Raw genomic sequence first — 144,179 nt, 5'->3', positions numbered from 1 at the left:
GAATAGTGACATCCTGGTGATACCATTTTAAAATGTCCCAGCAGGCTGTGCGGGACAGTTGGGACAGGGACGGAGATGTGATGTGGCACCCCTGATACGCCAGAGGTGCCTCACGTCTGGAATCTTCCACCCCCACTTAAGAGGTTTTGCGCAAGGGGAAGAGTGCTCTATTGATTGTAGTTTTCTGTAGACACTGGGACTGGAGGTAAGTAGCAGCCATGGACGATTGGAAGGAGGAACCCCCTGATGCCCCATGGACTAAGGACACTAAATTCAATTGGTACCAGGACCAGTGGGGCTCTCTCTAGGACTGAGGAAGCTGGTCCCCTTACACCCTCTAAGGACTAGTTGGGGAAAGACTGGGATTCTGCGCCAAGGAGGAGAGAGGCTCCAGTGGAAACCAAGGACAAAGGCTGGCACACAGAGCCAGTGGAACCAGCTCTCTGCAAAATGTGTCTCCTTAGTGTCCAGGGGGCCTAAGAATGTTGTAGTTTTGCCATGCAGGGGTCATGGAAGGGGCACCCTCCAGGGAGACAAGAGGGCCTGAGTATCCCAACCCGGAGGCCAGATTTTTAACATGGGGGCCTGAAACCTGCAACTCTGCTCCCTCAGCACCACAGGAAGGTGGGGAGCACAGTTGTACCCCCCATGAGGGAAACCAGGCACCCGGGAAACCCAAATACGGGCTCCACAAGAACAGCAGTGTCGGGGGAGTGCCGCAGTGCCCCTCTCGAGTGGTGGTTGGCCTGCCCCTGCTCCTCATGCCTATGACCAGGGGAAGCTAGAGGCAGCCATAATGAGCATGCCGGGCTGAAGAGACCTGTGGGATCCTGTGGCAACACAAAAGAGTGCTGCTCAGCCAGCCATGGGTGGGCTCCCTTGGCTGCCCCCTTGAGGAGAGCACACAGGGTATCCCAAGGGAGACAGGGCACCACAGAGAAACAAAAACTCAAAAAAGAGAACAAAGGACCAACCATGTGGAGTGAGGAATGAGGTGCAAGAAGGAGAAGCAGCAAGGCTGCAAATAAAATATGAATACTCCAGAAGGAGTGCCCATTAGGCCCTGCAAGGCCCGTATTGGAAGGAGACATTTTCTGCTTCTTTGGTGGTCCCAAGACAGCAGGACCACTACCACAATCATCAAAAAGAGTGCAGGGGTGCTGCAGAGGCATTGCAGCTAACCCCAAGGGCAGTAGGCATTCCATAAAATGTACTGAACCTTAGTTTGAAGGGTCACAGGAAAGATGCCTACCCCTGACTTTACCACCATTTGTAAGCACTCCCCTGGTTGGAGCATTTGCTCTTCAGCTGGGAGTGCAATGTCCTCTAGTGGTTAATTGTATGGCTGCAATTACTGTGGCCTAAAGATGTCTGAAAAGAGTACAGATGGTACAGCGCTCTCTAGGGGAAATGTTTATGGTTACATGCTTTAGGTTGAAAGTATGCAAACACCACAATGACCCATGAGAAATTCTTTTTCGTAAATGCTTTATTGAACTAATGATGGTGATAATCATTATTGATCATAGTGCACATGCTTTTTTAAAATGAATAAGTGCATTTACACATGGCTATTATAGACTGTTGCATTTACTTCTAAAATGATGATGTTTGACATGTTATTTGTTGATCCTGGTTCCAGTGAGGGACCAGAGGTGATTAAGCAATGCCATTAAAAGGTATTTCAATCAGCCTTATGTATATTTGTAAATTACTGAGTAATATTGAGTAGTGCATGTGTAAGAAATGTATTTTTCTTTTCTCAAGATAAAAATCATAGACTGGACAATCATTTATTGAATGTTATTATTGTGTGCCGGCAAATGGTGATTACTGCCCACACCACCTCCCTTGAGTAGGCCTTGCACTGTTCTGCTCTGCTACCTTTCTTAGAGAGTTGAGCACTACAATGGGCTGTTTGGTTCCCAGTGGAGAGCAAATGTTGGCTCATTAGTTGTGCAGGGCACATAAGTAACTGTTCATTCCCTTACATTTGAGCGTTTCCCCTTGTCTTTCGTTTTTTAAATTCCAGCTGAAATATTCCAATGTTCTACCAACTTCTGAAAATCAGGGGTCATTATGGTTTATACATTTTGGTGTGGCAAAAATGTACAAAATGGATTCACACATACCATTTTATTCTGTCATGCATGAGGGAGTGAATTTTAAATTATTAAATAATGTGCGCCTAATTAACATGAATAAGACTTAAATAATATAACTGAGCTTCATTTAACATAACAAATATTGTTAGATAGCCATAGTGCAACGGTGCTTGTGTTGCAGGGAATGATTGTTTACGTGCAGGAAGGTGTCCCTTCCTGCATATAAACAATACAAAATGGGCTATAATTTACTTCTATGTGTGCTGCCGAATACATCACACATACAAAAAGCAAAAACGAGGAGAAATATAAGCATTTCTCCTTGTGCACCATTCTAATTAGTTTTTGGTCCTGCCACAGACATGCACCTCCTTGTAACTCTGAGGTGCTGTGGTGGAACGCCCACAGCAACACCCAATGCATGCCCTTTCATGCAGATCCCTGCGTGAAATTGTAGCATATTTACAAAGCAGTGTCGAGCCAGAATAAAATTGACATAATACCACTTTGTAAATATTGTGCAGGGCATGCTGCCCCCGGAGCGTCAAAAAAAGTGACCCTTTGGTGACGCTAGGGGCTTGTGCATATGTCCCATCGTTTCTTGTTTCTCTGTTTGTGCAGGTCGAGTTAAACATGTGTCACCAAGCATTTGTAAAATAGTCTTAATTCAAGTCATTTTACAGTATTAATTTTATTAAAATGTAATCTTCATGTTCCTCGTGCCCTGGAGGAAGGAGCGGAGCTTGACTATGTCACTTCCTCTGATTAGCAGAGGTTGTCTATTTAATTTCAAGTTTGCTTTTGATTTCTATAGTATGGGACAACACAAAAACATTCAATTGTATAAGAGCAAAAGTAATTTTCCATGTGACTTTTTTTGTTCTACTATTGGATATTGTACTGTATCATTTATTTCACACCATGCTGACAGTGCCATTCCTCAATTCTAAAAGCTATATACCATGAGGCTTGTGGGGTGTGAGCCAAGATTTTACTGAGATTTCTATTGAGCATGTCCCTATGACAAAATGCTCTTTGACTTTCTACTCTGAACCTACTTCCGTTTATGTTGGCTTCACCAGCAGGTTTCTCCACGTCAATCGAGCAGAAGGGACCCTGCGGCTGCGACAACAGGTCTCCGCAGGACTCCCTCCATTTTGTTTTGCTTTGTCCCTATTTTTCTATGCCCAGGCGCAGTTTTCTTGTAAATATTTTAAAAAATGCCCATCAGGAACATGCTAGGGATGCACTGGTCTTTTTGCAAAAAGCCTCCGATCCCCTTACCTTGTGCTGTATTATGAATTTTATTAAGGTTGCGGTCCGATTAAGGATGACCAGGGGTTAGGAATGAAAGACTTTGGATTTTCTATTTTATGATTATGGATCCGTACTTCGGTATTTTTTACTTGTGCTAACTTTGTATAAGGATCTTGATTAATGTTTAATAACTTTTTATCAATGTATATATGTATGTGCTTTTATGGTGTTTTTTAATCACCGAATAAAGATTCATAATTGAATTGTCTTTCTACTCAAAATATCTGCAAGGCTTACGCCTGCAATTCTTCCAAGGATTGAGCATTTTCTCTATTCTTGTGAGCCACACTTCATGCCAATCTTCTTACTGATACCATACCTCGAATATTTACCCTTGATTTATGATATTGATGCTGATATGAATTGAGTAAGCAATTGCAAATCTTACATTTCAGAACACCTTTACGGTTTGAGTTTTGTATCTTGTCCTGTGGAGATTTTCCTATGTGGAATGTCCTTATTGAATTTCTTGTGTGGATTTTCCTTTATTTGCCATGGGCCCTGACATTTTGAGTCACATGGCCAAAAGCTGTCTACTCGGCCCTTTTAATACTAGATAGTGCTGAGATGAACATCTCTCACATAAGGTGATAGGCATAGGAGTTTTTACTAGAATAGTCGGTCCTAGATGCTTGTAGGCGTGCTCCAGCAAGGCATGACAAAGCACTGCACATGGCACTGCTGACCAATATTTGAAATCACAATTTTCTGTAGTGCAGAAAGTTCTCACTTGCCCAGTACCAATTTGCTGTGCTCTGCGAAGAGTTGATCATTTTCTCATTGATGCAAATGGCATCTGTTGCAGACTTCTACAAACGCATTAAAGCTAAATCATGGCCGGTTAAATATGCCCCACAGTGATGGAAAAAGGAAAAAAATAAATGTTTAATTTTTAACTTTAGAGCTCCATCAGAAAATTGGAAATGTAAAAAAAAAGTGCAGAAGAAAGGTATTGCAGGGCTGCTACGCACCACCAACGTTTCCTGTTTTCATGGTCTGCTACTGCTTGGAATCACTGAAGGCCACATCATTTCATGGTTAGTTACGTTGTCTAATTTATGTTCCCATTATGTTGGATGATGGCATATCAGTAATCCTTTAATACTTGAGATGTGACTTCACGTGTATCTAACATTCAGTGTCTTTTTTGATGAATTGACTTTGCTGACTTAACAATATTTGAACTCTTTCAATGTTATGGTGTTCACATACCTCTGTGACAGTTTAGTTTAGTTTAATTTATTTAACCAATTGATAAGTTACTTAAACCACTACAACAAAAAATTATACATGATATAAATACAAAAATGCATGATGTGCATATCATTAGTAATTCTAAAATGAAATCGTTACATTAGAATTTAAAATGATTGAGAGGTAATAAAGAAGGTGGAAATGAGTGCTTTAGTAAACAGAAAGTGCTATTTTAGCAGATTAAATGTTATCACGCAGGTCAATGTCACTTAAATTGTAAAACTGTTTATACTTTTTTATAGTTTTGCTTCAGGCATAATTACATCAGTTTGATTTTCATCAAGGAGATTTGGTTCAAGAATAAAACAGGGCAGCCCCATTATGGCCTTGGTGGAGAGTAATATTGTTCCTTAAGAACGATGTAACCATTTAAGCAGCAGTTTATGTCGGCAGAGTTTCTTTGAGAGAAATCAGTGTTAGGTTGTACAAACATCTACCACTTTTGATTCTTTGTGCATCTTTAGGAATGTGCCCTTTTTGTATGGTTACCCCCATGTTTTTTCTCCAAATGCTGATGGTTATGACTCCGATAGTGCACTGGAGTCTTCTGCCCACACCCAGACCCTGTGCCCTCTTCTAGCACTGTTATGTTCGACTTGGTAATCTAAAATTGGCAAAAGCTTTACCCCCTTTATAATTCCTTAGTATTTGGTACAAGGGAAATCCAAAGGCATTGATGGTAAAGGGGCCCCTGGGCTACAGCATGGGTTTGTGCCACCCTGGGTGATCCATGCACCAGACTGACAGCAGGCCTGCCATTGCCAGCTGCAGGACCGGTGCAAACAGCTCAAACTCGTCTGTGCCATCAACATGTGTGGCACAGTGATCTGCATTGCCTTTAATGTAAGTAAAGCACCACTAAGTTAATCCTTCTCAGGTCTGAAGGCAGGGTGCATTATTTTAAAGGTGTGGACATATAAGTGCAAACCTGTATGTCCTTATAGTGGTGTTCCCCATTGGAAACTACTATATGTGTTAGCCCTCCATAGGATACCACGGGCTGCAAACCAGGCACCATCGAGATTGGCAGGTCCATTATGGTATCACTAAAATAAGTCATTTTTGGTATCAAACTACGTGCTTTCTTACACCTGACATGATTCTCATGCCATGGGTGACATGACATGTAGTCAGAGAGCACCTTAGAGGTTGCCCTGGTTGCCTCTAGCTTTATTATGCTCTGGCAGACTAGCCCACACTTTACTGCACATGCTGCTCGCAAGACAGCATTCTGACTTCCTGCCAAGCAGTGTGATCACTCCAAAATTGTCAGAACAAAGGCTGTGCAGGAAGCAGGTCACACCTCCCCACTCCCCAGACTTCAAAGGCTACACTGCCTCTGATATACATCTTAGCTGCCCCCCTGATGAGGAAACTTCCTTCCCCTTGCTCCAGGCTGTCTTTTATCCAGGTAAGGTGGGAAAATAGCTATGCAGGATGTGTACACCCCAAGGAAGGCTGACCACATCTTTAGAGTCGACAGCCTGATCTGTACGCTCAAACATTGAATTCTACCATCTTTAGGAGCGTAGAAATAGTAGGTGTTTGGTAGAAAAGGTAACCTACACCACTGGATGTGGTCACCTCAGGCGCGGACTAGCTGCATGGACTAGTTGCCCATTGGCTACTAGCTCCCACGCCCCTAACTCCGCTAAATGTAAGGATTTACACCAGAACCATAGATTTGAACAACTTACTTTAAGAAGGACCAAGTGGAGAAACATGTTGCCGAAAAACAAAAGAGGGATACTTTGTCTTTGAGGCAACAAACATGGAATTGAATGAATGACCCTCATCCTTAGTCAAAACTTGACACTCCCGAAGAGAGGACCTCTTGTGGAAGCCAGAAGCACCTACAGTCTCCCAGGACTAGTGGCACTAGTACCTTGCAAACTCGAGATAAAAACAGTCACCTGATCAAAAGAATCACTGACCATCACACCCTCCGAGGGATTGCCCAAATCCTGGTGGTCCAGAGCATTGTGGGAGTTGTAGTCTCACCTACCCCACAGTCTCAGGCCCTTACCTTACTCCCCCAGACCCAGTGAAGTTCCAGAAGCTTTTCACTGTGCTTACCACTGCCAAGGCTTGTTGGTAACAAATCGTGTTACCGACACCCGCACTTGATTCTGCAGCTACATGGAACAGCTTGAGGACCATCATCTGATGTTAACATCTGTGTACCTGTTGTGTTTTTGTATTTTGTTTCTTGTAGCACAGCGTAACCAGTAAAAACAGCACCACTCGCAGATCTCCTTAAGCACCAATGACAGCTAAAGCAACTCTGCGCCCGGTCTCCACGGAAAGGTAAAATTGATCCGACTTGTGGACAGGTCCTGAGGCCCACATTATCTCATTCCCTATAAGGGTTCTGAGTAACTCGACCTGCAAGGAACCGATTGTCACTAGTGGAAGTTGCCATTGAGCGTAATGTTGTTTTGTCTATGTGTTTTACTCCACTGATTTAATATTGCTTAAAAAAACTCAAACTCTGGGTATATGTATGCTATTCCATTCATTTTGGTGTCTAAATTAAGGTAAAACGACACTCTATTTTCATAAATGCATTTCAGATTTCTCTTGAGTCTTGTCAATTACTTATTGTTCATCTTGATACTCTGAGATGCTTAACACATTTTCCTCCAGTACAGCCTGACTGGTCTTTGCCACTCTACCAGGACTGAGCTAAGGATCTATTAGTGTGAATCCAAGAACCATCTTTGAGGTATTGTTCTAATAGTACATTGTAAGGCTAGTAAGGCATACCACATAGCATTCCACTTTCCGACAGCATCAATACAAAGTACAACTTTTCCACTTATATTAATGCAAGTATTGATGCAAAACCTGCATTAATATATATTTTAAGTATGGACATATATTGAAAATTGTTTATTTTTTTCTTTAGAAATGTGCTTAATATTTTGTTGGATTTTTCAAATGGGCAACAATAAATCCTGGGGCACTTACCAAGTTAATGATCTCCAGATTGTCTGGATACTGGGAATATTGAATATGTATACATACAAGTAAATGGGTTTTCCTAGAGAATGTAGCATGTACAGTCAATTATTTAATATTAGTGCATATCACAAATTGTGACAACTTTCTGTTTATAGGGAACTTTTCATTTGATAACATATCCAACTGAGGACTAAATGGAAAATTAAAAAACTTTATATGTTTGGATTCTCTAGAACCTAAGAACCTAAGAAATCTAGCACTGCATGCCAAATGTCTCTTTCCATGACTGTCTGGGAGGAAGGATGGGCTGAACGTGACATTTATCTGATTTGCAGCATTTAAAAAAAAAAAAGATAAGTCCCTTCAGTTTTCCATGATGCAGAAATGCACCCATGACAAGGCCTGACATATATCCTCCTAGTTCTCCTAACTTAGGTAATAATAGACATGTGAGTTTACAATGGGCCTAGGCAACAGTACACACACTAGACAGCAGGGAATATTTTTGATGGGGGACTTCTATGCAGTACTGTTGCAGTATTTGGGGTCAGGAATGGCCCCATGCAAAGCTAGGAGCGCTGGTGATTGCTGACAATTTCAGGTTGTTTTGTCTTACATTAAATTAATCTGTTTATTATTGACAATGCCCTGCAAGTGTATGGATAAAAATGTTTTAATTTCTTCATTATTTTGACAGAAAAAAACAGAACGTCTGACAAAAGGCAATCTTCCGACCAAGAGTTCTACAATTCTCTTAATGAACTCAATGCTCCAAATGTGTAGATTTTTTTTGTAAGGCACAGGAATAGGAAGGATATCCGGCAAAGTGAAGACCACTTCGGCACCATACGCACAATAAAATAATTTGCAATTGCACACTGCTTTTCCCCAGTGTTCCATTGTACTGTGGGTACACTTCCACATTTGGGAAATAGCACTGTTTAGAAATGTTGCATAACAGTGCCAGTAGTATGTCTGGAAAGTGGAAACGTGTGGCTGGCACAGCTTTTCAGTTGTTCTAATGACAATACTTCTGTTCGTGGAGTGCTTCTATGAAAGCAGATTTACTACTTTACTTGTGAATTGGACCTTGAATGTGTAGAGTACATACAGGCAGTGGATAATGAGTCTCTTAATCTAATGCAAAGAAGTAAGAATCTTCTTTCTTATCGAACCATGTTCAATAGACTCGTTGCAGAAAAGAATTAGCTCATAGAGAAATGCTCCGCTCCCTTTAATTAAGACCACTTTGATGACTTAATCATGTCCTGGTACAGGCAGTTTGTGTGTCCTGTGATGCAGTATCCTGTGAGCAGTCCTGTGATGACTTGATTGACTTGCAGTGAAACTGGATCATAAAGCTCTAGATGGCACTGGACTGTTCTCAAGTACCCATTCGCATGAAATATGTTAATGGCAATGTTGAATTTCTTATTTTCGAGCTCATTGATGCTCCCTTATTTGGTGTCATATTTCCTATCCCCTGGCTCAATGGACTTAAGCCAAAGATCAGTGGGTGCTTGCTCAGTGTTGTCATTTGAGATGTCATTAGTGATGCAATTTGAGATATTATCAGTGATGTCACTGACCATGACATGTGTGATGTAATCTCTGAGGTCATTAGTGGTGCAGTGCATTAAGGGGGCATACGTTATAGCTAACTCAGCTAACTCTAACTGCTGAATTTCTCTGGTTTTGTACAAGTGAAGTGTGAGCCTAACAGTGCCGGCCCTGTATCCTTTGTATTTTTACAATGAATTTCTATGTTTTTTTCAATTATATTTCGTAACTGTAACGTTCCTGTAACCTTTGTTTTTTCTGTGAAATTCTTTTTTAAATATTTTTATTGATCAGCAAGTGAGCATTTACAACAATCCGCAGGGAAAATCATATGTATCCTATCTATACTACTATTATAAAGAGAGAACTTGCACCTTTTGGCCAGGTAAACTCGGGAACCACAGCGCCAATCTACACACCCGATACATCTATGAAAATGTCAGGGTGTGTAGATGGACATAGGCAATATAAATAAAAAAAAAAAGTAAATTAAAAAAATTAAGTTTGTAAACAAAGTAGTCCCCTGAAAGTAGCGCCGGCCGGGACCTAGCGCTGGCCGCGACGAGACGTGCGTGATGACGACGAAGGAGGAGGGCGGTGCAGTGACGAGCGGCTGTGCAGTGAGGAGCGGCGGCACAGGTAAGGAAAGGGAAAGTGAGACTGTGTGATGCAGGGGAGACAAGAAGGAGGCAGCAGTAAATGAAAATGTCGGAGCGCGAGTGAGTCGGGCGGGAGGGGGGCGCGAGTGAGTCGGGCGGGAGGGGGGCGTGAGTGAGTCGGGGCGGGAGGGGGCGGGAGTGAGTCGGGGCGAGGGGGGCGCGAGTGAGTCGGGCGGGAGGGAGTCGGTGCAGGAGGGGGTCGGGGTGGGAGCGGGTGTACTGCCCCCAGCCCCTTTCTGCCCCAGGCAACGCTGGGGCGGGCTGCTAGTATAACATAAGACTAAACAATAAAATATACCAAAAGAAAAAGAACAAAATGACCATTAGTCCTCCCATAAGTTTGATCATAGTTCTTATATCATAACTTAATACACTAAAATATAAGTCCCCATATAGTTTTTAGTTTATTTAGGGCATGAGTACCCCTAACATTCGCCAAAGCATATTCCATTGCATATATTTCCTTCATCAACCTCCACCAATCACTTATATTTGGAGGATTTGGACTGATCCAAACTCTAGCAATCACTAATCTAGCTATTACTAATACAATCAATAACAGCCGATTCTGTCGGTGATTAAAATGTTCGGATCCTAGCATAATATCTCTAACTGAAGGGGAAAAATCTATCCCTAACTTTTGAGAACATATATGACCCACCTGTTGCCAAAAATTATCACGTTTCGGACAAGTTACCAGCATATTTATCAGAATTACAGCAAAAAGATCACATCTTGGGCTTTTCACTCGAGTGCTAGATGATCCTATAACAGCCCATTTAGATATTTTCTCAGGTGTGTAATAAAGGGTACATACAGTACGCAACTGTTGCATTTGTAAATTAGTTGTATGTACAGAGTTCCTAATTCCCCTTAATCTTTGTTCTATACTATTTACCGTAACCTCCTCCCCCAACATTAACATCCATTTTTCAGCCAATTCATCACCATCACTTCTTCTAAAGCTAATGAAAATTGTATACATATGGCTAATCATGGATTTAGTTTTATCATGATAAAAATAATCCCATATCTCTGATTTGGTTATATTCATCAATTTTAAATGTGTCAAAAGATCATTCTTAATTTGTAAATATTTTAAAAACATATACCCCAGTAACTTAAACAGAAGTTGCAGATTTTCAAAAGAAGAAAAACCACCATGGTCAGACAAATCCCCAAGTGTTGAAATACCAAAACTAGCCCATTGCTTAATGGTAGTATCTTGAAGAATCTCCGAAAAGATCGGGTTTCCCCACAGAGGAAGACTGTCATGATAATATGCTAAGTCACATTTAGCTAAAATTGCCTTCCAAATACACAAAGTGTCCCGTAAAGGTCTTAAATTTAACACGCTTAAAATAGTTCGGATCAATGATGTTATACAAGTACATCGAGCTATTCTCTGCCAGAAGTAATTGATGAAAAAAGTAGTACATGAAGGAATTAACAAACTCCGAAGACGGCTCGTAAATGCAGACCAAAAATACATCTTAAGATCTGGAAAGTCTATTCCCCCTGAGTCAAAAGAACATTTAAGCAAATCAATTGCTCTCCTTGCTTTCTTATAGCCCCAGATAAAACTACTAAAGAGACCATCTAATCTTTTGAAACAACTATTAGGGAGACGTAAAGGAATAGACCTATAAAAATACAAAGATTTAGGGAGTACCTTCATTTTAATACTATTATCCCGGTCTATAATACCCATAGGTAGTTTATGCCATTTTTTCAATAAATTTGCCGTTTCCTTTATCAGGGGCTCATAATTTAACAAGATTATTCGATTGATCTGTGATGATAGTCTTATTCCAAAATATGTAGCAACAGAGCATAAACCACATATGGGTTCCCTTGGTGTGGTGTATAATTCAGAAGTATCTGAGTTTTGTGAGTATTACGTTTATATCCGGCTATTGCCCCAAAACCAGCTGCTTCCTTAACAATTTCCGCCATTGCGCTCTTTGGCTCTGTCGTAAAAACGGCTATGTCGTCCGCATAGCCAGTTATCTTTAATAAGTAGCGGAATGATTTGGGGATTGGACAACAATGAAAAAATAAATGGATCAATATGAAGAGCAAATAAAAGGGGAGAAAGCGGACATCCTTGTCGCGTACCACGAAAAATTGGAAAAATTCCAGAGTGTATCCCTGCATACATTAATTTTGCCTGAATCCACTGTAAAAAAATATTCTTTATCCCCACTTTTGCCAACGCAACCTATAAAACTCCCAATTAACCCTGTCAACCCCTTTTTCAGCGTCTAAAATCGCCATACCTAATGTAATATCTTCTTTTTCCGCAAGGTCAAAAGCAGAGATTGCAGTATTTATATGAGCTGTAGTCTCTCTGCCTTGAAAAAAAACCATGTTGATGGACCGAGACGAGACCTGGCATAGTTGGTGCTAGCCGGTTGGCAAGAATCTTCGCAAATATTTTAGCGTCTGAATTAATGAGAGAAATAGGCCTATATGAGCCACATTCACAGGAAGGTTTTTTTTTCTTTAAAAAAACACTATTTGAGTCAAATTCCAAGATTCAGGCACTATGCCACAGTTCCCAATATGTTGTATAACCCCTATAAATGGTTCAATTAGCTGCTCTTTAAATACTTTATAAAACTCCAAAGGAAAGAATCTTCCCCTATCGGTTTCCTAGATGGAAATGCAAAGATCGCTGAAATTATCTCCTCTTTGCTAATCTCATTACTTATTAAAGTAATATCTTCCTTCTTAAGTTTTGGGAGATATGTGTTTTGAAGGTATTGTTCTATATCTGCCTTATTAGTAACAATAGCAGAAGTATATAATTTCTGATAATAGGTAGAAAATTGTTTTAGAATCTCTTTCGGTTCTGTATGCATATCACCATTTGCCCCTCTTATTCCTTTGATGTAAGTTTTAGCCTGATCATCAGCTACCTTGTAAGCAAGGACTTTTCCTATATGTTCTCCAAACTCATATTGTGAGTCAATTAATTCGAATATTAATTTGTCCTGGTTGGATAATCCGAGCCTAACCGAATTAATATGTGCTATTTCAGCCTGTCTTATAGCCGAGATACCTTCTTCTAGAACATTTTGTCTTTTTTTATTTTGTTACACCACATATTGCAAAGTAATCCCCCGAATAACTGCTTTCCATGTATCCCATATTATAACAGAAGTAGCTAAGCCTATATTGTCCTGAAAAAAACTTTAGTTTGCTTCCTAGTGGTTTCTCTATATATCTCATCTGTGAGCAAATACTTTGGAAAAGTAAATGGTTTGCTCGTCCTAACTCCTCCTATAGCCTGAAATGTTACCATAAGAGGGTTATGTTCTGATGTAATACGTGGGCATATCATAATATCAGCTGTTGTCATAATCCCGTCTGGAACCCATGCCATATCTATCCTTGAATAGGAATGGTGTGGATATGAGTAAAGAGTATATCCTGCAATATTAGGATATAGGCATCTCCATAAATCTTTTATTTGTTGTAAGCGGCCTATCTCAACTATTGCAGCTCTTGTTCTAGACATTCTTTTAGTAAGCATTTGTCTACTTGTATCTAAACTATGATTCATAATACAATTGAAATACCCCATTATCATTTTGTCTCCCTCCCAATTCAATAATTCCATATTTAAAGCATCAAATATTGATGGTTCATCTGTATTAGAGCCATGTATAGCAGATAGCACATATTTTTACACTGTATTTTGACTTGTGCAATTACCCATCTCCCAGAATTGTCAGTCATAATTTTATATATCACACCAGCAAAACCCTTTTGCTTCAAAACAGCCGCTCCTCTAATAGAGCAAGATTCAAAACCCAATTGTAACAAATGTTTACGGTCATTGTAAGAAAAATGTGTTTCTGTTAAAAAAAGAAATTGAGGATTATGCATCTTTAGTTCTTGCCGTACCAACTGCCTCTTAAGTTTACTATTTAGACCTGCGACGTTCCAAATTATACATTTGATTATATCCATCATCATCATCTCTTTATCTTTTCAAATAAACCCATGTGAAATTCTATGATTTTTTAAATTCTATTTTCAAACTATAACATCTCTGCCACCTTTGGTTATTTAAGTGAATTGTGTAAGGTTTTCAAAATTATATTGCCTAACAGTAAACACTAACCTTTGACACTAAGGGCCTCATTAACAGGGCAGTATCCCTGAGACCACCGGACAAGTAGTCGTGATCTCACCTCCATATTTTGATAAAATCACCTTGTAGGCAGTCAGAATCATGCACTCTGTGGCAGGCACCATGGTGGGACCGCCATAAACGGCTGTGGGAAATGGCCATCCTAATCCCTACAGTGCAGCGCTTCCATTGTAGGGATTAGTGTCTGACCGCCACCTCAATGGGCTCTTTAGTGGCAGTTCCACCAACATCAAAACTAGGCCGTAAGTGTGTGAGTGAGTGAATGAGTGTCTCAGTGGGTGTAGGTGTGTCTGAGTAGGTTTGTAAGTGGATGTGAGAGAGCATGGGTATATGAGAGTCTTAATGGGCCTGTGAGTGGGTGTGTGAGTCTCTGATAGAGGTGGGCAGCAAACTCTGCTCTGCTGGTGCAGCTTCAGAGTTTTGTAACTCTGCTTGGAATGTTGAGTTCGGCAAAAACTACATCAACCACTGGCAGAGATGAGTTTACTGGTGCGCTCACTCCTAGGCTTCATTCCCCAACCAGTACTGCATCAGAGGCCCCTTTGCAGAGTGGTTGAGAAAGGGGTTGAGGCCTCCGTCAACCTCTTAGCAATCCCACTGTGTAAGACTTACTGGTGGTAACAGGAGGGGTTCTTGGCCCCCATGGATCCTCGGTATCCAAGGGGATTTAATCCCCCAACAAGTAGTGGACTTATTCTTCAAAAGTCTTTGTTCTGGGGTACTCCAAACAACTTCAGTAGTGCACGACGCCCCCATTCAATCCCCTGCTCTGGCTCCAGACATACTACGGGGGGGGGGTGGAGACAGAATTGTGAAAGGCAGGCAAATCCTTATTCAGGTGCAGATGAAAGCTCGTCCCAGTACTCTAAATACAGATCAGGCCTATTCAGCCCAACTATGAGTCCCCCAGGATAGGCAGGACACACCTCAACCCCCCTTGTAACTGTCTAGAGTGAATGCACATCCCCTGCTGCTGTCAGTCTAAACCAGACGTTGAATACACAACCATGCAGGGCACAAAGAGTCATGAGCACACAGACATTTCTACTTTAAAAAGTTCTTATGAGAAATTACCACTGAAGCACATATCAGGGAATTCCCAATGGAACCTATAAGATGGCAGCCTCAAAGCAATTAGCAATCCAATAGACTGTTTGTCACTACCAGGATACCCCACACAACAAAGGCACTCATCCTACCTTTTACCTACACAGTACCCTGTCCAAAGGACTACCTAAGCCCTACCTTTGGGGTGACCTATATGTAGTTAAATGAGAGTTTCAGACTTGGCAAACACAATAAATGCCATGTCACTGTGGCAGTAAACTGCTCACGCAGGCCCTGTGGCGGCAGAGGCCTGATACAGGTTAGAAAGGCTACTTCTGTGGTTGGCACAAGCAGTGCGGTGGGCACACTAGTTGCATTTCATTTACAGGCCCTGGATATATGGGATACTACTGTACAAGGGACTTACAGGTAAATTAAATATGCCAAACAGGTGTAGAGCATTCTTACCAAGATTATAAGTGAGAGCACATGCAATTTAGCACTGATCAGCAGTGGTAAAGTGCCCAGAGTCATAAAACCAACAAACAACAGGTCAGAAAAAATAGAGGAGGAAGACAAAAAGTTATGCGATTACCCTGCAAAGAGGGCCAGGTGCAACAATGACTGTTACCTGTTCCCTCAATAGGAACAACCTATGCTGCAGTGCTTAATTTAAAAAATAATAAGTGACAGGGCCCTGACCAACAAGCCACTAAGGCCATTGTCCCTGACATCGCTGCCAATAAGGGTACCAAAACAACTATAAACATCTCTCTCTGCTGCAAGTGCAGCAGTTAAGATTTTTCTTGGTCCCCAAAGCTAAAGGAATGGCTAGGGAGGTAGGTATTAGTCATTTTTTATGTATATTGTATTCATAAACAACCATTTTGTTACTCCTCTCTAAATTAGATGAGCAGCACCACCATGTGGCAGGCTGTCATAAGTGTGGTGTTGATAATTAAGTGCTGGTGCCGAGCACTGGAAACCAATTAAGTTCTGGTGCCGAGCACCGGGAACCATCGGCTCAAGTTAAGCACTGTTATGATGATGGACTCGGTATTCTTTTTTTTACTTACTTGTTGTTCCTTTTTCCCCTTTTTCCCTATTTCTCTCTGCCACTCTCCTTTACATTTTTTTAGGTTCGATTTTCAGCTGGTCCTTGGGTGGTTTATGGTTACCTATTTTAGAGGTGTGTCGTAGTCACTGATTAAGTATTACAACATATCTCATGCAACTCATATCCACTTTATGCAGTGTAATATAATGCTATGGAACAAGCTGCAATAAAGTGTTTAAAAAATACACAAAGTGCGCGATATCACAAAGTTGCACATGCTACACCAGATTCTATATTAAGCAGAAGGCAGGAAGGACCACACAATATTATACAACCCTGTCTATTTTCTGACCCTGAAGGCTGACAGTGCAGCAATGTTGACTATTAAAACACTGGAAGCAAACTAATATCCCCTTTTCCACTCATACTGTTTTATTTGTAGCTTTATTTTTGACTACATGATTTGACTTTTCTGCCAGAGTGGAAGCCATCCTCCTGTTTTGTTAATGGGGAATACAGTAATGGAAGAATTTAGCTATTCTGGGAGATAACAACTTTAGATTTGGTTTTGTTACAAAGAGACATATGCTCCAGGTGGATAATTCAAATATGCCACATTTCCATATAGATTGCATGAAAATGCATGACATATAATTCACCTCTTCATCATTTACAACTGTAGGTAACTACTGAGTGCTTAATTAAATTCAAGGGGCCTGCCCTATCACAAGTAAATGGTGACTAACATCTAGAGTGCATCAGCCTCTGTCCCTCAGGTAAGGCTGTCACCAAACCCTATAGTAGGAGAGATAACTTCAGAGCTGGGTTTGAGGGACCAGAGAGGAGGAAACTACAAATAACCATGGCTTCACCTCTGGGTGGGCACACAACATATGCACAATGGGTTTCATCATCTCAGATTTTGGGGGTAAGGTGCACTCTGATGCTTGCAGTAAGGCAAACAGTAACTGCTGGAAAACAGGGTAGATGTGCCTTTGGGACCTTTTACACCATTGGTCAGGGAGGAGCCAGGAAGAATTCACACCTATGCACTAGCTGGTGCCAAGCATTAATGTGATACCCCAAAGCATCCTTCTCAGAAAATCTTCTGAACCTACAGAGGAACAGAAGATGGACTGCATCTGCTGTTTGAGACCTGTGAGGGGACATGACAAGCTGAACTGGCTCTCACTTGTACCCAGGAAAAAGAAGTCGACTTCAAGGGTCAGTTGGCTAAGCTCATGTTTATCTGCAGATACACAAGAAGCTGCAAGAGGCTTTTTCCCTGAAATGCCCACCTGGCCACTAGCAATTGTACCTAGACTGGATCCTGCTAGTGGTTGCAACTGCAGTGAGGCTTGACCCAAAACAACTGTTACTGAGGTCCTGAGACACTTGGCTATGTCTAACTGGAGTTCTCCTAGCACCTCTAAAAAGCTGGGACTCGATAACAGGTTTTGGGCTTCATGACCTAAGGACGCCAAGGACACACGACCCAAGCCAATCCCCCAGTACATGATTTCAATTAGATAAGGTAAAGGGTTCCTCCCACTTGGAGCTTCTATGTAACAGCAAGTCTATTTCAGTGGGCCCTTAGCGAGAAAGTATCCAGTCTCATGGAGTTCATCGTTAGATGCAGCCTGAAACCTTGTCCTTTGTTCTGAGCTCCAAATGAAAGACTATGAATGAACGTAAAACTTCTGACTGGACAAAGGCACCACATATATCCAAGCATTAGAAGAAATTCTCTAGGCACTAAAATCGAATTTTACTGCTCCACACTTTTCCCGCCCAACGAAAGAACTTTAGCAGGATCTTGTCAAACAGCTATCTGGCCTTGTGAAACTCTTCTCATATATATCCTACAACCTTGATCCGATAGAGGATGATATTTTGAGTCCCAAGGTAAAATCTCTCACTGGAGCAAACTTACCTGGTGAATCCGACCGGTACTGTATTGCTGTCGGCCTGGAATTGCACCTAAGTCCCTGTCAGCAGTGACTATAGACCAGAGTTCTTCAATCTGAGGGGCACGACACCATCTCAGGGGGGGGGCGCACTCCACACTAAGATCTTCCCTGTCAGATTATTTTATTGTCCTGAGGCGTGCAGGTCTTCATTCCTTTCAAATGAGAATCTGTTTATTGAGCTCCGGTAACTGAGGGCTGGAGGAGTGTGGGGCGGGGAGGGGGGGGATAGATAAGGCACCACTTGCGCTTTTGCCTTGCAAAGAGCTAAGTGTTAACCTTCCCAGGAGGGGGTTAATTGGTAGAGCTGAAGCTTCAGCTGCAGTGGGAGGCAGGGTCACCTCTGCTAAAAAAAACGAACGCAAATGAACAGACAGTCCTGTTCCTTTGCGTTTGATTTCATAGCAGAGGAGACTCCTTGCCTCCCACTGTAGCTGAAATGACCTCTGTTCCTTGCTTTCAGTTTTAGCAAAGTAGACATCCTGCCTCCTAAAGCAGCTGAAGCATTTCAGATCTACCAGTTTAACCCCGTCCTGGGAGGAAGCTCTTAGAAAGGAGCCAAAGTTTCTGTTACATTTACACAGGCAGGCGCCACAACACTTTGAGTTACCAAAAGAAAAATGACAGCCAGCCATGTGTTTTTTAAAACAGCCTGCAAATTGCTTGTCTTGACACCAAATATGCCTATAAATAAATATAAATACATTTGTAATGTGACTTTTCTGTCTTTGTTCCATTTTATATTTTATTATCAGCCATGGACCATTCAGGCAGCCTTAGAACACAATTAAAAGTGCTACTATTTATATTTGCTGTTCAAAGTATGTGTAGACAAGTGCTGACAATACATCTTTAGGTGACTGTTTATGTTTGTAGCAACTGGGCCATCAAAATAATGAGCTGGCAACCCTAACCATAAAACTGGAAGTTTGTTGCAAGAGCAGCACATTTATTTCCTCCACCTTGATCTCTCGTTAATGCCATAACAGGAATAGTTTAACATATCTGAAACCCTACGCTCCCGACAATAACCTGCTGAGTTAGTTCAAGTGTCTGGGAATGCACCCTGCATTCAGGCAACTCGCTCCCCATTCTCACCCTTCACTTTCACGCTCACCCTGCAGTCACAGTGTTCACAATGCACTCACACTGATCGCCATGCACTCTCACCATTCACCTGCTCACCCTGCACTCACAGTGATCACCATGCACTCACACTGATCACCCTCTCACCCTGCACTCAAAGCGATCACAATACACTCACAGTGATCACCCTGCGCTGACTCTGATCCCCCTGCGCTGACTCTGATCACCCTGCACTCACTCTGATCCCCTGCACTCACTCTGATCACCCTGCACTCACTCTGATCCCCCTACACTCACTCTGATCACCATGCACTCACTCTGATCACCATGTACTCATTCCGATCACTCGCTCACCCTGCACTCACAGTAATCACTCTGCACTCACAATGCACTTGTGATGTTCACCCTGTACCTCACCCTGCTGTCACACAAGCACACTACTCACCCTGCACTCATGAAACACTTCACTCACATGTGCCCCTTACTGCTCAATGTGCATACTCACTCAAATAAGACCACCACTATCCATACATTCATTTGTCCCACTCTGCACTTACATCCGCACCCGAATTCATATGGTCACCTCACTCACCCTGCAGTCAGTCCTCTTACCCTACTCACACACTGTCGCATCGCTCAACGTGCACTCACATGGGTACTCCTGGCACCCACACAGCGCAGAGGTTTAATGTGCCTGCTATAAAGAACATGTACCATACAGATCAGAGTGTGGGTAAACTATGAGTAGCGCTATAAAAAAATGTGCATTGTTAATGAGTGGTAGTGAGGAAATTCATGGAGAAGGAGGAAATGGGGGGGGCAAAACAGACTGTTGCACTATGTGCGACTCGTGCTAGGGCCAGCCCTGGATGGGAGTGTTAGCCCCCTCCGAAGTTCGGGTCTAGTTGCGCCCCTGTACACAAGTATGGGCATGCCGTGCCCCATCAAGGTTTTCGTCCTAAATAACAAAAGGACATATTTACATGCACTGCAATCCAGCCTTTCAGGGAATAAATCCTAAACAGATTCTTGTAAATATTGTTTTTGTTTCATTTCTTTTTAATGTGATTGATATGAGAGATTCTATTACTATTTGCAGAGAAATGTTTTTGTTTCATGCAATTTTAGATCAAAACGGGTCCGCACATTTATGTTGGTGGTGTTGTTATTAATCTAGGTCATGTGTTAAACAAAGCATTCTAGTAAAAAGAATTTGCGCACATTTTATCTTGGAAAATTGGGTTTTGAGCTGTGTAATAAGCCTCTGTCATTTCACCACACCCATTCACAAACCTGCAGTTTACTAAACACTCTAATTATGTAAAATATTATTTGCCGAATATGGCCCGTGATATGTAGTGTACCAGGTTCCAGAAATTTCTGTCAGGTGATGGGGGGGCCCAACATCTAAAAAAAAATCAGCTGGGGGCTCAACCTACAAAAGTTTGAAGACCTCTGCTATAGACTATCCATGGCAGTTAACTTTTTATTCGATCTTTTTTTCACATAATATCTAAAAGCATGAGTCTAATTTTCCCTGCATCGAGGTTTGATGGAAACACGGCATCTATCTATACGTTCTCTAACACTAACATGGCATCCCTACTTAAGCATTCTAAGGAAAATAAACAAACAGTTGTCAGCATGTGGAGTCTTCCTAAAAATTCGCTCCACCACTGATGGGTCAGATGGATCACTGAAATAATATCGAGGGACAGAATATCGACCAACAAAAATATCGTTGACAAAATATCGAGAGACAAAATATCGAGTTTCTATCTACAAACAGGTAAGTACAAAAATATCGAGTTAAAAATATCGTTTACAAAAATATAGTTGTAAAAAATATCGACTTTAATAAAAACAATGTTTAATTACATTAATATAAAAAATTAATTACTACAATATACTTAATACTTAAAATAACTTTTAATAATTAAATAATTAATGAAAGTAAAAAAATAATATTTTTTTAATCATATTTCTTAAAACATATATATATATAGTAACAAAATTTAATTAAATAATAGCCAATATTATTAACGTACAAATACAAAAGAGTAAAAATTACTATTCCCACTCCAGTGGGTGCAACAGTAGGGAAAGCGTTGGATAGCGTAGGGGTTAAAATTACTATTCCCACTCCAAAGAGTGCAACAGTGGATATATGACGTTACAACGCAACTTTTACAACGCACTACCATTACAACGTAAGTATTGGTAAGTATATAATAATTTTTTTAATTTCAATTATTTAAAATTAATTTAATATAATTTAATTTAATTTAACTTCATTAAAATAATTTAATGTAAATTTAATTTTACTTTATTTTTACACTGTACCCCTGTACCCCAAAAACCCAAAACTGACCCTGAACCCTAAAAAAAACCTTTACCCCAAAACTGACCCTGAACCCTAAAAATACCCCTTTACCCAAAAACTAAAAACTGACCCTGAACCCTAAAAATACCCCTTTACCCAAAAACTAAAAACTGACCCTGAACCCTAAAAATACCCATTTACCCAAAAACTAAAAACTGACCCTGAACCCTAAAAATACCCCTTTACCCAAAAACTAAAAACTGACCCTGAACCCTAAAAATACCCCTTTACCCAAAAACTAAAAACTGACCCTAAACCCTAAAAATACCCCTTTACCCTAAAACTAAAAACTGACCCTGAACCCTAAAAATACCCCTTTACCCAAAAACTAAAAACTGACACTGAACCCTAAAAATACCCCTTTACCCAAAAACTAAAAACTGACCCTGAACCCTAAAAATACCCCTTTACCCAAAAACTAAAAACTGACCCTGAACCCTGAAAATACCCCTTTACCCAAAAACCAAAAACTGACCCTGAACCCTAAAAATACCCCTTTAATTTAACATAATTAGCAATTAATCAATTAAATTAACTTTAATTACCAATTACATTTTAATTAATTAAAATATATTTTTAATTAACAATTAATTAAATATTACTACCAATTATTACATTTACATATTTAATTAATTATAATTAAATTACTTCCCACCCTATTCCCCTATAAACCCACAACCCGCTACAGGAAATAAATTATTTAAATTTACACAATTAGCAATTGATCAATTAAATTAAATTAATTACCAATTAAATTTTAAATAATTAACAAATATTATTTAATTACCAATTAATTAAATATTACTACCAATTAATACATTTACATATTTAATTAATTATAATTAAATTACTTCCCACCCTATTCCCCTATAAACCCACAACCCGCTACAGGAAATAAATTATTTTAATTTACATATTTAGCAATTAATCAATTAAATTAAATTAATTACCAATTACATTTTAAATAATTAACAAATATTATTTAATTACCAATTAATTAATTATTACTACCAATTAATAAATTTACATATTTAATTAATTATAATTGAATTACTTCCCACCCTATTCCCCTATAAACCCACAACCCCCCGCTACAGAATAAAATTACACAATAATTAAAAAAAACTCATTAATTAAAAATAATTATAACATAAAATGACACTTTTCACACATATTATAACATAAAAAACACTATAAATAATTAAATATTATTTAAAAAACGATATTTTTTACTATCTAGATTATATACTTGGATATTTTCACTTTCTATATTATTTACAGTCGATATTACTTCAGTTACCTTAAAAACGATATTTTGGCTGTCTATATTCTGTCCTGTCGATATTTTGTCCAAACGATATTTCAAACTCGATATTCTGTCCAAACGATATTTTGGAGTCGATATTATGTCTGTGCACCGGGTCAGATAACCTAAAGCTATTGAGACAGAGCTTGTTCTCAGATGCTCTATCTCCAAAGGCAGAAAAAAAGTGGGCACTTTCTCAACTCAAGCATCACAATTTTGCAGGTATTTTTCCCCAAAGTACTTGCAGGTCATGCCATCTGCTCCGACTACAATCTAATAGGTAACTTTCCACAGGATGGTGATCTTCTTGAGCTGCAACATGTTGACCTTGGTTCCAAGGCCTTCTCCAGTGTGAAAACACCACAACTTGCCTTATAGGCTTACACTTACGATGTATCTCCCTATCTCCTTGCCTGACTAATAAAACAAAGACATTATTCTAGCTAACAAGGGAGCTTCTTCCACCTGCAACGCAAAAACGTGAGAAAGAACGAAATCCACATTACACATGAAATGCATATTTTCAATTCTAACAAGAGCTTCAAGGAAAATTGCATTTCAGTCCTACAAGATTAGCCAACATAAGAAAATGGCATATTAACTGAATGGAATTGCATAAGAAATGTAAAACACATTCAGTTAATATTCCTACCTACGTAGAAACTGACAGATATATAAACACATTTAATAAATAAAGGTTTGTCAGTTGCACAACACAGGTTCTTCACGCTAATGTTTTCAGCAAGTAACATTTACTTTCTATATTAGTACTTCAGGTTACTACACAATGACCTAAATACATCACGTTTCCCGTTATTACATTTCGAAGTTCTAACACTCCATGTTAACATGACAAAGAATTGTATGCTGGTGCGCTCTACATGCATGATTATAATGCATCCCTACAAATAAAAAGCAATGTCCCCTACATTATAAAAACACTGTTATGCCTCCACCCAGGCTCCAGCAGGTACGTCATTGCAATCTGATAACTAATATCAGAATAATCTGTATATGGTTTTAATATTAGTTAAGAAAGGTTTAAAACTGTTTCCATTAGCTCAATTTTATCAAGGTATATTTTCCTACTGGATAAGGTAGTGATGAACAGGAAGATATTTGAAAAACCCACCTCTAGGAAGCTGATGTGCAGTAGCTAAATACTCATTGGAGCAAAGTGTACGATTTTTGCATACCATCCCCAGATGAGTGATACCAGCGGTTACCTTTATAGTGGCACTTTTGCCATAAAATATTCTTGGCAGGAATGCGTTAAAGCCCAGTGTGAGGTACCTGTGTAACGTAGGAATGCCAAAACATGTACAACACTAATTCCAAAGCCTTTTCTCATCCTAGACTACTTTCATTTTTTCTGTGTTGTAATAGTCTGGGTCCAATGCACAAGGTAACCACCCAGCTGCCTTCAAGCCTAAGCAAAGTTCATGTATGCAGCCCGGTGTAACATGAGGTGGATAATTTATCAGTTTAAACATTCTTTTCCCCACTGCAGATCAATAGTAAAATGGTAGCACCCATCTGCCCTAAGAATAGGGGGCCTCATTTATGACAAGTAATGCATCGCTGCGTGAAAGCGGTGAAGCGTCACTTCTCAGTCCGCACTCCTTGCGACATACCTGATGCGTCATATTTAATGTATGACGCATCATGTCACAAGGAGTTACAGTATTTCTGACGTATCTGCATGGCACAAAAGTGACGCAACCCCAGCGATGCGTATTTTCACATGGGGCAAGCCCCGTGTGAAAGGGCCTGCATCAGTCTTACGCCTGCTGTGAAGCAGGCATAAGATTTTGACATAACGGCGTCCTAGAAGTGTTGCAGTGAAATCTCATAGATGGGTCACAAAAAGTGACGCATTGGAAGCGCAAAACTGACACAAGGCCTTATAAATGAGGCCCAGGGTATTTTAAAAATTTTGCTGCCTCGACCGACCTTTTTATGTCTCAATATGAAGGCTGATATGGCCGCTTCTAGTTCACGAAAAAAGGTTTGCAGGACACACAGAAATGAAACAAAACAAGTAGTGGAACTTGGGTAGAAAGACATCTTAACCAAGTTGCACCTGCCAAATAAAATAATCAGCAGTCTATCCCATTGGCGCATTAGTTTGAATGATCGTATCAAAAATAAATTTGACCTCCGACTTAACTTTACAGATCAAGATCATCATTAGGTAAAACCTCGGTTTTGGCATTATTCAATAGATACCCAGAGAAGCTGCCACATTGTGAATCAATAATTTCTACATTCTCAATTGCCTTTGTGACATCCTGAAAAAATGTCAATCAACTGCATATACAGCTTCCTTTAACTCCCCCGAATTCAGCCATACACCCAATATCTGTTCCTCCATTTTGATCTTAACCAAAAAACGCTCTAGATATAAATAAAATATTAAAGGTGACACATGACAAACCTGGTGTGTACCTCTTTGAGTCGGACATTTCTTAGGTAAAAGGCCCATCATTGTAATGGACACTGTAGGGTTCTGCCAGAATGTTTGCATCATATTGATACATTTATTGACAAAATGCATCTGCCTCATCATAACCTGCCATAGAAACTCACATCTTAACCTACCATAGAAATAGCCAGACAACCTTGCTGAATGCCTTTTCTGCATTCATTGGGATCATGCCTACCCGTTCAGACAAACCCTTAGCTGCGTCAAGCATGGTTATATCTATATTGATTTGAAATGTAGTATTGTGATACGTAATGAAATCATGTTGCTCATTCGAAACCAATCCCTTAATTACAGTGGGTGTTCAAATTGTCAAGATTTTGGAATATATGTTTGTGTTAATTGAAGAAATAGACGCTTATGATTGCCATTTGGTTACATCTGTGTCTTTCTTCAGAAAAACTGTGATCATTGGACCTTTCGAAAGATCATGGGACTGGGCTACCTTCATAAACACTATTAACAAAATCCATCAATAAAGGGAGTAGTGTTTCTACAACAAATCTCTAAAAATCAGCAGGAACAGTATCCTGTCCGAGAGCCTTTCCCTTAGCCAAAGTTTGAATAGCCAGCTTTAACTCATCCTGAGTACTAGGAGAATCTAATTTTACAGCATCAGAGTATGTTAGCTTCTTAAATTATATCATCTGCAAGTAATGAGAACCAGTGTTCTCGAGAAAATGTCATTCATCTGAATATAAATTCATAAAAAATGCTTAAAGGCGTCTAAACTAGCATGAGGCTCTCTCACTACTTTATCTTGGTCATTTTCATTCTTAGTAATGTTCATTCCTGATTGACACCCTTTAATCTTATAGGCTAATATTTGTCAATCAGACTCACTATATTCATACCTTGATATGCGATGTTGCAAGTACTGTTGAGCATTTTTCTTCGTCCCTTCCCTAATCAATGTATCCTGATTTGTAATACTTGTAAGTAGATACTATAAACATGTGTTTGTTGATTCTGTATTGATGTAACAGGTTTATTTTCAAGCAAAATATTTTCTTGGTTACATTTGGACATTGAATCTTTATTCATTTTCTGCTTCCTAATATCCCCGTTATGTAGCTTTAACACATCCCAGACTATTCATGGGATGGGTGTGACTATTCCAGGGATGACTTCAAACAAAATTGGGATATGCCAGAAATATATCGGGAAAAATCTTTGAATACATTTCTGACACAGTCCAATGCCATTTGAGGCTGCACCACCTCCATATCAGCTTTGTTTAGCCTGCATTATGTACGTTATGATTGTTGAATAAGTGCTACATCAGATTCCTGCATTTGAGGGCCCTCTCAAATTTGGTAAGGCTGATGACGGGATGTCTGGACTTTATCTGTATTGGCACAGTAAACAATGGACCATGACCCATTAGAGGTTTGATTTTAAAATGTACGAACTACCAGGACCATAATGCACCCTGAATATTTTTATTGTGGAAGCCCAATCAAAGCCAGGAAATACTATAAAATCAAGTGTGAAGGTTCAGTTCAATAATGATGGAATGCTGCTTGTACCGTGAGCAAGTTGAAGGCACCGAAAGGCTGACATTGTTTAATGCCTTGAATTGCAGTTAAGAGGATTGTGTCCTGTACATGAGTGCACTCTTCTTTCCTTCTCAGGGCTTCATGAGAAGAAACTATGAATTAATTTCTGGTATGACCCAATGTTGTTTGAGGCTGCATCACCTCCAAAACAGCTTAATTTCAACGGCACTATGTAAGTGATGATTGTTGAAGGGCGCTACTTGCTACTGCAGATTTCGTCATTTGAGGGCCCTCTCAGCCTTTAGTAAGGCTGATAATTGGATGTCTGGAATTTATGACCCATTGAAGAATTTGATTTGTACATATTCAAACTACCAGGACCATAATGCACCATGAATATTCTGATTGTGGAAGCCCAATCAAGAGCAGGAAATACTATAAAATCAGGTGTGAAAATACACGTTAATAATGATGGACTGCTGCTTGTACCTGTGAGCAAGGTGAAGGCACCGAAATGCATTTTCGTCTTGAATTGCATTAAAGAGGATTGTATCCGAGTCATGAGTGCACTCTTGTTTCCTTCTTGGGGCTTCAAGAGTAGAAACTTTGAAGTGATCTATGTAAGTTTGAAAGAGAATTGAACCTTTTTAAAATGCATGCCCTACGCAGTGACAATGGGGGGGAGGGAGAAAGACCAGCAGTACCACATAATCAAGACACAAGACTATCAATTGATGACATCCCTACATTACAGATAATGACTTATCTAGGTCAACAAGAGCCTCACAGTGAAATGAGTGAGCATCTTGATCCCTTTGACCCCACCCGTACAGATGACATCACAGAACTGCTGGGGATTGACACAGGAGGGGCTACCTCCACTGACTTCAGGGCCAAATCCAAATATGTACCTAACCTTGCAAAGAATAACATGGACATCTTTAGCGACCTGGTAGCTCAGGATCTTCTTAAACGCATGAACAGTGCTACACATCAAAGGAATATGACTAAGACCCAGTGGGAGGCGGTTAAAAACCTACAGAGTGACCGTGACCTTATTATCAAACCTTCTAATAAGGGGGCCAATGTAGTACTTATGCAGGAGTCATGGTTGATTTACAACAGAGGTACCTGAACAAAATCCAGGACTGGCATGAACGAGAACTCCTGACATGGGATGAGAAACAATTTCTCAGGAATGACACATCAACCACACCCACCTTTTACCTCTTGCCTAAGATCCATAAGAATGCCCTAGAACCACCAGATAGACCTATAGTGTCTTTAAGAACAGTCTCCTGGAAACACCTCCACTTTTCTTGACCACTTTCTCTTTCCCTTTGTCAGAAACCTCAACTCTTATCTCAGAGACACCCCCGACTTTTTGCAGAAAATACAAGATGTGTTAATTGGTGGGAACCCTTTGTTAGTATGTCTCGATGTGGAGACATCATATACAAGTATTAGACACACTGATCACCTGAAGGCATTTAAATTATTTTTCAAAACATGCAATGTACAGTATTTGGAACACATGCCGATGCTCTTAGAGATGATTGAGATCTGTTTAAGGGAAAATGTTTTCATTTTTGAAAAAGAGAATTTCAAGCAGCTACAAGGGACTTCTATGGGCACCTGCTTTGCCCGTAGTTATGCCAACGGTGGGTTGGTGGGAGAAGCAGGTGCTCTGGAACCACAAAACAGAATGTTGGATCTTCAATGTCACCAAATGGCTATGGTACATCAATGATATTTTCTTTGTCTGGGAGGGGACAGAAACCGACCTTAATTAGGGGCCAATTAGGATGGCGGACGGATCGCCACCGCCATACAGGCGGTGGCGATCCATCCGCCACAGTGGCGGGTGCATCTTAATTCGAGGCACGGGACCTCCGCCCCTGTGGCGGACGGGCCCGTCCTCCGACAGGATGGCGGACGGACTTTGTCCGTCCGCCATCCTAATTGACCCCCTAAGTTTGTAGACATCTTAAATGATAACTCTTTTAACTTTAGATTCATCAGACACTATAGCAAAGAAGCAACTGATTTCCTAGACCTCAAACTCACAGTGGATAATGACATGATTAGTACGAACCTATTTAGGAAGAAAACTGCTGGCAACTCCAGTTTGCACCCCTCCAGCTCCCACCCACCAAGCTTTAGATGGGATATTCTGTACAGCAAGTTTTTAAGGGCCAAACATAACTGCAGCACTGCCATTGCTTATGATGAAACCAAGCACAATATGAGAGAAAGATTTAGAGAGAGAGGGTAAACATCCTTTACCATGAAACTTTTAAAACGTGGTACCATTACCACGCAGGTTTTACAACGAAAGTCGGTACAACGACTTTCGCTGGAGGGCGCTCTAGGATAGGGAATAGTTTAATTTACTATCCAACACCTTCCCTACTATCCACGGGGACTGGAGTTGGAATAGTAAATTAAACTATTCCCTATCCAGTTCCCCCCAACTAAGTAACGATTTGCGTTGTAAAGCCTGCATTGTAACGGTACACGTGGTAATACCACGCGTTGTACCGTCATACATCCGAGAGAGAGACTACTCCCACAAGACACTGAAACAGGCAGAGAGACAAGTGGCGAAACAATTGAGAAATGAGATCCTACCCAAAATGACTTCTGAGAGAATCCCCAAAGAAGCAATTAAAGAACCAATCCAGTTTATTACAAGATTCAGCAGCCAGGCAGTCTAGCTACGTAAGATCTTGAAAAAAAGATGGTGTATTCTTAGGCAGGATCCTGTCCTCAGGAACAGAGTAGGTACCAATCGATCCATGACCTACATGAGAAGTGCCTCACTCAAAGACCTTCTCGTACACAGTCACCTGCCAGACCAAGGAGACAAATTGGCTCAAACAAACTAAGGGCTTCTGCAGGTGCAGCAACTGTAAAGCTTGCAGGCAATGCAGCAATGTATCTGAGATCACCTTAGACAGAACAAAAAAGGTGTTGGAAGATTCCCAAATTGATCACTTGCAACACAGATTTTGTGATAGGTACCTTTTTGTGCCCTTGTGGCCTATGGTGCATTGGCTCCACAACTTTCCTGGTTAAAAAGTGAATCTTAGAGCACTAGAGGGCAATCACTAACAGAGACTACAGCTAGAGCACACCCAGGCATTTCTCTGAGAAACATGAGGGTCACTGGACTAAGGCCAGATTCTTTGGGCTAGACACAGTAAACCTCAACCCCAGAGGAGGCAACCGGAAAGCAGCACTTAGCAAATTGGAATCTCGTTTCATCCTACAGGCTGGCACGTAATTCCCAGATGGACTTAATGTAGATCTAAAGATGTATTCCCATCTTTAGATAAGACAAGCTGACATATTGGTAATTTTTGGCAGATCACCCACACCCCACTTCTTTCCCTTCCACACTTTTGTTTTTAATTGTTTACACAGTATGTGCCATTACCAGCGGAAGCGTTGAATGTTTTACCCATATGATTGCATGATTGTGAATATTGTAAAGCATATCTGAATCTTTCTGTAACAGGGCCGACTTTGCTGATGTTAACTGAGTATTGACCACAAAGCTAAGAATTGCCTTTTGCGGGTCACCATTAGGATGAACAGGAACTTTATTCTGAAAAGACCAAGAGACATATTTAATGTTTGGCGGAGTAGAAGCACTGACGTAAATCAACAGCGCTTCCACCCTGCCAACCCACCCGCTTTGTTTGGAGTTGGGGGAGGGACCAGATTTACACTCTGTTTGGAAAAACTGCCCTCACTCACATACCGAAGTACGTGACATGCTTCATCATTGGGCCTGCTTACAATACGCCCTGGTGTACCCACACTCAGGGCGGAGCATAAGGGAGGGGTAAAAAATAATAAATTCCACATAACAGGACGTACAACCAGAAAAATTCAACATAGGACAACACATAACATAAATTGCGGTGAAAGCCGTGCAAACACCCAGTGACCAAAACTGTAAGTGCGACCAAAAAGTGCAGTTCAAGGGAAGCGCTTAAAACTGATTAGGGGTGCAAACCAAACAAGTATATTTATTCAACTTTCCTTGGTACCCCTATCAGGATTAAAAAGTAAGAAAGGGATGGGAAATGCCTTAAGGAGAAAATTAGGAATCTTCGCTGCCTAGCACCCGCACATCCACTTTGTGTAATCAAGCACTTTACAAGACTATCAGTCAATTAATCATTTAAAAGGCCATGATGTCTTAGTTTATCTTCAACATATGAAAATGCATTATTGCCCATGTTTATTAGAACAAATTATATAACAGGATTTGGAAAGGTTGATATGGCCTGTTTATTTGATTTGACATAATTGGCTACAGCACAGTTAAGATTAACATATAGTTAACTTCAGGTTTCAATAGTTTTCCTTCCCTGATTTGCGTTTCTTTCTTTGCTGTTGCTAAATATTTCATATTGTCATTTTTAAAGGCTTTTCCATGCATTGTTTTAATTGTGATTTTGTTCGGTCATTTGATCTTTGCGTGTCTTGCAAAGCTTTTTGAAAATGTTAATACATTGTTTTAACACAATGTTCTAAATGTGCATACAAAATTTGCAGTTACTTCTGTGTGCATACTAGAATTGGACACGGTCGCCAATTCTGATGCATAAAGAACACCCCCACCCTCCTCTGAACTGGAATTTCCTGCATCAGATGCATGCCAAAATTGTATTTCTGGCTACTCTTTTGGGAAGGTTCTTTATATAACAAAATACTGAGATCATGTAATGCATTTTCAGATGCAATAGTACCACAAGACCACATACTGTGCCAAAATAACATGAGAGTTTTTACAGTAGTTGTTTCCACTCTGATATTCTGCCAATCACACGTATTTCTTAATCTATATATATATCTGTAGAACTATATATTTAGATATCACTTGTATTGCTTTTGCTTCCAAAGGGATAGTATACATAAATAATGTTTGCCAAAGGGTTATTTGACTCGCACAATAGATTGTGCAAAAGAATAATTTATTGTGGACGTTAAATACATTTTTGGTGTATATTTTTTATTTCTGAACTAAAGATACTTTTGATTATGTAGTACTTTTACTCTCTTCAAATATGTTTTCCTGATTTCCATGTGACAAGATGCACATTTGAAAAGTGTATTATTTTTAACAATTGGCCAATAAAGGTTACTACTGTCTCGAGATTTTCTTTATTATAATCATGTCAAAACACTATTTTAAAATCTGAAGTCATAATACAGTGTGTTTTTAGCATGTAAGTAGTGTGAGTTGTATTTGTTTTCCAAATAACCAAGCACTGAAGCAGAGTATTAGTGGTACCAGACTTGTCATTCAGGAAAGTAAACAATGGAGCTCCTTAGCGGATTATAAGAGACTTAAAGTATTTCCCCTGACCTTTAGACTCTCTCTTAAGGCCTGGCTTTTCCGACAATTCTTGATATCCACCTAATCTTGCTCCTTATTCTATTTTCACATAGCAAGGCCTCCACCCGCCTGCCCTAAGGTGTTTGTTTGCTATATAACCCACAAAATGTAACATAAAATAACATAAAGTAGCATAGCATATAATATAACATAACATATGAACATAACATAGAATAACATACCAAACATAACACAACATAATGGTTGACTTTACCAGAGTTAACTTTATGCATAACATTAGGCCAAGTAAACTGCTAGTAGAATCTGTACTCGTAATAAAGCCTTTTAAAATGACAACATGGCTTAGCTGCAAGATGTCTGCATTTTGCAAACAATATTAACATTTAGGTGGTTTCTGAAATGTGAAACAAGATACATGGTAATTTAGAGTCTGACGGGCAGCCCTCTGGTCTGACAGATAGGAAAGACACTTGCTTCGCTCCTTGTTGGGCAACTTGGAGGTGACTACCAGGCAGGTTGAAATTTCAGGCTTTGGGCCTGATTCAAATCTCGGTAGATGGGTTACTCCAACACAACGGTGACAGATTTCCCATCTGCCGAAATATAAATCCTATAAGATATAATGGGATTTATATTTTGTTTCTTTTCTCAGGAAAGATAATAAACAATGAAAGTAAAAATTCCATGTGGTTTCAACAATAATTGTGTTGGGAATTATTCTGACACAGGTTTTCTAACATATTGTATGAATGTGTTAATATTGCTAAAGCACAAATCTAGCTGTGAAGTGGCAGAGTGTCGTACTTTGCATCAGGAGTTTGGAGATGATCATAGACAGTGTACATCAAATGGAGATTGCACAAGTACATTTTGCACACATATAGACACCAGTAGATTGAATGATTTGCGTAGAGTTCCAAGACGTTGGGACTAACACTTAGGCCAGGATTCAGCCAGGGTCTCCAGGTTCGCTGGAGAGCAGCTCGAAATATTAGGCCATATCTCCTTATCCTACTGCATTGTTATTGCATTATACAATCCAATACAGTTATCAAAGCAGTATTTATTAAGTTGCCCAATCTAAGAGTTGCATGGTTTTGCATCCTGTGCATAGGACAAGACCTGCGTTGCTCCACATTGCGGGAATTTCTTTTTTTATGTTTACAAGGTGGGTCTGTAGGTGTGAAACCATTACAAAACCAATGGAGAACCCATGAAATGATACCTACTATTTTCTTGCAGAGTCACGCAATGTCACATTGTGCTGAAAAGTAATGCAAGGATAGATCCAGTGCAAAATCAGCGCTAACATCAATAGCCCTATAAAAAAAGAAAAAGACAAAAATCCTCACACAATACCTAACATGTTTGACCTGTGTGTAAGTATGGTGAGCACCATTTTAGCTAAGCCATGTGTACATTTGTGTGCGTGACTGCCCAGTCCTTGACCGACCCGGAGCTCTATGTTAAAGAAAAATGACCACTTATACAAAATAACAGAACTGAATTGAAAGGTCTATACTACTTGTAGGACTCTATGGTCAAGTCTGACTTTTAGCTAATTAACAGAGGCCCAAAGCAAGTCACTATTAGTAAGAAAAAAGAATTCAGAGCATTAGTAAGCATTCAAACCTGGTTTCAAAGGTTGGTGTATCCATGAATTGCCCTAACACGGAATGCTCCTTCCTCATTGCACGCGTGATTTTAAATTGAGTTATTGTGCCTATAGACTGTCCTAGAATAGATTTATGAGGTGGAACAATGTTTCTGTATATTAAATATTCTAGTGAGGAATGAGTCAAATTATTTTTGTTATTATTATTTTACATGAGAATTATAATGTGGATAAATGAGATTTTTTAAATTACTATGTTAACTAGGAATTTGGATTTAGTACCCAAATGGTACATTCGGTATAACACATGCTGTAACAAATTATCATACATGAAGGAAATATTTCAAAAACTGTAGTGGAACCACAAATAAAATCTGAAGCGGATCCTTGACGTCAAGATTACATCCATGTAAGGTGGCTTTGAATCTAAAGATCCAGAAACTCTCTGTTTTTATGGGGCATTATTCATTATTTCCACTATGCCTATCTTTTTTAATTCTACAAATCGCAATATTTCTTATGTCGGAAATTTTGTTTCCTTGTTCTCTTTTCTAGAGAGGGACTTGCCTGCATTTTGGAATTGGCAGTTACCATAATTATAATAGTGTTCCTCATGCAACTTAGAGCAGCTACTCAAGTCTTCTCTAACAAGTGCCCTTTTTCCCAACTCACATTTTGAGTATGATCCTGGAAAAGAAGATAGTCAGACATTCGCAGGAATATGTTGTGCAAGCCACTACCCTGCATAATCTTTAATGAACCGTCAGAACCAATGTTGTACAATATTTGCTATAAATAACATCAACAATAAAACATTGAATAAAATATACTTTAGCTGTTGACTTCAGTTGCAAAAGATGAAACTTCATCCTCCTCAAAAGGAGGGGTTCCGTTAAAGATAAACAGATCTATTTGAATTAAATATATAACAGATTGCACATCACATTGTTAAGTTTTACAACTGTCTGAATAGATATTCAGAACAGTGATTTTCACTATGTAAATGTTTATTTCTCAATATTACTTTCGTATCCGTGCGGAGAAACAAATTAGGCCTAACCCTGACTCTAACCCTGAATAAAGTTCAAAGTGGAAACTGACATCTACCTTACAATTTAAAATGTATTTGTTATAGCTAAATTGTTGCCAATGGTTGCAATTGGGCTCCATCTCAAAGCATTGTTGTTGGTCTTTAGGTATTGTATGAATACTATTTTAAATAAAACAATCTAAAAGTATATTAGTTTTACTTCAAGAATCCATTAGATTAGATAAGATGTTTTTAACAATGCCTTATTATTTTATATTCTTTTTTATTTCTATCTAACAATGAGAAATACAACTACTCACCTATTTCCCTGTTTATTTCAATCTAAAGGTGGTGAAGAAGGTATCCCTCCCTTGCTGCCACATCAGCCCAGTGATGTTTAACTTTCTGAAGGTATTGGTCCAAAATTGGAACCTCTATTGGATGGCATACGACTCTCTCCCATCACTGTCTCCTTTCTTATAGAGTATACCCTGCCCTACTGTGTCCCCTTCCCCAAATATACGTGGCAAGTAGTGCAGCACCGGCCAACACAACGCTCCGCCTCTCTCTTGATGAATTTGGCCTGTTGACCATGTTCCCTCCCATGAGGCAAAAAGCAAACACATAATACAAAACATACAGAGGCAGCACTAACCACAAATACAAATATAACTTACTAACAAATACTCAAATATTTCATTTGTGTATATAATGTGAAAATATTGATAAAGAAGATAAATGTAGAAAAAACAAATTAAGTACAGTCAAAGTTCATCATCATCATTATCAAATATTTTTATTTTGGTTCATTGAATCATAATAGTGCAGAGTACAACTATCAAAATACATAAAGCAAAATTAACAGTTTAATAAAAAAACAGAACAGTTCTGTTGAATAAAATATATTCAAAACATACTCCAATGATTATTACTAAAGTGCGTTCCTGCTAAGACAGAAACCAGAACAACAAAAAAACCTCAAAAGAAAACATGAGAATTGGCTAAGAAAAGGGTCTGGTATGTCATCTGGTAGTCTACAGCTCGTTGCAAAATTAAGGCGCCTTACATTGAAGAAGGATATCTGTTAAAGTGCACTGACCAACTAATATCAATATGAGTTAAAGATAAAAAGTTAAAAAAGGTAGCAGCAAATATTATCAGAAGGGCAATACGCGTTGCCAGAGGACAAATTCTCGATATTATCTTCGAGCTTTCAAAGCACTTGTTATATAGTTTAAAACAGCATAGACAATGTCAAGGTTACCCAGGTTATGTAAGTATTGAAATACCAGCTCATGGGATCCGATTTCAGATAATCTAAGCAGTGAGCAAAGAAACCATTTACTCTGAGTGTGGTAAAGAGGACAGAAAAGGGTAAAGTGTATTGTGCTTTGTGCTGTAGTACCATCGCACAGACAAGGTGGTAGTGAAGAAAACCATGTAACTTGGGTGAGGAAAGCTATCAAAAAGTGGATTGATTTAAGGCGGAATCTGGTTAATAAACATTTGTGATGCTCTTTTGGGGTTGCTTGAAGATAAAGTGCAGGTGCTAGGTTCATGTTAGTAGTTGATTGGGCATAACCATCTATTCTGGCACCTCCATTTGCAATGCACAGGATCTTAGTGCATCTGAAAAAAAGCTCTTTTACTTTTTTTTTCAGACCAGCTAGTAGTGTCACATGGGTTGGAAAAAAGTTCTGGAAGGCCGAGGTCATACAATCTTTGCTTTATGTGTTGCAGTCAGGGGCTGTCTAATGAATTATCTAGGTCCAGGCAGTCAGTTATGTTCACCCCCTGCAGAAGTGGGTCTCAAGTTATTTCCACACTCTGAGCCAAAGTAGAAGGGGTAAAAGTCTGATGCAATCGTCTTAAGAGCTAAGCCCAACTTCTATGTAGCAGAAATTAGTTGATGTTGATTGTGGGACTGCCAACAGTCTTCTGAGAAATATGTTTTTAATTCTTTGCCAACAAACATTGTTTGCTTACCCTCATATACTGGCACTAAATGAAACAATTGATACACATTTGCTTCTGAAAATGCAAACTAATTCCCCCACTTGTTTGGGCCATAGCGTTTTAGAAAATCCTACAAGAGCCTCCCTAGATCTTTGGAATTGTAATGATCTAAAACTCATGAAAGCCTTTCAGTTAGGAGCAATGTCAACTGGTATGCCCAGATATGTGAATTGAGGAACCTTGCAGTTTCTGAGCAGCCTAGCATGCATGTGCGGGTCTTAACAATTTTCGGACCACACTCATTACAAAAGACTTAGTAAGATTTGTCCTTAGTCTCAGATTACCCATGAACCTGTTAAATGCAAAGTGATAAGAGGACATTACCTGTTCTTGATATTAAAACGGCATCATCTGCGTATAATTTAACAGGGACTAAAAATTAGCCCATCCTTGCTCTGTGCACTACACAGATATTCCTCATGTCCATTAATATACATTTGGAAAAAAGGATGGGGCCAATACACAGCCCTGCCTCACCCCTACAACAGAAGATATTTATTCTGTTTTGTCCCCTTCTCTGCTGTACCAGATCCTGGCAGTGGTGTACTCTTGAAGCCTAAGAAGTAGATTTATAATTGCCCTATCTATCCCCAAGTCTTCCATAATCAACTGTAAGTTTGTCCGCTCAACAGTGTCCAATGCACATGTTAAATCCTTGAAGGTCAAATGGACACACATTTTTGGCCTTCATGTATGTTTGCGTAATAAGTAACACATTTAAACTCTGCTCTGTGGTGCCCAAACCAGGGTGAAATCCAACTTGAGCCACTGAGAGCCCCATAGTCCCTGATGCCCAGTCTTCTATTTTGGCTAGGATTACCCTGCCCCGACATTTCACCGTGCTGTTCATCAGCGAAATTGGGTGATAACAATGTGGTAGGTTCTTATCTCCCTTATTAAATATTGGCACTAGGAGGGCCTTCTGCCAGGTTTGGACCTGAGGATCTACAATGGCGGACCTTATAAAATTTGTAATGAAAGTGGCCAAGAATTGGGATAGAGATTTAAAGAGGTCAGAAGGGATTTTGACTGGAACTGGTGCTTTATCTGACGGGCAGCTTTCTATAGCTAATAGGATATCTGATTCCTCTATCTACTTACGTAGGGTGATAGCAGCCTCCAGATCAGTCAAACTGCTTGTTCCATACATCCACTGGTATTACTGAGTCAACCCCAAGGGTATCATCACCTGAGAAATATGGGTCTTTAACAACATTCCAAAAGGCATGGAAATCCTTCAGGACACTTGCTGCCATAAGATCTTTCCGTGCTGTTTCCCTAATTTTGCTGTTTCCCTAATTTCAAGCTTCCTAGTGGCTATGACATCCTTGAATGGTCACCCAGCAGAGGCTATAGTGAGTTGGTCTTGGGGAAGCTTGCTAAGGGCTAAAGTATTTTGTGAGCGTGGGTACAAAAGTGGTTGAACCATCTCAGGATATTACTGATCTTTGGGCACTTCTAGACAGTTTTGCTGCCATGTACATGTTCAAATCGGCATAAGCTGGATAACATCTACCAGTCTAGTATCTTCTTGCAAAAGGATGGACATTTTAGACTGTTTGTTCACGAAAATGTCTTTAGCAAAAGATCTTTATTGATTGTAGACTATTTAATGTTTAGGCCCTGATTCGTTCCAAAATAAAGCCTTTGTTGTGCAGTATCGGGAGTATGGCCACTGAGGTCTACTTTTAATTCTAGGGTTGCTCCGGCAATTGACCAGAACCTCGTGTTTGCTAAAAGCCAGAATCAGCTATTTCGAGATTAATATAAAATCGATTATAGAACTTGAGCCAGGACCCATTAATATTTGAATTTGCCTCACAGTTGAGCTAAGCTCTTGTTCAGAAATTGGATTTTTTGCGGCCATTGCTCTATTCAATGCCTCCCGATATGGGGTATGCCAAATGTGCTTAATAGGATGGTCAGCTTCATCACAGATACCACAAGGCATAACATGTTTTAGGTTGCAAGTGCAGATGTTCAATTCCCCCACCCAAATGGTGAAAAGTTCCCTGTTGTGGGCATTCTGTGCCTTATACAGATGGTCTTGTAGGTCTCTACAACACTGGTCACAGATGTGTCAAATATAGTTTAGTAAAACTTAATAAGTAAAATATCAAAGGATTGTTGCAATTTAAGAAGAAACATATGTTAATAAGGTGCACTCCTAACAACCTGATCAGTCAAACATGCGAAAGTCACATAGACATAAGTGATCAAAGCCCCTTTTGCTCTTCCTGATTTAGACAGAGTGGCTGGAAAGTGGATGGTTAAGTAACCGTTCATATGAAAAATACCTTTTACCCAAGTCTCCTGGTAGCAAATAACTTTACTATTGTTCCACAGTCTTTACGCAGTCCTTATTTTTTACTTGGGACAGAGACCTGCCACATTCTATGAGATTAGATTCCAGTACTTTTCCTGGGAGGAATTACTGATAGCTTTCAGGCTCTCCGCGAGAACTGGTGGATTTATGTCTCTATCAATTACTGGAGATCCAATGGTTTGCGATTGTCATTTTAGTTCACATTATAGCTCGATAGAACATTGAAACAGTTAGAGGTTAGAATGCTGCCTTGGTATGAACAAATAGCTGATCTGCCTTCATGAGCAGGACCCTGTTTCACCCTAGGGTTAATAATTTGTGTCTGTGATTCTCTTGGACCCTATAAGTAGGCTCGGAGTTGAGCTCTGATGCCCGGCTGGCAGGAGGAGCGGGCTAATCAAAGAAGAGAGTGTAACACTTGTGGTCTTCTAAAATTTACAAAAATTCTGTCACCAAGTATTGTTTATGTGCAGGACCAAGCAATGAAACTCGTCTGAAAAGTAAAATCCTTTTTAAAAATTCCATGTCCAACCTGAGTGCTTCATTAGCCAGTAAGACACCTTATTCAATAAGGATGAATGTCATTCAAGGTATGAAGAGGCTATTTTTGGAACATTCTCAAGAACAATATTATAAGGTTTGCATTCAGGGGGATGTGTGGGCGGATATCTTGGATCTCTGTCAAACTGTGATCATGACTTTTTTGAACAGCCTTATTAATTTGACCACTCCTTTTTTCCGGCGTTATTCTCAGTGTTCACAAGCTTCCTCAGGGGCAGCAATCTGAATACTGCTGCCATCACTTAGTAGTGTTCATGATGTTAAACTTTCCCCACTTTGACTTCCAAGATGACTTGGGTTTATTTAAGTTTAAAATGCTTTATTGAAGGAATAAAAGCAATGTAAAACATAATTACAAAAAAAGCAGGAAATAGGAATAAATTAACAACTTGGAACGCATAACAAACTTAGAAAAGCAATGGCCTATAAATATAAACTATACTTAGTAACAGGAGCATTTTGTAATTTTAAACAGAGGACGAAAAGAAAAAGGAGGAAGAAAGAAGAGAAGAGGAAGAAAGAAAAAGAAAGAAAAAGAGGAGAAAGAAGAGGAAAAAAGGAAATATCATCAATAATAAATTTACAATAAGAAATATGTAACAAGTAAGATGTAAAATCAGCATAAATCAGGTTAACTTCCTAGACAAAAAGGTAGTAAGGTGTAACCAGAGTAAATCTCTCTTGATTAACAAGGCGGTGGAGCTAGCGTAAACTCTGTCCATTCTATGATGATGACATAGTAAATTCCACCAAGCTTGATAAGAAATTTCAGTAGTATCCTTCCAAATAACAGTACTACATTGAAAGGAAATTGCCAGAAAGAGGTTAATAAAAGGGGCAACCTCCTTAAGATCAGCGAAAACAGGGGAAAGACTACCCAGGAAAATATGATGAAAATGAAAGGGAACACTAAATTGGAGGATATCGTTGAGTTTATTCCAAATAGTGGTCCAAAAGGTGTTGGTCAAAGGACAATGAAAAAACATGTGTAATAAATCCGCCTTATCATGGGGACATGACCAACATTTAGGGGAATCGTCAAATGGAAACGAAAAATGTCGTAAGGGGTCAAAAAGAGTTTATTATAAAAATAAAATAGGGTTTGTGTTGTACTAGCAGAATGGGAGGTAGTGTGGATCCTAGACCAAAGCAATTCCCAAGTATGTATAGGGAGGTCTAAGCTCAAATCTTTTTCCCATTGTAATTCTAAGGGGGATTTAGCTCTTGCAATCTGGGGATGAGACAACAATTTGAAAATAGTGGCCGCCTTAAATTGAGTGGAAAAGTCAATAGTGATGGGGGGTTGAAGAGACTGGTCAGTGGAGGTTACGGGAGTGGAAGGTATGTAGTGTCGAGTAAGGACGTCAGTGAGTGCATCATAACGAGAAGGATAATGTGAGGGAAAGTGATAAAGAGATTGAAGAGTGGAAAAGGGCATAAAAACATCATCTTTCAGCAAGTGTTGAGGGGTCAGGATACCCTTATCAATCCACTCCTTCCAAAACAAGGCGCGATCATTATTTATTATACCAAAGAGGAATATTAGTAGAGCTACAGTTAAAAGAGGGATGAGCACGTAGTGAAGAAAGAGCTAAAGTCTTAGAATGAGTAAAAGTAGGAAAGGAGAAACGTTTTGGAGGTAAGGTAATGAGGATGGCGGATAGAAGGGAAAAGGGAGAATATTGAGCCTGTTCTAAAGAACTCCAAGCAGTGGAAGAAGAGGAGGTAGAATCAGAAAGGAAAGTCCAGATTTGTTTCAAAGTGAAGGCTGAATGATATTTTTTAAGGGAAAATTAACACCGCCGGAATCTTTAGGAAGTTGGAGTCTGGTGAGTGATATTCTGGATTTACGGTTGTTCCACAAAAACTTAATAAGAATAGAATTAATGGTACGAAATAAAGTGTTAGGAAGAGAAATGGAAAGCATAGACAGATAAAAATTAGTAATAGGGAGAAGCATCATTTTAATAGTAGCCAATCTGCCCCAACAGGAAAGGAAAAGGGGAGACCAACTATCGATAAGGGCAGATGTTTTCTTGCAAATTTCAGCAAGATTAATCTTAATAAGATCGTTGAGATAATTACAATATAGAACACCAAGACATTTGATATGGGAAGAGGACCATTCAAAACCGGATTCCGAAAACATAGAGGGAAGACAGAATTTATTGCAGGGTAAAATTTCAGATTTGTCCACATTTAACTTATAGCCAGAAACAGCAGAATAACTACTCAATAAAGAAAAACATTCTGGTAACTAGACGGATGGGTTGGAAAGTAAGAGAAGGATGTCGTCGGCATAAGCCGTGAATTTAATATCAACATTTTGAAAATTAAAAACGGTATACAGTGTGGAACATCTAATGGTTTAAAGAAAGGGTTCCAGGGCAAGGATGAAAAGGAGGGGGGAAAGGGGGCAACCCTGCCTAGTACCACGACGAAGAGGGAACTAACCAGACTGACAGCCATTAACCAAAATTGAAGTGGTCGGAGCAGAATATAACAGTTTAATGAGATTAATAATAGTGGGGCTAAAACCATGCCATCTCAGGGAGCCAAAGATGAAGTCCCAGCTAACCCTATTGAAAGCTTTTTTAGCATCTAGGGTAACAGCAGCAAGAGGGGAATCAGATTTTGATGCTAGGTGAATAATATTAAGCAGGGTGCGCGAGTTATCAGTAATGGAGCGACCCTTAACAAACCCAGATTGGTATAATACGGAGAGCAAGAAGCTTAGCATAGATTTAACAGTCGGTATTAATCAGGGAGATTGGTCTATAATTCTTGCACAGGGTAGGGTATTTGTCCTTTTTTGGAATGAGACAGAGCATGGTCTGTGTGAAGGAGCCCCGAGATTCACCAGTAGATAAAAAGGAATCCAACAATAACAATAAATGAGGGACAAGAAAGGATTTAAAGTGTAAGAAAAAACGAACAGTGAAACCATCCGGTCTAGGTGTTTTATCTTTAGGCAAGAGGGTCAGCGCCTCAACAAGCTCCACAGTTGAAATGGGTGAATCCAGGGAGGTGAGGTCAGGGACATTGTCAGGAGACTTAGGGATGTTTTGGAAAAAGGAGTCAAGTAGATCAGAGGAGGGTAAAGTCTCCGGTGTATATAAAGAGGAATAATAACTAGAAAAACAATCAAGTATAGAGGAGTCAGAGAAGTGTAAGGTGCCAGAAACATCTTTGTTAGCTGCTAAGTTAGACTTTTGTTTTTTAATTTTCAAATAGTTCGCTAGAGATCGACCGGCTTTGTTACGACCACCATACATCTTAGCGTTAAAATTAAGAAGGGTATTACTAGCAGAATCCCAGGAAAGTTTATTGTATTGCATCTTAGTAGGAATTAGAAGGGGTAATGTATCAGGAGACAAAGTAGTAAATTACTTATGCTCAAGGACTTTAAATTGTTTAAGAAGAGATTGAGAGTGGGAGAGAGCCTTCTTCTTCTTCCGAGAAACGTAATCAATAATAAAGCCCCTGGCGGAGGCTTTAAAGGCGTCCCAGAGAACATGAAATTGAGAGACAGAGGAAAGATTAAGTTGAAAGAATTCATGAGCAAAGGCGAGAAAGTGCTCAGAAAATTGAGATTCCAGAAGAAGGGAGTTGTTAAAGCGCCATCTCTTGGAAGCAGAGGAAGGTGAAGGGTAGTCTATATCTAAAATGACAGGAGCGTGATCGGAGATGAGGATGGAATCAATATCAATGTTGTTTACAAATTGAAAAGCGGGTTGTGTGAGAAAGAAATAATCGATACGTGAGTGTGATTTGTGGACATGGGAAAAAAAGGAAAATTCTAGGGTGTCGGGATGAGAAGTGCGCCAAGCATCTATGAGGCCTCTATTGGCAATAGTCTTGGAGAAGCCTTTCTGCATTCTATTGGGGATATATCTAGTTTGAGATTTGCGGTCGATGAAAGGGTCCATTAATTGGTTACAGTCTCCACCAAGGATAAAATGCTCAGCAGAATGGGAGGCGAGGAGGGTGGAAAAATCATTCCAGAAGGATAAATCAACACCATTGGGGCCATAAACGTTGCACAATGAAAAGGGGTAATTATTAACCATAACATCTAAATATAACCATCTACCATTATTATCAGAAAATTCATTTTGCAGAATAACATTTAAAGATTTACGAAAGAAAATGAGCACACCATTCTTATTATTTACAGCAGAAGAACAGAAGATCTCGCCAACCCAATACCTGCGTAACATGAAAATGTCTTGGGTGGTGAGATTTGATTCCTGCAACATAGCAATTTGACAATTTAAACGAGCAAGGTGTGAAAGCACTCAATGTCTTTTAATGGGATTACGTAATCCCTTAACATTCCAAGTAATAATACGTAAACCTTTAATAAGAGAGGAGTAGAAAAAAATAGAGAATTAAAGTAGGAAACAATTTTAAAAGGAAAAGAAACGAAAATCAAGTAAATAAGATAGAAAGGAAATGGGAATGGGGAACGGTAAGATTGAGTATCAGAAAAGAGGGTGGAACAATATGGAAAGAAAAAATTCATAGGGAATATTAAAAGAAGATAAAGGAGGGAAAAGAACCCAAAAGTATTAGATGAGCAAAAATATGAGAAACGGAAGGAGATAAAAAATGAAGAGAGACCAAAGAAGGAAGAGAGAAAATAGAAAGGCAAGAAAGAAAAGAGGAAGAGAAAGAAAAAGAGAAGCAGTGGAGGATAGGACTCCACCAGAGAGAATATCAAGAAGAAGATGACCAAGAGTCCGCAGACTAGAGTCAAGGAGCACTGTAAAAGGAAAGGCATTAGAAAGGGAGAGGGGGCGGCACAAGGTAAGACAGCCACACAGGAGCTGTACACCGAGAAAGTGAAAAGATAAAAATGGACAAAGTGAAGAAGAGGTACATGAGATAAAATAAGAGGAACATGATGAGTGGGAGATTACCATCTTACACCAAGATAAACATAAAGGATAATACATACAAAAGGGGGATACAAGGGGCTTACCATACAATGGGAAGAAACAGGGTCAGTAGATAATACAGCACATGTGGGACTCATGAGAGGGCAACAATGAAGGGGAGGCCAGCAGCTGGACTGAACAGAAACACCTGAAAAAGAAAAGAAAAGAAAACAAAGGCAATGATAATGAAAAGCAAAACAATGAACAGGGAAACAGCATACAATGAATAAAAAACATTGACCGGAGACTTAAGCAGCAACAACAATTAAGACAAAATACAAATAAGGCAATAAGGTTTCATGGCTTGATGAGTTCCATCTGATCCGCACTGTGAGAGTGAATGAACTTGCGAAGGTCTGCTGGATCATCGAAGCTGAAAGTTTGTTCTTTGTATGTAACCTTGAAAAAACAGGGGTGGATCAACCCATAACGAGCGTTCATTGAGCGAAGTGCAGGTCTCAAGTCAAGGAATTCCTTCCGGCGACTAGCAGTGGATTCGGAGACATCTTGGCTCAGGAAAATTCTATGACCTGACCAGACGAGTTGTTTATGTTTCTTAGCTGCAGTTAGAATAGGCATGAGGTCTGAATAAAGGATAAAGTAAGCAATGATGCCACGTGGTTTGGAGGGAGTAGAAGAATTCTGAGGCCCAAGCCGATGCGCCCTCTGGATGTTGAAATCCATAGTTTTAGGAAGACCAACAAGCGGAAGAATTTGTGATTTAAGGAATGCTATTAAGTCATTATCTTCGGAGTTCTCTGGAATACCATAAAAGCATAGATTGTTGCACCTATTTCAATTTTCCAAATCCTCCATAGACTTTTTCAACTGACCAGCCTCCTTTTTAGGGGTTCCGACCGTAGTCAGCACGTCCTGGACATCACTGACCTTCTGTTCCACGTCCGATAATCAGGAGTCAAGTCCAGTCCATTTCTCGTCAATGCGCTGAATGGCGGCTGCAGTGTCTGGCATGAAGGGCTTGAGAAGGCGCAATTCTTCCATGATGTCCTCCAACGTAAGTGGTAGAGGCGACTTGGAGGGAGATGGTGGGTCATGTTTGAGGCGTTTACTGGTGCTAGCCTTAGTGTCCTTCCGACCCCCAACGGAAGCGCCCTGGGATTTCTGTGAAAGTTCCATGATAACAGCAAACGTGGACAACAAGCAAGGCAATGCTGTGACATAATCCGAAAAAAGGGGCAACAGTGCAGCTGGTCTAGAAGAAAATTGGGGTGTTCCACAGAAATTAAATAGCAGAGAATGGGGCAAAGGAGGAGGAAAAACGGCACCACAGCATTGCACCAAGAGGAAAGTGAATGCGCAGAGGAAAAATACCTAAAATGGCAGCCGTCGGAGCTCCGCGAAAAACGGGAGCTTTAAAAGGTGCCAAAAGACCTCCGTGAGGTCCCTCAAGTAATGGGAGCAGTCTGCATACGTTCCGACGTCCGGAACCACCGTCGGAGAGCTGCGGGGACGTCTAGGAAAGGTCCCTGACAGGCGAGCGCTGCTCGATGCGGCGGAGACTCCCTAGGTGCCGTCCATCTTACTTCGCCGCGCGCCGCGTCTCGATGACTTGGGTTTAGAGAGTGAATAATTTGCTCCTGAGTTCTAGCATCACTTGCGGCTCTTTCATTTTGTTCAGACCTTTACGTTTCAGTTATTCTACCCTCTGTTTCCTTGAGGTTTAAGACTGACAGCTGGTTTTCCCTGCTTTTTGCATTTAACTTAGACAAAACCTGGAAGCAATTATTGTTTAATTATCTAATATGAGTGTCCTGATGGTCAAATCTCACCATACATTTAGTGGTGAAGGCCATGAGATCTGTATTTCCCACGTCACTTACTTAGTCGACTTCTTCCACGTTGGCTTTTTTATTCTAATTCCCTGCATTGCTGGAAAAATGGGCTCTGACGAGGAAGGAGTGATGGTGCTGCTCAGAGGACCAGCCATCTCCCTCCTGCTTTTCTTGAGGGGGCTCTCAGAATGAACTATCGCTTTGTGTACTGACTGTGGGTAAGGTTTGAGCAATACTTGGCAGAATGTGAGCAGATTGAGCTGAAGCCCTCGCATGAACCTGAGCTGACTCATCTGTGGAAGGATTTTATCCGGAGAGGGGGGGGGACTAAATAAATTGCTTTGATTAAGTAAAGTAGATTCCCTTGCCACTTTTAAGTCATCACTCAAATGCCCAGTGCTCTTTAAAGTGAGATCCTTACTTTTTCCAAGCTGCAGAGTTCTGTCTCAATAGCTCCCATCACTGTTGACAAGTAACTGGTGATAGATTTGGAGGCCGCTTCCCCCTTTTTGGAAGAGGCATTCAACTAACTAACCTTCTGTTGGCCCATAATGGGTTTCCTCTAAGCAAGGTTGAACGAAAACAGACCCGGCAAAATGGACTTTCAAATGGGCAATGTACCTTTGATTTGCTGTGAATAGCTCATCCTCTGGTAGCTCAGATCAGTCTCTGAGTGTTGAGTCCTCGGGCCAAGAGAAGTGGCCTCAGCCCAGCCTCTTCTGGGCTCTGATGGGTGCGAACGGGCCTAATCTTGGCACGGTCTTTACCGCACACATCCTGTGCTGTGGGAGTGCCAAGCAGAATCTAACCTGGCGCCGCCTGGCACAAGAACAACAGTGGGAGGGTTGCCCCAAAAGAAGGCTGGGACCTTTGGTGCCTTGCCATGATATGGCGCAATAGCCTTCCTGGAATGAAGGAACACCAAGCAGAATTTATCCTGGTGCGGAAACAACAGTGGGTGGGTTGCCCCAGAAATAGGCTGGGACCTTTGGTACTTTGCAGTGGTGCAGCTTCATAGCCTTCCCACTCTGCAAGAGTGGAATCCTGGGGCAATAACAACAGTGGGCAGGTTTTCCCTGAAGCAGGCTGGGACATGTGGTGCCTTGCGGTGATGCAGCGCGATAGCCTTATTTCACTGCAGGAGCGCCGAGCGGAGTTTATTGTGGCACCTCGTGGCATGGAAACAACAGTGGACAGGTTGCCCCAAAACGCTGGCGCGGACCTGTGGTGCCTTGCAGTGATGTAGCGTGATAGCCTTCCCTCTCCCAACACTGTCTCCTTTCTTGTAGCGTATACCCTGCCCTATTGTATCCCCTTTCTCAAGCGTACAAGGCAAATCTGAAAGAAACAGGTTAGTATTAGATTCCTTACCTTAAAATATCCCCAGGCGTCAGTCTGGATCCGGAAACTTTTGCGTAGCAGTACCCCTGCACGATGGTAGGCGTCGTCTGCAGGCGTCCCCTGCGGCTCCGTGTCGTCGGCGTCGTGCGCCGTGATGACGTCGCTGGAGTATATAGACGCCGCCTCCGCGCGCTGACGTCAGTTCTTCTTTTTTCCGCGCCAGTTAGCGCAGATCCGAAGAGCAGTACTCCGGTCTTTTGACCAAAGTTTTTTGATTCTTTCTAACTCTAAGGTGCCGATAGGATGCCCGGGTTTAAGAATTGTGACGGGTGTGACCGCACGATGTCGGTCACGGACCACCACCGACTCTGCCTCCGGTGCCTGGGCGCGGACCACGACGTGGAGTCCTGCGTCGACTGTCGGGCCTTGACGAGTAAGGCTAGACGGGAGCGGTCCCGCAAGCTACTCGAGCTCCGTGTGTCGGCCCCGCGTCAGGAGCGGTCCCGGTCCGGCCGGAGGTCGAGGGAGCGGTCGCGGAGCCACCACCAGCGCTCCGGAAGTCGTCACCATTCCTCTGGTTCCTCAGGTAAGAGGCACAAGAAGTCGGGGCATCGTCATCGTACCCCCGACTCCCCCCGACGCTCGCGCGATGCGGCCGGTGGTTCGGGTGGCCCCACCCACGCGGCTCCGCGTGGGTCGCCGGCGCTGCCTGCTCCATACCCGACGGTCCCTGGGCAAGGCGCGTCGCGCGAGGAGATAGAGGAGTTCCTCATGGCCATGAGGGCGCTGTCTCCTCCGACGGGGCCTACGGCGCCTGCGGGCCCGGTGGTCCCGTCCGGGGGCCCGAGCGGTTCGGGTGCTCCTGCCCCGACGCCGTCGGGTGCTCCGGCCCCGACGCCGCCGGCGGCTCCGGCCCCGGCACCGCTGGGCCCTTCAGGGTCGACGCCGGCTGGTCCACCGGCCTCTCCGGCACCGATTCCATCGGGGCAACCCATGGTGCCGCCTCCGCGCGGCGCCGGGACTCCGACGCCTGCTCCGGCCGGCGTCGGGGCTCCGGCGCCGGCTCCGGGCGGCGCCACCCCCATTCCCTCTCCTACTCCGGACACGGAGTCGGACCGGCGTCGTCCGACGCCGAGTCCGGCGCCGATGGGGCCCATTGACCCCGAGGAGCCGGTCTACATCATTGACTCAGAATATGGTGAGGATGCAGATTATGGAGAGGGTTGGGAGGGGTCTGAGGACCCTCTGTCACGCGAGTGTCAGTACGACGTGGACTGGACAGGTGACTTGGGTGATGCCAGTGGTCTGGACGAATCTCCTAACCCTGGTTTTGTCTCGCCTCCCACTGTGGCGTCGGAGGCTGGGGCTGCCTACTCTGTGGTGCTGATGAGGGCTGCCAAGGCCTTGAGCCTTGAGCTCCCCGTCGCAAAAGTGAAGCCTAACATCCTCACCGAGGTCTTCAAACCGCAGTCATGCCCACAGGAGCCTCTGCTGCCGTTTAATGAAGCCTTGACGGACGTTCTGTTGGGCACGTGGTCCAGGCCCACTTCAGGTTCGCCTGTTGATAGGAACGTTGCCAGGCGCCACCGTCCGTGTCCGGACGACCCTAAGTTCCTGTCCACCCATCCCACCCCTGAGAGTCTGGTGATCCAGGCCTCAACATCCCAATCCGCATTCCCGTCGGCCCCGCCCGACCGGGAATCTAAGAGGTACGACCAGTATGGCAAGAAGGTCTTCTCGTCCCTGAGTGCGGGACTGCGGTCTTGCAATACCGCATGCCTCTTGGGCCGCTACACCCACTCTCTGTGGGATACGGTCGCGGAGTGTCTGCCGCAATGCCCGCAGGAGGTACGGGACAAGCTCGGCCAGGCTATGGTTGAAGGCTGAGACGCGGCGAGGTATTCCATCAGGTGTGGTCTTGATACGACCGACTCGCTGGGCAGAGCGATGTCCACGACGGTGGCGATTCGTCGCCACGCCTGGCTGAGATCCGCCAATTTTTCGACGGATGTCCAAAATGCCTTGATGGACATGCCGTTCGATGGCAGTCGCCTGTTTGGCGACAAAGCGGACCACGCGCTTGAGCGCTTCAAGGACTCCAGGGTCACGGCCAAGTCCTTGGGTCTCTCGACCCAGCGCCAGCAAACGGGTTAATTTCGCTCCTTTCGTGGCCACGGAAGGGGCGGTCCCACACGTGCTGCCAGCCACGCACCGCAGAACACTTCTCAACGCGGTGGCGGCCGTGGATTCCGCCGTGGAGGCGGTCGGGGACAACGGCGAGGTCAGACCACACCTCCCCCCGCAGCAGCCTCCAAATCCTCCTAGTCCGAGCTTTCAGGCCCATGTGACGCCAGTGGGTGGCAGGGTTCGCCATCACCACTCCCGCTGGCGCACTATCACATCGGACAGGTGGGTGCTGCAGCTCGTCCGAAGGGGCTACTCCCTCCCCTTCGAGACCACTCCTCCAGCCATGCCACCGCAGAACCACCGTGTGTCGGGGGACCACTTGACACTTCTGCAGGAGGAAGTTACGGCCCTCTTGGCCAAGGGGGCCATCGAGCGCGTTCCTGGGCCGGAAGTAGGGTGTGGTTGCTATTCCCACTACTTTCTGGTACCCAAGAAGGACAAGGGGGGCCTGCGTCCTATCTTGGATCTACGGAACGTCAACGGCTTCCTCTGGAAGGAGAAGTTCAAGATGTTGACTTTGGCTCAGGTCTTGGCTGCTCTAGACCCACTAGACTGGATGGTAGCGTTGGACTTGCAGGATGCGTATTTTCACATCCCCGTCCTGCCGGCCCACCGGCGTTACCTGCGGTTCACGGTAGGCCACGAGCACTTTCAGTTTATCGTGCTCCCATTCGGCCTTACCAGCGCCCCACGGGTGTTCACGAAGGTGATGGCGGTGGTCACAGCTCATCTGCGCCGGTTAGGGGTTTCAGTCTTCCCCTACCTCGACGACTGGTTGTTGAAGGCGGGCTCGCCCCAGACAGTCGTCCACCACCTCCGGATGACGGCAGACCTCCTGCACGAGCTGGGGTTTTCCATCAACGTGCCGAAATCACACCTGTGCCCCTCTCAAAAGCTCCTTTTCATCGGAGCGGTTCTCGACTCGGCGCAGTTTCGGGTTTATCCTCCGGAACGGCGGGTCCGGGATATTCAGGCTTTGATTCCCATCTTTCAGCTGTTATCCCGGGTCTCGGTCAGGTTGACGCTGCGGCTTCTGGGACTGATGGCCTCCTGCATCCTTCTGGTGCATCACGCCAGGTGGCGGATGCGGGCTCTGCAGTGGGACCTGAAGTTTCAGTGGGCCCAGCATCAGGGCAACCTATCCGACCACGTCCTGATCTCGGAGGGCACTGCGAGACAGTTGCAGTGGTGGCTTACGGACCACGATTGGGTCAGGGGCAGATCCCTCTCCCTTCCCCAACCGGAGCACGTAGTTGTGACGGACGCGTCCCTCCAGGGCTGGGGAGGCCACTTGGGAGAGGCGGAGATCAGAGGCATCTGGTCTCCGGCGGAGTCCCGGCTCCATATCAACATGTTGGAGCTGCGGGCGATTCGCCTAGCACTGAAGGCATTCCTCCCATTTGTCAACGGGAGTGTGGTGCAGGTGTTCACGGACAACACCACCGCCATGTGGTACTGCAACAAGCAGGGCGGAGTGGGGTCGTGGACCCTTTGCCAGGAGGCTCTGCGCCTCTGGCAATGGCTGGAACGTCAGGGCGTGACTCTGACGGTTCAACACCTGGCAGGTTCTCTGAACGCCAGGGCGGACGAACTCAGCCGTCGGTGCTCGGTGGATCACGAATGGCGTCTGAACTCGGACGTGGCGAAAGGCCTCTTTCTGCAATGGGGAGAGCCTTGGTTAGATCTATTCGCCACAGAAGAGAACGCGCAATGTCATCAGTTTTGCGCTTTGGAGTTTCCAAGACGGCACTCGCTCGGCGACGCCTTTCGACGCGAGTGGAGCTGCGGTCTGTTGTACGCCTTTCCGCCTATACCACTTCTGCCCAGAGTGCTGAAGAAGATCAGGCGCGACCGGGCTCAAGTTATCCTTGTGGCTCCGGACTGGGCTCGAAGGTACTGGTATCCCGAGCTACTCAGCATGTCAGTCGGTCCCTCGATCCGCCTGCCCCTTCAGGAGGACCTTCTGTCGCAGCAGCAGGGGACGGTCCTCCACCCGAACCTGTCCAGTCTCCACCTCCATGCTTGGAGATTGAGCGGCGACAGTTGAGGCCATTTGACTTGCCTCCTGAAGTCTGTGATGTGATTCTGGCAGCCAGGCGTCCCTCCACAAAGTCGGTATACGCCTGCCGGTGGAACAGATTTGTGGCATGGTGCACAGCAAAGGCTGTGGATCCCCTTTCTGCCCCTCTCTCCGAGGTTCTCCTCTTTCTTCTCTCTCTTGCCCAGCAGGGCTCTGCTCTGGGCACTATCAAGGGCTACCTTTCTGCCCTTTCCGCCTTCTTACGGCTACCTGATCAGCCATCTTTGTTCAAGTCCCCTATTGTACTGAGATTCTTGAAGGGCATCACGCACATGTATCCACCTGTTCCGTTCGTGATGCCTCAGTGGGACTTGAACCTGGTTCTGACTTTCTTGATGTGCGCTCCCTTTGAGCCGCTTCATTCCTGTCCTATCCGTCTTCTCACTTTAAAGACAGCCTTCCTGGTTGCCATCACCTCTGCCAGGAGAGTGAGTGAGCTCCAGGCTCTTTCTGTGAAACCTCCTTTCTTGTCTGTTCATCCTGACAAGGTGGTTCTTAGAACTAGACCTTCTTTCCGGCCCAAAGTAGTTTCTGCTTTTCACATCGGGCAGTCCATCACCTTACCCTCCTTCTTCCCGCCTCCGCATCCTTCAAAAGATGAAGAGCGGCTCCATCGTCTGGACCCAAAACGTGCGCTTTCATTTTATATGGATCGCACATGCCAGTTCCGGGTGGATGACCAACTATTTGTTGGCTACGTGGGTGAGAAGAAGGGAAGGGCGGTACAGAAACGAACCATCTCTCGGTGGGTCGTCCTGTGCATCAAAGCATGCTACTCTTTGGCTCGGAAGGAGCCTCCTGTTGGGCTGAGGGCCCATTCCACTCGGGCCAGGGTGGCTACTACCGCCCTGGGCCGGGGAGTCCCTTTGCAGGACATTTGCCAGGCGGCTACGTGGGCCTCGCTGCACACCTTTGCGAGGCATTACTGCCTGGACAGTCAAGTCCGGAGGGACGGCTTCTTTGGCCGTTCGGTCCTCCAGGATTTTCTGGTGTAGGATTGTATTGGTTCGCAGACCCACCACCGGGGTTGGTATTGCTGGGGTATCTATTCTAAGGTAAGGAATCTAATACTAACCTGTTTCTTTCAGATGAACAAGTTACTTACCTTCGGTAACGATATATCTGTAAGAAACAGTAGTTAGTATTAGATTCCTTACCGCCCCACCCATCCTCCCCGTTCTGCGAACTGATACCTAGGGTTAAGGACATCCCTTTCAGGGCCCTAGTTTCACATGGCACCAGTGTTAGTTCTCACATGGCTCTGCGTGTTCTGGCGCGGAAAAGCTGTGTGCAAAGAACTGACGTCAGCGCGCGGAGGCGGCGTCTATATACTCCAGCGACGTCATCACGGCGCACGACGCCGACGACGCGGAGCCGCAGGGGACGCCTGCAGACGACGCCTACCGACGCGCAGGGGTACTGCTACGCAAAAATTTCCGGATCCAGACTGACGCCTGGGAATATTCTAAGGTAAGGAATCTAATACTAACTACTGTTTCTTACAGATATATCGTTACCGAAGGTAAGTAACTTGTTCGTTGGGCAGCATCACCCAATACATCACTCCCGCCTCTCTCTTGCTGAATCTGGTCTGGTGACCACCTTCCCTGTTCCATAGGCATAATGCAAAAATCTAATAAAAATTAACAGAGACAGTACGAACAACAAATATAACTTTCTAATAAATACTCAAATAAAGGATGTGTATATATAACATGAAAATATTGATAAAGAAGATAAATACAGACAAAATAGATTAAATACATTTAAAGTTATTAAGTTAAGCAAAAATATATGGCTTTTAATATTGAAATCCTCAAACTAGAGGATACCTTGAAGCTTACTTTTATCAAGTAGGAGGTTACATTTTGACAAAACAAAATGTAAATATTGAAGCAAAATAATACATTAATAAACTCCCAATACTTATGAAAGCTGTTTGAACTAAGTTATAATGGTCGTACCTTTTTTACCGAACTGCTAAAGAAATAATGGTATGACAATGAACATAAGAATAAAGAGAAATTGAAAAAGAATATCTACACTATTTCTCTCATTATTTACACTGCAGTGAGGATGTTCTTTATTCTGTGATGAGTCCTCATGCGCTACACAGTCTCTGCAAAGTTCGTATTCAGACTCAGATATCTGTAGACTCCTTCAAGAGGTCTGAAATTGTCTCAACCCCTTCCTCATTTTAGTGGCATGCTCTCTTATGTTTTATGGGTGAACTTACTAAATTGAAAGCTGGATCTGCTGCATCTGCAGGTTTGTCTTCAAAGTCTTGAAAATGTTGATGGCTGTTGGTTAGGAAACACTCTTGTATTGTTTTTGTACTGGGATTGATGAAGTCTTGTCCAAATGATAAATCAGGTTTAAGAAAGTTTCTTCATCTATGAAGGGCTGGGATGGGTTTTAGGACTCAAAGGTGTTTTGGTGAAACTCTAGTTGTTTAGATGCAATGGATGAGTATGAACACTTAGAAATGAAAACCCATAAGAAAAATTAATTTGAGATGTGTATATGTTGAAATAAACATGGTTTCTACACATTTGTTCTACCCTCCAGTTTTCCTGTCCGATTTAGGACCAAGTGCCTGGATCTGAAAACTGGATTAGGAATTTTGGCCCTAGCATCAAGTTAATATCACATGTGTACAGAGACCTAGCAAAGTTCCTTGGCTTGATTTTTTTCCCATGACATGGAGGAGCTCACCAAGCATGCCTTATTTGTAGACATTGTATTACTGTCCTTTTCGTGGAGTTTACACTTTTTACATTTAGAACCACGGTGGCAAAGTGACATATTTTGTAAATCCATATATATATTAACTGACCTTTTTATCACTGTCACTGGAGTGGAGGACTGCTGGCCCACGCGGATAAAGTTGTAATTCAATGTGGTAGCCCAGTCATTTGTGCTGCGTTGTGAGTGTGATTTAATGGTATTGTTGAGTATAGACTGTGTCTTACATACTTGGTTTGTGTGAGTGATCCAGGCCATTGGAACTTATTTTTGGATAGACCCGACCTGACCTTACTCAAAATCGAGTGTGAAGACTGTGGGTCTGAAGTACAAAATGTGAATATAGGAATTATACTTTTCAAGCAATGACAACTCAGAAAATATTTATTGTTATTGTGTATGTTCAAAGGTACAATGGGCACCAACAACCAAGCTTTATGATTTGCTATGTACCAATTCACAATTTCCTAATTAATAAAAGTTACAGTTTCCAAATATTGGTCTGGCATTCGCTGATGACATAAGCAAACAAGGAAGCGAGGCAGGTGAGGTTTAGAAGATGTGAGGAATCCAGCAGAGACCATATTTTTTACCAGTGTTCCTGCATTAACCAGCATCAACTTTCAAACTGGGGAGCCAGGATTCTCATGATGATGTTTCCAGAAAGCGGAAAAGAAAATTCAGCAATTCAGTGTGCAGCTAAGAGTGATAACTCTTGGCAAATCATCATTTCATGTGCCAGAAGCCACCCAAACACTAATCTGGGGAAGAATAAATATGCTGTGGGACTTACTCAAGGACTACCAGAGAGATCAGCAAACAGTAGTAAGAATTGTGTTAAAAGGAATAATTGAGGTTAGCAGTCAGAAGGTCTGACGCAAGCGTAACTTGAGTTGGCGCCAGCACTGAACCCCCACCAACACTGATAGAGGAAATGATATTCACAACATTTCACCCATAGACACTAAGTAGTAGGTGAGTGCCATTGACACTTTTGCCACAATTGCCTCCACAAAAGATTGTTTTTTTTATATTTCCTTAAAAATTCGATATTGTTTTGTGATATTACACAAATAGAATGTATTATTGGGTTTGCAGTTCTACTATCATTATCTATATCTTAAAATAGAGAAATCAAACAAGATAATAGGTTATGCTTCTTAGTCATTGTTTATAAGTCTGGAGCAGCTTAAACTTTATCCTCAAGCTTATACCTTTCATAAACTCTATTTAAGTATTGTATTACTATTTTATGTACTATTATATACAATGGTCTGCTATGAACTTTGATTGAATATATTTATTCACCATGCCTACCCGTTTTTCAAACACAACTATCTACACAAAGTGACTTATGACACATATGGCGGGGACAGGCTACACTCCACATCCTCAGACAAGTGAATATCCCAACGCAGGGTCCTAAACCATGCACGCTATGGCTATGTATAAATAGAGATGACTAAATGACAGTCAACATCGTCTGATGCTACTTCGTTAGGAACCACAACTTCAATAGACAGTCTTACATTGAGTAGACAACACTCCTAATAAGACCCACTGCTAGGTCATGCATCCCTGCTATATCAAACAAATGAGAAGGTGCTTCAGCACTGCCATAGCATTTCAGGAAGCCGGACAATGTAATGCCTGGAGTGAAGCAATTTGTGAATTAGCCTAATGGGAGGGAGATTAACAAAAAACTTCATAGTAGATTTAAAAGCATGGCATGCATTATGATGGACATTTCTGATGGTGAAGACTCACTATTTAGAGACACTGGTTTTAAGACTTTTGATCGCTTTGTAGAGCTTTTAGTTGCAAGTGCATCAGCCATAAGCAATTTAAATCTGTAGGCCACTAAGACTAGAATTGGTGCTACAGTACCACTAGCTGAAAGCGAGGAACGCCTTCGTCTAAGTAGAGTGTCTGTGCAAGAGTGTGGGGCAAATTTACGTAGAAGGAGCAGCAGTTTGGAAATCCAAGGTACTTCAACTTGGTTGCCTATGACTAGGGCAACTGGTGGCACTCTGAAGAGGAAGTAGAAAACATCTGTTTCTCAATTACATATATGTTTCATTAATGCAAAATTAATTGTTATTCGTGCTCTTCCCTCAGCAGACTCTACAATCTCAAGTACACATGTATAATGAGTTGGAAGCTTCTTCCGCCTCCTCATCAAAGCTATTGTCAATTATTTCCAGCACTTAACTCTGCTTTGTGGTATTGTACACAATGCTCATTTTTACACCGCTTTTGTGCAGACAGCGTCATTTACGTTTGAAATGCCAAACGTTCTATTACTTTTCATATCTGTTTGTGTGCTGCTTTGCAGAGAAGCTCCAGCCTTATGAAATTAGGTATAGTGAGGCAGATTTATTAGAAATTCATGCAACGCAGTGCAGCAAGGCAAGTTGCTACGCTGCTTTGTGTAAATAGGAGACAGCAGAAAGCGCCATATATACGAAGATATGGTGCTCTTCAGCTCCCTCCCTGCCTTGCTGCACTTGAGGCTCAATAGTGTCAAAGCAGGCACCCTTGTACAACGGTGCTATTCAGGAAGGGTTATTTTTGTGAATGAAGGTATACCTTCCTGCATGAAAACAATCCAAAATGGCATTTTCTTCTTTCTATGTATGATGCACAGAAAGACAGAATAACCCAGAGAAAAAAAATATCTTTCTCCTGTGTCACCTCTCTTTGGGAGCCGTACCAATCTCACACAATTCCAGCTTTCTTAACCTTAGTTAAATCTGGAATTGGCTGAAATCTATAGATGTATGCACGTGAACGCCAATGCTCCACTCAAGGAATGCCTACCTCTCAGAAATGTAACAAACTGCAGCGCATGCTGCTGCATTGTGTTACGTTTCTTTTTGAAGTCGTGCAACCTCACACAAATCAGGCCTTGTGGCTTTAAAAATCCCAAATAAGCATTTGCGTTGTCCAGCGTCACTATGCGTGATACAAGGTTGATGCAAAGACTTAGTAAATCTGCCCTGTTGTGAGGTTACAGGACTAATGGGATATTGGTTGTCACACACAATACACAAAAAGGTGAAAATATAATATACTAAGTTGTTGAAGGAATGACATAGCATTATTCACTGTGACACATAGCAAACATCCATCTTCCAAGTCTCCCTGTGCATGACATTTGTAAAGTTCAAAGTGCTGGAAAATGATAGAGACGTGTGTTTCCTCAGTATTGCCAAATATATCTGTAATAATGTGTTCAGCTTTGCACACCACCTGAATGTTAATGGAGTGTGAGTGTTCGTTTTTCCCGATTCCTGTAAAAGATAATCTGTAGCAGAGGAAGGGCATGTAAGTAAATGTCTGCCATCTATACATCCTATGAAGTTAGAGAAATGTGCCATTTGTATAAGATACACTTTTGTAGTCTGTATTTCACCTACGTTATTATGAAAACTAATATGTATATTGAGACCAATCAGCATTGCATTCAGGACATTTTTACATACCCTTGAAGGATTACACTACAATGAGCCTCCTACTACTGTAACAGTGCCTTGATAACTCCCTAATTGCCTGATGCTAGCAGAGGTAGGGAGCGCAACATATGAACATGGAAGAGAGATGGCTTGGCTGCACTCATTCTGACTTTGTAGCATAGACTGCAACTTTTTATTTTTTTTTTATTTTCAAAACCTTTATTAACACTCATACTCATATACACAGCTATTCGCCTACAACCATACATGGCCGGCAGCAATTTACTTTCAGTAATACAGTGCGCAACAGCAATATACTCATTTACTTGGCATTCAAGAAGCAGTTGTCAGCCTTTGGGCAGGTTACAGAAGAGCTCCACAGCAGCACTTTCAGACGCCACTAGTACAGTATCTGCATTGGCTTGGTGGGTAGTGTCAAGCGACAATCAGCAAACCCTTGGACACCAGAACAGTTAGCAGTTATACACAGCTCCATCTCATCAATTATTTAATCACCCGGTGGTATCTCAACTGTATCATCCAGCTGGAGCCTATAACACCAGCAGCTAGATACCCCGTCATCATATATGTGGAGGTTGAGTGTCCTGTCCACCCCTCTATAACTCTGCAAGCATATGATCTAAGCATCTCTTTTACCCCTTGTGTGATCAATCCCAGAAGAGTGTCGGTCCCACTCCCTCCCACCCTCCTTATCTTTGATCGCACCTCAGTGGTGGATCCCCAGCCCTCGGAAGGTCCATCTCTTACTACCCTAAGGTTTCTGTGGGGCAAGGATCCCGAGCATCATCGGGTCCTGAATCTAGCTCATCCAGACCCGCTATCTGTATAAAGTATGCTGAAGAGGTCCCCAGATATCAGCTGGTCTAGACGTCAAGGGTTGCATTTCGGAAAATATGCCATATTGTTCCTGGCAGTACACCATGTCCTGAATCCATTCCTTAAATTTAGGCGCACGTCCCCGACCCCATCTGCAAGCCAGGCGCCTTTTGGCCAAGAGCAGTGCTACATTAGTGAACTTCCTAACATTCCCCGGGACTTGTGCCGTGTAACCTAGCAGGAACATCAGTGGATCCTCCGTTATTGTGTTGCCTATCATGGTCTCTAGTGCCCTATGAACCTGTGACCAATACTCCTGTATCTGCTAACAATCCCAGGAAAGGTGGAGAAAGTCCGCACCGCCCCGCCCACAGCGCTCACAGCAATCTGAGTCAGCTAACTTAAATCTAACCTTCCTGGCTGGGGTGTAATACATCCTATGTACAAATTTGTAGTGGATAATCTTAAAGCGGCAACTAGACATCAGTGTACCTGACAGATCACAGCAATATTCCCACTGATCATCGGTGATTTCTCTGCACAAATCCTGTGCCCAATAACCCCTGGCGGTGCCCTCTACTATGGGTAGAGCTCTACGCAGACTTCTATATATATGTTAGATACCAGATGTGCGCCATCAGTGCTCTGCAGCACCACCGTGAGGGGATCTACACTAGGACGTTCCCGCGGAAAATCAGGCAACAGGGCCTTCAAGCCCTCTCGTATTCGTACATAATAGAATACCTCCAAAGGGGTAGGGATACTCTCTTCAAAAAACTGGTCACGAGGGCGAAACGAACATCCAGGGAACAGGTCACCCCACACGTGTATATTCAGCCGCTGACACATATTGCGAAAGCCTGTTTCCTGAAATATTGCCATTTGAGGATGGTAAGTCAATGGCATACGAGCCGTATATAACAGCTCAACTTGCAGTCTTTGTCCTATCTTGCGCCACGCGTCTATGGTGCATGTCACCGTGTTAACCGGTATGTCTAATACTTGTAAGGGAGCATATACCATGCCGCTGAGCGGTAACGGATGTGCTATCCAGTCTTCCGCAGCTATCTGCGGCATGAATCTGCTAGGTTTAACCCAGTGATACAAAAAATGTGCCTGAGCACTCAAATAATACATTTCAAAATCAGGTATATCAAAGCCACCCATACTGTAAGGTTGTGTCATGACCGTCCACTTAAGCCGCGCTTGTCGACCTCCCCATACCAATCGGATGAGTTCAGACCACAGTGTCTTAAAGAAATAAGAGCCTGGGCTAAATGGAATATTTAGGAAAAAATAGAGAAACCGAGGCAGGACCACCATTTTTATAAGAGAGACTCTGGCAGCCATGGACAGTGGCAGTTTGATCCATCGGGTCACGGATTCCTCCAATTTGGTAATGGCGGTACCATAATTCAACCGGATGGTCTCCTCTCTATCCCTCGATATCTGTATCCCCAGATAACGCAAATCCGTATGACACCACTCCAGTCCAGTGGAAACTCAGTAACAGCGGCTGTTAGTGGGAATAGCTGCGACTTCCCCCAGTTGATCGAGATCCCAGATAGACCCCCAAAGGCCACAAATTCCCGCAGAAGTGTGTTCATATTAGCCGGAGGATCCTTAACATAAAGAGTCACGTCGTCCGCATACAGTGAGATGGATAGCTGTCTTTGAAAGCAGTTAAAGGCACTATTCTTGTGGAGCTGTCGGATTCGACATGCCAACGGCTCTATCGCTATAGCGAACAGTAGGGGGGAAAGCGGGCACCCCTGCCTAGTGGTCCTCATGATCGCAAAGGAGTCTGTTAAATGGCCATTTGCAAGTACTCTCGCTTTAGGAGCTGTATATAAGAGGCGTATCCAGTCTATAAAGATCGGAGGGAATCCCATCTTGCACAGCACTGTGAACAGATATCTCCACTCCACAGTCAAAGGCCTTTGACGCGTCTAGAAACACCGCGGCTAGAGGAACTTCAGTGTTTGAATAAGCGAGAATACAGTACGAAGGTTATGCGAGGTCGATCTCGTGGGTAAAAAACCCGACTGATCAGGTAAAATGAGTGTAGTCATGAGCAATGAAAGTCTAGTGGCCAATATCTTAGCAAGGATCTTAGCATCGCAGTTAAGGAGCGATAGAGGGCAATATGAGTCACATTGTGTGGCATCTTTACCCGGTTTAAGGAGAGATGTGAAGACAACCTCTCTCATGGATCGAGGGAGTATACCTACCTCTAACGCATCCTCAAATACCTCTTTTAAAACCGGAGCCAAGATGTCGATATAGCATTTATAAAATTCCGCCGGCAGCCCGTCAAGGCCAGATGCCTTGCCGTTACTCAGGGACATTATTGCATCCCGAACCTCATCTATCTCAAACGGAGCTCCGAGAAACTGCCTATGACCATCACTGATCCAGCACAATGCAAGCTCTCCTAGGAATCCGTCTAGGTCAATATCCCCGGCCATCCGCGAGGTGTATAGGTGTTCGTAATGCGATTGAAGAGCAGTTAATATATGATCAGTGTCCCTGCAGACTTCTCCCTCAGCATCTTCAAGCTTCAAAATGGTATTGGTACCCCGAGCCGCCCTAATCGCTGCTGAAAGTGCTCTGCCCGGTCTATCACCTTCATTGTATGTCCTAGCCCTCCAATATTTATTCTTAAAGTTAACCTCTCTCTGTGCCTCTGCCTCGTACTCTGAGAGTTTAGTCCTAAACTCCTGTTGCAACCTCTCTCCATCCCCCTGCAGCATACTTCTGTCAAGCGCTCGCAAGTCCACTTCTAGTCTGCGTAATGTACTTTGTATGTCCTTTAACACTCCCGAGCCTTTGGCTATACACCAACCTCGAACCGTCACTTTGAAGGCCTCCCAGATTATCTCCACACTATCTACTGTGCCTTTATTGCGGAGGAAAAATTCTTCAATATCTGCCCATAGCTCCTCACGGAACACCATATCTATTAGAGTCTTGGGATGTAAACGCCAAGCGGGCCGAGGTCGGTCATATCCAGGCATATCTATGGTCAACAACACAGGGCAGTGATCCGATTGCGTCCGAAGGAGATGCCTTACATCAAGTATACAGGGTGCTAGCGTCCTAGGTATCAGGCAGCAATCAATCCTTGCCCATGTGCCAGTGTATGATGTAAAATGCGTGCCCTCTCTGACCCCTGGGCGAACGTGTCTCCAGCTATCCACAAGTCCCTCATCTTCTACTATACCCTGCAGGGTGTCTCTCGCCCTGGGATGATAATTCGTCTGACCATCTGCTCTGTCCATCCCGGGGACCATGGCTACATTAAAATCTCCACCCCATACTATATGACGTGAGCCCACATCCGACACGATACCCCACAACATAGCGAAGAAGTCAGGTGAATCTACATTCGGGGGATAACAATTGGCAAGCGTTATGGTATCACTGCCTAATCTTCCCCACATAACAACAAATCTCCCTTCCTTGTCTATGCGTTGACCCATCAGTGTAAAGGGGGTGGAACAATGTATAAGGATAGCCGTACCTCTGGCGTAAGAGGAGTAACAAGAGAAAGCTCTAACTCCTGCCCACCTATTGCCAAATGTGGGGGCAGCCTGCGTGGGTATATGCGTTTCCTGTAACATGACCACTTGTACCTTATGTCTATCCCAATAGGCAATCATCTGCCTACATTTGCGAGCATCCTTTAGTCCACGTACATTCCACGACAAAAAAGTGCATTTGCCAACATCTATGTCATCCATCCATAGCGCCCGGGACCTTCCTCACAATCCGTCAGTGGGAGCCTCATCCACGCTCCCCGACGCATAAATCTATTCCATGCCGTCTCTCTCTCGCAACGTCGCCCACCATGAGCATTAGCTATACATTGCATAGTTCTTAGCATTGATGAACAGAGTATTACATGTTCGCACAGTACCAAACATTTCAAAGCATGTTGGTGTATATCGTATTCATTCCAAACATTCAACACCCAGTCATTCTCCCACCTCCCACCTCCCACCCCCCTCCCACTGAACAGAGTATTACATGTTCGCACAGTACCAAACATTTCAAAGCATGTTGGTGTATATCGTATTCATTCCAAACATTCAACACCCAGTCATTCTCCCACCTCCCACCCCCCTCCCACTGAAGCAACCCCAACCTGCCAGAGTCTACGCCCTCCCCAATCCACCCCAAACTCCTTAGAGAACCAGGGTTCGAACACACCCCGAACAATTGAATAACAGAAGGGTATTTCCCGTTAGGTAGCATTCCAGGTGGCAGCATGATTACCCCTCACCCCTACCAAGCCCACTCAGGGGAGCGGAACCCGGACAGTGGATAGAGGGGGTGCCCAGCGATCCGCAATCATCTTAGTTCTGAGTCTGTAAATTAGCATCACATGAGCCACATCCCACATATCCTCCATAAGCAACTGACAGGAGTATTTAATCAATAGCAGTTCCAAGCCCATATCATCATATTACTCACGTACAGGTACCAGCATAGAAATAGATCCTCAGTCCCCATATAGTGTTCATTCTTCCTCGTACATTCTCTTATGTGGCGGGACTGGAGCCTCCTCTCCATCCCCACCATGTTGTGCTGCGCGTTTGTATTGTTTAATGAACTCTTCCACTTGCTGGGGTTTCGTAAAAAACTTTTGCCGCCCTTGGTACGTGACTCGCAGGCGAGCTGGGTAAAGCAACGCGTAGTCCACCTGCATATTTCGTAGCTTGGCCTTCACATCTAGAAATTCCCGACGTTCCTCCTGTACTATTGGTGTAAAGTCCGGATAGATAGTGAAATTGTTCCCATCGTATGAGAGTGAGTTGGCGCTACGAGCCGCTCGCAAGGCCACGTCCCTATCTCTGTAATTTAGCAGGCGAGCAAGGATGGGCCTTGGAGTCATTCCAGGCTTGCGTCTGGGTCCCAGTGATCTATGTGCTCTTTCCACTATAAATTGGGGCGAAAAGGCTTCTGCGCCGACTGACGACTGCCGCCAGCAGCAGCTTCTCAACGTATTCCTCCATCCTCCCCACATTGGTTGTCTCCGGAATACCTACTATGCGAATGTTATTGCGTCTACTCCTCGCTTCCAAATCCTCATTTTTGGCAGCTATGACGCGCAGCAGGTTGTCCATTCTGGAGAGCTGCGACGTATGTTGAGTCGTGGTATCCTCGGCATCCGAGATTCGCTGCTCCGCTTCCTTCAGTCGGCCATCGTTGACTTCCAGTTTGTGAACCACAGCATCCATACGGGAGGACATCCGATCCACTTTGTCTACTATAGTCGCAAACCCCTGACGCATCTCAGGGAGGACTTCTTTAAGATCCGGTGAGGCATCTGACAGGCCTCCGGGGTCACCACTAGCACCCGTCTGCTGCTGCTCATCCGGACCATTCCTATTCGATTTCCTGGCCGCCTCAAATGTGATTTTTGGCTGTCTTGTGTCCGGTTTCCCCATCGTCTTCGCTAGCCTATTACTTCAGTTAGCTCTCTGGTGGAGTCAGCACGTCAGTGTATCACCAGAATGTTTGATTATGCAGGATAGTTAGTCAGGTGCCACCACAACTCCAGCAGGGATCCGCTAGGGTAGAAAGATGATTCACAGTCAGTCCCCATAGGATACTAGGACAGTAATGCAGGTTGTAGCCACAGGTGTGCAACGTCACTGGAGCAGCTATTCGGTCCTATGGCACCTTTACAGTCTGCGTTAATATTCTGCACCCAGATGTATGTTCCAGGTCGATGCACACCTAGGCCTGTGTGTCAAGCAGGACCCTCCCAATGTGCACGACGATATCTGAGCTGTTTGAAGTTATGCTCCCTCCAACAAAAGTAGCAGACCAGATTCCCTCAAAGTTCCCAGGTGTTACCAATCTCTCGTCCGGGCCAGCAGAGATAGAAATAGGCGCCCCCCTTGGGCTCACACTCACAGCGCGCGTATATGGGGCTTTACAGTCGCCAAGCTACTCACGCCCTCCAGCAGGCTCAGGAGATATTGCGGTTGTGACCTCGGTCCGTGTTCCGATGAAAATGTGCTCTGGATGGGAGCACGCACCTAGGCAGTGGTTGGGGAATGCATCGGGGCCCAGCACCCCGCTCCCAAATGTCTTGCCTGTTTTCCCCCGGTCTCAGACCCCGGGGGCACGGGGAACAACCGACGGGGTCCCAAGCCCCGCGCCTGGTACCTCCGGTGCTGAACACTGTGACTCTCGCGGGTCCATGTGATGATTGCGGCCCTCAGCTGTAGGCTAGGCCGCGGCCTCGCGTAGTGCGCTCTGCCTGGGATGCGCACGGCTTCACCGTCCGATGGCCCCTCCGAGATTAACTCACAGTCTTGCGCCGTGTGTGCACTAGTTTCCTTGTGGCTATCAGGGTTTATATGGCCGACCCCAGTCCGCAGCGTAACCTCGACCTGTGGCTATGCCGTTATGTGGAGCGGCCTAGGCGAGTTCAATGCAGGCCTCACTATCCATCCGCAGTAGTCAGGGACAGCATCCGGGCCCTGCACCCTTCTCCCCAGTGTCCCGGCCGTTATCAACTGACCTTAGCCTCCGGGGGTACGAGGATTCACCGATGTGTACGCTGGACTCCCCACTGGCACCTCAGGAGCGCCGTACCAGGAACCTCTCAGGCCCCACGTGATGGTTGCGGCCCACCGCAGCAGGACAGTCCCCGGTCTTGCGTAACACGCCTGGAGGACGGTCCCACCAATTCAAGTTCGTAGTCTGGGAGTGTGCGTGTGTTATCTTCCTTACGCCTATTGGTACGATATCGCTGATTTCAGTCCGCAGCATACAGTTGCCTTGCTGCCACACTGTCGCGTAGATCCGCTGATGCGGGTCGGATGTAGGCCTCTCTGTCCGTTAACCAGCCGCAATATCGCCAGCGCCTCCGCCTGCTCTTACAGCTCCCAAGTGAGCCAGTGGTCCGCACCCGACCCTCTGTCTGCAGTTTAGGAGCACTCCGGTGCAGTAGATTGGCACTGCCTGCCGATGCTGGCCGCGACCACGACTTTTGCGCCACTCGCGGCCCAATCCCCCAGCAGCAGCCGCGAGGTCCCGTAGTTCGCACAGCCGGGACTCAGCGATGTTACCTCCACTAGTCGTTCCCGCTGCAAACTCTGATCCGTCTCCAGCACGCTAGGAGGCACCCAGCAAGCTCAAATTTGGACTGCTGGCGTCGGACAGAGTATAGATCAGGAATATGTAGGTTCCACTCGATGATCTGCCAATTTAAGGATGTCTTTTAAGGATATCGATCGCCAGGCGGTGGGAGCCTCACGCAAAGGTTACCATTCACCAGTGCGCCACCTAGCGCCCCCCGGACTGCAACTTAAAAAAATAATGTATGACAGCCTTACTCTGTCTGTATCTACCACAAACCTCCTCCTTTGTCTGCTCAACTAATGTGACTGTACCTAAAATGTTGAGCCTGTCTTCTCCTTCTGTACTGTAGGGCTCCCAGTGAATGCCTCCTCACTATCACTCATTGAATGTAAGCGTTATGGAGGTTTGAGTTGAATGTCTGACTTTATTCTATACTTTCTACCTAGGTACTACCTGTTTCCTCTTGAAAAGTTTCTGCATTTAATTTGACTGATTCCTTATGATTCGTTTTCTACTCTTTTGTACATTAGAATAGCTAATTGGTATTACAGAATCCCATTTTTGGATACTACAAAAAAGTTGCACTTTTGTTGTTGCTTATATTTTTAGGATTGTACATTTTCACTGATTCCTTATGTGTGCTGCATTTGCACATTGTGCAACGATTTCTTACATTCTCAAGCATGTAAAAACGAATTTTTTAATACATTAGGCCTTGTGTTCCCAGGCAGGAAAATTGCATTGCTCACATTCCTGCACCTGGAGGAACGCCACCTAAACACTGAAATGAGGGGAGAGGAGTCATGGCTCAGATACTGAATGCGCCATTTGGGTTTTTGAGGATTGCTCATTACATGTTCTGAGCTTTGGTATTTGGTAGATGTTAGGGGTTGAGAGGTGGGAATTCATGACTGTCGTGCAAGGCGAGGCAAACTTTGAGTGAGGTCTGCCAATGTATAGTTCCCTATTTACTTCTTCATTTCAACTCATAACTGGCAGATATGGACACCTCACACATCTGTGCGCCTCTGTTGTGGATGCAGAAGCATAGAGACAGTCCTGCTGTCAGAAGCATCACTGTACTCCAGGCTGCATCTGGGAAGCAGCACTACTAGAGACCACACCAAAGCCATTCCACAAAATCCTCACATGCCAAGCAAGGAACCCAAAAGCAATCATGTACATCCAGATGGATTTGTCAGTTATCACACTACCGTTGAAGAGAGAGGATGTGGACTAGAGCTCTGGGAAGGAAGCCAGACTGCTGCCCAAATGTCTATTCCACTACAGGTGATTAGAAATTATGAAATATTGACCTGAGAAAGAATGATCTCAAGGACATAAGGGGAGACATATGCACCTGTTTCATAATGATGGTAATACCCAATCCCTATGGGGTGGAGGTACAGCCTAAAGATCAATATGGGCACAAGTTCCTCTTCATAATGCAACCTTCTTAACTAGTGGAAGCTTTCAGTTGACAAACAGATATTGTTCTTGGCTAGTCACTGCATTAATCTAAATGTAATCGTCCTCTTGGCTAGACTAAATCTTCCGCTTTCTAGTTCTGTCCTGAATACTGTGTGACCTTCTTGCCTGCAATCTTCTTGAAACAATCCAGAAATGTCCCCCCACTATTTGATTTGTGTGTCCTTGCAGGAGGTACCAGAAGGCCAACCAGTGTACTCTAGGGGGGCAGTTAAGCCCATGGATACCAGCAGGACTTACTCAGGAGCCCTTGAGTCTTATTGATTCAGCAGTCAGGAGAACTCTACTGCCATCAAGATGTGTTGTTCCCTAGCCCTGGATTTTTATGAGGTGATGGTGAGGTGTCAGTCTTACTCTATGCACTAGCCTGTGAGTTGAGAATTGATATGCCCACTCTTTCCCATTGTTTCACGTAATTCCCATAACCCTTTTCAACAATTTTCACTAACTTAATGGAAAACCATCTTGGAATCCCTAAACGATGATGGGCCTAGCCTTCTCTCAGTTGTAGTAACTAGGGGCCAGATGTAGGAAGGCCTTTACCGGTCGGTAACGGCCGATTTCGGCCGTTGCCGACCGGTATTTGGGTTTTGAAATGTAGGGGGCATATTATTTACAGAATCGGTATATATACCGATTCGGTAAATTTACAGATTCGGTAAAATACCGAATCGGTAAATATACCAATTCTGTAAATCAATATGTAGGTGGCACTGTAATCAGTGCCACAGGCCCTTACCGAATCGTTATTTACCATGGAATACTATTCCATGGTAAATAACGAATTACAGTGTACATGCATATCTGTGCATGTACACCTGTGCCATGTGGCACACAGACATGCCCAAAGGGCATGTCTGTGTGTCACATGGCACACAAGCCCGAAACAGGGGTGCAACAGGGTGTCAAAGTGACACCCTGTCCCCCTTGTAAAATCGGTAATTTTACCGATTCGGTAATTACCGAATCGGTATTTGCTATTGAATCCTATGGGCTTCAGTGCCCATAGGAATCAATGGCAAATAACGATTCGGTAATTATCGAATCGGTAATTACCGAATCTTACAGATTCGGTATTTTTACCGAATTATTTACCTACATACCAATTACCGAATTGTAAATACCGAATCGGTAAAATTCAGTATTTACCATTCGGTAAATTGCTATTACCTACATCTGGGCCATAGTTCCTTCCTTTAGCCACTTTTCTATGGATCAGATGTGTCCTCTCATCTGTTAGTACTACAAATGATTTTCTAACTTGCTTTTAACAAGGACAGAACATCAGCAGAGTGATGCCTGCAATCAATGTTTTCCCTATCAGTTTTTCCCCTTAAAAGAAAAGCTGTGAAATCTGCCCTTTAGGGTCTCAGCTATACCAGTCTCACAGAAACACAACTAATTCCTGCTAAATGTGTACATGTAACACTGCTCCTGACTTCCCGCGGACCAGGAGACAAGCTATGAGACTGATGTTTCACCGGGTGTGGAGGTTCAAAACCTGTTGAGTTATGGATACGGGTATGTGCAGGGTGGCAGGGCAACCTGCAGAAGTCTTAAAAACATGTACAAAATGAATTGTGCAATGTGTATTGACTGTAAATTACAAGTTACAGAATTCCTGAATTCTCATATTGTTTGCAGATAGTTGCAGAAAGCAAGGACCCTAGCTACATGGATTTCTGATTGAGTTTCTCCAACGTATGTTAATGAGAGTTTGCAGATGTCAACTAAATTGCAGGAGAGTGCTCTGGCAGTCACCATGTTAAGGCAGACATACTTTGTTGGAATCTTGCGATAGAATTGAACTCATGAACAGTTCTGTTAGACATTAATGTTTCAGACTTTTAGAACAATGACAGCCCGTTTGAATCTTAATTCTCTTATCAAGCAACATGTAGAATTATAGATGGGTAACAGTGAATTGTGAGGATGTTTTTCAACAAGGGGTTCTGAGTGACATAAAATAGGCAGCAAATAGATAACGAGAGCTTTCAACTGCCACACTGGGGAAGAGGAGTAACGAGGAAGCCATACATAACATGGTCTCTCCTTCGTGATGAGGAAAATTGAATTTTGCCCTGTTATGTGTCCCTACGTGTTCCCCAACATGTAATATATGTGCATGATCGCTATGCATTTCCCCTCTATGGCCGATAATCTAGACGCATTTGCAGTTGCGTCCAACGTTAGTATGTCAGTTATACAGTCCTCCGTGAAAGCGACGTGAATTAGGCTTTCAGGCCTATGTTGCCAACGTATTTACATGGTGCACGATAAATCTTCGAGATGCACCCGTTTCTAAGGCCCCACAGGGCCCGGACACCAGATCCAGGCCTCAAGTCTCCTGAAACACTCCGAGAGATGCAGCCCCGCCCGCATCCCTGACCCTTCACTTAATCCCTGCCAAGCAACGCGGTGCCCGGCTCGGCCTGGCCTGCCTGCCAAGAATATGTTATGCCTACAGTTATCTGTTCAGCTCCCCGGCTTCACATTCCTAGCTAACGAACAGCATAAACATATCAATCTACAGTTTAGTCTTTCTGTCTCCATGCAAGTGAATTACTGAATTAGTATCCATAGAAGATCCATAGCTCACGCAATACATGAAGAAATATATGCATGCACTAGCTTTTAGTGACAAGTAGCATTTGCCCTGATGACTTTTAGAATCAAGCAACATGTACTGTAAACATAAGATATCAGATACGCTATAGGTACAGGTCGTTCTGACATCCCAGACTTCAGTCTCCTCTACTAGTGCTAGGAGTCAGCGCCCCCCAGCTCTCCCCAGTTACACGTCATGACTTGTTTTGCGCGCACCAGTAGGTTAAAGGTTCCAGCTGCCCATGTAGCCCCCTCCATGTGTCCACCCACTTATGACACTTCTGTGACTTCTACATCACACACCTCCGTGCACGCCCTGTGCACACCTTCTTTTACGCCCATATGTTTTTATCTTTCTTTCTTTCACTTGTTACGCCTACTGTATTCAATGCAACTGTACTGTTTTACTATATATACTGTATGATGTTAATGAAATGTTGAGATCGAGGTCGAGAATGTCCCTTCCTGAACCTTAGTAGGTGACGGAACCCGATATCCATTGGCTCGAGCCACTTAATTAAAGCCCGTATGACTCAGATACCACAGACTCTGCCTCTTATTTATTGTGCTATCCTTTTCATTTAATGTATAGAAAAATAGTACCGGTAATTTATTTATTTACCACATAATGGTGCCCGAACAGGGACGAGCCCCTTCCCCACGCGCCGGTGATGTAACGCAGGCCCCCTGACCCTTCTACAGCCGTGACGGACCCCTTCTGCGCACCTGCAGGTTTTCCTGCTTAATCTCCCTCAGGCCCACGGAGGAGACGGAGACTGTGGTCCGGCATCCAGACGAGGCGGTGAGGAATGCGGCGAGTTCCGACCAGAGCCCAAGCCGAGAGAGAGCAAGGTCCGAGGTATCCGGAGGCCCACCTGTTTCCGAAGCCCGAAGCACATGCGTAGTGCGTAGCAGTAACCAGACGTCGTAGCAGTCCGGTCCAGTCCAGTCCAGTCCGAGGCCTTCAGTTTTGCTTCCCGGTGAGTACCGTTGCTGGGGACGCATCTAGACGGGTTCATTAATTTGTGCCCGGTCCAGACGGGTTTGGGTACACAGATCCGGTCCGACGTGTTCACCTAGGTGGATACGGTATGACGTGTCTCTTTATGAGACCGGTATGTTCTGTACTGTTTTAGCAGTGCATCCAGTAATTCTGTTTTTTTGCATAGTCTCTCGAGATTTCCAGTATTATGTTTTCGATGTATTATGTTTTCGATGTACTAGGTAGTATCTGTTCGAACTGTTTTTAATGTGTTTTGATGTCGTGGTATGAATGATTTGTTTTGCTATTCATTACTGTGTTTATTGTGTTCAAGTCCAAGTACGTTCAAATATGCCTTTGTTTTCAAAGTTACGTCAGATAGGAACCAGAAAAGGGATACTCGAAGAATCAGTTCCTGTCCCACCTAGGGACAGTCCTGGACATTTCATGTATCATAAACATGGCTTAGATGCCATACTGTACTTAGACTTATGGGTAGACTATACCAAAAATCTGGAAGAGAAATATAGATGGCCTGTTTCAGGAACCTGGGATGCCGAGTGCATCATGAGAGTAGAGGAAGCATTATGGAAAAAGAAAGCCAGACAGTCCCAGAAAGATGCCATAGAATTGTGGCGTAAAGAATCGCATAAAAGAACAGAAAAAGAATTCAGGAAAGCAGAACTAAGTAGGGAATCATCAGAAAAAGCCCAAGAACGGGAAATACTAGAAGAAGGTGAACGAGTTAAAGTAGAACAGTTAGACAGACAAAGAAATGCCCTTATTAAAGGCATGTATCCCCTTCTCGCCGAGGGCCTGCCTAAGGCTACCCCGGAAGCACCCTGTAATTTACCGCCACCATTGGTCCCGACTAAGCTACTTCATAAACCGACCGCAGCTGAAATTTTCCTTTCTTCCTATTTAGACGACACTGTCCCAGAATATGCAAATCCGAATCCTACCCCGCCTATTCAACCTCTCAACCCTGTTAATAACGTAATCACTGTTCCTCCAGCCACTGGTCCCGGGAATCCTTTTAATCCGCCAGTAACCCAGGACCAACCCACATTACGTTTGCCTACTTTACCAGTCACATTACCAGCAACGTCGCACACAGTATTAGTTGACGATTCAAGTTCAGGAGGAGCAGGGGGAGGTATCCCTATCACCCCGCCTCAAGTAAAACGAATGACGCTGAGAGACGCAGCCTTACAGCGCACGCCAAAAGTAGCTACATACGCAGCCCTCAAACAATACCTTACTGATTGTAGATATGATCCAGTGCCAGGCGAAGATCAGATGATATTATATTCCATACGGCTACGACGAGTTGCAAGCTATTTGGCTATAATACCAGAGATGAGGGAACATTTAGACAGAATATATCATTTTATCAGAACAGGGGAAAGACCAGAAAGTATTCACGAGGCTATGGCACACAGGAAAGTCGAGACTCAAAATATGATCTTGCAGTTTTTGATAAACTGCTTAATAAGAGAACAAGACCAGCCTGGTAAAGATAAAGATGAGATGAGGGCCCTGACAAAATGGAGTGACAATATAGCAGACAGAAAACACAGTAAACAAGGTAGTATAGAAACCATGTATAGAAAGATTCGTAAAGAAATTCTAGGCATACACGAAAGGGAGAAAGCAACAAGAGGAACCGAGAAAGAGAATGACACTTCAGACGAAGATGTAGACATAGAGAACCCAGACAGAATAGCGTATGTCGGTAGGACGAGACCTTTTGACAGACACACGCGCCTAGAATGTAAGAAAACTTTTCTTCCTCCCGTACCAGAACAGTGTTCTCTTGAGCATTTATTTCAAGCTACCGACAGAGTTCTGAAACTACGAATAGGTTACAGTGAGCTTAGTACCATGCATGAACAGGAACTCGCCCGATCAGCAGTTCAATGGACTAGTGATTCTAGCACATTTTCCGACGAAGTAGTGGCCCAAACATTTCTGAAACTATCCCCAGACGAACAGCGACTTGTGGGTATGTACATGATCCAGCACCTCATTACACTGTACGAAAGTCAGCATTCTGATCCAGGTCCCCTATATAATGTATTGGACGAGTTACTCCTAAACAGATGGAAAGGCCCAGGTACCGATTTGATTAATGTCATTTTAGAACAACGCCACCAGTACAGAACGTTCCTGACTCCACATTTTGTTCCTGTTCCACCCCCAGTAAGGAAGACATTTTACATAGACAGACAGAATCCCTTGCGAGAAGTCCATCCTGTTAAGGGAACGGGAGGTACGCTCGAACGAGTATTTGTTTACACCCCTTTAACGAAAATAGAACTACTGGAAATGAAAAAGTTAGTGCCCTGTCACGATAAAGATCCAGCAGGGTTTCACCGTGAATTAAAAGGCATGCTCCGCATGGGAGAATACACGTATCCCGATATCATTAAAATGTTAAAGGTCCTGTTGCCTGCGGGCATATACGAAAAACTTAAAGAAAAGGAATGGGAGGTGGGAGAGAAAAAGATTGACTGGGCAGAATTAGAGAACGAAGATAACACACGAGTTCCTGGTACTGGTCTTGGGGAAAAAGCCAAAGCATTGCCCGAGTTGTTAATACAAGTTTTGCCAAGATTATTAACCACAAAAAAGGAAGACTGGGATGCCATCTCAGCCTGTAAACAGAAACAAGACGAAGACACTAGTGATTTTTATTCCAGATTTGAGAAATGTTTCATTATTAATAGCGGCTTGAAAACAAGTAGTGAGTCGTATCCACATCTTTTTGTTACCAAATTAGTAGAGAATTCTTTACCACAAGTTAAAAATCGAGTACTGAAAGTTGAGAGTACATGGCAAGCTAATACCCCGTCCCAAATGTTACAAATGTTACAGTACCACCAGAACCGAATCAGAGAAGAGCAAGAACACGAAAGGAGACGTATGAAAGACACGAAAATGAAAGTACTAGTGGCACAGTCTGTTCCGGTGGATAGTCAGAAGAGGGGTACAACTCAAACCAGTCATTCTGCAGCTCCCGTTAAAGGGACATGCAATTACTGTAAACAGCCAGGTCACTATATAAACAAATGTGCAGTTCTGAAACACAACATAGCTACTGGTAAGACGAAAGAGAGACCGCGTCCTCCTAGACAGGAACATGTTCCACAAAACACGCAACCACCGCAGAACGCACAACAGACAGTAACAGTACCGCAGCCTATAGCTGCCACACAACACGTTACACAGCAGATGTACCAGTACGCACAGTCAGATTATCCAGAATATCAGCAGTATTCATGAAACAGCCTAGAGAGAGAGGTTGGCTTGCCTCTCATCGAGGTTCCTGTAGATCAAGAAGGTCCCTATGTACACAGCCAGGTATTAGGGAAAGACAGGAAATTTCTGATTGATACAGGGGCAAGTAGGACTACCATCAGTCATGACGAGGTTCCAGGGGCCCCTCTCTCAGGCTCAAGAAATGTTTCCCTGGGATTTTCAGGAAAGCCTATTGTTAATGAAATATCGAAACCAGTTTCCCTAGAAGTCGGTCCATTGTCCCGAACTACAGACTTGTTACTTACGAAATCATGTCCAGAAAACTTACTTGGTATTAAAACATTGAAAGAACTAGGTGCCGTGATTTGTTGTTCTCCGGAAGGAGTGAGATTGTTTTTACGTGATTTTAAAGGACCTTGGGCCAGATGTAGGTAGCCAAATACCGGTCGGTAACGGCCGAATTCGGCCGTTACGACCGGTATTTGGCTACCGAGATGTAGGGGGACTGAAACAGGGCAAATCGGTAATTTTACCGATTCGGTAAATATACCGGTCGGTAAATTTACCGACCGGTATATTTACCGAATCGGTAAAATTGATATGTAGGTGGGACTCTTCTGAGTCCCACATGGCCTACAAATTCGGTATTTTACCATCAAATTCAATTTGATGGTAAAATACCGATTCAGGTGTGCATGCACATGTGTGCATGCACACCTGTGCCATATGACAGGCAGACCTGCCCTTAGGGCAGGTATGCCTGCCACATGGCCCCCGAACCTTTTTTGGGGGTGCTAGAGGGTGTCAAAGTGACACCCCCTGCACCCTTTTCAAAATCGGTATTTACCGAATCGGTAAATACCGACCGGTAATGCCCCATTCATTCCTATGGGCTTCAAAGCCCATAGGAATGAATGGAGCATTACCGGTCGGTATTTACCGATTCGGTAAATACAGATATTTACCGAATCGGTAAAAAACACATCTGGATGGACCTACATGTCCACCCTTCATATTTACCGATTCTTAATTACCGAATCGGTAAAATTCGGTAATTAAGAATCGGTAAATATTTTTTACCTACATCTAGCCCATTATGTGTTAAGAGATTTTGATCCAAGATTACTGAATGTACCACAGCATTTATGGGCGCAAGGTCCAACTGATGTAGGTTGTATGCACATTACAGCATATCGTGTTACTCTGAAACAAGGAGTTGTACTACCACGAATCCGACAATACAAGCTGCCACCTGAGGCTGTAGCAGCCTTATCAAAAATCATTGACGAGCTCATTGCTCAAGGAGTGGTTGTAGAAACTGACTCCAATGTATGTAATTCTCCTATCATTCCGATCCTTAAACGTACTGACCCTAATGCACCTCCAGTTTATCGACTAGTGATTGACCTTCGAGAACTTAATAAATGTATTATACCCCAGTACCCAGTGGTTCCAGATATCTCTTCCCTATTGACTGCCATTGATTCCGAAGCAGCGTTCTTTACTGTCATTGATCTCAAGAACGCCTTCTTTAGTGTACCCATCCATCCAGACAGCCAGTTCCTTTTCGGATTCTGTTTAAATGGAAGAAGCTATAAATTCACACGTGCACCTCAAGGGTTCACAGAAAGTCCCAGTATTTACAGTCAAGCACTGAAACGACAACTAGATAGTATTCACATGCCAACTGACACTGCCCTGCTCCAGTATGTCGATGATCTATTGATTACTGCCCGTACAGAACGTGACTGCGAACGTGCGTCACTGACAGTCTTGTATTTTCTGGCAGAAATGGGACACAAGGTGTCCCCTTCGAAACTGCAATTCTGTGTCCAGCAAGTGGTATACCTTGGACACTTGCTGTCCAAGAGGGGTAGACAGTTGACACCTGACCGTATCCAGTTAATTGCACATCTTCCACAGCCCAAGACACAGAAGGAGGTACGAGCTTTTATCGGCCTCACTTCTTACTGCAGACAATGGATCCCTCAGTACGCCTATCTAGCCAAGCCACTGATACAGTTGACAACACAGGAGGCAGCGACATCGACCGTCCTCCCTTGGACCCAGGAACACACACTTGTTTTCGAAGAATTAAAGAAAGCTTTATGTCAAGCACCTGTTTTAGCGACACCAAACTACAGCAAACCTTTTACACTTTTTGTCACCGAACGTGATGGTACAGCATTGTCTGTTCTCACACAAGATCAAGCAGGACAACACAAGCCTTGTGCCTATTTTTCTAGCACATTGGATCCAGTAGCCCAGGCTTTGCCTGCGTGCCTCAAATCAGTTGCCACCACAGCGTTAGCTATCAGACAAAGTGATTCCATAGTGTTAGGACACCCCCTGACAGTACAGGTTCCACACTCCGTGGAAGTTCTTTTAAACCGAACACAGACTCAGCACTTGACAATAGCACGATTGACAGGATATGAACTGACACTGTTTCAGCCACACATAGAGATCAGACGTTGTAACATATTAAATCCTGCTACACTGTTACCTTCGATTACCTCAAACCCTGCAACACATGACTGTGTGGAAGTTATTAACACCATGACGAAGCCACGACAAGACTTGACGGACATTGCATTACCAGACCCAGACCTGACACTTTATGTGGACGGTTCATGTATGAGAACAAGTACAGGAGAGTTAGTAGCAGCATATGCAGTGACTACTGAAACTGAAGTTATAGAAACATATCGTATTGACACCCTGTCTGCTCAAGCAGCAGAGCTCATCGCTCTGACCCAAGCCTGCATACGAGCCAAGAACCTGAAAGTAAATATATATACAGATTCACGTTATGCATTCGGAGTCGTTCACGACTTTGGAGTCCTCTGGCAAGAAAGAGGGTTTATGACCTCTCATGGAGCCAAGATCCAGCATGGCCCCCTCATTCAAGCTCTGTTAGAAGCGATACATTTACCTACAGCTATAGCGATTATGAAGTGCAAAGCACATACGAGAGTCACTGACACCATTTCCCAGGGTAACGACATGGCAGATCGAACAGCCAAACTTACAGCTCAGACTCCAGACATTCCAGCTGATACGACAAAGACAGACGTTTCAGTCCCGACAACTTGCATGACAGTCAAGGATCCTACACAAGATGTACTAGACATACAGACACATGCTACTCCAGACGAAATCAAGAAATGGTCTGAACAAGGAGGGGTCCAGACAGATCAGGGATGGTTGACGAAGGGAAAAGCCACATGGTTTCTCCCCGACTCTATGGTTCAAGTCATTATTAATACAGCACATAGTCCAGCACACTTAGGAGAAAAAGCCATGTTAGACAGCATCCAGAACCTCTGGTTTAACAAGCATTTACGAGCAGCAGCGAAGCAGAAAGTGCGTACCTGCATGATCTGTTGTCAGTTCAATCCAGGTAAAGGTGTTCCCGTGGAACAAGGTGGATTCCATCCTCCTGACCATCCTTTTGAAGTCCTCCAGATGGATTATATCCAGATGGATCGATGTCGAGGATTCAAGTATGTCCTCGTAGTTGTATGCGCTCTGTCCAGATGGACAGAAGCATATCCAGTCTCAGATTATACTGCCGTGACCACTGCCAAGCAGTTGGTACGGGAGTTTTTCCCTCGATACGGTTTACCCCGTGTCGTGTATTCAGATAATGGACAGCCATTCTTGTCCGAACTCATGAAACAGGTATCACTTTTGTTAGGGTACCAGTGGAAATTCCACTGCGTACGACACCCCGAGGCAGCTGGCCTCGTCGAGCGCCACAATCAAACTCTGAAAATACGAATAGCGAAGGTCTGTGCAGAAAAAGGTGTAGATTGGATGGTAGCCCTGCCGGTTGCCCTCTTCTATATGCGAATGGTCGCTCACTCCAGATCTGGTTTGTCACCCTATGAAGTAATTTTCGGTTGTCCCCCAAACATGTGGGGTACACCTATGCCTCGTAAAATCACCGATGTTCACAGTAACATGCTGACAGATTACCTGGCTTCCTTGATGTCTGCACTACTCTCTTGTCGTTCACAGGTCGCGGCTGCCTTTCCAGACAACACCCAGGTGAAACCGCACGAGGTCGTTCCAGGAGATCTAGTTCTGGTTCGGAATTTTGATCGTTCAAGCCCTCTGGAGCCCCGCTGGAAGGAGCCAAAACTGGTTCTGATGACCACAAGGACCGCCGTAAAGCTAGAAGGAAGAAAAGGCTGGCTCCATTCCAGCCACATCAAGCGTTTCCATGGACTGTGTCCAAAGACTTTTTTCAAGGACTGCCCCGATACTGACTCTAAACTTCCCCTGTTAGAGAAAACTCCGCAGCAGGAGTATAAACTGAAACTAAGGTCTAGTAAGTCAGACAGCGTTTAATTGTTTAAGTCCCCCTTGGGTGAAGCGGTTAGACAGGTTTCTGACATGTATGAGATAGACCCACATAGTGAGAGAGATAGACGAAACGTCAAGAAAACGAAATATTGTAAAAGTCTACGAAGCAGATGTATCGTTACATTATTGTTTATGTTTATTCTGAGTCTTACGATCACATGTATAAGTTATATGCTACATGTATTTTTTCCTCCTCTTGGTTCACATTCACACCTTTCCTCTAATGATACTGTAGAACACACATTTAGTGAACTACCCCCTCACGAGTTGTCCTATCGACTTGCAATGCGCAACAAATACTTTTATTCGTATGTTACACTATTCACATCAGACCAGCAATGCCACTAATTGCTGGGTATGTGGTCGACTCCCCCCTTTCCAGACAGTGAAGGGAGTTCTACCACTCTTTCCCTATCCGTTTTCACACAATGGTTCGTGTGGAGCATGGTTTACGTTAACGTCATCTTTAGACGACAAGTCCACAGCTTCCCTTCTGAATACAGTCATGAATGAAACCTGTTTCCCAGACAAGGACGGTCTTTCCCATAGGACGGGGATAGATTTAGAAAATGAAGTATATGATCTAGGTAATTTTTCCTCTAACCTCATGGTTTTGAATGTTCAGTCCGAGACCAATTCAGACTTGCCTTCCATAACAGTTCTACCAGTGAAAGGCGAATTATGTGTTAGAAAGAATGGTTCAGTACATCTAGGACACAGTGATTGTACTACTATGGTCGAGTACAGTGACGGTGGGAAGTCTACTTTCAAAGCTTCACGTCATTCCTATTTTATATGTGGTCAGACCGCTTATGTACGTTTGCCCCTAGATTGGGATGGAACCTGTTACATTGCATTCCTACTGCCACCAGTTTTCCTAGCCCCATCTGATTATCACCGAAATACCCATCTAGTACACGTCAGACATAGAAGGGAGATCGAGTCCCCAATTGTCGATCAGACTGAAACTGCATTGGAACAGTATACGGATTTCAATAAAGGTTTCTTTTTCTTCATAGGTCCTGTCCAGAATAGTAAATTAATACGCAGGTTAACCAGAACCCTTGAAGCAGTAGTGAATGAGACTACTTCTGCCCTAGGTAACTTAACAGAAGAGCAGTCTGCTATGAGATTTGTTGTTCTTCAGAACCGCCTTGTCCTTGACGTCATCCTGGCCGATAGGGGCGGAGCTTGTAGAGTCATCGGATCTAGTTGTTGCATTTTCATTCCTAATAACGCACCGTCTGTGTATTCAGCAATAACTAGACTTCATAAAATAGCTCATCAGCTACACCAGAATCCAGGCACCTGGACTTGGTCCGGCTGGCTCTGGAGTATAGTTTCTGCATGGTGATGGAAAGTACTGTCATTCTTGGGAGTAGTCGTAATGATCATATTCAGTTGTTGTCTCTGTTTACAATGTGGCCCAGCGATTTGCGGCTTGTGCGCTACATCTTGTATTCCACGTCCACGATCCCATTCCCAAATGAAAAAAGACGAGCAAATGATGCTGTATGAACAGATAGATGGTCTCATGAATATTGATGTTTCCTGAAGGGAACGTAGGGAACAAGGAGGGAATGAGGAAAATTGAATTTTGCCCTGTTATGTGTCCCTACGTGTTCCCCAACATGTAATATATGTGCATGATCGCTATGCATTTCCCCTCTATGGCCAATAATCTAGACGCATTTGCAGTTGCGTCCAACGTTAGTATGTCAGTTATCCAGTCCTCCGTGAAAGCGACGTGAATTAGGCTTTCAGGCCTATGTTGCCAACGTATTTACATGGTGCACGATAAATCATTGAGATGCACCCGTTTCTAAGGCCCCACAGGGCCCGGACACCAGATCCAGGCCTCAAGTCTCCTGAAACACTCCGAGAGATGCAGCCCCGCCCGCATCCCTGACCCTTCACTTAATCCCTGCCAAGCAACGCGGTGCCCGGCTCGGCCTGGCCTGCCTGCCAAGAATATGTTATGCCTACAGTTATCTGTTCAGCTCCCCGGCTTCACATTCCTAGCTAACGAACAGCATAAACATATCAATCTACAGTCTAGTCTTTCTGTCTCCATGCAAGTGAATTACTGAATTAGTATCCATAGAAGATCCATAGCTCACGCAATACATGAAGAAATATATGCATGCACTAGCTTTTAGTGACAAGTAGCCTTTGCCCTGATGACTTTTAGAATCAAGCAACATGTACTCTAAACATAAGATATCAGATACGCTATAGGTACAGGTCGTTCTGACATCCCAGACTTCAGTCTCCTCTACTAGTGCTAGGAGTCAGCGCCCCCCAGCTCTCCCCAGTTACACGTCATGACTCGTTTTGCGCGCACCAGTAGGTTCAAGGTTCCAGCTGCCCATGTAGCCCCCTCCATGTGTCCACCCACTTATGACACTTCTGTGACTTCTACATCACACACCTCCGTGCACGCCCTGTGCACGCCTTCTTTTACGCCCATATGTTTTTATCTTTCTTTCTTTCACTTGTTACGCCTACTGTATTCAATGCAACTGTACTGTTTTACTATATATACTGTATGATGTTAATGAAATGTTGAGATCGAGGTCGAGAATGTCCCTTCCTGAACCTTAGTAGGTGACGGAACCCGATATCCATTGGCTCGAGCCACTTAATTAAAGCCCGTATGACTCAGATACCACGGACTCTGCCTCTTATTTATTGAGCTATCCTTTTCATTTAATGTATAGAAAAATAGTACCGGTAATTTATTTATTTACCACATAATGGCGTAGAGGGGTAGACAGTTGACACCTGACCGTATCCAGTTAATTGCACATCTTCCACAGCCCAAGACACAGAAGGAGGTACGAGCTTTTATCGGCCTCACTTCTTACTGCAGACAATGGATCCCTCAGTACGCCTATCTAGCCAAGCCACTGATACAGTTGACAACACAGGAGGCAGCGACATCGACCGTCCTCCCTTGGACCCAGGAACACACACTTGTTTTCGAAGAATTAAAGAAAGCTTTATGTCAAGCACCTGTTTTAGCGACACCAAACTACAGCAAACCTTTTACACTTTTTGTCACCGAACGTGATGGTACAGCATTGTCTGTTCTCACACAAGATCAAGCAGGACAACACAAGCCTTGTGCCTATTTTTCTAGCACATTGGATCCAGTAGCCCAGGCTTTGCCTGCGTGCCTCAAATCAGTTGCCGCCACAGCGTTAGCTATCAGACAAAGGGATTCCATAGTGTTAGGACACCCCCTGACAGTACAGGTTCCACACTCCGTGGAAGTTCTTTTAAACCGAACACAGACTCAGCACTTGACAATAGCACGATTGACAGGATATGAACTGACACTGTTTCAGCCACACATAGAGATCAGACGTTGTAACATATTAAATCCTGCTACACTGTTACCTTCGATTACCTCAAACCCTGCAACACATGACTGTGTGGAAGTTATTAACACCATGACGAAGCCAAGACAAGACTTGACGGACATTGCATTACCAGACCCAGACCTGACACTTTATGTGGACGGTTCATGTATGAGAACAAGTACAGGAGAGTTAGTAGCAGCATATGCAGTGACTACTGAAACTGAAGTTATAGAAACATATCGTATTGACACCCTGTCTGCTCAAGCAGCAGAGCTCATCGCTCTGACCCAAGCCTGCATACGAGCCAAGAACCTGAAAGTAAATATATATACAGATTCACGTTATGCATTCGGAGTCGTTCACGACTTTGGAGTCCTCTGGCAAGAAAGAGGGTTTATGACCTCTCATGGAGCCAAGATCCAGCATGGCCCCCTCATTCAAGCTCTGTTAGAAGCGATACATTTACCTACAGCTATAGCGATTATGAAGTGCAAAGCACATATGAGAGTCACTGACACCATTTCCCAGGGTAACGACCTGGCAGATCGAACAGCCAAACTTACAGCTCAGACTCCAGACATTCCAGCTGATACGACAAAGACAGACGTTTCAGTCCCGACAACTTGCATGACAGTCAAGGATCCTACACAAGATGTACTAGACATACAGACACATGCTACTCCAGACGAAATCAAGAAATGGTCTGAACAAGGAGGGGTCCAGACAGATCAGGGATGGTTGACGAAGGGAAAAGCCACATGGTTTCTCCCCGACTCTATGGTTCAAGTCAGTATTAATACAGCACATAGTCCAGCACACTTAGGAGAAAAAGCCATGTTAGACAGCATCCAGAACCTCTGGTTTAACAAGCATTTACGAGCAGCAGCGAAGCAGAAAGTGCGTACCTGCATGATCTGTTGTCAGTTCAATCCAGGTAAAGGTGTTCCCGTGGAACAAGGTGGATTCCATCCTCCTGACCATCCTTTTGAAGTCCTCCAGATGGATTATATCCAGATGGATCGATGTCGAGGATTCAAGTATGTCCTCGTAGTTGTATGCGCTCTGTCCAGATGGACAGAAGCATATCCAGTCTCAGATTATACTGCCGTGACCACTGCCAAGCAGTTGGTACGTGAGTTTTTCCCTCGATACGGTTTACCCCGTGTCGTGTATTCAGATAATGGACAGCCATTCTCGTCCGAACTCATGAAACAGGTATCACTTTTGTTAGGGTACCAGTGGAAATTCCACTGCGTACGACACCCCGAGGCAGCTGGCCTCGTCGAGCGCCACAATCAAACTCTGAAAATACGAATAGCGAAGGTCTGTGCAGAAAAAGGTGTAGATTGGATGGTAGCCCTGCCGGTTGCCCTCTTCTATATGCGAATGGTCGCTCACTCCAGATCTGGTTTGTCACCCTATGAAGTAATTTTCGGTCGTCCCCCAAACATGTGGGGTACACCTATGCCTCGTAAAATCACCGATGTTGACAGTAACATGCTGACAGATTACCTGGCTTCCTTGATGTCTGCACTACTCTCTTGTCGTTCACAGGTCGCGGCTGCCTTTCCAGACAACACCCAGGTGAAACCGCATGAGGTCGTTCCAGGAGATCTAGTTCTGGTTCGGAATTTTGATCGTTCAAGCCCTCTGGAGCCCCGCTGGAAGGAGCCAAAACTGGTTCTGATGACCACAAGGACCGCCGTAAAGCTAGAAGGAAGAAAAGGCTGGCTCCATTCCAGCCACATCAAGCGTTTCCATGGACTGTGTCCAAAGACTTTTTTCAAGGACTGCCCCGATACTGACTCTAAACTTCCCCTGTTAGAGAAAACTCCGCAGCAGGAGAATAAACTGAAACTAAGGTCTAGTAAGTCAGACAGCGTTTAATTGTTTAAGTCCCCCTTGGGTGAAGCGGTTAGACAGGTTTCTGACATGTATGAGATAGACCCACATAGTGAGAGAGATAGACGAAACGTCAAGAAAATGAAATATTGTAAAAGTCTACGAAGCAGATGTATCGTTACATTATTGTTTATGTTTATTCTGAGTCTTACGATCACATGTATAAGTTATATGCTACATGTATTTTTTCCTCCTCTTGGTTCACATTCACACCTTTCCTCTAATGATACTGTAGAACACACATTTAGTGAACTACCCCCTCACGAGTTGTCCTATCGACTTGCAATGCGCAACAAATACTTTTAATCGTATGTTACACTATTCACATCAGACCAGCAATGCCACTAATTGCTGGGTATGTGGTCGACTCCCCCCTTTCCAGACAGTGAAGGGAGTTCTACCACTCTTTCCCTATCCGTTTTCACACAATGGTTCGTGTGGAGCATGGTTTACGTTAACGTCATCTTTAGACGACAAGTCCACAGCTTCCCTTCTGAATACAGTCATGAATGAAACCTGTTTCCCAGACAAGGACGGTCTTTCCCATAGGACGGGATAGATTTAGAAAATGAAGTATATGATCTAGGTAATTTTTCCTCTAACCTCATGGTTTTGAATGTTCAGTCCGAGACCAATTCAGACTTGCCTTCCATAACAGTTCTACCAGTGAAAGGCGAATTATGTGTTAGAAAGAATGGTTCAGTACATCTAGGACACAGTGATTGTACTACTATGGTCGAGTACAGTGACGGTGGGAAGTCTACTTTCAAAGCTTCACGTCATTCCTATTTTATATGTGGTCAGACCGCTTATGTACGTTTGCCCCTAGATTGGGATGGAACCTGTTACATTGCATTCCTACTGCCACCAGTTTTCCTAGCCCCATCTGATTATCACCGAAATACCCATCTAGTACACGTCAGACATAGAAGGGAGATCGAGTCCCCAATTGTCGATCAGACTGAAACTGCATTGGAACAGTATACGGATTTCAATAAAGTTTCTTTTTCTTCATAGGTCCTGTCCAGAATAGTAAATTAATACGCAGGTTAACCAGAACCCTTGAAGCAGTAGTGAATGAGACTACTTCCGCCCTAGGTAACTTAACAGAAGAGCAGTCTGCTATGAGATTTGTTGTTCTTCAGAACCGCCTTGTCCTTGACGTCATCCTGGCCGATAGGGGTGGAGCTTGTAGAGTCATCGGATCTAGTTGTTGCGTTTTCATTCCTAATAACGCACCGTCTGTGTATTCAGCAATAACTAGACTTCATAAAATAGCTCATCAGCTACACCAGAATCCAGGCACCTGGACTTGGTCCGGCTGGCTCTGGAGTATAATTTCTGCATGGGGATGGAAAGTACTGTCATTCCTGGGAGTAGTCGTAATGATCATATTCAGTTGTTGTCTCTGTTTACAATGTGGCCCAGCGATTTGCGGCTTGTGCGCTACATCTTGTATTCCACGTCCACGATCCCATTCCCAAATGAAAAAAGACGAGCAAATGATGCTGTATGAACAGATAGATGGTCTCATGAATATTGATGTTTCCTGAAGGGAACGTAGGGAACAAGGAGGGAATGAGGAAAATTGAATTTTGCCCTGTTATGTGTCCCTACGTGTTCCCCAACATGTAATATATGTGCATGATCGCTATGCATTTCTCCTCTATGGCCGATAATCTAGACGCATTTGCAGTTGCGTCCAACGTTAGTATGTCAGTTATCCAGTCCTCCGTGAAAGCGACGTGAATTAGGCTTTCAGGCCTATGTTGCCAACGTATTTACATGGTGCACGATAAATCTTCGAGATGCACCCGTTTCTAAGGCCCCACAGGGCCCGGACACCAGATCCAGGCCTCAAGTCTCCTGAAACACTCCGAGAGATGCAGCCCCGCCCGCATCCCTGACCCTTCACTTAATCCCTGCCAAGCAACGCGGTGCCCGGCTCGGCCTGGCCTGCCTGCCAAGAATATGTTATGCCTACAGTTATCTGTTCAGCTCCCCGGCTTCACATTCCTAGCTAACGAACAGCATAAACATATCAATCTACAGTCTAGTCTTTCTGTCTCCATGCAAGTGAATTACTGAATTAGTATCCATAGAAGATCCATAGCTCACGCAATACATGAAGAAATATATGCATGCACTAGCTTTTAGTGACAAGTAGCCTTTGCCCTGATGACTTTTAGAATCAAGCAACATGTACTCTAAACATAAGATATCAGATACGCTATAGGTACAGGTCGTTCTGACATCCCAGACTTCAGTCTCCTCTACTAGTGCTAGGAGTCAGCGCCCCCCAGCTCTCCCCAGTTACACGTCATGACTCGTTTTGCGCGCACCAGTAGGTTCAAGGTTCCAGCTGCCCATGTAGCCCCCTCCATGTGTCCACCCACTTATGACACTTCTGTGACTTCTACATCACACACCTCCGTGCACGCCCTGTGCACGCCTTCTTTTACGCCCATATGTTTTTATCTTTCTTTCTTTCACTTGTTACGCCTACTGTATTCAATGCAACTGTACTGTTTTACTATATATACTGTATGATGTTAATGAAATGTTGAGATCGAGGTCGAGAATGTCCCTTCCTGAACCTTAGTAGGTGACGGAACCCGATATCCATTGGCTCGAGCCACTTAATTAAAGCCCGTATGACTCAGATACCACGGACTCTGCCTCTTATTTATTGAGCTATCCTTTTCATTTAATGTATAGAAAAATAGTACCGGTAATTTATTTATTTACCACATAATGGCGTAGAGGGGTAGACAGTTGACACCTGACCGTATCCAGTTAATTGCACATCTTCCACAGCCCAAGACACAGAAGGAGCTACGAGCTTTTATCGGCCTCACTTCTTACTGCAGACAATGGATTCCTCAGTACTCCTATCTAGCCAAGCCACTGATACAGTTGACAACACAGGAGGCAGCGACATCGACCGTCCTCCCTTGGACTCAGGAACACACACTTGTTTTCGAAGAATTAAAGAAAGCTTTATGTCAAGCACCTGTTTTAGCGACACCAAACTACAGCAAACCTTTTACACTTTTTGTCACCGAACATGATGGTACAGCATTGTCTGTTCTCACACAAGATCAAGCAGGACAACACAAGCCTTGTGCCTATTTTTCTAGCACATTGGATCCAGTAGCCCAGGCTTTGCCTGCGTGCCTCAAATCAGTTGCCGCCACAGCGTTAGCTATCAGACAAAGTGATTCCATAGTGTTAGGACACCCCCTGACAGTACAGGTTCCACACTCCGTGGAAGTTCTTTTAAACCGAACACAGACTCAGCACTTGACAATAGCACGATTGACAGGATATGAACTGACACTGTTTCAGCCACACATAGAGATCAGACGTTGTAACATATTAAATCCTGCTACACTGTTACCTTCGATTACCTCAAACCCTGCAACACATGACTGTGTGGAAGTTATTAACACCATGACGAAGCCACGACAAGACTTGACGGACATTGCATTACCAGACCCAGACCTGACACTTTATGTGGACGGTTCATGTATGAGAACAAGTACAGGAGAGTTAGTAGCAGCATATGCAGTGACTACTGAAACTGAAGTTATAGAAACATATCGTATTGACACCCTGTCTGCTCAAGCAGCAGAGCTCATCGCTCTGACCCAAGCCTGCATACGAGCCAAGAACCTGAAAGTAAATATATATACAGATTCACGTTATGCATTCGGAGTCGTTCACGACTTTGGAGTCCTCTGGCAAGAAAGAGGGTTTATGACCTCTCATGGAGCCAAGATCCAGCATGGCCCCCTCATTCAAGCTCTGTTAGAAGCGATACATTTACCTACAGCTATAGCGATTATGAAGTGCAAAGCACATATGAGAGTCACTGACACCATTTCCCAGGGTAACGACCTGGCAGATCGAACAGCCAAACTTACAGCTCAGACTCCAGACATTCCAGCTGATACGACAAAGACAGACGTTTCAGTCCCGACAACTTGCATGGCAGTCAAGGATCCTACACAAGATGTACTAGACATACAGACACATGCTACTCCAGACGAAATCAAGAAATGGTCTGAACAAGGAGGGGTCCAGACAGATCAGGGATGGTTGACGAAGGGAAAAGCCACATGGTTTCTCCCCGACTCAATGGTTCAAGTCAGTATTAATACAGCACATAGTCCAGCACACTTAGGAGAAAAAGCCATGTTAGACAGCATCCAGAACCTCTGGTTTAACAAGCATTTACGAGCAGCAGCGAAGCAGAAAGTGCGTACCTGCATGATCTGTTGTCAGTTCAATCCAGGTAAAGGTGTTCCCGTGGAACAAGGTGGATTCCATCCTCCTGACCATCCTTTTGAAGTCCTCCAGATGGATTATATCCAGATGGATCGATGTCGAGGATTCAAGTATGTCCTCGTAGTTGTATGCGCTCTGTCCAGATGGACAGAAGCATATCCAGTCTCAGATTATACTGCCGTGACCACTGCCAAGCAGTTGGTACGTGAGTTTTTCCCTCGATACGGTTTACCCCGTGTCGTGTATTCAGATAATGGACAGCCATTCTCATCCGAACTCATGAAACAGGTATCACTTTTGTTAGGGTACCAGTGGAAATTCCACTGCGTACGACACCCCGAGGCAGCTGGCCTCGTCGAGCGCCACAATCAAACTCTGAAAATACGAATAGCGAAGGTCTGTGCAGAAAAAGGTGTAGATTGGATGGTAGCCCTGCCGGTTGCCCTCTTCTATATGCGAATGGTCGCTCACTCCAGATCTGGTTTGTCACCCTATGAAGTAATTTTCGGTCGTCCCCCAAACATGTGGGGTACACCTATGCCTCGTAAAATCACCGATGTTGACAGTAACATGCTGACAGATTACCTGGCTTCCTTGATGTCTGCACTACTCTCTTGTCGTTCACAGGTCGCGGCTGCCTTTCCAGACAACACCCAGGTGAAACCGCATGAGGTCGTTCCAGGAGATCTAGTTCTGGTTCGGAATTTTGATCGTTCAAGCCCTCTGGAGCCCCGCTGGAAGGAGCCAAAACTGGTTCTGATGACCACAAGGACCGCCGTAAAGCTAGAAGGAAGAAAAGGCTGGCTCCATTCCAGCCACATCAAGCGTTTCCATGGACTGTGTCCAAAGACTTTTTTCAAGGACTGCCCCGATACTGACTCTAAACTTCCCCTGTTAGAGAAAACTCCGCAGCAGGAGAATAAACTGAAACTAAGGTCTAGTAAGTCAGACAGCGTTTAATTGTTTAAGTCCCCCTTGGGTGAAGCGGTTAGACAGGTTTCTGACATGTATGAGATAGACCCACATAGTGAGAGAGATAGACGAAACGTCAAGAAAACGAAATATTGTAAAAGTCTACGAAGCAGATGTATCGTTACATTATTGTTTATGTTTATTCTGAGTCTTACGATCACATGTATAAGTTATATGCTACATGTATTTTTTCCTCCTCTTGGTTCACATTCACACCTTTCCTCTAATGATACTGTAGAACACACATTTAGTGAACTACCCCCTCACGAGTTGTCCTATCGACTTGCAATGCGCAACAAATACTTTTAATCGTATGTTACACTATTCACATCAGACCAGCAATGCCACTAATTGCTGGGTATGTGGTCGACTCCCCCCTTTCCAGACAGTGAAGGGAGTTCTACCACTCTTTCCCTATCCGTTTTCACACAATGGTTCGTGTGGAGCATGGTTTACGTTAACGTCATCTTTAGACGACAAGTCCACAGCTTCCCTTCTGAATACAGTCATGAATGAAACCTGTTTCCCAGACAAGGACGGTCTTTCCCAGAGGACGGGATAGATTTAGAAAATGAAGTATATGATCTAGGTAATTTTTCCTCTAACCTCATGGTTTTGAATGTTCAGTCCGAGACCAATTCAGACTTGCCTTCCATAACAGTTCTACCAGTGAAAGGCGAATTATGTGTTAGAAAGAATGGTTCAGTACATCTAGGACACAGTGATTGTACTACTATGGTCGAGTACAGTGACGGTGGGAAGTCTACTTTCAAAGCTTCACGTCATTCCTATTTTATATGTGGTCAGACCGCTTATGTACGTTTGCCCCTAGATTGGGATGGAACCTGTTACATTGCATTCCTACTGCCACCAGTTTTCCTAGCCCCATCTGATTATCACCGAAATACCCATCTAGTACACGTCAGACATAGAAGGGAGATTGAGTCCCCAATTGTCGATCAGACTGAAACTGCATTGGAACAGTATACAGATTTCAATAAAGATTTCTTTTTCTTCATAGGTCCTGTCCAGAATAGTAAATTAATACGCAGGTTAACCAGAACCCTTGAAGCAGTAGTGAATGAGACTACTTCCGCCCTAGGTAACTTAACAGAAGAGCAGTCTGCTATGAGATTTGTTGTTCTTCAGAACCGCCTTGTCCTTGACGTCATCCTGGCCGATAGGGGTGGAGCTTGTAGAGTCATCGGATCTAGTTGTTGCGTTTTCATTCCTAATAACGCACCGTCTGTGTATTCAGCAATAACTAGACTTCATAAAATAGCTCATCAGCTACACCAGAATCCAGGCACCTGGACTTGGTCCGGCTGGCTCTGGAGTATAATTTCTGCATGGGGATGGAAAGTACTGTCATTCCTGGGAGTAGTCGTAATGATCATATTCAGTTGTTGTCTCTGTTTACAATGTGGCCCAGCGATTTGCGGCTTGTGCGCTACATCTTGTATTCCACGTCCACGATCCCATTCCCAAATGAAAAAAGACGAGCAAATGATGCTGTATGAACAGATAGATGGTCTCATGAATATTGATGTTTCCTGAAGGGACCGTAGGGAACAAGGAGGGAATGAGGAAAATTGAATTTTGCCCTGTTATGTGTCCCTACGTGTTCCCCAACATGTAATATATGTGCATGATCGCTATGCATTTCCCCTCTATGGCCGATAATCTAGACGCATTTGCAGTTGCGTCCAACGTTAGTATGTCAGTTATCCAGTCCTCCGTGAAAGCGACGTGAATTAGGCTTTCAGGCCTATGTTGCCAACGTATTTACATGGTGCACGATAAATCTTCGAGATGCACCCGTTTCTAAGGCCCCACAGGGCCCGGACACCAGATCCAGGCCTCAAGTCTCCTGAAACACTCCGAGAGATGCAGCCCCGCCCGCATCCCTGACCCTTCACTTAATCCCTGCCAAGCAACGCGGTGCCCGGCTCGGCCTGGCCTGCCTGCCAAGAATATGTTATGCCTACAGTTATCTGTTCAGCTCCCCGGCTTCACATTCCTAGCTAACGAACAGCATAAACATATCAATCTACAGTCTAGTCTTTCTGTCTCCATGCAAGTGAATTACTGAATTAGTATCCATAGAAGATCCATAGCTCACGCAATACATGAAGAAATATATGCATGCACTAGCTTTTAGTGACAAGTAGCCTTTGCCCTGATGACTTTTAGAATCAAGCAACATGTACTCTAAACATAAGATATCAGATACGCTATAGGTACAGGTCGTTCTGACATCCCAGACTTCAGTCTCCTCTACTAGTGCTAGGAGTCAGCGCCCCCCAGCTCTCCCCAGTTACACGTCATGACTCGTTTTGCGCGCACCAGTAGGTTAAAGGTTCCAGCTGCCCATGTAGCCCCCTCCATGTGTCCACCCACTTATGACACTTCTGTGACTTCTACATCACACACCTCCGTGCACGCCCTCTGCACGCCTTCTTTTGCGCCCATATGTTTTTATCTTTCTTTCTTTCACTTGTTACGCCTACTGTATTCAATGCAACTGTACTGTTTTACTATATATACTGTATGATGTTAATGAAATGTTGAGATCGAGGTCGAGAATGTTCCTTCCTGAACCTTAGTAGGTGACGGAACCCGATATCCATTGGCTCGAGCCACTTAATTAAAGCCCGTATGACTCAGATACCACGGACTCTGCCTCTTATTTATTGAGCTATCCTTTTCATTTAATGTATAGAAAAATAGTACCGGTAATTTATTTATTTACCACAGTGATCTAAATGTGAAAAATAATACCTTACCTGCCACCCCCAACCAACTGCTACCAGCTTCAATTCCTTTCTCCTCCTCCTGTAGCAAAGCTTCTGCTTTCAGTCAAAGCAGATAAGCAGGACTGTGTGCAGACAAGCTCAGTGAGCCCTGTCAGTTGGACCAGGGAGGACCTTTTGATGTAGGAACAGTGGTTAATGAGTTCTGTTATCAACTGTTGCTACATCATGACAGTGGTCAACCAGGTTTAGAATCTAATGTAAATGACAGAGACTTCCTAAGGAAGCCATGCATAACACATGGAAGTATAGATGATTAACAGTGAATCATGGGGATGTTTTACTCCGAGGGATCCAGAGTGATATAAAATAGACAACAAGAATGAATGTCTAGGTGTCTATGATGTAATCCAGAAATTCGAGGAGAAAAAACATCCTCGTAATACACTTTTCACCCTTCTATAATGTGTTATCTCAAAATCATCTGCCCCTGCTTTAAAATATTGTGCAGTGGCAGAGGAGTAATGACGGAGCCATACAGAACATGATCTCTGCAATCTACTTCTGTCCTAAAGGTAAAACAAAAGAAAATACCTTATCTACCATCCTTGGCCAACCTACGCCACCTTCCCTGCCTTCCTTCCTCCTCCTGCAGCTGTGATTTCTGCTTTCATTCAAAGCTGACAAGCAGCACTGTATTCACAGATTCTCAGAGAGTCTGGCCTTTAGGAAGTAGCAACATTAAGTAATGACTGTTTAACTACTTTGCAGTTGTTTTGCGGTTATTAGAAAAATAGCCACTAGTTCTAGAAGAAGCATATGTATGAAGTTAAATGAAGTTATCTTGATGATAGGGGGGAGTTTATTTCAATTTCAAGAAAAGTCTGCTCCATATTAGTAGTGAGGAAGTTGGTGACACAGAGATATTTCAAGGGTATATGCTTTCACTATTGAAGTTAGATGTTGGATATTTCTAAATATTTCTTTATTTGGCTTTAGATAACCACTTTAATATGCAACTAACAGTGCCATGTAGGGTGATGAAAATTTAACAGAGAACTAACTGCAATACCCAAACAGTACCAAGTGATGAATATAACAATGCACAATGGTTCTATGGGATTTCTTTTCACAGGCATCATGCATACATCAAAACTGCATACAGATGTCAGATCATTTGAACACATTTATAAAAATGTGCATAGAGGCTTCTCTTAGTGAGTCAAGGAAATCTGTATTTTCTTTGTCAAATATTTAAATATTATTGAAAGCCAGGAAAGATTTAGAGGGTGCAGTGTTAAGCAGTAATGAATGTGTGGGTTACTCAATCTGATACACACACCCATCTAGGGTTGTTGCATGATAAACAGAAGTCCAACATGAACTGTTGAGCTCCTTTATACATAATCAGTGCATAATACTTGATACAATGTTGATTTTTCAACCAAGTAATATTTTTTTAACTTTGATTTTATTGAAGAAAAAAGAAAGGGGGGAGGAGGGAAGAAAGGAAGAAACAGGAAGAAGGATATGACAATAAATTACAGCTCAAGGGAAAGAACATTAGCAATTTTTCAAAATACAGAAAAGATAACGAGCAATGCAATAAAATCTCATAAAAAGGCAAGTAAAAATGAGCATGAAAATGACATGAGCAAAAATAAATAAGAAGAAAGCAAATGCATTGTATAATATCATCGGAAATAAAATGTGAAGCAAAAAGCAAAGGGAATTCATGGTGGTTTGCGTACTTCAACAACATCAGGATCCAGGGAGGAGCTTACCGGAGCAGTGGAGGAGAGATATGTTAGCAAAGGAAGCCAAATAAGGTCTCGTTTAATTGCTAGGGAAATAGGAGATACAAAGTTGGTGTCTAGTCGATGATGAAAACAGACTGCGTTCCACCAGGAACGATAGGACACATTCACAGCTTGTTTCCAATTAGAGGTGACAATGTGGAAAGCAACAGCTATCAAGAGGTCAAGAAGTTAGTAATGGCGTGGAGATTGAGGGAGGTCAGGTGAGATAGAGCCTAGAAAAATATGAGCAGGAGAGACGGGAATCTGGAAATGGAAAATCTTTTGTATTTGGGCCCAGACTGAGTTCCAAAACTTGGATATAGGTGGACACTCAAATAACATGTGTTTTAGGTCTGCAGAAGGAGAGGGGCAAGACCAACAGGTAGAGGGAGTCTCTGACGAAAAATGGGACAGAGCAAGTGGGATAAATAAAATTCTGTTATAAATAAAGTATAAAGTTTGGGTGTTATTAGAGGCTCTAGAGGTCTTATGAAGTTTGGTCCAGACCTTATCCCAGAGAAGAACCGGCCAGCTCTGGGAGAGATCAGATTCCCATGCAATTTCAATTTTGGATTTCACTCTATCAACCGTGTAGCGGAAAGAATTATAAATGGAAGACGCATAGGGTGTAGACTCTAGTAAGGAGGAAGTGGAATTACGATCCAAAGGAATATCATTGAAGAGTGGCACAGATTGGAGGTAAGAGACGAGAACAGGGTAAAGTAAGTCATACTGTGACCGGGCATTGGAGAGCAACAAGAAAGAGGACCTGAGTTCCGAGAATGGTAGGGGGACATCATGAGAAAGTAATTGAGAGATCCAACGTAATCCTCAAGAATGCCAGACCTTCCAGTAAATAGTACGGTTACGAATGTTAAGATGAGAATTAAGTGGTCCACTCCCCGGACACCCTGGGTGAGTAATGAAGTTATATATATTTGAGAAACGATGTACCTCTTTTAACAGACCATGGTAGCTGATTGTGATTTACTTGTACGTTTGTCCCCAACAGACACTATTAAGTCACCAGGTGCCGAAGAGAGGAGTTTATACAGATGAAGGAATATTATATCCTTTACTGGTTTTTCACCTGTGTGTTTTTTTGTATAGTTTTTTCACACTTTATTCACTTACAAGCAGTAGCATATATATAGAACAGAGACCCTGACGAAAGCCTGGGGAACCATCCCGTTGTGGCTGAAACATGTTGGTCTCTTCGCAGCCATTTGTGTGGACTGCGATGACGATGTTATACTGTTCTTGTTTTTAAAGGGGAAGGGGCTAACGTCTATTAAAACTGGTTTCTGTTAAGTTCCCTATCCTTTTTTAATCACCACTTATTCGTTTTTGCACTGCATTTTCCCATCGTATCAACACCATGTGGTAGTACCGAGTGATTGTGGGTCGCTACCCCGAACTGGCTATCAGGATATGCTGGTCTCAATGATCAAGAGACACAATACCCGATAAGGATTACTAAATGAGAATATTGATTCATACAAGACTTTTGATGGGAATCCTTAACTAGGGGTGACTTACGCTTACTGGTGCTTCACATTTTGTGATATGGTTTGTTAGATCTACTGTGTTTGTTCCCATGTACAATTGACATGGGTACAAGATTATAGAATCACTATTGGATTTCTAAATTAGACCCCTAAGTTTGTTGTTTATCAGTTTAGTTCCAGTGGGGGATAATACTTAGGCTTGGTCTCTAAACATCCCTCGAGCCCTGCAATAGTGTTTGGTTTTTTCAAGATGAGAATTAAACCAGATAGGTTGTTCATGAGAAGAAAAAAGGGAAGGGCACGATGAAGATAAAAAAGGATGAAGAAGAGTACGACAATGAGAGATAATAGGGGTAAGAAGACGAGAGGGGCAAGATGTGAAGGATAAAAATTCACGGAAATTAAAGGGAGAAATAAAGGAAGACTCCATAGTTTACCATATGGGAGGGTAAAAGGGAGAATCAGGCGAAAGCCATTGAGTTGTCTGTTTCAGAGAAAAAGCTCGATGATATTCCCTAAAATCAGGAAAACGAACACCGGCCTGAGCCTTATCCCTTCGCAAAGAGGCGAGAGCTATCCTAGGGCGAGTACCATGCCAAAGGAACTTTAAAAGCAAAGAGTCCATTTTTTAGAAGTAAGAAGCCGGAATACGCATTGGGAGCATAGAGATAGTATATAGAAGGAGGGGAGATAACATCATCTTTATAGAATTGAGTCGACCCCACCAGGACAAAAAGAGTCGGTGCCAACATGCAATAGCTGTTTCCATTTTCTTAGAAATATAAGCAAAGTTCAACTTGAGAGTGTCAGACAGAAGAGGTGCGAACCAAACACCCAAATATTTAATTTTAGAAGGTTGCCAGGAGAAGCCAGATTGAGCGAAATGATGTTGTTGACAAAGAGGATTCAAAGGAAGGACTTCACATTTATCGACATTTAGGCGATAACCAGAGACAGCGGAAAAAGAAGAGACTTGTTGCAGAAAGGGAGATAGAGATGAAAGAGGATAGAAAAGTATATCATCTGCATAAACCGAAAGTTTAACCTGATTGGAACCAAAGTGAAATCCAGATATCTTGTCATCCTGACGAATCTTAGTAAGGAAGGGTTCTAAGGCTAAAACAAATAATAGAGGGGATAGTGGTAATCCTTGACGGACACCTCTATGCAGGGAGAAATATTCTGAGGTCATCCCATTGACAAAAATGGAAGCTTGGGGATTAGAATACAGTAAGGAGATAATAGAAATAAATTTGGAAGTTACGCCAAACCAACGGAGAGCCTGAAACATAAAATCCCACCCAATCCTGTCAAAAGCTTTCTCCGCATCTAAGGAAATAGCCGCGAAAGGAAGGTCTAATTGCCAAGCTCTGCTAAGGATTTTAAGAAAGACTCGCGAGTTATCTGAGGAAAGACGGCCCTTAACAAAACCGGATTTTTCAGGACCTATTAAGTCCGGCAAGAGGGGGTCCATTCGTAGTGCAGGATCTTAGCCAGTATCTTATAATCTGTGTTAACTAGAGAAATCGGGCGGTAGTTCTTGCAAAGAGAATGATCTTTATCTTCTTTGGGAATTAAGCAAATTAAAGCCTGTTGAAAGGAACCATTCGAAACCCCTGCTGCAAGAAAGGATTGAAATAAAAGTAGAAGCTTAGGAAGACGGAGGGAGGCAAAATGACTATAGAATTCAATGGTAAAACCATCAGGGCCGGGAGCTTTCCCATGCCTTAGCTTAGAGACAGCATGAGAAATTTCGGAAAGCGATATGTCTATATCCAAAGAGTTTAAATTAACATGGGACGTTGGAGGAGAGGGGCGGGACTGGAAATAGGAAAGAAGATCCGAAGGAGTTGGAACCTGTTCAGGAGTATAAAGAGTGTCATAGAACTTGACAAATTTGGAGAGAATTTCGTTGTCCTTAAAGCAGGATTCACCAGAGGAAGTACGTATAGATTCAATCTTTGTACGTTCCTTCCGTATTTTTAAATAGTTGGCAAGGAGTTTCCCCATCTTTTTTTTGCCACCATAATATCGGGAGTTGCATTTTAATAAAAGATTAGAGGCTGCTTCAGGAGTAAATTTATTGAAAGAGATTGTCGCCTCAATATGTTTTTTAAGAGATATGTCCGAATTGGAGGAGTGGTAGTCGGATTCTAGGCTCTTAATCTCAGCCAGGATTTGAGCTGATTTGGCCTCCCTAAGTTTCTTCTGTCTTGCAACGAAATTGATAATAAACCTCTAGAGGCTGCTTTAAATGAGTCCCAAACCATGACAAAAGAGGAGTCAGGGATGTGATTAAGAAGGAAAAATTCAGTGGCAAATGTAGAGAATTCAGAGCAAAAAGTGGGATCCTAAAGCAAAGCATTATTGAATCTCCATCTGCCTGAGTGAGGAGAGAATGGAAGGAGGTCTAAGTCCACAAAAACAGGGGCATGGTCAGAGAGTAGTATGGAGCCTATTTCAGAATGGATGGCATGCTGGGATAGGGATTTGCTAAGGAAAATATGATCAATGCAGGATTGGGATTGGTGAGGGGGGGAGAAAAAACTATATTCTCTAAGGTCAGGGTTGCATAGTCTCCAGATATCTACCAGAGCATTATTCTGAGTAGTTTTAACAAATTGAGAGTGCATCTTGGATGACACAAATCTGACTTTCGAGTGGCGGTCGAGGAAGGGGTCCATAATTTGATTGCAATCCCCACTGAGCAAGATGTACTCCCCGGAGAGGGAAGCTAGTTTATCAGAAATAGAGGGCCAAAAAGATCTGTCAACTCCAGTAGGGGCTTATACATTAAAGAGAATAAGGGGGATATTATCGATAAGCAAATGAACAATGACCCATCGACCATTAACATCACATTCATGAGAAACTGAAGAAATATTTAACTTTTTGTGCAACAAAATCACAACACCATTTTTCTTGTCAACAGTGGGGGAGCAAAAAACATTACCCACCCAACAACGTTTAAGCTTTAAGGCCTCCGCTTCCGTGAGATGAGACTCTTGAAGGAGGGCAACATCAGAATTAAGTCTAGCCAGGTGTGATAACACCCTTTGCCTTTTAATGGGATTATTTAATCCCTTAATGTTCCATGACGTAACACGGAATGGAGTGGTAAAGGAAAGCAACTAGCAACAACATGCTCACTAAATGCAGAGATATTGAAAAAACTGGAAAAATGGAGAGATGGTAAGGTGAAAGAAAGACTAGAAGGAGAAAAGAAAGAAAAAACGGAGGATAACAAGGAGAGAATGGAGAAGATATTGCAAAGATAAACTAGACCTGAAAGAAGAAAAAAGAGAGGAGGTGGTGCAGGGAGGAAAGGAGAAGAGAGAGAGAGACTGAAAGAAATGTAAGATTGAAAGATGAAGAAAGAAGATAGGATTAAAAAGGATCAAGAAGACAGTACATGTCCAGAACGAACGACTGAGAGACATACTTACTAAAACGGAAAACGCAGACGAAAACGGGGGTGGAGGCGTCGAAAGTTGACGGCGACAACATCAAGAGCGGACGCCAGACCTCAAACATCACAGTTCCAAAGGGCAGTGTAGAGAAACAGTGGTTACATCGGGAAGGAATAAGAGAGGGAATCATCTGTAAATACAAGAAAAGAAGGAGGGTAACGTATGGGTTGAGTAGGAAACATAAAGTGCAACGGGAAATAAACAGAGGTAAAATATAGAAGGGTAAAAAGACAATAGTGAGAAGAACTACAAATAAAGAACAACATCAGCAAAATTGAAAGATCTTCATGAGCAATCAGCCAGGTCTGGAGACATTCATAACATCAGGACCATGCTGACGAATGAACGCTTGAAGGACGGCAGGATCCTCATAGGTGGTGGTGTTATCTTTGTACGTAACCTTGAAAAGACAGGGATGAAGAAATCCGCATCGAGCATTGAGGGCTCTGAGTTGCGGGCGTAAGTCCAGGAACCTCCTCCTCCTATCCGCGGTGGCGTTGGAGACATCTTGAGACAAATAGAGACGATGACCTTCCCATAGAATTTGCTTTTTGAGTTTAGCGGCTGAGAGAACCTGTAGAAGATCCGTATATTGGAGGAACAGCATGATGACTCCTCTAGGTTTAGCAGAGACTCTGGGACCAAGGCGATGAGCCCTTTGAATGTTGATGGAGGCAAAGGCTGGGGCATCCAATATCTTTGAGAGAAAGGTTTAGAAGAAGGCAGTAGGGTTGGACCCCTCCGTAAGTTCAGGAAGACCATACAAGCGGAGGTTGTTTCTATGGTTTCTATTTTCCAAATCCTCTGTTTGCTTTTTAAGAAGAAGAAGCTCAGCCTCCAGTGAAGGGATTTGAGAGCAGGAGGATTGAAGAGAGTCCGTTGACTGTTCCAAGAGGAGAACTCGACCATCTAGGGAAGTCCGTTTATCTTGCATGGCCTGCATATTTTTAGTGGTAGCTTCCATGAAAGGTTTAAGAGCACGTAGTTCTTCTAAAATGATGTCCATGGACGAAGGAGTTGCAGTGCTTCCAGGTGACGGAGGGTCTTTTTTAAGACACTTGGAGGTTAAAATGGAAACTGCCTTGCCGCCACTCTGAGATTTAGGAATAGCGCCATGTGAGACCTCAGACTTTGACATTGTAGCTTCTTCCATATCCTGAGGTGGAGTATCAGAATCAGAGCCAATAGGTAATTTATTGACTGTGGAAAGCTTTAAAATGCCGAGCCTCCCCATGTAAGAATTCAAAGAAAAACAGCTGAAAGAGGGGCGAATGAGCAAAATGACATAGTAGTAAGCTCGTCAATAGAAAAACATGGGAGAGAACTGATGCACAAACTTGAAAAGATGAGTGAAAGTCACTAATGCTCTATCAAACAGAGAAAAATAGTCCAGAATATTCTGCCAAAATAAGGAGTACAAGATGAGTTTCTAAATATGAGTGCGTAGCCAACTGCAGCGAAATCGTGATGCAGAAAGGAGGGCTGAAAGCCAGAGTCAATCATGCGTCAGAACCAGAAAGTTGAGGAGGCATAACGGCAAAAAACTTCAGGTAAACGCAGAAAGACAGACAGGTGAAAAGGCTAACGATCCCAAAAGCGTTGAAAAAACAGCAGACCAAATAGCGCAGGTAAAGGCATTCAATAGCTTTTTTTTTTTTTTTTTTTAGTTCCACAATAAACGATTCACCAAAATATTCAAAGTCATGAACAGACATCAATAGGGCGCATTGTTATCGGCAGAGCGGGAGAGTCATTCACAAAATGGCGGCTGAGTAGAAGTGTCAAATTCCCGGCAAAAAGAGAGTAAAAATGGGCTTCTGGAGGACAGCCCACTGCATGCTGAACTCACCGCACGAGAAGACAAGGTAGTTGGTTTGGGCAGCAGAGCGTGTGAGTTGCTGCTAGAGGGAAGAACGCCTCATACAGGAAAGTGCGCAGTGCGCACAGAATGCTCAAAATGGCGGCCGGGACTAAATCGCCCGGCCGGAACGAACAAGTCCGTCAAAGCAGCTCCAAAGATGAAGTAGGTGAGGGCGCTGTGCTCACCTCACATTCCTAAACCCAACGATGTGAGCGGCAGAGCTCAGCAGGCCAGAACACCGTCGAAAATCACAGTGTAACAGAAGTCGGCGTCGGAGCTCCTGAATCACGCCACCATCTTCGTTGACGCTTTAGCCACGCCCTCTCAACCAAGTAATATTAATCTGCGGTTCTCATCAGGATGATAGCCTCTCTGGTAGCCTCATTGTGAGCAACACATCATAGCTATCAATCAATCAATCACGGCATTTGTAAAGCGCGCTACTCACCCAGGAGGGTCTCAAGGCGCTGGGGGAAGGGGAAATGCTACTGCTCGAACAGCCAGGTCTTGAGCTGTTTCCTGAAGGAGAGATGGTCTTGGGTTCGCCGAAGGTGGGTGGGGAGGGAGTTCCAGGTCTTGGCTGCCAGGTAGGAGAAGGATCTTCCTCCAGCAGTGGCTCTGCGGATGCGTGGAACGGTGGCGAGGGCGTGGCTGGTCGATCGTAGCTGGCGGGTGGGCATGTAGAAGGTCATGCGGTCGTTGAGGTACTTGGGGCCCAGGTCGTGGAGAGCCTTGTGTGCGTGGGTGAGGAGTCTGAACGTGATTCTCTTGCTGACGGGGAGCCAGTGCAGGTCTCTCAGGTGTCCGGTGATGTGGCTGTGTCGGGGGATGTCCAGGATGAGTCGTGCGGAGGCGTTCTGGATGCGTTGGAGTCTTTTTTGAAGTTTGACAGTGGTTCCGGCGTAGAGGGTGTTCCCGTAGTCCAGTCGGCTGGTGACGAGTGCTTGGGTGACGGTCTTCCTGGTTTCGGTGGGGATCCATCTGAAGATCTTGCGGAGCATGCGCAGGTTGTTGAAGCACGAAGATGTGACGGCGTTGACTTGTCTGGTCATCGAGAGGGAGGAGTCCAGGATGAAGCCCAGGTTTCGTGCGTGGTCTGTTGGTTTGGGAGCGGTGCTCAGAGCCGGGGGCCACCAGGAGTCGTCCCAGGCAGAGGTTGATGAGCCCAGGATGAGGACCTCCGTCTTGTCCGAGTTCAGTTTGAGGCAGCTGTTCCTCATCCAGTCGGCGATGTCTTTCATTCCTTTCTTGTAGGTTGGCTCTGGCGGTGGTGGGGTCGTTGGTGAGGGAGAGGATCAGCTGGGTGTCGTTGGCGTAGGAGATGATGTTGAGGTTGTGTTGGCGTGCGATGGCTGTGGAAGAGGTGTGGCGCCGCGGCCAGGGCGACTGACGCTGGAATCTGGGGATCAGGGTTCGATCCCCGGCTCCGGCGGCAGATTAGCCCAGCACCATGCGACTCTGGGCAATAGCTTGCTTAATCTTCCCGACGGCCCCCAGCGCCTAGAGACCCTAACGGGTGATTGTGCGCTATACAAATGTGGATTATTATTATTATTATTATGGCTGCGAGGGGGCTCATGTAGATGCTGAAGAGGGTTGGACTGAGTGAAGATCCTTGTGGTACGCCCCAGATGACTTCGGTGTCCTCGGATCTGAAGGGGGGGAGGTGAAGGACTGGACTTTTAACAGTACCAGCGGTGCCAGGGAACAACACCTATAACCTTCATGGGATACCTGTTTCGGCGCACAAACTACAGAGACACGGGACACTTCCTTCGGCGTCAAAGATCAGCTTTTATTACTGCAGGGAAACAGGAGTCATAAGAAGTACATGAACATGTAGGTTCTGCGAGTCTGCTTCAAATTGTATTGTAGGTCGCTCTCTTTTATACAGAAAGTTGTCATTGCATAACATGTGGACAAAAGATTACAATCCGGTTCCCACAGTAAACTTCAAAAAAGGTCGCTTTCATGTGTTCAGAATCCCGGAACATAATTACAATAGCCATGCCGGTTCCCAACTGTAAAAGTACATCTTCCCACCATTAGGCACACCCATTAGAGTTGTAAATGACAAAGAAGAAGAGACAAGAGCAGCTGCAAGGAAGTCAGACACGTGTAGAGAAAAGAGTGTGGGGGTAATATCGGAAGCATGATCGTAGGATCAAAGAGTTGGATCCATCGCCTGCAAGGCTGTCACAATAGACCGGTACAACCAGATTACTCTCAAGCTGTGCCATCTGCCTTTGCTGTGTCATTCCTCCGGCCATAAAGACGCATGAAAGGAATATGCGTCTTCCGCAAGGCTGGGGAACTAGAGGGTCAAGGGGCGAACAGTTACCTGCTCGCTGACTACGTGAGGGCAAGAAACAAAAATGGATGCTGTATCTAAAATGGAACCCGAAGGTTCAGATAAAGAACATGTAATATTAGACGAACCCTGGCTGGTAGTGTAGCGAAAATTCGCACACTTGCCGAACTCGTCATTTGCGGTTCATAGATACCAAACTTATCCATATTCGGAAATGCACAGAACATCGTAATAATTTTTACGGAACCTCAGACGGTCCTTTTGCCCTCATGTAGGCAAGCACTAGTCGGAATCATAATCGATTTCGATACTCATCAGATCACTCAGATGTTGTTGATACATTATTCGATCCTTCAATGCCTCTTTGGTGACAATGGGCTGTCTTATACACGTCGTAGCACAAAGGCCACATAAGGTAGGACCACATTGCACACAAAGACAACATGAGAACAGAAATGTCACAACAATCCCTATGATCATCAGAATCTTCCAACCCCAAGTCGATATCAGACCCCAAAACCATCCCAGAAGCGTCCAATTTCCTTCGTCCACGTGTATGGACTCCGAAATTTTATGCAACTTAGAGATGGCTTGATAAACCGTTGGAGCGTTATCAGGTATGAATATGCAGCAGCTCGAATGGATGACTTTACAAACCCCACCTCTATCTGCTAGAACGATATCTAGAACCATACGGTTCTGCAACGTCATCAGTCTATCCGCCTGGACTTCGGCTGTCAAATTACTAAGGGCATTTGCAGTTATGTTGGCAGTTGATTCTACTACACGAGTTAGCTGTCTCAGGTTCCTGCTATTAACCATTGGTCCCCAGAACGGTAGGAAACCTTTAAAGAAGTCTCCAGCTTCTTGTCCGGAAGTATCTTCTTTGCTAATCACGCCTCTTACAATTCTATTTCTGTGATAATCAGAGGCCACAGTGAAAGTGGGAGGCAAAAGATTCGCAATATAGCAAGTACCCGAGAAGTCATGAGGTAACCACGTATAGGCTCGATCATAACATACAAAGTAAGTACCCTTGGCAGGCAGGAAGACAGGGGAGGAGAGTGTCGGTAAGACATATGTCTCGGTACAAGCACTCTCCCCAAACTGAGCTCTCGGATTTCGACCAAGACCTTTCAAGCAGAAATTACCAAGGTGAGGTACAATCCATATCGGTGGCGAGCTTTTAAGCTGCCTCTCACCCACTGATAAGCTGTACTCAGCTTCACTTAGTTCCTTATATGCTCGCACCTCTTCCTCTGGGATGAGCGATGCGTCAAAAATATCTCTATCTAAGTCTGCAATAGCTCTCGCCAGAGTCTTGTGGTACGGGCCAGGACCAGAGTTTGCTGAGCGTGGTTCTCGATGGGGGTAGGAATCTAGTGCGCTACGGAACATAGTTTGTAATGCTCGAGCTGACCCTTGTGCACTATAAGGCAGAACTAGGTACGGAATACCTTTATCCATAGTATGTGGCATTAACCCACACACCCAACAGTTGGTAGTGTTTACCACTAACTGATGCTGATGCAAAAGTTGGATAAAAGAGTTGTTTCTGAATTCTGCACGTCTGACTTGTTCGTGTTGAGGTAGAGGATAAAAGGAATGTGGAGAAACAGTAGAAACGAAATATTGATCATGAGATGAAAGAGTAGGTGTAGCAGAAGACAATAAGAACTGAGACCCATAATATATTCCTCCTACCAATAGCATAGATATGGTGAGAAACAGTATGATTACTTGTGAGAAAAACCATTTTGTATGACATATTTTCTGCAATGTAGATCTTTGCGCCAACATTTCTTCTTTTTTCGACAGCTCAGACAATGATGATTCCATCCCCTAACGACCGTCCGCGACGTTCTTGACGCACTTCGTTCTGAGTAGCGGTTATCAATTCCCAGGAATTCCCAGAAATTGATAATAGAAACCAACCTTATGTCGATAGCTGCTAAACAGAAGGAAGTACCCGCACGGCCTTACGGTCAACCTGGATGGTAGGTTCTAGGCTAGATAATGTTCTTGGCTGTACGAAAAAGAAAAAGATACACAATATATATATATAATGTCCACTGTTTTCAGAGTAACGTAGAACCTATAAACAAAAAAAATCTTTTTATTTATGGCTTGTTCGTGGACGAAGAAAATATCGGCTACTTCCAGGGCGAGTCTGATCTTTAAACAATGGATTGGACGGCAAAGGAGTGTTCAATTGTTCAGGCAATTGTTCAACAGTCAAATTTTCCAAGGTTGATGTGGAGGAAATTGTTTGAGAGGAGTCAGCAACGGTGTCAGATACAAGCCGTGCTTCGCTGAATGGAACGAAATGTGGTGGAGTGTCGGTCTCAGATGACGAAAGACCTCTTCTCATCCAGGTGTCCGACGGCAGAGGAAGCGGGACTCTTTTCGTGTGGGTAGCATGTACCCAGTTCCGGCGTCCGTGTAATCGAACCGCCGTCCTCGTGGCCAGCTGTACTTGAAACGGACCCACAAATCTTGGTTCTAGGTTTCGTTTTCGTCCGTAGTTTTTAACAAGGACCCAGTCCCCTGGTTGAAGTCGATGACCAGGACTCTCTGTTTGTGACGGCAGAGACTCAAAGACCTGTTGATGAATCAAACTCAATTTAGCAGTCAGATCATAGAGATAATCAATCAACATAGGGTATTCAATTCTGTCAAATTCCTTTGGTCTTGGGACTCCCCATACATTAGCAGGACGACCGAAGACAATCTCATATGGGCTGAGCCCTACTCGAGAGTGTACAGTTGCCCTGGTCGACAGGAGAGCCAGAGGCAAAGCGTCGGGCCATGATAAACCAGTTGTTGCCTGAATTTTAGCCAATTTCAGTTTTAAAGTGCCATTATATCCTTCCACCAATCCTGCTGATTGTGGATGATTTGCACTATGAAATTTTTGTACAATCCCTAAACCGCGACACACACTCTTCATCACACTCCCAACAAACTCACTTCCGTTGTCCGACCATACGACCCGAGGCATTCCGTAGCGGGAAAAATACTCTTTGAGCAACATTTTTGCCGTGGATAAGGCCGTATTATCCTTAAGGGGGTAAGCCTCAATCCACCTAGAGAATGCACACACCACAACCAACACATACTTCAGGTTGTTACATCGGTCCATGTGGATAAAGTCCAACTGGATAACTTCGAAGGGGTACGTAGGAGGGGCAAAATGGCCAGGTGGAGTGGGGGTGCCCTTACCAGGATTGTGCATCAAACACACCATACAATTCTTAACCACTCTCTCGGCGCACTTAGTAATCCCATCATTCTTCCATACATGAGACAACAACTTGCATATGCCTTTAGTGTTGATGTGTGCCATACCATGAGCCATTGTAACAAAGTCGAGCACAAACGCATCCGGTAACATCCATCTCTGCTTCTCTGATAAATCAACCCAACATCCATTCTCATCCAATCTTCCCGTGCTCTCTCTCCATTTAGTTCTTTCCGTCTCAGTGGCTTTATTCTGTATTCCTTTCACACTTTCAAATGTGTCTTCACACATACCAGTCTCTGTTGGCCATCTCACTGAGCTCGTAACATACATTCTGTTCGTTAAATCTTTAGCCGTTTCTTTAGCCGTTTCATCTGCAAACGCATTTCCACGACCCACATCATCTGTTACTTTCTGATGTGCGCTACATTTGACTATGGCCACTTGTTTAGGCAATGTGAGTGCATCTAAAAGATCATTTACAAGCTGACCATGTTGAATCTTCGTGCCATGCGACGTAAGGAATCCTCTCTCTCACCACAATCGTCCAAAACTATGTGCCACACCAAATGCGTACTGGCTATCTGTAAACACATTCACCCGCTTATCTTTAGACAATACACACGCTCTCGTCAAAGCGATTAACTCGGCAGCCTGAGCCGAATTCTGACTTAGTCTTTCGCTTTCCACAATCGTTCTCAATGTAACTACAGCATACGCAGTCGTCACATCACCGTTCGGCAACTTGAAACAAGAACCATCCACATACAAAGTACCATCGGGATCTGTCAATGGAGTATCTTTTAGGTCAATATGACCCTTAGTTTCCTCTTCAGTTCTGAGATAGCAGTCATGTACTGCTTCACCACTTGATTCTGTGTCGATCGGCAGCAATGTTGCTGGATTCAACACATTACATCGTTTTATCCGTATGTGACTGGCCAGCAACGTCAACTCATATCCAGACAATCTTGCGCTCGTCAGATGTTGAGTTTTCGTTCGATTCAATAGAGTGTCAACTGCATGCGGAACCATTACCGTGAGCATATTATTCATGACTAAACCTGCGGACTGTCGAATGGACGCCGCAGCTGCCGCTGTTGCCCTTAAACAACTTGGCAAGGCTCTTGCTACTGGGTCTAAAGTCGAAGAAAAATAGGCACATGGGCGTTGCTTACCACCAAAAGGTTGTGTCAGAACACTCAACGCGCAACCGTCCCTCTCGTGAACGTATAGTGTAAACGGCTTACTGTAGTCAGGAGTGCCCAACACAGGAGCCGAACACAACGCATCACGTAATTCAGAAAAACTTTTCTGACACTCTTCAGTCCAAGGCAATGGGGATGAAACATCCTTGCACGTAAGGGCTATCAATGGTTTCGCCAACAATGAAAAATTTGGAATCCATTGTCTGCAATAGGACGTAATACCTAAAAAGGCACGAACATCTCTCTGGGTTTTTGGCACAGTCATCCGGGAAATCGCTGCAATTCTCTCTGGGGTCAACCTTCTCCCTTCTCTTGACAATAAGTGACCTAGATAGGTTACTTCTTGACAACAATACTGTAGCTTTGAAGGCGATACCTTGTGGTGTAAGTTATGTAAATAGTGTAACAATGATACTGTAGCCGTTTTGCAAATAGCTTCTGTATCAGCTGCCACTAAAAGATCATCAACGTATTGAATCAAAGCTGCACCTTTAGGTAATACAAAGGCATCAAGTTGACCTTTAAGTGCTTGGCTGTAGATTGACGGACTCTCACAGTAGCCCTGTGGAGCGCGTTTTAACCTAAAACTGCGACCACCTAATGAGAATCCGAATAGGTCTCTGCTTTCCTCGGCAATCGGGATGCTAAAGAAAGCATTCTTTAGATCGATCACTGTGAACCAGGAGGCAGATGCCGGAATCATTGTTAGTAAGGCCGTAATGTCGGGCACTACAGGAAATTGTGGAACCACTATTTTGTTTACTTCTCTTAAGTCTATTACGAAACGATACACAGGAGCTTTAGTTAGGTCAGTTCGTTTCAGAATTGGTAATACAGGGCTATTACACACATTTCCACGAGTTTCTTCAACAACACCCTTTCCAATGAGATCATGACCGATTGCTAACAGCGCTCGTTCGCCCTCAAGAGAAATACGATATTGAGGTAAACGCGGTAATCGCGCATTTGGTTTCAATTGAATCACATAGGGTGGAATGTCTAACAAGCCTACATCATTAGGACCTGTGGCCCATAAGGACGCAGGGAGGGAACTCAATTCCGGTGGGAATTTGTCGACTGATAAATACATTGGAGAGATCACTCTCTGTCCCAATGTAAGCTCCACTCCTTCGGGGGAACAATACAATGTTGCATATAATCGTTTCAACAAATCCAGGCCCAAAAGATTTTCACCACAACCTGTAGATAGAATCAGTGGAGCCATTAGCTCACGAGGACCAATCATAAGAGGCAAAGGACTAGAGACTGGGTTGCTAACAGGAGCGCCAGAGAATCCAACGGAAACGTTCGTTAAGCCAGACAAAGGTGCGCCAGGGAGTTTCGAATGCATGATGGAACTTTTCGTCGCACCAGTGTCTAACAGAAAAGGCTCAACTACACCCGATGTAGCCACTGCAACGTAAGGCCCACTCTGATCGACCGGAACTGACACTACTCCCTCTCTTTGTCGTTGGCTGTCCTAGTAATGGTCATTTACAACAGTCTCATGCTCTACGTAATAATCGTCCACATTATACTGTGCAGATCGGACTGACCCTGCATTTCGCCGGTCAAAACAATTATTTGCATCTGATTGATTTTGATAACGATCACTCTGATTGTGGGATGAACCATGACCTCTACCTCGTGATGCCTGTTGGGGACCACTACCACGATTTCCTCGTGCTGACACACCATTTAGGCGATCCCGTAAGGCAAGACAATCATATTTTAGGTGTCCCTCTTTCTTACAATATGCGCACTGATTATACCCAAGGGAAAATCTATAATCAAAATTGTCAGAACGCGGCTGTGTCCTATTGGGCTGTGCTCGTGGTCGATACTGCTGTTGTGAATCAGTTTGGTTTGATCGTGGAGGGTATGCTTGCTGTAACAAAACCTTTGTCTTGAGCTCCTTCGTTTTCTTCTCTACACGATCACTTTCTTCCTTTTCCCTATTCTCATAATACTGGGCTGTTGCTAGTATTTGCGCAGGGGTTGAAACTGCCCACGCACTCTCTGAATTCTTTAATTTGTTGCATAGCTCAGGCAGCAAATTCGATACGAACTTGTCAACGAATAACCGCTGTCCTCCCTCAGCGCCCATGTCCTGGCCGCTGTGGTCGACAAACGCTTCCTCAAACCTTGTAAAGAAATCCGAGACACTCTCGTCTTTCTTTTGCTTACAAGCTGATAACTTATCCCAGTTCACCTTCATCGCTGGCATGATAGTTTTCATGAGCGTAATGATTTTCTGCGGCAAGTCTAAGATTAGCTGGTCGGGCTTAGCCCCACCAACTTGTAATCCATCAGCCGCTAGCAGTGCAGCCCAATCACCGCCTAATTCAACTGCGTGATTGGCTTGACGAATTTTAGCCCAAACTGGTTGTGGTACAACATTGCCAAACAACATGTCGATATCGGCAAGGTTCATAATAGAAGCTTCCACCAGTTGTGATAACTCCTTATAATAACCAGCCGGGTTTTTACGCGGATCAGGTAAGGATTGCTTCACTTGCAAAACTTCCGATCGTTTCCATGGAAGATGTATCCATACCCTTCGAAAATGCGGTAGAACCACAGGGTTTGCATTAGGATCACCAGGCACCCACAGTGGCGGAACCTCTCTCATGGGATATTGACCAGGAACCGCTTTCCAATTCTCGGTGGTATCATCTACTGATACCCGAGAATGTGCTGTGGATCTAAACGCTAATAAGCGTTCCACGGCACGTCGTACATCGTCTCCTATAATCATACCGTTCGAAAAGTGACTCTGAAGTTCAATTATGTCGGACGGTACATTATCTACATCATCATTATACCATTCTTCCCTCAAAAAGTTACACATCTCCTCAAACACAAATCTCTGCGTAGGCTCATTAAACTGAGAAAATGTATCAAAGACTACACGTGGGGTGTAATTAGCAGGATGTTTCATCCACCTATGTGCCATGGTTATTAACGTCTCTTTCTCCCTACCACTAGGGATCTGACTCCGTCTCTGAGGAGTTTCAGATGAATCAGACGAAAATAATGGACCAGAAAGAGGTGAATAAAGGGTAGCAACAGAGTTAGGAACACGCTTACGAACAGAAGGAGAAAGAAAAACAGGGGCAACAACACTGGAGGTGAAGGAAGGCATAGTAGGAACGGACAAGGTAGTCGGAGTAGCAGAAACAACAGTCTGTGAAGGTACAGGTACAGGAGCAGTAGGAACAAGGACAGGTGGTGGAACAAACGTAGGGTTAACAGCGGGCTGACCCGCAGCCGCTGGAGCAACAAGGGGAGCAACAGGAGGTACTACAGGAGGAGATACAGGAGCAGTAGCACCCTGTACGTAAGGAGGTGGTGATTTCATTAAATATGATAACAAGGAATCCTCCTTCAAATCTTCTTCTTTCTTTTCTAGATTATTCGGTAAAACTGGGTAACATTTATCTATTTTCATATGATGCAATCTAGTAGAGATTTCCATTTCCTTTTCTTCTTTGTCCTGTTTACATTCTCGTATAGCTTGCATTACAGGAACGAACCCTTGCTTCTGATCCTTTTTAAGTTGTTTGATTTCTTTCTGCTTGGCCTCTTTACGCCATATCCGAAAGGAATCAAACATAGCTGGCCTAGCTTTCTTTAAAAATAATTTAGCCTCAAGATTATCTAAAATCGAAAATTCAAAAGTTCCATGTGGTGGCCATCTAAGGTCACCGTCTTTCTTTGTATAGCGGACCCAGTAATCATTATAGATTATAGGACCTACACCATGTCGACTATAAAGATCATGTATCGGAGTTCCAACTGGAGGTATCGGACACGAGTCCTCCAACCGGGAATCCATTGCGCAACATTTGAAAATACGAAACAAACCACTATGGCTAGGCATCGTGCACACTAACCTAGTATCAAACTTCAAGGATTACCGAAGTAATAAAACCTCGTGTAAGTCAAAACCCTCGGTTTTTGGCAATTGCAACTGTCAAATAATACTAAGGACCAATACTAAGAACCACAAATGCAATGGAACCATGCAATACAACAAAGCCTTAAAGGCTAACAACAAAGCTTTCAAGAAGCTAGAACAACCACTAAGGACTGGGAGCGACCCACAAATACTTAACTCAGAACTTCAATGGCGGCACCAGGAAGGCCCGTCTATCGTCTCGCTTGTACATAAGGTCTGCGCCGGGCGTCGAAGACAGGTCGACAGTCAGGGCATCGGTCCGTCGCAGCCGTCAGCAGGCGGGAATCTTCACAGGGAAAAACTTCGGGCCACTTATTTCGACAACAGGATCGATGAAGCGGGGTGCACCTTCCCTCGGAGATTTCACACGAAGTTCCTCACGATCATCAGGCTTTGGACCGGTACCGCTGAAGTCGCCCCACGTTGGGCGCCAACTGAAGGACTGGACTTTTAACAGTACCAGCGGTGCCAGGGAACAACACCTATAACCTTCATGGGATACCTGTTTCGGCGCACAAACTACAGAGACACGGGACACTTCCTTCGGCGTCAAAGATCAGCTTTTATTACTGCAGGGAAACAGGAGTCATAAGAAGTACATGAACATGTAGGTTCTGCGAGTCTGCTTCAAATTGTATTGTAGGTCGCTCTCTTTTATACAGAAAGTTGTCATTGCATAACATGTGGACAAAAGATTACAATCCGGTTCCCACAGTAAACTTCAAAAAAGGTCGCTTTCATGTGTTCAGAATCCCGGAACATAATTACAATAGCCATGCCGGTTCCCAACTGTAAAAGTACATCTTCCCACCATTAGGCACACCCATTAGAGTTGTAAATGACAAAGAAGAAGAGACAAGAGCAGCTGCAAGGAAGTCAGACACGTGTAGAGAAAAGAGTGTGGGGGTAATATCGGAAGCATGATCGTAGGATCAAAGAGTTGGATCCATCGCCTGCAAGGCTGTCACAATAGACCGGTACAACCAGATTACTCTCAAGCTGTGCCATCTGCCTTTGCTGTGTCATTCCTCCGGCCATAAAGACGCATGAAAGGAATATGCGTCTTCCGCAAGGCTGGGGAACTAGAGGGTCAAGGGGCGAACAGTTACCTGCTCGCTGACTACGTGAGGGCAAGAAACAAAAATGGATGCTGTATCTAAAATGGAACCCGAGGGTTCAGATAAAGAACATGTAATATTAGACGAACCCTGGCTGGTAGTGTAGCGAAAATTCGCACACTTGCCGAACTCGTCATTTGCGGTTCATAGATACCAAACTTATCCATATTCGGAAATGCCCAGAACATCGTAATAATTTTTACGGAACCTCAGAGGCGGACTCTCTGGGTTCTTCCGGCGAGGAATGAGATGATCCATTCCAGTGCTTTCTCACGGATTCCGATGTTGCTGAGGCGTTTCACTAGGGTGCGGTGGCAGACAGTTTCGAACGCCGCAGAGAGGTCCAGGAGGATGAGGGCCGCTGTTTCCCCGTTGTCGATCAGGGTTCTGATGTCGTCGGTGGCTGCGATTAGGGCGGTCTCGGTGCTGTGGTTGGCCCGAAACCCGGACTGCGAGGGGTCGAGGGAGCCGTTTGTCTCGAGGAATGCGACAAGCTGTCTGTTGACGGTATTCTCGATGACTTTGGCCGGAAAAGGAAGGAGCGAGATGGGACGGTAGTTCTTGAGGTCGGTGGGGTCTGCAGTAGGTTTCTTCAGGGGGGCGGTCAGCTCGGCGTGTTTCCAGCTCTCCGGGAAGGTGGCGGTGTGGAAGGGGGAGTTGATGATGTCCCGGAGATGGGGTGCGATGATGGCGTGGGCTTTGTTGAAGACGTGGTGTGGGCAGGGGTCGGTTGGAGATCCGGAGTGGATGGAGTTCATCGTGCGGGTGGTGTCTTCGGTGCTGATCGGGGTCCAGTTGCAGAGGGTGGTGGTGGCGGGCGTTGGTTCGGTGGTAGGGTGCGTTGTCTGTGCGTCGAAGCTGTTGTGTATGTCGGCGATCTTGCGGTGGAAGAACGAGGCGAGTGAGTTACAGAGGTCTTGCGAGGGAGTGATGTCGTTGTATCCGGCGTTGGGGTTGGAGAACTCATTGACGATGCTGAAGAGTTCCTTGCTGTCGTGGGCGTTATTGTCAAGTCGTTCTTTGAGTGCCGACTTCTTGGTGGCGCGGATCAGCTGATGATGTTTTCGGGTGGCGTGCCTGAGGGCGGTCCTGTTGTCTGTGGTCTGGTCATGCCGCCAGGCTTTCTCGAGGGTGCGGCAGTTTCTCTTGGATTCCTTGAGTTCGTTGGTGAACCAGGGGGTTTTCTTGCTGCCGGGTCTGCTGGGAGGGTTCTTTAGTGGTGCGAGGTCATCGGTGCAGGCGGTCAGCCACTTGGTGAGGTTGCTGGCTGCTTCGTTGGGGTCCGTTGTGCTGGCGGGAGTGTTCTGGCTGAGGGAGGCGGTGAGCTGCTCTGCGGTGATCTTGCTCCAGCTCTGGCGGGGAGCCTGTTGCGGGTGGTGGTGGGTCGTAGTTCTTCTGAAGCTGAAGTGGACGCAGCTGTGGTCGGTCCAGTGGAGTCTGGTGGCGTGGCTGAAGGAGATGTGCTTGCTGGATGAGAAGACGGGGTCAAGCGTGTGGCCAGCGTAGTGGGTAGGGGTGTTCACCAGTTGCTTGAGTCCGAGGTTGGCGAGGTTGTCCAGCAGGGCGGTGGTGTTCCTGTCGTTGTTGTTCTCCAGGTGGAAGTTGAGGTCCCCTAGGAGGATGTAGTCAGCGGAGGGGAGGGCGTATGGGCTGATGAAGTCTGCGATGTCTTCGCTGAATTGTGTGCGTGGTCCCGGGGGTCTGTAGATGAGGGTGCCTCGGAGGGTGGTCTTGGGGTCGGTGTGTATCTGGAAGTGCAGGTGTTCGGCGGCGGTGAAGGTTTCGTCGGAGTTAGTCGAGATGCGGATGGTGTTCTTGTGTATGATGGCGATGCCTCCTCCCGTCTGGTTGATGCGGTCCTTCCGGGTGATCTTGTATCCGTCCGGGATGGCTGTGGCGATGTCAGACGCTGAGGAGGCGTTCATCCAGGTTTCGGTGAGGAAGGCGACGTCAGGTGCTGTCGCGTCGAGTACGTCCCAGAGTTCCACGGCGTGCCTGTGGACGGAGCGGGTGTTGAGTAGGATGCACTTCAGGTGGTTGCTGCTGGTGCTCGACTTGGTGGTGCAGGTCCGGTAGCAGGTGAATCGGCAGGCTTGGCAGGCGAAGGGTCCGTGGGTGCGTCTCGGGGTGGCTTGGTAGCAGGCAGGGTTCTGGCCGGCATTGAGTGCGTAGAGAGTGGCAGCGCGTAGGTCCGTCGGGTAGTCTTGCATCGGCGGGGGCCAGGGGTTCCGGCACTGGGCGCGGTCCAGGCGCGGACGGGCGCAGACGGGCTTGCCATTGGCGCACCTTCGGCGCACAATCGGCGCGCCCACTGCGCGTGACCGCTGCGCGTCTGCGCGGTCGCCATTTATGGCTAAGTGGGAGGGAGGAGCAGCTGGGAGGCGGGAGCGGGGAGGACACGAAAAAGGGGCGTGGCCGCAAAGACGACGGCAGAAACCGGAGAGCGGGGCAGACACAACAATCACCTAAAATCACAACAGTTATGCACAAAAAAAATTACAAAATGCAGGGATAACAGAAAGGAACTAGAACACAGCTGGGGGACAGTGCGAGGCAGGCAGAGGGCAAAACGAGTCTGCGAGCAGCAGCAGGGCACACGAGGGGGCTCACAAAGCTGGGGGCCATGAATCATCTACATAGGCTACAAAAACATGCATAGAGTCAATAAAGGCATCAGCAGTGCCCCCGCACAGGGGAACTGCAGATAGCTGTGAGGCTTCCCAAGCCAGGATGGTGCAAAGATTGAGCTGATCACACATTGCAAATCGGAAGGAGCGTATGGCATTTTGAATAGAAGTGCAGTACTAAGATTACTTGAAGTATTGACGGGTTTAAAACACTTCAGATTCAGAAATATTGAAACAATAGAGGTCAGACCAATTCCTGATCAACCAGGAAATAACAACACGATTACCACCTGGTCGGACGATATCATAGCAGCGCAAGTTTGGCAACTTAGGGAAAACTTCGCACTATGGGGCATCAGAATGAAGAAGGTAGAGCCAATACGCTAAAATAGCCCACCGCAACAGCCAAAACCAATGTCAAGCATGCTGAGGGGGGTGATTGACCTGGACGACTGCATTGTAATATAAGACAGACCCCAAATAACTAGGCTTATCTCAGCCGTAAGAGCAGTACAGCAGTCAGACAGGTACAACAACCTGAGGCAAGTTGCGCACTGCAGTGACAGATGCAATGGAGAGGCATGAGGGAGGTCACCAGTCCTCACCACTGCAAAATATGTTCTTGGAATGTGAAGGGTTTAAGCAGCAAGGCGAGAGAGGCTGATTTTATCAAATGTTTCCATGTACATGAGATTCTGTTATTGCAAGCGACCTGCTAGTTATCACATACACCAATGGTAGGATTCAAGGAATATCAAATTACAGCAATTAAAGAATTGAGGTCCGACACTGCAATGGGTGACCTGTCAATCTACAGCGCAACAGATCTACTTTCGGCCCACAGTGAAGTGGAATTGGACACAACATGGATGCCATGTGTTAAGATAAAACCAGCACATTATCTCACACAGATAATCCTGAATTTATATATCCATCCAGCTCTCAAGCACAAAGCAGCAAAATTGCTGATTGGGACACTCAAAGACTTTAAGTCCACATATCCACAAACAAGGGTAATATTGTCAGCCAACTACAATATGAACCTACTACAGAGCTCTGAACTTAAGCTTCTTCGTCAGGCTCAGGAAACAAATGGTAATCATTCAAGACGTGAACCGTCTGGTAAAAATAAACTCTGCACTTGCGGATTTTTTTACATTTAATGGACACAGTCCAATTGACAGCCCAGCTGCTTCTACAAGAGTGTCTAACAGGGCATGTTCAACTATAGACTTTACCCAGGTAGACCCGGATTTGTTCAAAGGTATCTCCAATATCAAAATAAATCGAAGATCGGATTGCGATTATTTTGCCCAGACCTTTACACTGGAACTTATTCCTCCGAGGGCTTTAGAAGCATGGGGCCTTCATTCAGTTGCTCAAATGAAAGGGAGAGATGATTGACACAATCATAGATTTTAGTTCCACCCGCCTTAATCCAGATGTGATGAGCCACGAAGAAAGGCCGAACTCGGCACAGGTCTGGGTAGCATTTGTAGACATACTCATCGCAACCCTTCTGATTGAGCCCCCAAACCAATCCAGCAATACGCCAAAATAGGGCAGAATGGTTCACCTCAGAACTAAGATCTATGAAAAACATCCTAACAAGAAACTCAAAACAGCACGTTTGCGTGGAAACCAACTGAGTAAAATCTGAATCTCCAACATTGTCAGAATGAAACAAGCTTATAAAAAAATAATCAGGGTGGCAAAAGTCAAGCCTAGTGATGGAATCTTGACCACTCTGCTACATGCAAACCAGCAAAAGAATCCTAAACACTTCTGGACCAAAATAAACAACTTGGCCAAAGGCAACAATAGGCACTACAATACAGAAATCACGGAAGCAGTATGGATAAATCACATAACTACCATTTACAATCAAGTGGCACCAAGATTTGTAGAGCCTTGTGGGGCCAATCACCTCCAAAAACATCCAAGGCTGACCAATTACAGCTCAAACAAAAGCAGGCTGAGCATACCATCAAACAGCTCGGGCGGAGGAGAGCCAGAACCAAATGGCCTTCCAAACGTACTATTCGAGAAGTATCCTAGTTTCTGGTCATCACATCTAAACCCTCTGTTCAACCATGTGTTGGAAACTTTCCAGAATCTTGGCAAGGCAGAATATTTCAGCCAATATACAAATTGAGGTAGCATTCAAAACCCAACAACTAAAGACTAATTGCCTCGAATTTGCAGTCAGAACTGGAGGTCTGGTGACTAGTACAAACTGAGTCCCAAAACCCAAACAGGCTGTAGAGCAGTAATGAGCAATCTAAACAACTTATAAGCAGTTACTCTTTTGGCAGAACCAGGAATTTTCCAACCTAGCAAAACTTTATGCTCCCTTTATTGACCTAAAAGCAGCTTTCGATATACTTCCATGGGCCAAGTTGTGGAAAAAGATGACTCAATGGGGAGTGCCTGCGAAACTGTTGGAAGCAATTATGAATCTGCACTCAAACACATGGGTGCAAATAAAGTTAGGAGATGGACGAAGCATGCATAACAAAATCTGCACCTATAATGGATTAAAGCAGTGGTTCATCCTTGCACCCTGTCTGTTTAACATCTACACAGCCAATCCAGATAAACACCTATGCCAAGTGCAGGTAGACCCCCCAAAGTTGGGCAGCGAACAATCAGAAGCCTGCAATATTCCGATGATATAGCTCTGCTTAGTAAAACCCTGATACAGTTGCAACGGTTGATTGACCAATTACTAGACTATACCACAAATTTGGGCTTAGATCTCAATTATAACAAAACTGAGGTCCTATATTTTTTGAGCGCATGAAACAAGAGACAACTCAGATTTACTCTGTGGGCAAATGGCAATATTCTGGAAATGGCTATAACTTACAAATATCTTGCAGTGTAATCTAGATAGTCTCTTGAAGTAAAAACAGCCTGTGCTGTCCACGGACAGCAAATGCAAATAGGCTGACTTTTTCATTTAAAACATTCTCAACAAAAGTTAAGAAAATTGCTCTATGAATCATCTTTTGCAGGTCGTGGGAGAGAAATTCATCCCTTCCATAGCATACGGCTCAGAACTACTCAAAAGCAGAGACGCTGCGAGTTTGAACAACCCACAATCATGTTTTTGTTTTTAAATTGTTTAGAAACCTACATCGCATTATGCAAACCCACATCAGACTGGAGTTTGGGCTGCAAAATCGGGTCCGTTCAAACAGGGCACCCTAATAAAATATTTCTGGAGAATGAGGGCAGCAGAAGATGACTCCTTTGCCCATCAGTGCTGGCTTGAAATAGAAAAAACAGGGTGGTGCTACAACAGTCTATAACAGAACTACAATTAGAAGAAGCTTCTTGTACTACAGTGGAATACTCTGTGTTCAAAATGGGCATCCAACAAAGCAGCCAAGCGTCAATATTTTCTAATAGACAAGACAAGCTTGGTGAACAAAAGGCATACAGTACATGGACCTCAGCCATATCTGTCTGCACATTTGTCCGAGGCAAAGAAGCATGACTTGATGCACATTAGGCTAGGCATTTTTCCATCGAAGGACCTAACCACTGCATGGACACAGACCTGGACATAGCAGCGAAAGAATGCTATGTCTGCTGTATATCTGCCCGGTTCTTCTATCACCCAGAAAGAAACTACTAAGGCTGGTGCAAATAAGATCTTGTCGACTGGCAGTAATTAAGCTATTGAGAGTTACCCCGGTCCAACTAACATGCAAGGCCAGGACTTTTCTGACTTTAGCAGCTAAGGAGTTGAAAAAATCGAGTGAGCTCCCATGAGCCCCGGTCTGCTGAGACAGAGGGTCTGTCAAGACAGGAAGAATCTAGGTGATCTCAATTAGACCTCCCGCTCAGATCTCCTGGTACTCAAGTCTGCCATTACCACTATTGCACTTTACATCTTGGGTTTTATAGTATCCCACTCCAGTTGTTTTATTATAAGAGTAAGCCTTTGTGGGTGAGAGATGTCAAGAAAGGTAAAAAATGGTGACATGTTTCATACGTATGAACACGGTTTTAATTAGTATTTATATTATTGTGCGAAGCTCTCATAGATTTGCGTCGTTTGGACTTGGGCATTTATCATCTGCACTTCTCTGCACCATAAGCAACAGTGGACAAATGATCAGATCGGTCATACGTTTTTAATGGAATTTCATTTGGAATGAATGATGGATATATACTGGTATTTATTGTCTCCTAGAGCTTGAGATGCATTGGTTAATATTAAGATGTTTTAACTTACTTTAATTTATGGCTAAATTCACTTTGGAAATGTTTTACTTCTACGCCTAAATTTTAGCTGAATCAGGGGCCAGATTTTTTGTGGTCGCAAATTGCGAGTTGCAAAATGACTCAAGTTGAGACTCGCAAATTATAAATGATTTGATCACTATGGGCCATATTTATGACTTTTGTGGCACAGGGCAGTACAGCAGGTCAATTTGATGCACTGCTTGCATTACAGGGAAAGGGCATGAATGCACTGTATTTATACAATACAGTGCATTCCTGACATTTTCCCTTGCGCTGGTGCCGTTTTGGCAGCCTAGCACCAACGCACGCACCATTGCACCATGATAAAAGGGTATCTATGTTGTAGGCAGGATTGTTTTTTGCAGGAAAGGGCACCTTCCTACACAAAAAATGATCCCCAAAGATGTTTTCATCCATCAATGTGTGCTGTAGAATCCAGCAACTATGCATGTATGGGTGATGTGTGTACTCATAATGCCTTTCAGCATGAAATATGCAATTGAAACACAGCCCCTAGAGGGCATTACATTTACAATCACAATCCTGTTCAAAAATAAATCCTCACCCCTAGAGAGTATTTACAGCAACTGCAATATAAACATAGAGAATCACAACATGTGCAATTACAGTGTTTCACCCCAGAGGGTGTTTGAGCAGCTTGGAAACTCCTGTTGAACACATTCAGGCCACAGAGACTGCAACCAAAGACTGTGCTTCTACAGGATGCAGCACTCCCAGCAGTAGAGCACATGCTCCAACATAAGGAATGCTTGAAAATGCTTGGAAATTCATGGATAATCATATTCATCTTGTTAGAGTCCCATCCAACCTGGGGATATACATTTGTACACGCCCTCTTTGGTCTATGCTCTTGCTGCTTACAGGGGCCGTTTTTTAGCATCATTGGTGGTGGCCCCATCCTGGGCCAGCAGAAAGGGAAAAACATGCTGGATTTTATGGGGTGCTCCTCTGGCACTGTGTAAATATTTAATTAGTGGCTCTTCTACTGAGCCTGAGAGAGCCACGTCTTCACTTTCCTTTTTTTTTTCTTTTCTCGCGGTGAGGCTTAATGGCAGCGGCCATTTCCCTCCTTTTTCTTACAGTGGTTATGCTGTCTGACGTGGGAAGCAGTGTGCGCTCCTAAGGTTGGGAACAGCCCAGGAAGCCAAACCCTGGCTGCCCCCTGGCCAGCTCCCATGCAACTCACACTCTGTGCTGCTGCAGGAAAAGGCACTCCCTGTTTCTGTACGCATTCCTGCAGGCTTGGTGTGTTCTCGCTCGGCGGCACTCCCCTCCATCTTCATCGACCACTGCGACCGAGGGATGGGCTACTACCTGCACATTAAGGGGAATTGAGGCAGCACTTCCCCGCAGACACATCTTTTTGGGGATAGATGACTTTTGTCCGACCTTGCTTCAAGGGCACTTCCCCGTGTTTACAGCCATCAGGGCCTAGAGACGGCCATTAAGAATGAAACTGGCCTGGGAGTTGGGGAACCCACGCCCTCAGGAGCATCATAAAGTGGGCCCCATTCACGCCCTCTTTTGGTCTCAATTTCTGTATTAAGATCTTTTCCTCGCAGTGACCCATGGGCCTTGGCCAACCCTGGGGAATCAAAATCCTACGGCAGTGGAGCTCCATGCGCTCCAAACTCATGCTGGTGGTTCAAAAGTAAAAATCATTCTTATGCCAGTATCAATGTTTTTGGTTTAATTTTGCTCTTGATGGCAAGCCCTAGCCACCAGAAGCACTTACTTTAAGCCTCCTGGCCTCCAAGGAGATAAACTCTGGAGGGAGCTGCCTTCACTGGCTCCTGGCATCAGCCTTTCCCTCCGCTTTTCATCTGAGCATTTCTCCTCCTTGGTGCGGAAGCCCAGTCTTTTCCCCAACTAGTCCTCAGGGATGTAAGAGTGTAGTGTAGTTTCTATATCCTTGATAGGCTCTGTGCATTGGAATAATAAACACTATAGATTTGACATAGGACTGAGGTCAGCATGTCTCTATTGAGTACATTGAAATTAATTACTAGTGTGTGCCAGCTAACTCAGAGGTCACTAGAAACTTCTCAAATAAGCAAGAAGGGATTCGTCTCTGACAACTGCATAAACATGACAAGTTTGTTTCCCTTAGAATCGTAACAATCTCAGAATCGTGAAAACAATAGATTACAGTTTCACTCAGTCAATCGTGCATGCTTCGTTTCTTCAGAGTTGCATAGAAATAGAGAGACGGGCGTTTCAATCAAAGGGTTTATTGAACAGTCTTATTTCTCATGCAAGAGATATTAATTGCTACAATCATAAGACAGAATGCGAAGTATAATACGTACAGCTTTAGCAGTAAGATAAAATAATACTGCAATAGTATCTTTGTAAAATACATACATAAATAGCACAGGCTAAAATACTCATCTGATGCTTCTAAAATTGTCCTACCCCAGTGTACCTAACCTAAGTGTAGTACGAGGGAAGAAGTAGGTGTTGTTTAGCTATAGTCTAGTTTAGCTAAAGTTTAGTTTTGCCAAGAGTTACCAAAAGTGTCTCTAGTTTCTAGTCTGCTCCATAACTTAGAATGAGAGAGATTGGTATCTCTTTCTGGGACTCAATCTCTAACACCCTGCAATGGGAGTCAGAAACACTGGAGCTGGATTCTCGGCGAGGAGGATGACAGCGTCAGGTCAGTGCTTCAGGCAGGGACTTGACTTCCTTCTGAACTTGCCATGGTGAGCCACATCGTGCAAGTAGGCAGCCGGACTGCGATTTCCCATGGCAAGTGAAGGTATATTTATACCTTGAAGGTGTCAGGAATGCCGGTATTGATGTACAAGTCGAGCATAAGAATGTCATGAAGGAATCCCTAAGGAATAGATGTTCATGCATAAAAAATGAGTTCTTGGAGAAATCAATATCCAGGCAAGGGGTAGTCCTAAAGGCTTAAGAGTCTGGTTTTCCAAGAACTCGTTGTGACGAAGATGAACTGATGTTGTTGACCATGCCTTTATTTGGTTAGCATGAGCAATGCCTAAAAATTACTGGATTTCTAATGCCTAAATGAGGGCAAGGAGAGTTGTACCAATGTAAAGGCATGATTCGGGAAATCTATATACGGTATCTAAATCATCACACAACAAGGGGACCAGCTTCAGTGGTCCTGGTTCGTGCCTCACTGGTCCTGGGGTCAAGTGGAGTCAGAGTTCTTTTTTGAATTTAAAAGTTTTTATTGGGTGTTTCCAAAAGCAAAGTAACTTACATAGACAATGAAATATTAAGAACAGTAAATGAGCACAGTAGCAATAACCATTGGTTTTAACAAAGACAATGCAAGTGAGTGGCTACATGGGCGATAACATATATTGGGAGAAACTAAAGGAAAAACATGAGGATAATAAAACAGGATAAAGCAGTACCAACACAAGTATATGCATTACAGATGTAGCATCTGTGCAGTGATCTTTATATCAGAATTTCTCTGGCCCGATTGGAGTTGATGAGTAAGTTCAGGTAGATCGTGTAGTGACAAGCAAAGAATGTATGGCATGGGATTTCAAGGTGGTTTGTGTACGCTGAAGTAGTTGTCAAGAGTGGCCCACATTCTTCTGTGAGGGGGGCGCCACGGAGAGTTTTGTAGTGAGATGTTATCAGCACCCCTTAGATTGTTGACCCAATTCAACCAACAGTTGAAGGAGGCCTTACTTGTGTCCTTCCAGTTATTAAGAACAATTTTTACCTTGGCAGTGAGAAGCAAGTCCATTAGGGCCCTATCGTTGTTAGTGAACGACCGGCCTTGAGGAAGCCGAAGACCAGGGTGGAGAGTTCCCTGGGCAGGGAGAGAGAGAAAATGTTAGAGAGAAACTCAAAGATTCTGTCCCAGAAGGGGACTACACCTGCGCACTGGAATAGGAGATGTTCTAAGTCACCATCTCTGTCTTTGCAATTCCAGCATGTGGCATCCTCTCTGATATTGTGTGAGAAAGAGGCGCGCCGGAGTCCAGAATGCTTTATGGAGGAGCCAAAATTTCGCCTGGGAGAGAGTAGGGCTTATCTTATGTCTTGTGATCGACTCCCAGGTTTTGGACCAGTCCAAGTCTGAAATTGGTGCAGAGGAATTTGTTTCCCAGAACTGTGCAAGTTGTTTATTAAGCTTAGAGTGTTGCGGGCGTAGTAATTTGTAAAGCCTGGAAACCTAGTGGCCAAGCCTATTTAGCTTATAGATATATCCCGGGAGTGAGGGAGGTTTTGCGGAAAGTTTTACCCTAGTGATTGGTGACTTTATATTCAGGAAATTATAGAACTCTACCGGGTCAAGTCTGTATTTGGATTGAAGTTCTCTGAAAGAGAGGGGGTATGAGTTGCCAAGTAGTTGGTGTGGGAAGTAGATGCCTTTTGTGATCCAAGTTTCATTGTATAGCGGTTTCCCTTTGTATACTAATGTGTTATTATACCATAACGATTCCCAGTTGGAGCGCCGAAATCTTGTGTCTAAGAGTTTATCAATTTTCAGTAGGGCTATTTTTGTGTTCTGAAAGATGGATCTTGAGCAGGTGGCTGTGTTAAGGTTTGTAGTCAGAGCCGTCGCTGGATTGAGGTTTTTAAACAAAGCTTTCTCTACATCTAATCACACTGGGGTGTAGTCAGCAGGGGGGGGAAAGCCAGTAAGAGCCTTGTTTGGCAAGGAAAGCCGTTTGGTACAATTTGAAGTCCGCTAAATTAAATTGACTCCCCCTAGAGATTTATCCAGACAGAGCTTTTTTATACTAATCCTACCTATTCTCCCCTTCCACAGGAATTTTGACAAAAGGGTATCCAATTTGTGGTGGAAGTCTTGAGACAGGACAAGGGGCAGCATTGTAATAAGATAGTTTACCAGAGGGGAGATCATCATTTTGATGCTCTCTATTCTTCCCCACCATGTTATGAAGCAGGGGTACCAGCCGCCTAAGTGTGCTTTGATTTTGTCCAGGGTGATGGACTCATTGCGCTGTAGGGTCTCAAGAAGGGATACAAAAGGGGATGATGGACGGAGCGTTTGAGCAAATCAAACACTCACCCCCAGTCAACTGATCTGGGTTTAATCCATCACCATTCTTTAGCTCACTCGGCCACCCCAGTTCAGACATGGCTATATGCAAATCAGTCTGACCCTGTTCTCATGGGAACAGTCCAGCCCGAACTGCCAAGCCATGTCTTCCCTGGATCGGAAACAAGCATCCTGGGACAACAAGCATCCTGGGACCCTCAAGAAGGGTGCTGCCAAATTCGATACCCAGGTATTTGATAATGCTCATTTGTCATGAGAGGCCGGAAACGCCCAGCATGTCTCTGGTACTAAAAAATGTCAGGGGCTTGACTTCTGATTTGTCCCGGTTCAATTTGTATCCCAAGTGGGCAGAGTAATTCTCTATGGTGGACATGAGGGCCTCGATGGAAGTTACAGGGTTTTCAGTAATCACCAGGATGCCATCCGCATATGCGGCCAGTTTCACCCACATATCACCGAAGCTCATCCCAGTGATGTCACTGCATCATTTTATATCAGTAAGGAGGGGTTCGAGGGCCAAGAGGAATAGGGCAGGCGGAAGTGGGCAGCCCTGCCTGGTACCTTGTTCCAGGCGAAAGGATTCCGAAAGGGTACCATTTATGGCAATCCGGGCGGACGGGGAGGAGTATAAGGCCATTACCATGTTTATGTAAGAACTTCCTAAGTTGAATGTGCTCATACATTTTTTTAAAAAGGACCAAGATACCCTGTCAAATGCCTTTTCTGCATCTAGGGTGATGGCTACCAAGGGAGTTGAGGTTATTTTGGCTTTTTCCAGTATGTGATACAGCAATCTGGGGTTATCGTTGGACATGCCATCTTTTTCCTGGAGAAAGTGCAAAAAATCTATCGAGGATTTGATTTATGTCAGCCGACTGGTGCGGTAGCTGACCCTGATCCGTTGAGGTATGAGACCCTGGCTATAATACCAGGTTTGTCGTTGGAGATCTTCGACAAACTTAGCCTTAGGATCAAATCAGGCTCCCCTTTGGACCCGCTGAAGCCGGTTCTTATCAACACACTCTCCCCGCTGTGCCGGACTCCCATATTGAACCTTATCAATATGTCGCTGTCCAGTGGAGTAGTTCCCACCGCCTGGAAACAAGCGGTGGTTACTCCTATACTAAAAAAAGCCAACTCTGACCCTCGGTTGTTAGAAAACTATCGACCCATCTCCCTATTGCCTTGGATCTCTAAAATAGCGGAAGCACATGTCAACTCGGTTCTGGCTGAGCATCTGGCCCGTAACCAGATACTGGATCCCAGTCAGAACGGCTTCCGGCCAGGACACAGTACCGAGACGGCGTTACTTTACATCACTGAACATCTTCGCCAGGTACTTGATTCGGGTCGTACAGCAGCGCTTCTATTACTAGATCTTAGCGCTGCTTTCGACACTGTGTCCCACCAGATATTGATCCAACGCCTAGAGGAGGCTGGAGTCTCTGACACCGCTTTGGAGTGGTTTCGATCATTTTTGTCTGATCGAACCTTTAAGGTGGCGATATCTCCAGGCCAGTCTACCATCTATCCCCTGGAGCTTGGAGTCCCGCAGGGCTCTTCGTTGAGCCCTACAATGTTCAACCTCTATGTGAAGCCGCTAGCTGCGGTCGTCAAGCAGTGGGGTCTGGTCATGACCTCATATGCGGACGACACGCAGCTGGCGGTGACACTTAGTGGAGATCCTGAGGTGGAGGCTCCAAGATTCCGGGCGGGACTTGTGGCAGTAGCAGGCTGGCTTCGCACCAATTGCCTACAGTTGAATGCCACCAAAACTGAGGTGTTGGTATTAGGGAAGCACGCCGAGCTATGGGGAAAGCAATGGTGGCCACCAGAGTTGGGCGTCACTCCGATTCCAGCGTCCGGAGTGAAAAATCTGGGCATCTGGTTAGACCCTGGGCTCTCTTTTATGGAACATACAAAAAGGACAGCCGCCACGTGCTATGGTATCTTGCGGGGTATAAGACCAGTCTTGAAATACTTTGATCCCCCCACCAGACAGCTAGTGGTCCAGGCGTCGATTTTATCCCGACTGGACTACGGCAGTTCGTTGATGTTGGGGGTGAATCAGGCGGAGGCCTCTAGGCTCCAGAGGGTACAAAATGCTGCGGCACGAGCCATCGTAGGCCTCCCTAGACACTGTTCGGTGTCAGGTACCATCTCGGCCCTTCACTGGCTTCCGGTCAGACAGCGGATTAAATTCAAGGTGCTGTGTCTGGCCTTCAAAATCCTAAAATCCTCCTCGCCGCCGGCTCTTGCTAACCTACTCACTCCGTACATCCCTCTAAGATCATTAAGATCAGAGGCGCTGTACTTGGCAGTCTGTCCCCGCTTTAAACTGAGTAGAATGGGCGGCCGCTCATTCCGGGTGCTCGCAGCGGGGATATGGAATTCGCTCCCGGTTTCTATTCGAGCTCTTAATGACCTGTTCGCCTTTAGGCAGGCGATTAAAACTTTTCTGTTTCCTGTTTTTTAATATTCTTCCGTTTTAATATGTGTTATGTTATAGTACCTGCCAAAAGCGCCGGGACGCCCCTTTGCTGGGGCAGCTGTGCGCGATAGAAATATAATTAACATAACATAACATAACATAACATGCGGTGCTTGAGGAAATCTACTTGGGAGTTACTGATAATTTTTGGGAGGATTATATTAAGTCTGTTGACCAGGATTTTCGCGTAGATTTTGTAATCCAGGTTGATGAGTGAGATAGGACGATAGTTTTTTGTTAGGAGAGGGTCTTTACCCTCCTTCGGGATATCAATTGTAGTGGCTTCACTCATTGAATCAGATACACCTCCTTTTATCGCGATAGATTTAAATCATTTTAGCAAGATAAGGCTAAGCAATTTGTTGAATGTTGAAGGGCCTTTATTGTTTTTGAGAGATTTAATCGAGGAGGAGCGTTCTTTGTCTGTGAAGGGGGACCCTAGTGTGGAGCTATCAGCTTCTGATAGTTTTGGGAGATTTAGCGCTTCTAGGTATGTAGTGCATGCATCTGTGTCAAATTTCAATTTGTTTTTGTAAAGGTCCTCATAAAAGGCCTGGAAACAGGTGAGTATTTTGTCTTGTTTAGTGTGGGTATTATTAGCAGAGTCTTTGATTGAAGCCATCTTGAATTGTTTCTGTGTATGTTTGAGATATGGTGCAAGCAGTTTCCCCGCCTTATTTCCTTCACATAGCTTGAGCTCTTTGAATTTGTTGACCCACAGTCCTGCGTGTTTACTCACAATTGCATTGAACTCATATTTCTTTTTCACGAGTAGGTCAAGTTGTGATTTATTGTCTAAGTTAGTTGAGTGGAAGAGTTCTAATGCCTTGATATCTTTCTCAAGATATTCAAGTTCCGAATTCAATTTTTTGTTGGTTTGTGCTCTAATGCCTATAATGACACCTCTAATCGTAGCTTTAAGAGCATCCCAGACGATGGAGGAAACTAATCTGGGGAGTCATTTAGTGTGATGTAATCCTTTATCGCATTTTCTATTTGCCGTTTATGGTCTGAGTCAGAGAGTATCTCCTCGTTGAAGCACCAGCGCTTTGGGGGTAGTATGGAGTGGGTGCCCGCGAGTTTAGTGATGATACAGGAATGGTCAGAGACAAGCTTGGGTGCTATGTCCGTTACATCAATCAAATGGGTGAAAGGGCTGGATATCAGGATGTAATCAATTCTTGAGTAGGAGTTATGAGGAGCTGAATAGAATGTGTAATCCCTCCCATCAGGGTGTTGGAGGTGCCAGGAATCCCTTGGATTGAATTTGGCACACATACGTTTGAGCGACTCATGTGAGCGGGATGGTTGATATGTGCATTTGGATTGATGGTCTATTAAAGGGTCTAGCGGGAGGTTGAAGTCACCGCCTACTATCAAGAGTTCATCTTGTGGTATGCTCTCAATGGAGGTTTAGACAGAGTCCCAGAAGTCTGGGTCATCGGCGTTCGGCCCATATATATTCACTACGTGGATGGGGTCCTCATTTCTCATCAAGTGGATGATTAGAAGCCTACCTTCTATGTCGTGAGAGTGTGAGACACTGGAGATGTTTGAGTTTTATGAGATTAAGGTGATCACTCCTCTTTTCTTATCGGCGGCCGGGGAACATAACGTATGTGAGACCCAGTTACGTTTTATAAACCCAATATCCTTCTCCAAGTCTCCTGGAGTAGGATGACGTCACCTTTCGATTTTGCTAAATATTCAAAGACTTTTCTACGTTTCACTGGATGGTTGAGACCTTTGACGTTCAGCGAGAAAATATTGAGATTTTCTGTTAAAGTTTTAGGTTGGGCCATCTAAGGGGTGGTGGTCGCCGTGAGAATGTATGGTACATTAAAGTGGAAGTATATCCTGGAAGACGGAGGGTCTGACTGAGCTCAGCGCATTGCAGTAGTGTCCATGAAATGGGACAGGTTGAGTTGCGCATAGATTTGTCTTCAGAAAGGGACACGTGTGAACACTGGATCGGAGATTGCACTCAGTGTAAGATATGTGCGGTGCTACAAATGTGGTACTGTCAACAAAATGTAACAGGTGACAAAAAACACAAAAGGGAAACATCCAAAATTACATTTACCCCCAACTCCCTTATCCCCCTGCCCCCTTATTCCCTACCCCTGTACTCCATTCCTCCCTCCCATTCCTCCCCACCCACCCCCCCCTTCTCTAGAAAACTCGTAGACAGGAGATGCTATGGCAGTACTGTCGAAAGGCAACACAGAGTGATTAAATGAACAGTGACTCTTCGGGGAGTTATGGGTCAGAAGCTACAACATGTCCTGACAGAATGAACATGGATATATAATCTAAAGGATGGTAAGCATTTGAGGCAATTACCCCCTTGGTAGGTTTTGAACTATTTGACGGTAACTGTGTTGGTGCAAAAAATGGTCGAGCCCAGAGTGACTCAGCAAATTACCCCATGTATGGATTTTTAGCGGTGTAAGACCGGCATACTATCTGTTAACTGTAAATTGGTAACAGGAGATAATTTCATAAGCAAACAGACTAGAAGAAAGTCATAATGAAGATGGGTACAGCAAAACCAGTGGAGCACTCCAACTTGACAAATCAGGGAACAGAAGAGTCTTGGATTTCCGTTTTCCGCTTGTTGGAAGAACCGTTGGCCAAGTCCATACTCTGAGGCGGGGAGTCTTTTAGATGGCGTGCCAGTTCTTGCGGGTTTGTGAAGAAATGCGATCTGTCGTTTTTGATGATTTAAAATTTCGATTAACCTGCAAAGGAAGATTGGATGCCTTTTGCCTTCAGCTTGTCCCTCAGATGAAGAAAACCCTTCCTCGTTTCAACGGTTTCTTTGGAGTAATCTTGGGTAAAGATTATGCAATGACCTTCCCAGGTGACGTGGTGTTTTTTCCTGGCGAACTGCAAAATGGCCTCAATGTGCTGGTAGCGTAGTGGTTTACAGATCAGGGGTCGGGACCTTTCCTTCCCTGGGCGTTGAATGTTGGTATTCTATGTGCTCTGCCAAGTTCCAGGCCGTGTTGGAATGTAATCCCTGTAATCTTCGGTATCCAGGCCTCAAGGAAGGCCACGCAAGATTCTGCATCATTCTCAGAATTTTCCAGAACTCCTAAGATATGTACATTTACTCTCCTGTTGCGATCTTCCAACTCAGTTGTGCTTCTTGAGGTCATTTGTGGCAATCTGGAGATGTTTTATGATTTTAGAGGATTGGGAGGTCTTGCCTTCCATGTCACTTATGCGCTTTTCCGCCTCGCAGATGCTCTTGTTCATAATGCTCATATCTGCCCGTATTGCCGAAAGATCCAGTTGCATAATGTCCGTGTTGCATTTTGTTGACTTGGTTAAGTCAAGGCCCTCCTCTAATTTTTTAAGATCATCTCCATCGTGCTGGTCAGGTCATACCTGGCTTTGATTGGCGACTCCGAGAGTGCCGGTTCTGGACGCACCTTCTTGTTGGTTCTGCTTTCTCAAACCACCATTGTTAGACAGGGAGGAAGAAGGTGGCTGCAGAACTGAACTGGTATGTATGGCCTCTGCTGTGCAGGAGCTCGTTGGTGTGGTACTTCTACTCCCTTTTGTCTCTCGTTGTGTCTTGATCACTCTTGCGGATTAGTATTAGAGCTGTTGTTTCACGCTTTGCTCCTCGCGATTGAATTGATAGATGGGATCGAGAGTGAAATACCACCATGCAGAGTAGTATGAGGTATTGCAGCGGCTGGCATTCGAGGTATCATGAAGCACCAACCAATATACACTGGAGTCAGTAATTATCAGTGTTTTATAACAGTGGAACAACCAATAGTGTGCGACACAGGCAGTCTCTAGGACCTGATGGATTCCCTAGAACCTGATGGAGGAGATCTATGGAGACGGAGGGAACTATGGAGATCAAACTGGTGGCTTTGCGTTTGAGTGGAGACTATACGATCGCAGCACCACTGATCGCAGCAACACTGGTCACAACACTGGATGCAGCAACACTGGACGGGTGAAGGCGTTAGGGCAATATGAACTATTACTTGTATTGCAGTAGACTAAGAGAGGCTGAAAAGGCTGACCGTGTCTGGTTTCAGTAGAATCAGTGGTTAACCGCTGGTTATGATAGATTGTTCAAGCTCGTGGTCAAACTCGCGGACTCCCTCCAGACAGCATCAGGTGAGGCAAGGTGAGGTTGTTTTGTCTTCTGTGCAGGAATGAAGCGTGAGGTGTGCACATGTGCTGTGTATCAGCGGGGCAACAGGAGCAACCCACTGTTAATTCAGTGAATCACAAGATCGCTGGTATCTCCATTTTGTGGCTAGGTTATGAGTCATGCACCTCCATTTTGTGGATGGGTCACGAGGCATGCAGGTATGGGTGGACACCTGCATGATCTCTCGAGTTTTTGCGCTGTCCCTGTCATTATGCAGCAGGGGCAACTCAATTAGATGTCTAGCTGTGATGAAGAGCAAGATCTCAACCTCTAGCTCCGTCCACCAAATGAGGGGTTAGAAGGCATCATGCCAGAGCCGGCATTTTACGACTGAGCTTGAGGCGCATATTTATGTTTGGTTTGGGCACTGTTGCTGGCTAGGCTCTTCGGGGTTCTTCTACAGCGCTCTAGGGCGTGAGGGTAGAGACTACTGGATTACGCTGCCATGTTCACTTCAGAGGAGGCGCAGGAACCAGTGCAGAGTTGTGGGGATGTTACAGAGGAAGCTACTAGTGTGTGTTCGCTGCCATTACTAAGTCAGACAGCACGACAGGCAGCGCGGCTTCTAAGTTCATAAATTGCTCTGCTTGGTTTATTTGCTGCGCAATCCACCCACCTCCTGTAGCGCAGATCTTGCACCTCGATTACACCCTTATTCCGGACAGCCGAAGGGCAACAACGTGCAGATTAGGGTGATGTCGCAGAGTGCGCCACCATTTTCATGCTGTGGAACTCGGTCAATGGGTCTCCGGCACCAATGCCAGAAATTACGTCTCCTGGGTCTGTCGGGCAGGAATCACGGCATCGCAATGAGCAGCGCGGAGAGGAGAGCTGAAGCCTGCTGTTTGTGGCTTGAGACACGAGCGACGCGTTCAGGCAGCCATTGCCACTGCCGTCCAAGCCATGCCCCGTGGAATCAGAGTTCTTAATCCTAATGGCATTCTGGGAGCAACTACTTCCTTTTGTCCATGGCAGTGCCTCTAGATACAGTGTCCAGCAGAAAAGTACACCCAAGAGTGATCTCTTCCCCCTGCGCAGGACCTTTTGAGTGGGGTGCGGGAGTGTCCAGCAGGGATGCTCCTCTGGTATATCCTTAAGTGCCATGTCACTTTCTGCCTCTGTCCTAACCTTCCTGCACGCCCTTCTGGGATATTTCAAAATGGCGTTACCTTGGAGTCACTTGCCACAACTGCTCTGCGGGTCTCAGTTCCACACCTCACTTGCATCACTGCCAGGGCCTTCCCAAGAAAAACTGTAAAGAAGCCCCCCACATGGCTTGGCTTCGGAAGTCTGGGCTTCCTCTTTTGTTTATTGCTCTTTCTGGAACAGGATGACAGCTGGCACGTTGATGCAGACCAGTCCGCTCTACCCCAATTCTTCTCAGGATCTGACTTAAGAAATGTCAATTGCTCCCTTTGTGGTAGGAGGCCTTTATTCCTGCCACTGGGGAGAAACGTAATTAACCCAGTCCAGCAGTATGATAAAAAGCCTGAGAGGGGGAGAACATGGTGTCTGTACGCTAGCAGCTGATTGCTCCCGGAGCTCCCGCTTCCGCTGCCAGGTTTAATTACTCATGTTTACTGCTAGCATACCTTCTGTCCCCTTGTTTTTTCATCTCTTCTGAGCTTTCTGAGCTTTCTTTTGGCTCGCTGTGATCTTTTAAAGATCCAGTACTGTTGCATACTCCCGGCTGGGGATGTGTTGAGTTGAGGTAAGATGTCTCCCCTTTCTGCCTTGCTAGACTGAGGCCGCCCTGTAGCTCCGCAAAGGTCGCAGAGCAGCCGCTCGTGGTTGCCTCCCGGGAGCAGTGGCAGAGTCAGCATCAGCGGTTTCTTTCAGAACTGTGAGCCGAGGAATCAGCAGGAAGGTGGTGGTGAGATTGCGGTGATTACAGCCCCATTGCTGGACTCAGCTGAATGGGGGTCGGATCGCCTGACATTACAGCTTTCACAGGAGGTGTTGGTCTCAGGAATTCAATCTCCCCAAGCTCTTCAGGTGGTTCTCTCTCCTACTTTGAATGCGCCACAGCCTGTCATTGCCACTAAAGGGGTTCCGAAGAGGCCCAGAAAGGGTCCCACAAAGGCATCCCCCAAAAATATTTTTGCCAAGGGCTCTGCAAATTCCTACAAAACCCTCGAGTTTGACCACGACATCAACACAAATGCTGATAATGCTATACCTGTGCCACCAGTGTCACCAGTTTCTCCTTTTTCCATACTAGTGCCTGTTTTAACTAGTAGTTCTGCCTTTCAGACATATCAAAACAAAGGCAGGTCTATTAAACCTAAGAGGCCTAAACACAACCCCGTAAACACTGCAGTTAGGGTTACACCATCACTGCGTTCGCATTTCAGGGTGCAACCAGAGGTTTTGGACATCACCACACAGGGCAAAGCCTGTAGGAAAAACTCTGCAACTTATCTTAACAACTTCCGCACCAACACAGGCTGTTTCATCTGAGAGAGTTATGGAGTTAGAAATAGATTTGTTCTCTCAGCGGGGCAATTCTAGTACGAGCTCGGACCCCATCGCGGCGGCGAATGGCCCTTCCACGAGCTTCTCCAGTAGCCCCCCAGAATGTTCTCATTCTTATACTCTAGTTCAGGATCAGGCTCAGACCCAGCCCCAGGGGCAGCTACCGGCTGTTCGCTTTAGCGACTCTGTGGGGAAACAAGCAGCGGTTTGTTCTTCAAGCCCAGCCCTGGAAGCGCTCTTTGCTGCACTGTCTGATGATATAAAGAAGGGCTTTGCGGTTTCTGCAGTCAACCAGCATGAAATCAGAAGCTTCTGGGAATCTCTGGAGAAAAGGTGGATTTACTGAATTCTTGTACTATTAACCTTGAGAGCACCCTCAGCGAATTAAAAGAAGACCTCAGGATGGCAAAATCGAACATTTCATCACTAAAGAAAGTAGGGACGGATCTGCGTGACATATTGGAGAGCTTGTAGAAAAACGCGCGTAGAAATAACTTACGCATTTTTAATGTCCCAGAAGGGAGTGAAGGATCTGATCTTAGACCCTATATTGTCTCGTTGCTTAAGACCTCTCTACAGCTTGAGGACTCCGAAGACGCACTTTGTCATGACATACAGAGGGTACACAGGGATCCCTTTCAGAGGAACCCCAACAGATCTAAGCCCAGTAAAATATTGATTAATTTTCTTACCTATGCTTCAAAAGGAAAAGATCCTCAATTTAGCACTGAAAATGATATCAGTAAAGGCCAAGGAGTTTTCGTTTGAAATTCGCTCTGACCTCTCCAGGCTTACACTGGATAGGCAGTGGGAACTTGAAGGAAGATAGAGGATTTTAAAAAATACGGCGCAGGAGCCCAGCTGAAATTTCCAGCTTTCCTGAAAGTAATGCACCATAATAAAATGCATAGTGTAAGATCAGTTGCTGGATACAATCAGCAAGGGGGGTTCATAAGGGTGCTTCCTAAGAAAAGATCTAGGTCTGATCTTTAGCCTAGGTCGCGCTAGTACAGCCATTCCAAGCATGAGTGGTTTGTCCTCTTTTTTTCCTTTCCCACTCCCTTTCCTTTGCTTCCAATTAGTACCTGAGAGCAACAGATAATGTAGGAAAGTGGCATAAAAGTGGTAGGGAATTGAATTGATTTGGAATATAATAACCCATTCTATACCATTATTGGTAGAAGCAACAGAGCTTAGATTTAAGTGTAGGAAACACAATTAAAAAAAATATATATCTCAAAAAGGGGACACAAAATAATATAGGATAAAATAAATAAATAAATAAATAATAAAGCATTAAGTGCCCCGATCGTTATTTGGGGTTGGAAGGGTTTTTCTTTTGCTTTTTCACACTTTATATTTGTTTATATTTGTTTTAGGTCAGCTGGGGTGGGTATCTTCGGATGCAACCTTCTGGACTACATCTGTCCAGAATATTGGGGTAAGGGTCCTCCAGGGGTGGAGGGAGGGGTGGAGGGGCTGGGTGAAGTTGGGTTGGGTTCAGTGGGGTAAAAAAAAGATTTCTCATTCTCCTATTTTCGATCTTACCAATCTCATTCTTAAGAGCAATATTCATAGAATTCTGTTGGTTCCAGTGCTGGTGCTGGTCTCTTCAATCTCCCCTTTTGGCAGTGGGCTGTCAGTTTGACCCACCATGAGCTCTATGCAGATTTTGTCCTGGAATGTCAATAGCCTGCGCACTAGACCAAGAAGAGACAAGATTATGCAATATCTTGTGGATTCCCCTGCGCAGGTTATTGTCCTCCAGGAAACCCATCTACTTAAAGAAGAGGTTGTCACTCTTTTGAAAAATAAAAGATGGGTCTGTCCGTATGTTTTCACTAGTCAGTCAGAAAAAATTTGAGGGGTCTTAATTTTATTTAGGAAATCAGCTAGAGCTTGTATCTTCCTACAGCTAGTTGATCCCGGTGGTAGATGGATCATTGTGAAAGCTATTATTATGGAGATCCAATTTACCTTGGTTGGGTATTACGGGCCCAACCAAGATGACCCTTCATTTCTCAAGACTATCTTTCCTCACTTGCTGGATTTCCCTGACCCATTAGTTCTAACAGGAGATTTTAACATTGTCGTGAATCCCTTACTAAACAAGTCATCAAATAATAGAGCTATGGTCCCATCTAAATCACGGGAATTTTTATTGGGGGCTATAAAGCAATTTGCCAGCTCTGATATATGGAGGGAAAGATCAGGCCAGCAGTTAGGAGTCTCGTTTAGGAATTTTAAGTATCAGCATCAATCCAGAATAGATTATGTGTTGAGAAGTCAATTGATAAAAAAAATTGTATTTGGCATTGCATCTCTCGGACCATTCTGGAATTTTGCTGGGGTTAGAGTGTCCTACATCTACTCTAGCCAGGTCATGGTCTTTTGACCGTGCCCTTCTTTTGGAGGTAGAGGAGATTTCCTTTTTAGCCCAGGAACTGAACATTTCTTGTGGGTCAATTTAGATTCGGCTCCAATCTCAGTTGTTTGGGACTCTTTGAGAGCGTACCTGCAAGGTCAAATCAAAATATAAATAAAAGATCTCATCAGTTGAAGCTAAGCTTAAGGCTGGAGAGTATCTTGCACACCAGGCTCACTCAAAGATGGCAAGCAAGCAAAATTGCCCACTTCGAGTATGGAGAAGGGGCCGAGAAGCTCCTCTCGTGGAAATTCAAATCAGATCTGGTTAGAAACCACATCAAGGAAATCATCAGCGAGGATTTTACTCTTTCCTCTGATGAGGAAATCTGCAATGCATTCCAGACCTTTTTCAAAGACATCAATCGTGAGGACAAAAGGGTGGAAAAAACAATGTCCAGAGCTGGCTTGAGGATATTTCTCTTCCCTCCCTGAAGCCTGAACAGCAACAACAGCAACTAGATTGGGAAGTCACTCAAGCCGAGATCTATAGATTATTGAGTGACAAGATTGTACCCACCTTGACAAGGCTCTTCAACCAGATATTTCAGGAGGGTTTAAAGCTCCCAGCTTCGTGGAATGATGCCACAATAATTCTGATTCTGAAACCTGGGAATGGTCCATCAAGTTGCAGGTGATATAGGCCAATTTCACTTCTGAATGCGGGCTATAAAATCTTCGCTTCAATTATGGCGGCCAGATTGGGACTTGTGGCGGAAGATATTTTCCATCTGGATCAGAAGGGCTTCGTCAAGGGATGGCAATTATCAGATCTCACCTACGACTTTATAGGGATGATTGACCTGGCCTCCGCATATTCTCTCCCATTAGCTGCCATGACCCTCAACAATACTAAAGCGTTCAATAGGGTGAATTGGATTTCAAATCAAATAAGACTTTATTTCGGTTAATATTTCAAACCATAAAAAGTACATACATTGATTACATTTGCAAAATTGCACAGCAAAACATTATACACAAATATCGTTAAAAATCATCATGATTGTTGGTTAGCAAAGGTGTCCTACTGGTCCTGATCATAAATCTAAGCAAGTTCTTATTCTCAGTGCAAGTTTTAAAAACGACAAAACATGGAGTACACAATCCTGGTGCAAAAGCTGCAAATAAATGAGGGCAGGTCTAATTTGTTTAAAATCCAATGTTCTCAGCAAATCAACAAGAAAGTAACGTCTGGGATAATCATAAAACCTACATAAAAATATAAAATGTAGCATATCCTGAGGAGACTTCCCGTCGCAGCCACAGGGAGCTACATGTTTACTAAAAATGTCTGATTTGGGTCTTATTAAAAGCTGCTGAAAAGTGTTAAATCTAAACCTGGTCAGCAAGAACTTTTCATGTGAGCTAAAGGCGCAGGCCAGGTAGGGCTCCATACCGCCACACGACTTTAGCATGATAAACTTTCTGACACTTGGTTTCAGCACTTCCACACTTTCTCTGTCCACCAATTTAAACTTGAGAAAGGCTCTTTTCACAGCTGTTAAGTCCCCCTTCACAATGCCACTCGGATGGGAGAACAGTTTAGGGCACCCCAGCATTTCAAAGCAAGATTTCAAGTATTTTAGCCAGGGGATGCGCATACAGCTATCCTGAGATGTTACATCCCGTACAATCTGGTGAGTGAGTGGTATCTCTTTGTTAAGCCACAGAGAGACCCAGCAGATCAGGGGCTTCAGTGCAAGATTATCGCATAAAAACGGTGTCCCTAACTCCTCATGCACAACAAGGTTTGGGGTACTCGCGGGAACACATAGTAATCGTTTAAAAAAGGTGTTTTCGATAACCTGTAGTTGAGTATTTGACACATAGCCCCACAGTTCACTACCGTATACTGCCGTTGCTACAGACTTGGCATTATATAACTTAATCATTGCAGTTATTGGTTTCTTTCCTATCTTTTTCGCAAGATTAAGGATAGTTCCATTAACCCTCAACATATCATTTTTCTTCTTCACCAGATGAGGGGCCCAACTTAACTTCGAGTCAAATAGCACACCCAGATATGAAAAAGTCTCTGTTACCGGAATGGGGCTATCATCAAGCTTAAATACAAAGTTCTTTCTTGGGCGTTGGCCAACCTGCATTATATAGGACTTGGAATTATTGACCATTAAATCCCTATCAGACATGAAAACATTAAAAGCAGTTAAAAGTGCCTGAAGCCCCTTCTCCGTACGCGAGATTAAAACCGCGTCATCCGCGTATAACAGCACAGGGATGCCCCTTCTTCCTACTCTAGGGCAGTCAGCCTGTATAGATTGTAGAACTGTATCCAAATCGTTAATATAAAAATTAAAAAGAAAAGGGGCAAGAATACATCCCTGACGTACTCCTTTATTTATCATAAACTTGTCAGTGGTGTCCCCATTAGATGAATATCTTACATTGGCACTAGTTTGGTGGTGCATATCCACCAGGAAGTCGACAATCCCACTGTCGACTCCCCTCGCCCTCATGTATTGCCACAGCCTCCCCCTGTTAACACAGTCGAAGGCTGATGACAGGTCCATGAAGGCGAGGTGGATTGTGCCCTTCTGGGCCACCGTGTATTTACTGAGTATGAGGAATAAATTAAGACATTGAGTAATCGTGGATCTGCCCTCACAGAATCCATATTGAGATATGGACATAATATTATTTGCAGTTGCCCAACTAGTGATTCTCCCCAACAGAACTCTCCCGATAACTTTAACCTTTGAATCAATTAGGGAGATTGGACGGTAGCACGATGGGCTACCCCTATCTCCCTTTTTGAAAACCGGGACGATGGTTGACACCCCCCAGGTCACTGGGCATCCTACCACTGTGGCAGCATTAAAAACCGCCAGCAAGATAGGGGCCCAGAAGTGTGGTCTGGACTTAAATAAATCAGGGGGGATGCCATCTGGGCCAGGAGCTTTGTTTGATGTCAGGCCTTCTATGGCTTCAAGCACTTCGCCACACTCAAACCTGAGCACTCCTTTAGGTTCACTGGGATAGCTCTCGCCCATACCAGGGTCGGCTGAAAAGTACAGAGATTCAAAGTGACGAAACCAGTCCTCTTTCATTATACAGCACTCCAACCCATCCCCCGGTTGTTCTGACAGGAATGGTTTTTTTACTAACTGCCAGAACTTCGTGCTACTATTTAAAGTTTCTGGGTCCAAGAACTCATTCCAGGCCTCCACACGCAAAGTCTCCTTATGTGTTTTAAGGGAAGACTTATAAACTTTGCGGCAGAGTCGGATATTCTCCTGGTTCCGTGGTACATCTGCCAATGCTGCCTTCAAGTTACGGGCAGCTTTTGAGCACTCTTGGTTAAACCACCTTGGCCCGCATTTCTCTAAGTTTCCCTTAGATGGTTTCGTGAGTAACCCTGACACTTTCCCCGCCAGAGCTTGATAGGCATTAAGAACCCCCACCGGATCTGTCCCTGTAAAGTTAACAATTTCATCTGCACAGGATTCCTCTATAGTTTTATACAGAAGGTCTGGGGTGATAGTTGACCACTTTAATCGCCGCCTCCCCTCAGTCGTAGTCAAATTGCTTTCATGGCGTAAGGGCATGACATCTGAGAGGCCAAAACCCCTGAGACATACCACAAGGGGGTTATGATCACTAAACTCACTTTTGCTAATATCAAAGGATTCTAAGAAAGGCAACAAAACTTCAGAGAATAGCATGTGGTCAATAAAGGTGCCTCTACCATGCCCCTTAAAAGTCGGAGTGTCAAAGCATTTACCATGATCTCTAATTTCCATGCCCATTGTTAATACTAAATCATTCATCATGGAATTACAAAATTCACCCTCTGCTGTATGTGCAAAATGTAGCCCATCTGCTCTATTACAGTTTAGATCCCGTATGCATTTCCTAAGGGGATCACCACAGAGGTGCACGTTAAAGTCTCCCATGACCATTAGATTAAGGCTGTGTTTCTTCATGGAGACATTAATATATTCATCTAGTACAGTCAGTTCGTTAAGGGCTAGGGTTGTATTAGTAGCATTGTAAAAATTAACCAATCCAACCTTATTACTTTTAGCACACAAAACAATACCCTGGACACATGAACGTTGAACATTAATGGTGAGGATACTTGAGGTTATCAGAACAGAAACAAAGATCACCAATCCTCCCTTTGGTCTTCCTCTATTAGATGAAGTTGCTGGCACAGAGAATGCTTTATAACCTTCTAGGAACATTTCACACTCCACATCCCAAGTCTCTTGGAGACAGATAACCTTAAATTGTTTAATGAAGGAGACCCATTTTTCATCTGTCATTTTAGTTGCTAGACCCGCAACGTTCCAGGACACAATATTCATACATTTATTAGGCTCCTGTGGGTTGGTAGAGTCAATATTGCATGTAAGTTCAGCTACATTTAATCCATCCTTGCCCACAGGTACTTTATGTCAGTCACACATATCAAGACCGGACAAGAGTTCGTATCTGTTATGTGTGTTAACGTTATAGGCCATCTGGCGTTGCCCACCAATATCAAGTCTGTTCCCTGGGTTAGATGAAAAACCTAGCCCACCAGATTTAACTACATTATATGTAAATTGCATCCCATTATTCCCAGTGATCGGGGTCATAATATCAGACCGAGATGTTGGCCTACTCAGTTGTGGGGATGCCGTACAAAGGTGAGCATAAAAATAGCCCAGTGGACGAACACAAATACTACCCTCGTTGTAAACCAAGGATGCAGCTCTCAGCAGCACAGTTGCCACATGTTGGGGGTGTCTAAAATTAACCACAATGCAATCCCCATTTCCCACTTTGTTAGAAGGCCCTACCCAGTTTACCCTTCTAACTAGGGTTATCTGATCTAAGTACCCAACAGGGAAACCACAGTTCTTATTCATCCATGAGACTGTCTTGTTTTTTAGTGAGTCATATGACTCGTCATATGGAGATGCCGGATGAGTGCCAGCTGCAGGGACATTTGTTAGGACCACCACAAAAGGCGCACAATCCGGAGGAAGATTTAAATAGCGGTTCCTTCTGTCAGGTCTAGGGTCCAACTTGTTACTTATAATTGGCGGTGAGCCTACCCGTGGCTGCGGGTTTCCAGTTTTAGGTTGGGGGAGACTAACAGGGGCTAGCCGCTGGGGTCTAATCCCTAGCGTATTCTGTGCACCTGCCGAATTGACTACTGGTGGCACAATTTTCCCCTGTACAGCATGGGTGGACCTTATTTCTTTAAGTATAGTGCTAGTATCTCCAGCGGCCTTTTGCTGCGCGGAGAGAAGCCCCCCAAGCCTGTCTACTTCTTTTACAAGGGAATCAATTTTTTCCACTAGTGGTTTGAGGGCCTCCTCTATCTTCAACCCCAAGCTGGTCTCCATAGTTGAGATTAAGGCAGTAAACTGCTCATTAGTAATGTTAATACTGGCATTCTGCTTGTGAGGGCCTAAATCAGCTCCCGTGAACACAAAGGGATTGTTAGCTGCAGCCCAGATGTTATCATTAGTGTGGGTAGGGTTTGCTACCGCTAAATTGCTAGTTGGTTGTCCCCCTTTGCGAGATGCCGTCTTTCTACACTGCCTGACTGGCCTCTTCTTGGGTGATACCCCCTCGCTCGCCTCACTATTTATATCAGGTTGCTCCCTCTCTCCTGAATGTACCATTGCCACAACATTTATAGTGTTGGGTGTTTGTGTCAGCATACATATTGGTGGGGTGGCAGGTGGCTGGTCATGTGCCCTCAGAAGGGGCATTTCTATACTGGACAGACTAGCCCTGTTAATAGCCTCTGTGTCTTGTACATCAATCAGGGGATCATCCTGTGAACATACTGTAGTGTCTCCTCTCCCCAATGAGGCACGTCGATCGCTATTTATCTGGGCAACCTTTTTGACCATATAGTTATCAATGGCAATCTGTCCTAGTGGCATGTTGCCTACTTTAGCCTTTGACATTGAGCTAGTAAAATACACACAATAAGAAGAAGAACAATGCTAATTTCAGAACCATACCAGTTATAGGCACAATGTTTAAAATGTCTCAGTTGCTACTGGGAATCAACAAACAAAAAGAAAGGGGCCTACCCAGTCCAGGCAGCGTTTCTGGCCCAGACCAGACTCCTCAGGCCTCGGAGGGCCACAGAGGGCCCGCCCTTTGCCCGGGCTTAGCCTGGGCGCTCCCGCGCGCGTCTCGCGGGGGCGAGAGGGGGTGTCAGCCTTTATTCGGCGCCTCCGGCGCTCACTGCGCGTCACGGGCGCGCTGGTTGCAGAGGGAATGCTGGGGAGTGTGGTCCGGTTGCACGGGACGCCTCCCTCGCCTCCCGACTTGTGCCTCTGGTTTCTGTTTTTCTCGCCGTTCCCCTCACAGCAATGCCCGATGGCGAAAAGCGTCAGGTAAGCCTGTTGTTCCCCCGGGCTATAAAATCTTCGCTTCAATTATGGCGGCCAGATTGGGACTTGTGGCGGAAGATATTTTCCATCTGGATCAGAAGGGCTTCGTCAAGGGATGGCAATTATCAGATCTCACCTACGACTTTATAGGGATGATTGACCTGGCCTCCGCATATTCTCTCCCATTAGCTGCCATGACCCTCAACAATACTAAAGCGTTCAATAGGGTGAATTGGATTTACCTGGCGGAAGTCCTGGGGAATTCTGTCGAGCAGTGCAGTGGATCTGCCAGAATCCGACAGCCAGACTTTTCATTAATGGTAACACCACTGAGCCTTTTCAGATCTGCAGGGGGACAAGGCAGGTCTACCCTCTCCCCTCCCCCCTCTCCTCTTCAATCTATATATTGAGCCATTTGCTCAATGGCTCAAGGACGATCCTAACATCCAATCGTTTAAATATGGGGAGTGGGAGAGGGGGTAGCCCTATATGCTGACTCAAAGACAGAAGTTATGGTTTGGAATCTTGGAGGGACACAGCATCAGCATCGGACTAGCTCTAAAATTAGATACTTGGGAATTAACATCGTACAAGACATCACTAAGATCGCCGAGACCCACCCTGCTGGGGTGGTTAAGGGGGCTGATGAAATCTTGGGCCCTACTGCCTTTATCCATCCTAGGGAGGGTTAATTTGGTTAAGATGTCAATACTCCCTAAGGTCACTTTTCTTTTTAACAGTATCCCCCTTCACTTTGAAAAATCGACTATTGACAAACTACAGCAAGATATTAATTCATTTGTTTGGGCCTACAAGTCATCAAGAATAGCATGGAAAAAGTTAAGGCGGAGGAGAGAGAAAGGTGACCTTGGTCTGCCGGATCATCAGTTTTATGATTGGGCTTTTCAACTTACACACTCGTGTATGCTTTTGAAAATGCCGGTTAATACCATGGGGATGTTTTTTGCTATGCTTAGAGGTGCCAATTTACCTGAGGAGGTTTTTTTTTTAAGTTTGGGGACCCAATTTTTAAAAAAGAATTTAAGTTGAAGGTCTACAGGGATTTGCGAAAAACTTGGGTGAAACTTAGGGGTTTAGCTGCGCTTAGCTACTTTTCGAGTCTGGCTCCCCTCTGGGACTCTCCTGGTATCCCGTAGTGTCTGAGGGATAGGCTGGCAGTACCCTTGGGAGAAGCTGAGTTGGCGGTTTGGGGGGAATTGGTCTCCGACGGTACTTTGATTTCATGGGAACAACTTCAAGATAAAGTCCGAGCAGGCCTTTCAAGGTTTAAATACCTTCAGTTGGAAATCATGTCTGACATTTCGTATACTTACATATGAACAATCAGTTCATGGGTATTCCTTTATGTTGTTCAACAGCGTACAAAGTGGAAGCCGAATTAAGTGCCCTTTGCAAGTGATTATATATTTTCTGGATTCAATAATCATCCCTGGATTTAGCTGTGTTCCAGGTGAGACCCACATTCATATTGTGTATATAACTCTGGGTACAACTCATGGGTTGTCTTTCTTGTCACCCGGTCACCACAACTCAAGTGGTTGTTATTATTAAAATATATCTTGTACTGGTCTCTTTTAG

This window comes from Lissotriton helveticus, chromosome 5_1, assembly GCF_964261635.1.
Source record: "Lissotriton helveticus chromosome 5_1, aLisHel1.1, whole genome shotgun sequence".
Lineage (NCBI taxonomy): Eukaryota > Metazoa > Chordata > Amphibia > Caudata > Salamandridae > Lissotriton > Lissotriton helveticus.
Note: the sequence above shows the minus strand (reverse complement) of the source record.